The following is a 121,896-nucleotide window of genomic DNA, read 5'->3' as shown; positions in this document are numbered from 1 at the left end:
TATGTAATTAGTTTTCAATGTGAATAATGTGAAAACAGGAGTTAGCCAATTTTTCTGGAAGATACCCATCAACCTTCTTGAGCATCTTCCATCCATTTCCAATCAAACTTTTCGAACATATTTCAGCATACTGCGTGTATCAGTGTTGCTATAGAAACGCTTGTTTAGCCCTTACGACCACGTGGGGACCGGCCTTCGCGGCGGAAATGTTGCCGGAAACCCATGGTGGTGGGGCCCGGCCGAGAGGGAGTCTCTCCCCGTGAAACAGACTCATGCCAGTGCCAGTCTCAGTTATGTTTCTGCCACTCCAGCAAACATGCACCAAGCTGTACACAGTGAGTCAAATCGTTTCTTGAACAATATTTTACTCAATATATGTAGACATTGCAAGTCAATCACCAAGAGGTCTGACACATGTTTTCTCGACTGTGATTAAATTATTTCCAAACATTTTGGACAAATTTGAAAAATAATTTACATACATTTTTTAAAAAAAATACTATAGCATATATTAACTTTACTTTATCGCCTTATAAAAAGCGTTATTTGGAAAATGGATTGTTTATTAAATTTCCTAGGATTTTAAATTTAAGTATATAAGATTGATTAAGATCCCTATCTAATATTTGATTTCCTCTTGATAAAATCTTTGTATGTATCAATTTATTACCGATACATATTTTTTTATATTTTCAAATCTGACAAATTTTTTCCATTACATATACTGGCCAGATTTTAACAATAATCCATGCAATTTATTTGCTTAAACTTACACAATTGAAACAAATAGCTCGAAAAATTATCCTTTTTAAAACTATTGTAGCTTATAATTGCTTATAAAAATTGTTGATAAATCGATCGTTCTCAGACGACCTATATTTAAAATTTCATTTTCAACCTACATGATTCAAGGCAGTTTCCAAACACCCTTCTCAAATATTTTATTTCCTATATGAAAAATTTTTATATAAATCATTCTACATACATTTTTTTTTAAATTTCAAATCGGGGGAACTATTTCTCATGTATATATAACCGTCGGGGCAGATTTTAATAATAATCCCTGCAATATACTAGCATAATACACAAAATCAAAACAAAAAGCTCAAAAGTCATCCTTCAAAAAAACTATTTTATCCAATAATTGCATATAAAAATTTTGAGAAATCGATCGTTCTCAGATTCCTTTAATATTTATTATTTAATTTTCGACATGCATGATTCAAGGCAGTTTTCAAACACCCTTCTCAAATATTTTATTTCCTATATGCAAAATTTTTATATAAATCATTCTACATACATTTTTTTTTAAATTTTCAAATTTGGTAAACTGTTTCTCAGATATGTATAACCTTTTGGACAGATTTAAATAATAATACCTTCAATGTACTATCATAATATACAAAATCAAAATAAAAAGTTTGAAAGTCATCATTTAAAAAACTATTTTAGCCTATAATTGCATATAAAATTTTTGAGAAATCCATCATTCTCAAACTTCCTATATTCAAAATTTAAAATTACCTATCGATCTACTTAATTTCTGGCTGTTTCCAAACATTTTTATCTAATGTTTTATTTCCTATTTACAATTTTGTTATTATATAAATATGTTTATTTCCTTTAAATACTTATTATTTCTTTTCAAAACAAATAAACCATTTCACACGTGTGCACAAATTTTTAGGCAAATTTCAACAATAATCCCAGCAATCTACTAGCTTAAACACACAAAATTAAAACACAAAGCTCGAAAATCATTCTTTTAAAAAGATATTTAGGCGTATAAAATTTTTGAGAAATCGATCGTTCTCAATCTTCCTATATTTAAAATTTAATCGTCAATCTATATGATTGAAGGCAGTTTTCAAACATCCTATTAATTGATTATTAGTATTTTTTTTATTTTCTCTCTAAAAACTATATAAATATGTTTATTACTTTTATTATTTTTTTTAATACTACTTTTTTAATTTTAATATCTAAAAACTATTTTTCTATATGTACACAACTTTTTGGAAAGTTTTTTAAAAAAATCCTTGCAACCTGCTAGCTTGAACTCACAAAATTAAAACAAATTGCTAGAAAATGCTCCTTTTTAAAAAAAAACAATATCTATAAGAATATAATTGCTTAAATAAATTTAAAAAAAATCGATCGTTCGCAGACTTTTTAGTTTTAAAAGTTTAATTATCAATCTACATATATCAAGGTAGTTTCCAAATATTCTTCATTAAAATTTAATTTTTTCTTTGTCTTTATTTATGTAATTAATTAACAGAAGTAAATGCGCCATGCGAAGAAAAATGGCTAATGTTTTCCCCCGTTTAAATCATTAATTGCCAAGAATTAATACCGAACCCAAATAAATTCTTCGTTTACTGAAACAAATAAAAGGAGTAGATATAAAAATTTGAATAATTTACCAAATTTCGAATTTAAAAATATAAATTTTTATAGTTTGCTTTATTTCATTTATAGCGAATAATTGCACAATACATACGGTAAATAATAATAATAATAGTTGGAAGTGGGATGTAATGAGAAAGGTTTATGGGTGTCATTGATTTCTTTTAATATAGTATTATGCAGAAAATGAGAGCGTCCTATTTTTCATGTCGGTCCACAACAATCTTTGTTTGATTACGTACATTTCCATAATTATATGATATAACGCTTAGAAGTCAATTTTAAAGAGCCAAGTTAAAAGGTGGGGAATTCGGAATTTTCATTAAAATGAGATTTACCACGGTTCAGTGTGCGATATCTCTCCCAAGACAAGGTGGAAGATAATTAATAACATCGGGTAAAAAAATGTGTCAATGTATATTTTTCATAATTTATCATTTTTTAAACGTTTATTCACCCATACATCTATCTATATGTAAGTATATTTCATTAGTCTACGTTGTATTAGGAATTTTATTTTATGTGTATTGTACAGTATTTATGTCAAATGTTTAATTTAAAGTCCGAATTACTACGTCGTAGTTAAGTTAATAAGTAGCACTTGAGATTTTAGTTGAGTTTTGCGGGGTGAGGAACTTGTAGTCTGATCCGCCTGTCTTCGCCGTGTTTCTGCCATATTCTTCGGTGGATCTTCGAGGGAAATATCTATTAAAACCTAAAAGCCGGTCAATTCCCTTATGGCATCGTTAATTAAAGAAAAAATAAAGTATAAAAAAAATTATATACAAAATTTTAGCCAAACATCAGAATATAAATTTATTATTTCATCCGTTGTTGGATATATTTCAGTTAAACTCTATTTATCACATTTAAAAAAAAAATTAACTATTACAATCGTAAGCAATTTGTTTTTAGTCTTGTTTTTGGTGGCCAAGTGTTAGGGTGTCCGACTCGTATTTGCCACGCTAGAGGTTCAGGGTTCGAATCTTCCAAGCCCAAGGAATTTTAATGGAGAAGAGTATGTAAAAACTATTTTAAATTTTAAATAGGCAGTTGGATGTTAAGCCCCCCTGTTAAATTATTTTACTATTTTTACTAGTAGGCAGGAGAACTAACCACGAGCACTTGTACATTTATATGTAATTATTGAATTATTATTAATTTATTAAATATTATAACTGTTAATATGCAGAAGAGAGATTTTAGAATGATCGAAAAAAATTATTTTGACCGAAAGTACTATAAAATTTGAATATTACAATTTAACAAAATCGTGGGATATTTCTTGCACAAGATCCAGATAAATGGAAATACACCCAGAGAAAATCCCACGTTTTGGAATATAAAAACTTCTTAAGCCTTTCCAACTTTTTATTTTTTATGTATTTTTCTTTTGGCTTGTCACTCCTGTAGTTATTTCTTGCTTTTCTTTTTGTTGGATATGGATGAGAATCTGGATTTTAGAAAAAAGCGTAAGCTTTTCCAACTTTTTATTTTTTACGTGTTTCCTGCTGAAAAAGCTCCAGACTCTCATCCGTATCCAACAAAAAAAAAAGCAAGAAATATCTACAGGAGCGACAAGCCAAAAGAAAAATACGTAAAAATAGGAAGTTGGACAACCTTACGAAGTTTTTTAATCCAAAATCGTGGGATTTTCTCTGGGTATACTTCCATTTATCTGGATTTTCTAAGGAAAGGTTTTTTTGTATGTGTGTTCATGTTTTCCTTTGACGTTTTTATATATACCATTAACTATGCCGGGTGATGTAATTTGGAATGCTTAGAAGATAGAAAAGGATGCACGCAAATCCTGATGGGTTCATTGCAAAAAAGATCGGCGTCAAAGATCCACCGATCGTCATGCTGGTCACGCGTTGGTCGAAATTTCCCCCCTTTGTTTTTCTTCCCATGGAATCGAACCGTACAGGTATTGTATTGTAGTGAGACATCTACTTCTAAGAAAGTAAGCCAAGGTCCGTGGATATATGCGAATCGCATCACTAAAACACAAGTGAATAAGGTTTGATTGTAAGTTTGTTTTCTTTTATGATTGGTTGCCGTATGTGCCTGGTCAATATATAATTATTTAAAGTGCAGTGTTGTAACCAAATGGATAATTCTATAAAGACAACTTTTGACAAAGCTATTCCTATGAAAGTTGGATACCTCTTGTAAATTTATTAGCAAAAGTTTTCTTTGTCTGTACATGAAAGTTATAAAATATTTTTATTTTAATGGATCAAAGTATACTGCACATAAATTTTAAGTATTTTAAAGAAAAATCATTTTACTCGAATTAATAGAACAGCTCATATCCGCACGGCTAAGGTTTCAAATTCATTGCCAAGGCCGTCAGAAATGGCCTAGGTTCAGTCCGTCCCCCCACAGATTGATCAATTCGGCAAAGCAATTTTTATAACTAATCTCTGGATTAGCCGTTCAAAAATGCGACAAGAAAAATCAAAAATCCCGTAGCTTTGTATTGATCTTTTGTTTTTACTTTTGACAATGTGAAAAAAAATCGCTCAATGTTACACTTAATGCCTTTATCCCGAACAAACCTGATCATGAGGTCGACAAAATAGCCGTTAGCCTTATCCGAGATCCCGATGACAAATTGTTTAATAAATAGACATAAATTTAATTTATTTTAAACGAGTGGGCACAGTGGAAAAACAATTTATTCTATTCTCTCGTGTGTCACTCCTGTTAAATTTGTTGTGTGGAAGGAAGTGGATAATCCTACGATAATGGATACGAATTACATCCGTTCAATTTGTAAAAGTTCCATGCGAAAGGTAAAAGTTCATAAAAAATAGATGTTTTAATTTGCTAAAAGTTCGATGAATAGGGTTTATATTTTGATCCTGTTACTTTCATTGTCAGTCCTGGTCCGCCTAGTCTCGCTTTATGCTTCGGACAAACACGTCCTCACTCACAGCAGAACTCTTCAAAGCTTTGTAACATAATTCTATCAAATAAATTGTTAATCATTGGCATTGTTTAATACAACAAAATAATTGACTATTAGGTATTTCACGTTAAATAACTTAAAATAAGTCTAAAACTGTGGTTTCAGTACAACCTATCAGTTTGACAGACTATCCTGGTCCACCTAGTCTCGCTGAACTGGTCAAAAGCGAAATCAATCAAACATTAAACGATTTTTAATTGATGTGTATCTATAAATTGTTTTTTTGATAGGGTCTGGCACCCAGGCTTCCTTTTTCAACTTAAACCTTACCCCTTATTACCTTATCCTGGGATATCCTGGAACTGGCAGCTTCTACAGAGTAGGAGCGGCAACGAGTACACAGATATCAGACCAGTACAAGCCGGCGTCCCGCAAGGAAGCATTTCTTTTCCTTACATGTCAACACTTTCGTTTCAGTGCAATTCTGTTTTTTAACCCGAATCCTATCCAAGCAACTTTACCAGCCAAGGTGTGGTGTGTCAAAGACTAGTGCAAAAGTGGAGGACAAAACTGAACGAGGAAAACTGCAACAAGTAATTTACATAGAAAAAAGAATCAAGCTTTCAACTGTACATTGATAACAAGGAGCTACCGACTTCCAATCAGACTATACCTAGAAGATGTAGGATGGAAGATCTTCCATGCATGGACTTGTTGCATTCCTTGGCTAGCGAGGTGGTGCAATGCTAACCAAGTTCAGAAGTGTCCTGGAAAGAGCACATCCATACATATGCCTCGAAAAAGGCAGTTTGGTCTGGCACAGCCTTTCAACCGTGCCTTTCACCATCCCCAGAGAGATATAGAAGGCACTCTACCTCCGGCTCAGGTTGGCCGGTACCCTCCAGCTAAGGTAAAATTTGTTTGCAAACCACTACCCCACGAATCTAACTTACTAGTAGAGTCGCTTGGATACTCGACTCCCGTGATTCAGTATTATTTTTAAGGTGGGACCGATCGCCCGCCCAGGGGTTCAGACGAGCCCCCTACCGATGCACCCGTTTCCTAAGGGGTGCTGGTTCAGTAACCCAAGACGCCTGTGCCAAATCAGAGGGGGGAAGGAAAAGAAAAGAGTAAGGAAGGATAGAGAAGGTAAAGGACAACTACGAACACCTTTGGACCGAAATGTCTTACAAACTTTGTACATGGCTATACAGAGTGGATCTGTGGGGTTCCGCCAAGCCATCCAATATCCAGAGTATCCAATCCTTCCAATCAAAAGTCCTCTTTCAAATTGTAAAGCTATTTATTACGTCACCAACCTTACTATCCAACATTCCTTTTGTCAACATGTCAACGAATTAATCTGATCCCGCGTGCCAAAGTTCCACACCAAGCTTTCGATCCATCCTAACCCTACAAGCATTATCTATATTTTTCCATCCTGAAAATTCACCTCGTCTCCTACGACCAGTCACGAGACCTCTTGTTAATTCGCCACCGTTGGCTGGTTTCTATTAACCTGTGTCCTCCGGTGCAGTGCTGGTGTCAGTGTTGTGACGCGAGAGAAAAAACATAAACCACATAACTTCATATTTGTAATATGTATTTTGATATGTATAGGCTAGAACATTACATTTTTTTTAAGTTTGGGGCGTCCGTGGCCGCAACGGTTAAGACACGGTGACTCATCTCTGTAACGCACAGGTCCCGGGTTCGAATCGCATCGACCCTGAATTCGAACCCATTATACTTACAAATGTTTTTTTTTCCAAAAACACCGGCACCTCAGGGCTTATATAATCTCCTAGTTGAAATACAATATCCCACCAGGAGATCGGACGCACGTCAAATTGGAATTTGAGGTGGAGTCCCCTGGTGCCGCATTTTTCCCCGGTGGGCGGGCTGGGGCTCTCTTCTTCCCGGGTGGAGGTGTGGTCTTTGCGCTAATGGTGAAAACCAAGGCAAAAAAAATACAATAATAAATTGTTTAAAAAAAAAGTTTATACCTTTGTGGTTTACTCTTATAGAAATACTAATTAGGCAATATTATGTTACTTTTGTTCTGAAATTGTTCCATTTTGAATTTAGAAATTATAAAGGGGGTTGTTATGAAATTGCTATATGACTCGCCAAAAAAAACGTTACAAAACAATTGTTCCTTGACCCATTGTTAAAGTATATTATATTTAGAAGTCTAGATCATAATGACTCTTTTTTATAGATAAAGTTTGTGGTTCAGTCTCACCTAAAACCGTCTGAAATCAGTGAAAATTAGTTTACTTATTAAAACCTAAATTGGTTTATTTACTCCCTTATAAAAATACATAATTTAAGTTTAATGATTTTTTTTACAATGACTTGTTTCTTTGATATTTGTGCATGATTTTTTTCCTTGTAGATTAGGGTCTTGAAATGAATTTTCATTGATTTGCCTTGGTTAGATGGTTGCGGATAAAAATATTTCAAACAGATAAAAAAATTTAGCTGATTAAATAGAAAAATTGTATTTTATCGTCTGCTGTTCCTACGGTTGTTTTTTCTTTATTACTTTAAGCATGAAATCTTACATGCAAATCTTCTTGCAATTGTTATTGTGAAACACTATTTTCTCTTTCTATTGTGAAAGTAATACTTTTGTAGAGTGATGTACTGTTATGACAAACGTGCAATCTATAGCCACTTTCTCTTGAAACATGCTTAAATAGAACATTGAACAGAGAGAAAAATCTTAATTTCATTCAGTCGTAGTCAATTTGGTCTTTTCATAAACAAATTGTTAAGATGCTCCTAGGCTCCTGTGTGTGTGTGTGTGTGTGTGTGTGTGTGTGTGTTTTCAAATCGTATGAATTCGTAATCGTAAGTACATACGCCGATGAAATGAAATAGAATTACATGCAATTTACATTGAAATCTTCTGTGGGAACTATACTCAAAAACGACTGAATTTGCATATTGTTCGAGATTTTCAAACGTGCAAGTAAAGAAATCGACAGCGCATAATGTTTTACCCTTCGAGTGTTTTCAATTAGAAAGATCGGATTATTTCCAGTTCTATGAGGTCATATCGTCCGATTTGACATGTGTTTTCATTCTTAATTCGTTGCGCGCCTCTTGATGTTCTCCTGCCCACGGTGTTCACCGACTAAAGAGCCCATTATGTATATCCTGTCAATTACTTAATCTTGTAATCGCCGTCGCGTCAACGACTACGCGAGCTAAATTTTAACTTGTCAATGCCTTTTAATTTCCTAATGATTATTACGGTTTCATCGGCAGACATGCATATAACAGGCTTATATATGAACCCCGGTATAATTTTTTTTTTTTAATAGACGCAATTTAATTTATACATTTATTCGTGAGAGAGCAACTATGTAGGAACAGCCAAAAAAACCATACACTGTCCAGAAGTATTCGGTAACCACGTGGGAACTGTTGTGCAGTCACTGGCAGACACCTAGCAATAGATATCAAGCTCAAAAAGATGCCAAACATCATGGCTTGGTCGAACCCATGAACCTACTCAGCTTTTGTTGATATCAAGGTGATTGACCATTGCCTCTTGTGACAATCTGTTGTACGTAGATGCCATCAGTGCGGCAACTCAGGAGGGCACACAGCTTCAATTTTGACATAGAATCTTCATTCGTTATTACAGTCCAAAATCCTTGGTATCATTTAGACATGTTAGCACTCGTGGGTTGTATGAAATTCGGTTAGCGTGCTGACTAGCTAATATCAGTTTTTTTTTTTACTTATTCTTCAGCTAATTTCCAACATTTCCAATTGGTAAATCCTTTTTAAAAAGATAGTTCCTACCACAGTAAGTTTTTTGCAACAATCCGGATTTCGAGCCTTTTAGCTCATCATCAGGTTGTAGAAGTCCTTCAACCTGATGATGAGCTAAACGGCTCGAAATCCGGATCGTTGCAAAAAAACTTACTGTGAGTAGGAACTATCTTTTTAAAAAGGATTGAACACCACACTCACTACATCATTTATCATTTCTATTAATTTGCTAGTCAAAGCAGTAATGGATTATAACACAATCAATTCCAATTGGTATGTACGCGATTCTCCAGTTCCAAGTAGAAAAAGATCCACCTATTGCATGTGTTTCGGTCCTGGGTGACTACGTAAGTACTTCAGCTGTGATCATTAGTTTGGCAGGTGCTTTCTCTTAACGATGTCATCATGTACTTCATCTTGGCTTGTACAATACTCAAATAGTAAACGTCTGTTGATGAAAAGATGTCAACATGGCCTTTGATTGGATATATATTTTTATAACATTACAGTCTTAAATCTATTGGCACTTGGTCGAATGCCGTACGGTTTCTTTGCCCAGAATAGCAGTTTTTACCCTTGTAACTGTAGATGTAGATGTATTGGTCGGGGTGTAATATACTGCGCCCATTAAGAGTTATTGTGTCCCCTGCCTAAAGCACACCGGTGAGTCCTATTTCATCAAGGAACTTGATTAGTAGGTCCGGTTTCAGTCACATTGTACATCCCAAATCACCTGAATCTAAGTTTTTATACTTATTGTGTAACTGATTTTAAACTTTATCTCCAAAGATGTATATGATTTTTCAGTTCTCAGACTAATAGGTTCCACATACTTCAAGTGCCTTTGCCCAGGGAGACTCTTCGTAGGTAGTTCAGTTTCCAATTCACAAAATTAATTCACAAAAGATTCTTTCTTAGCACTTTCCCCAATAATCAAATTCTGTCGATGATAAGGCGTCCGCGTGGTCTTTTATTGAACAAAGATAACAACTCCACTGCGCAGACTGTCTTATTCAAGAGGATTCGATTTTATTGACAGTTTTTTTAATATTTTTACGGTCTTAGTTTTATGTATTGTTTAGTCGTACGTTGAAATGTTCAAAAATGTTTTGGCTTTTTTCCATCAATATTAAGGAATTTTCAACTGAAACAATTTTTTTAGGTTATATCATTAATTAGCTCCATATTAATTGTGTTTATTTATAAAACTTTTTGCTTATTTGTCTATGTGTTTCTAAGCTAAGAAACATCGGAAGCAAGGGAAAATTGTTAAATAAATAAAACGTAGCTTTTGTGACTCTATTGTTTTAGTGATTATGCAGTAAATTTGCCAAGTTTAAAAGATATTTTTCTTGAATTCAGATTAATTGATAAAAAAATAATAAATATCGTGATCAGTTGCAAAAATGTTCAGACAAAGGTAAGGTGATAAATCAAAATTTAATAGATTGTTGATAAAATGAATTAGTAAGAGTACAATTTATTGATATATCATTATAGATTTTAAGCCACATACCCAATACATCTATGTTCATTAATGGAAGACCATAATTTGCCTTCTATGAATAAAATTTTCCTTTTCTGCGTGAAAAAAAGTGAATCATTGGTAAACAAAAACCTCTAAATCTATAATGGTATGCGCATTATTAGAGGTGGTACCGGTTTAAGGAAAATCTTTATCTGGTAGACGAAGGACGCATAGAAAGTCTGTCATCCCGAGATTAAAACTATAATTATCCTCTGTTATTTTTATAAATATGTTACCAGACTCTCAGCAAATTATTTGCAACAAATTTTAATAATTTATTTTGCCGAAATTAATTTAGTAGCGAATTTTCGCCTTAATAGTGTTCTTCAAATCGTCTTTGCCCCATTTTGTAAATGGCCAGCCGAAAACGGAATACGGAATTGTTGTTGCAATTTAGGCGTTTTTTATGGTTAGGTTTATCTATTTCTTAGAGATTTCCTGTTGAAAATAAAACAAATGTTTCGTCTAGGAAATTCAATTTATCGTCGGTTCACGTTTAACTTTTAGAAGGGCCATTATCTAAAAATATTCGTAAAATGCGGATATCCCGTTATTTTTTCGTCTTTCTAGCCACACGAATCACACTTACAAATCGTTTCCTTCTTCGATTACCTATTTTTAAAAAGAATAAATAATCATCTTTTGGAACATTGTCACTTGCGAGGTAAACAGACAGTTTAGTAAAGCGGTAAAGCATCTTAAGGTATAGACTTTCACTGATGATGACGTTGACCCGATGAACCGTGTCTACAACAAAGCATAAAAAGGCGGATCAGTTGACTGATCGTCAAAACATCGTGATTTGGTTCTCAGGCTTGAATTTTACAATGATCGCAATTTCTGTACCTAAAAATTTAATCATATTTTGATATGTGTGGGGATTAGTGACCGTTAATCGATAATTATTCAGCAATCGTGAGATGCGGTCTGGTGTGATGTAGGTTTCAGAAAAACATTTTCTTTATCGTGCCAACGTTTCGATCTTTATTGAGATCATCTTCAGAGCCTGGGATTTACAAACATTGTTTACATTTAACAAATACATTTAAACAATGATGAAACATCTAAGGATATGAGAGAGTAGTGTGAGGGGATGTGGATATTATTAATTTTGTTAATGAAATGAAATGAATCATTTACATTATATGTATTATCTGTGATGTTGTTGAGTATGTTGGTTAGGTATTTTGTCATGTTATAAGTGGGTGAGTTTACAAATGAAATTATGGGTCTTAGAGGGTGTTCGGGTTTATGTGTTTTTACATATCCATATAGTTTCGGAGGTGTTGGTGAGTTGTTTTGAAGTGATTTGTAGGTGTATATGTCAATTTCTTTTCGTTTAAGTGTTTCTTGGAGAATTTTGTTTGTCTGTTCGATGAGAGAAGGAGTAGTGTCTGATTTGATTATGCTGTATGTGTTTGTGTCTGTGATAATTCTGTCAATTTTTTCCTTGTACTCCTCTTTGCTGTTTGCTACTGTTTGTTTGGTCTTATCAGCAGAAAGAATGAGTATGTCAGGATTATTTTTGAGAAAATTTTTGGTTTTGGTATATGTGTGTTGAAATATGTTGTGTTGATTTGTAGTGAGGTGTTTGTTAGAGATTTGTTATTGTGTTAATACATTTTGATCGTGTTATGTCTTTTTCTTCCTCTGTTTTTGTGGATTTTTGGATTGCATAGTCTACATCCGAATTAATTTAGCTGTTGGAAAATCTGTTTTGTTGTAAGGAATGGAATGTTGGACACACTCTGGATTTCTGGAGGAATGTTAGTTTTGGTTAGGTTTAGGAACCATTTGTACGTGTTAGCAGGTGTTTGTTTGTTGATTAAGCCTTATACAAAAATTCTTTTCTATACCGACTTCCTTCCCCACCCCTTCAAAATCCAACGTATATAAACATAAAACAGCAAAATCTCACTGGCACTCTCAACACGACACGCAAGAATGGCACAATTACACAGGAAGACAAACACTTTGAGTGAGTAGAAATACTTTGATTGAATATTTAAAAAAAAATATATATATATATATATATGTTTTGTATTGTATAAATTCACTTTTCCACATCCTAAATGTATTTGTTAAATGTAAACAATGTTTGTAAATCCCAGGCCCTGAAGATGATCTCAATAAAGATCGAAACGTTGGCCGATAAAGAAAATGTTTTTCTGAAACCTACATCACACCAGACCGCATCTCACGATTTCTGAATAATCATATTTTGATATTTTATAAAATTGTACTATTTTTAATGAAAAGGTCATCGTCGTTTGGCAGTTGTTTATGCTTTCTTATAAATCGATTATATTTGTACAGGTTAGTTATTCTTTATACTACACAAATGACATATTAAAACGTCATCCTAGTTTGAAAGCCAGTTAGCTTATAAAAAATAACGTTAACAAAAAAACGGCAGAAATTGTGTGCTAAAATAAATTTGCCCTGTTCACGATATCTTAATGATCATGTTGATGATATTTTTACAGGTTAATTATTCTATATTCTACATTATTCTATCGACTTAACTAGGTAGTTTATAATAAAACAAGAGAATAAATTGTGTTTTTATAAAAACCACTATTGTAATTTTGTTCTGTACACGATATGTAAATGCTGAATAATGTGGGGCTAAAAACTAACCTTAGGGGACCTTCGACTTATTTATTACATTCGGTATATGACAGAAATGGCGTGTACAAAAATCATTTTAGATTTTAAGCCGTTAAAAAAAAATAGTACAAATTGTGTGATAAAACTACGAGCATATTTTGGGTCTGTTCATGATTTCCTAATGATCTCATTGATATTTGTAAAGGTTTATTATTCTGCATTCTTGCATAAATGAATTATTAAAAATTGTTTTAGTTTGCAAGCTAGTGTGTTAAAAATTATAGTACAAATTGTGCTTTAAAAAAAATACTAACGTAATCTCGCTCTCTTTATTATTTTTTAATGATCATATTAATATTTGTACAGGTTAATTATTCTTTATTCTACACAAATGAAATATTAATATGTTGTCCTAGTTTGAAAGCCAGTTAGCTTATAAAAAATAAGATTAAGAAAAAATGGCAGAAATTGTGTTTTGTTAATTACTACTAACTTAAATTTGCCCTGTTCATGATTTCCTAATGTTCATGTTGATCATATTTGTACAGGTTAATTATTCTATATTCTACACTATTCTATCGACTAGCTTGCAAACCAGGTAGTTTATAATAAAACAAAAGTTAGTTTAAAATAAATTGGGTTTTTATAAAAACCACTACTGTAATTTTGTTCTGTCCACGATATGTAACTGTTGAATAATGTGGGACTAAAAACTAAACCTTGGAGGACCTTCGACTTATTTTCATATTTACATTTGGTACATGACATTTGACACAAATGGTGTGTACAAAAATCATCTTAGATTTTAAGACATTAAAAAAAAATAGTACAAATTGTGTGATTTGTAGCATAATTTGGGTCTGTTCATGATTTCCTAATGATCTTATTGATATTTCCGTAAAGGTTAATTATTCTGTATTCTTGCACAAATTAGTTATAAAAAATCGTCTTAGTTTGCAAGCTTGTGTGTTAAAAAGCATAGCACAGATTGTGCTTGAATAAAATCTACTAACCTAATCTCGCTCTCTTTGTGATTTTTTAATGATCATATTAATATTTGTACATGTTAATTATTCTATATTCTTACACAAATGAATTATTAAATTCACTAATTTCGTGGTCCGCTTCACCAATTAAATCATTACAATTAATTAAGGTTTTTAGTTGAGATGAAAAAAAGTTAATGGCACGAGCGAGATTCGAACCCACGATCTTCGGCTAGATACGCCGCTGCTCTACCACATGAGCTATCGTGACCTCGATCCACTCGGACATCAACTTCCTATCTCAACCCCACCTTTTGAATATTCCCTCCTTTTTGCCATTTTTCATTTTTTCATCTCAACTGAAAACCTTAATTAATTGTAATGAATTATTAAAATTCATCTTAGTTTGCAAGCTTGTTAGTTTATAAAAAACAGATCAAATTGTGTTTTGACTACCAGTGTAATTTTGCTCTATTCATGATAAGTAAATGTTAAATAATGAGGGGCCAGAACTGAACCTTGACGCACCCCCCGCTTATCTATTACATGTGGTATATTTATTATTAGAAACATTAACGAAAAATGTGTATTATTTAAGTAACTAGGGATAAAATGAACCAAATAGCTAGGGAAACGTTATTGGATTATTTTGAACACCTTTGTGCCACACACAGTCAAAGATAAGCAAAACTAGCTTAGATGGTTTATATAAAATTTGTGAATTGTGCCCGCAGAAAATTTTACTTAAAAAAAGACGAAGATTAGATATATAGATATTTATAGTTTGGTTTATAGTTATCCTCTTTCTATTCTCTAGCGTAATTAAATAGGCTTTAAATTTTGAACGCTTGTCAAAAAGAGAACCATTTTAAAATAAACTTCGTCCTTAACAGCAATCCTGCAATTGTTGCCCATTGTTAGCGAGTCGATTAAATTTCCATGGGAAGAAAAAAATTCATCCTTGACATTGAAAGATTTCCACGCCTTTAATACCAGGCAATCTTTTAATGGAGATTTCAAGATAATAACGAGAAATCCAAATTTATATTTACAAATTCCCTTTTATCGCTCTATATAAGATGTCCTCAATGTAAGCAAAACGTTTATAATTGAGTGTTAATTTATGCGGCTAAGGGGATTTGGAAAGAGATATCGTGTAAGAAAGTCGGCCAAGAAAATTAGCAATAACCCAACCGTACAAATTCATTTAAATTTCAATATTTTCAGAAGACCGTGAAACAGGTTTAATTTCTTTAATTGACCCTAGTTGAGACAAAACTTGCAAAACTATTCATATCGAGACATTGCCCGAATTTCCTTCAAGTTGCCCCCAATAGAGCATAAACCGTGTTATACTTAAAAAAATCCGAGGGCCTGTGTAGAGCAGACGATTTCGACAGTTCTCTCGTAATGAATGTAAATGGAACAGTCGAATATTGATTAAAAACGAAACCATCAATCCCTTCTCCGGATCCTTTTACTTGAGCAGATATTGAAATAGTCCTAGTCCACCTGTCGATTATTTTGCTCCACATCCAACGACTTAGCAGACAATGAACAAAAAAATGTTAACTTCAATCAAAGTTAAGAAAGAAGCAAGTGAGATGGCTTTTTTTGTGCAAAAGTACTCCCGTGGGGCTTTGGGATTCCCTAATAATCCTGTTAATTCCTCCTGCGTCAAATTTATAACTAATTCAAAACTAGATCACCGTCCAGCTGATGAGGAATTCCGGACAAGTATTATTCCTCAGTTTTCCTCATTTTAGAAACTGAAAAAAAAATCTTTGCTTTACTCAACCGGGCGTAAAGGACCGGTTTGTTAAGGTTTGAAAATTTGACCTTCCAGATATTGTATAGGTCAGTTCAGGCACCTCGCAGTCTGGCAATTTAATTTACAAACGTACAAAAAAAGTGTTATCTGGTTTTTAAAAAAAATCCTTAACTTATTTTTTATTAAATAATTTGTTTTGTTAAAAACAAAATGTTTCTGAAAAATTCGTTATCCGTTTTAGCGACGACCTCCTCTGGTTTCGCACTCGCCCACATCTCACACGAAGTTTGTTCAAAAATGTTCCAATTTCCGGCCTTTCATGGGAAAACCATCAAATCGGATCGTGACCGATAGGGAAATTTTTTCAATATCTGATGTAATGAGGACTTTTCAATCGTGATGTCTTTAAACGTTGCGAAAGACCCTAGACAATTCTTTTTTTCGAGTACAGCTCCGACTTTTATAGAAGATTAGACGTTTGTGAATGAAACTCTAACGAGACCTCCTTTCGAACTAATAGAAATAATTGGCAGGGCACGCTAAAACGAAAAATTGCTGAACTAACTGCTAAATCTATTCTGGAAATGACGTGGAAAATGCATTAACCTTAATTTGACGTATAAGTATGTATAAGTACAATTTCGTTGTATGCCTTTCTACTATTGAAACTTTGTCTTTTGCTGATCTTTGACCATTCTGATCCGCCTAAGCTCGTTTTTTGTTTGGACGTTTATTTTCCTTTCCTACGTTTTTTACGTGTTTAACAGGCCAAACCAGCCTAGGATAAGCCGACCAGGATGATACACAATCTCCCAGTCCTCAACAAATTATCTCACTATTTATTTTTTTTAACGTGTGAATTTGAAATATGATTTTGTGAGTAACGTAATCAAACTAGGCCTAAATTACATTTGACATAATTAACAATTTTAAAATTCAAGATAGGTTCTTTCATACATGTTTCTGTTGACGTCTGAACAGAGAAAGAGAGAGAGAGTGGTCACTAGAATAATTGATATAAAGAAAAAATAATAATCTATGCATTTGTTGAAACCCCCTTTTTTCACTGCAATTTAATAGATCTATTGTAAAATTGTCCCTACTCTATTTCATTCCTCTGAAAGTGCCCTATCCTTAAGGTAGTATTTTTTAAACAGATTGGGACACTGTGAGTCTCAACAAAAATAAGAAAAACATCGATTTCCTACTAGTATAGCCAAGAAGAAAAATAGGAAGTTTTTATTATAAAAGTTTAAAAAACAAAACGGTGTTCTGTGAGGTATTAGAAACCACGAGTGGCCCCAGCAGAAAATAAAAACAACATATACTGTTTGTCTGAGAGAGAGAGAGAGAGAGAGAGAGAGAGAGAGAGAGAGAAAGAGAGAGAGAGAAATGAATAAAAAGAAAACGAGAAGAATGTTTGAAAAAGAATCAGATAAAGTGAAGAAGTATTAAAGAAGAATAAGATGGTACACAAGAATAGAAAGAAAGAAGAATAAGAGATAGAGAGTGAAAAAGTTTAGAGGAGTATAAAGCTACAAAGAATTGAAAGAAAGAGAGAAGAAAGCAGAGAGAGAGAGAGAGAGAGAGAGAGAGAGAGTCAGACAGAGTGAGTAAGTATGAAAGAAGATGAAAATACAAATAATAGAAAGAAAGGGAGTAGAAAGCAATAAAATGAGAGAGAGAGAATGAGAGGAGGAGGAAGAGGAGACAGTCAGATAGACAAACCCACTGTTTTTCTATATGTCTGTCTCTTATGAATTATGGAAATATTTACAAAAATGCAAATATATTGTTTTTCATACTCTCTTTTTTCTCTCACAAATCCTCACAAGTTAAACTTCTTAATAAACCGCAATTGGGTCGAGCGTGGAAAAAAGTATTGTATTATATAATCTGACCCTCTGAATTGAATTTGGTCTGTGTACTTATATTTATTTTCTTACAGCTATCCCTATAATATTTTTAACTTTCTAGTAGTTACAAATTCAAATGTACTCGCCTTCTGCCTTACCCTATCATTTCTCTCACGCTCTTTCTTAATAATACAATCCTTAAAAATTGCTATAATTGTTAGAGACTAACTTTAAAAGGTAATTTGGGGCAGACCAAAATGCAGTCTTCCATTTTCTGTCCATTCCGAACCTACCATCTAGTTAAATTAAAATAGTATTTTTTCATAAGCAATTAATTACTATCTGACTGAACTTTGACAGACCATTGTCTTGAATGGACTCAGATCTTATACCTGATTTTCTTTTCACTTCGAAAGTTCTTTCATGCACAGCGTGATGTAAAGAAGAAGCGGTAGGAGAAAGCAGAAAAGAGTATTTTTAAAAATCCTATAAAATATTTCAGATAAAACAAGGATTGTAAGACCTTCTGTTAAATCTTGAGCTCATTCAGTCCGCCTACCTTTTAACAAAGTGTCAACACAGCTGGTCGGGGTCTTTTACCTTTTCCACGGATCATCATTAAAATATATGAAGAAATTTGAGAAAATTGTTGGTTAGGGGTAAGGAAAAGAAGGAAACCGCGAATTAACTAGAAGTCATGCCACGGGAAAACTCACGGTTCTATGACCTCCTATTTGTATTATACGTTATTAAACCCTTGTCATTGAGACATACCCTAATTTAATGACACATCTCGCAAAATGAAAGATTGTCTACACAACCGCTCCTAACAGTTGTTATTATTGTTATTAAAATGCAGCGAGGGTCTTTCGACATTTGAAGGTCTTGTAAACGCCGTTTCCCCTTCAATCATGATTAACTATCAGGCCGTTGCACGGATACGGAGCAAAGGTTTCTGCCCAGGAAAAATTTCGATTTTTATCTAACCTTAAGACGAAAAAATCAATACGATAATTGCCCTGTATTCTCTTCTTCCTAGTTCCCGTTGGTCCCTCTTATTATATCCAATCAAGCGTTACGATTTAAAACATCCGATTGCGCAAACGACGGAAGGAAGTTGTCCCCACCGGATATGCGGACTTTCTACGATTAGAAGGCCCAACTGGGGTTTGCCAGCAACACCCTTGAAGGTCTTGAATGAATCATGGAACCCCTAGTGTCAAAATTCCGCTCTCACCACAAATTGAAATGGAACATTCCGGTCGAATATGGACCGCCTGTCCTCGCTGTCTTTCCTCAGAGTTGTGCATTTATCAATCATGTAAAATACAAAGATACAAAAATACAAAAGTTTTATTGTGTTGAGTAAACAATATATAAGTATTCTCATTATATTCGTCAAGAGCAATTCTCTTGAGCAATTAACAAATTAATTCATTTTTAAACCGCTATTTATACATGAAAAAAATTCCTCAAAGTCATAAAAGGCATTAACGAGGAATTTTGTTACTTTAAGTTTAAAATGATTATTTGGAGGTCGTGAGATGCGGTCTGGTGTGTTGTACGTTTTAGAAAAACATTTTCTTTATCGTGCCAACGTTCCGATCTTTATTGAGATCATCTTCAGGGCCGGGGATTTATACACATTGTTTAAATTTTACAAATACATGTAGGATGTGAAAAAGTTAAAATTAGTTAAAAATTAAATTTAATTTTTTTCAATTAACAATTCAATTAACAATTAACAAATTTCAGTTTGATATCATCTGGTAGATTATTAAAATATTTCATAGCCTAATATTTACAAGAATTTTCACATCTTTTAAGGTTCAGCCGTTCAGGGACTATTTTATTACAATTTCTCGTATAGTCTTTATGTAAAGAATTTTTTTATTCTCACTTTGTTTGTAACAATACATTATACATTGTAAGATAAGCTGGGCAAAGTCATAATCTAAGATTTAGTGAAAGTTTCTCTGCAGCATTACCTATACTTTCAATTCCCTAAAATTCTTATAGATTTATGTTGTTTTTTGAAGATTAGTTTGCTGTGACTAGAGTGACCCCAGACCAATAAAGCATACGCAGAACCAATTGGAATTGGATTGGAAACAAGAGAAATAAGCATTAATAAAACTTATTAATCTTTAAGTAAGGTATTGGTTGAGATAAAAAAGCCGGTGTCACGAGCGGGATTCGAACCCACGACCTTCGGCTAAACACGCCGCTGCTCCACCACTTGAGCTATCGTGACTTCGATCCACTCGGACAACTTCCCATCTCAACCTCACCTTTTGTATTTTCCCTCCTTTTTGCCATTTTTCACCACCAATCGGTCCACGAAACCTAATCGAATTAATTAAAACTCTTTGAGATATATTACATTTGAGTCTTCTCAGTAAAAATAATTGTTTGCTAAATTTAGATGCCACAAATTGACATTACGTTCCCGCATATTCGTCGTCATAAGACTAGAGGATCTTTAGCGCCCGCACCTAGCCTATTCGGCCTTATCGGACGTTTTGATTCTCAAGATGAGAGCTGACCGCATACGACAGAAGTGTGTTACTGCCGCAGCATTGGTGTAGAGGCAGCTCAGCCCCGTCAAGACAAACCAAAGCCAAATCAACATGGAGGTTCAGCTCAAAGGCACTGTCAACAATCTATAAGAGCGTATATATCCCCTACGTATGGAGCAGCATCCTGGGGGAAAAAACTGCAAGGTAAAACCAAACAGGTAATAGAACAAACCCAGCGAATTGCTTTACTGAGGACATCGAAGGGATACAGAACAGCTTCCACTCACGCTCTCCAAGTGTTAATGATAGCAACACCTATTGACTTGGTGATAAAAGTCCATAATGCAAAGAGAGAGCTGAAGAAGGGATTGCTACCAGGACTACCCGGCTTAGAGGAACATGAAGCGAATTGGTTAAGAAATGCACCCAACAGCCAGCGCCAAACTTTTCTGAACGAATGGGTAACCGACACCTGGCAAAGCAGATGGGAAAGTAGTATCAAGGGCAGGCTTACTTATGATTTCTTTCCCATCATTAAAGAAAGAAAAAAGCAGAGTTGGGTGCAACCAGATTTTTGGTCTACACAAATGCTTACAAATTCAAGAGAGCTAATACCCCAAACTGTCAGTTATGCAATGTTCGTGAAGACGTACGACACAAGTTATTCTTCTGCCCAAGCTTTGTACAACTGCGTCAGGACCTGCGAAACAGTTTTCAGAATATATGGCCTCCAGAATTGAAGGAACTTGTGAAAAGCGAGCAAACGTATCATGTGTTCAAACAGCTTACACAGAGCATCCTAGCGGGTAGTAAACCAAGTACCTGAAAAAAAAACTTTCTAAACAACCTGTGATTAAACTGTGATATATTTAAGTGTATAACTTTAGTACAGATAATTCCGGGCTGGTCACTTCTTTAAAAATAAGTTAACACTGTTACATAGTACCTAAAACTGTGATTGTTCTTTATTGCTTAAATTAGTATATTTATATTGTTTTGTAATTTTATATAGTTTTTATAATTTTAATTTTGTAATTTTATTTAATGATTGTATGATATTACTGTGCGAAAAGGAGTAACCAGCAAAGGGGAGACCTATTAGATTAGGTCAATTTAAGTAATACAGAGAGGAAAAATATATATACCCCTAACCTTCCTCGTGCCCCTCGTTTAGAGCGAGGCATAAGGAAGGCGTTATGCTTCCATTTTCCCCCATACAAGAAAATAAGTCAGTCTAGTGGCCGAGGTCCGCCGGTAAGGGGTCTCCCTCAGGTACGGCGGGGTGGTGGATGGGAAAAAAAACCTCGCTCTCCGCTTGTCCATTCCGAGCGTTTGGGCCCGCATTGTGCATCGGGTCATATGCCGCGCGCAAAGGGCTACCTAAGCCGAAATACATCAGCCTGGTCTCCCGCGCATTCCCTAGATAGAGAAGGCGACTGTATCTCCCAGAGTATAGGGGCTTCCCATAGCGTAGAAACTTCCGGATCCTCCCCGGCCGCGGTTTTGTTTAAAGTGAAATTGCTAACCACCCCCTAGACGAGCACCGCCTACGGTAAAAGCCTCCTACCGAGCTCAGCCTAAACCAGCCATGCGCATTCGAGGGACGCCATAGGCTCAGCCTAGGTAGTCCGATCCTTCGCTTCCCCAGGGTACCACGCCGGTCATACGCACAACAATGCAAAGCCTACTCGACTAGGAGAAACCGATTCACTACCCGTTCCCGTCCGCTACTACTCACGCATTCGAGGGACTATCCAGCTTAATTATCGCGTCCTCAATGCCTATACGCTTCCGTCCGATTCGCCGTATCCCATGAGGCCGGGTGTATAACGGTTTCACGAACGTCACAGGCAGAAGACAGCCTTCTTTCTAAGTTCCCGCCAGGGGTGTCACCATGAATCCATTCCCACTGTAACAGGCTGAATTTGGAACATTTCTGTTACCCCGTGGTACAGATGGCCATACACACTCCCCCGTCTATGCAGACAGAATCTGGTGCACTGGCCCTCGTGTGCCTCTGATAAGGCACCCGCTGGCCCATGCCGACCCTGGGCCGACACAGGAACTTGTGCTTTAGAGAGTGGCCACAAATTGACAGTGTGCATCCTAAAAGAGATGGGAACCTATAACTACACCCAAGTTTTTTATCAGTTGATTGTCTAGACTATTTCTTGAATTAGAATTGTCTTTGTTTAGAAATAGACCATTCTCAATGAACCACTTTTCCAAATTGGATTTCAGCTCATTATTTTCTTCGTTCTGCTCTATCTCACTTGGTACATCCAACTCGGAACTGCAATCATCAGCGTACGCTGTAAAGTGAATTGTAGGAAAGTAATTGTAAAGGTCATTCGTGAAAATTATGAACAATATGGGGCCTAGAATGGAACCCTGGGGCACTCCGATTGTTACTCCAGACTCCGATGAAAACCTTCCATTATACTTTACCACTTGTCTTGTATTTTCCAGATAAGACCTTATACTCATTGTATCATTACTAAAAAAATTTCTAAAAGTAATCTATGAGATACGAAGACTTACTTAAGTCTATGAGAGTTGCAATGGAACAATTACCCTTAGTGAATGCTTAGTACGGCCTGTGAAGTGTTCTTTCCAAGTCTGTACCCGAATCGAGAGCCTGAAAACAAACTGTTAGATTCAAAATGCTTAAATATTCTAGATTTCATTACATTTTTCAAGGCTTTAGAAAACACAGGCATTAGTGAGATTTGTCGTAAGTTTTCAATATTATTTAGGTCACACCCCTTTATGAATTGGGCTAATAATAGCAATTTTCAGGCAATCAGGAAATTTATTACATTTGATACTCTGGTTAATAAGTTGCATCAGGATTACAAAAATAGAGTCACATATATGTTTAAGAATAGTTACATCCAAGCCATTTAACAATGACAAGCCAAATCCTGGTTTTACAAAACTTCTCGTTATCTCTTATAACTTTACAGCTAGCAATTATGTATACTTTATTTTTAATTAAAGCTTTCGAATAATCAACGTCATGATTGAAACGAACAATCCGGTTGAAATATGGTCCGCCTGTCCTTGCTATCTTTCAACAGAGTGAGGCGTGTACCAATCATACCAAATGATCTCGATATATATTTTTTAACTTTACAGTAAATAAGGCTGTGTCTTTCTTATTATATCAGGTTTAGTCAACTTTGACAAAAAAATCAGTTTCGGTATAAATAAAAGTGTTTATGAAGACGACCGTTTCGATAGAATTCTGTGGCAAGTCTTTGCTGCTTTCACATGGTTCGGTGGCCCAAAACTCTAAATAATTTTGCATTGGCCGGGATGATATTTCGAAGATTGGATGTGCAGGGAACGTTCCAGCAAAGTACACTTTCTGCAGAAGCACACAGTCAAAAACCGCTGCGTTGCGTCATGGAGAAAAATCGCCCCGTTTTAAACCAACAACTGTTTTTTGTGGGTTGAATTTCTTGCAAAAAGTATCTATGGTGTCCATTTTCTAACCAATTTTTGGAAAATAGAGATAAACGTCGACGATAACAAATGGGACAAATAAAATCAAATACATAATCCACCGACAAGATTTGTTATTGAGATTTGGTAGCGCTCTCACCTCTATCATTTTCATTCTCCCTACTCACTCATTCTCTCTCTCTTTCTCCCTCTCTCCTCTCTCACACTCTCTCTTTCTCTCTCTCATTCTCTCTTTCTCTCCTCTCTATTTCTCTCTCTCTCTTTTTCTCTCCTCTCTTACTCTCTCTCCTTTCTCTCTCTCTCTCTCTTTCTCTCTCACACTCTCTCTTTCTCTTCTCTCTATTTCTCTCTCTCTTTTTCTCTCCTCTCTTACTCTCTCTCCTTTCTCTCTCTCTCTCTCTCTCTCTCTCTCTCTCTCTCTCTCTCTCTCTCTCGTTCACTCCCTCTCCCTCTCCCTCTTTCTCTTTTTATCTATCTAGCTATACATTTACTCAATATTACAATAATAAAAGTAAATAGTAACCACACGTTTCAATTCTGAATCTTTATTGCACACATTATTTTTCACAACTTTCACGACTCGCATGTATCGTTTAGGAAGAAAATTTTCAAGATCTAGGAAATAAGGCAAAAACGAACAAACGAACTCTAATTTTTTTTTTTTAATTCTGCAGCAGTATTACTTTTAGTATATATAGTGTATTTCCTCTGTTTCGCTCTCTCTCTCTCCCCCCTTTCTCTATCTCTCAAGTTTGACCAAAAATGCATTATTTGTTTTAAATTTGTTGGACAAGAAGTGAAAAATCAAAAATTATAAGTCATGTGTTTATGACTTTAAATAAACACATGTTATCAAAGACGAAAGAAAACAAATGAAAAATGGCTTAATTTAATATATAATAGTAAAAACATTTTAAAGCAAAAAGATTATATATTATATATTCAAATTAGATATAGTATGGGGGACCGCGGAGGCCGAGTGGTTAGTGAGTCCGACTCGTATTTACCCCGCTATCTGTTGTAGGTTCGAATCCCGGCATAGCACGTGGAATTTTTCATTGATAATAATGTGAAAAAAGTCTTGTAAAGTGGTTTTGGCTCTCGTTCGCGGTATTGTTTTTAGGTTGCTACATCTCTTATTGTCTTACTTTCATCCTTTCTTTTACTCTCTCTCTCTCTTTCTCTCTCACTCTCTTTCTTTCTCTCCCCATCTCTTGGCTTTATATAGAAACCCATTGGAAGGCGCTCTGGATTAATAAAATGATATTAATCATTTAAGAGGTCTCTTATCCATATTATTTTCAGACGTTTCCGTGGTAATTGTGGGGAATGGAGTCATCGAATTTGATTGTTAGTGTGATTTTGTAATTTACTATGAAAACATTTGAAATAAGTTTTGATGGATGAAAAACTGTTGGCAAGGAAAGAACTCTGTGAAGCGTATTATTTAAAAATAATAAATAAAAAGAGGCAGAAGCAATTATTCTTAAAATTTTGGATTGAAAACTTCGTATTGGAATATTTGGCCGATCCATAAACTTGGCAACCGTACGTCCAAATAGGTTTGAGTCGGTATGTGTATGTCGAAAGTTTTGATTTTAATGGTAATTTTCGGTTCAGTAGGTAATAAATCATTTTAAATCGTTTGTTGAGTGTTTTTTTTTGTTCGTGTGAGTGGATTCTAAGTTAGTCTTCTGTCAAAAAGAAATCCTAAATAGTTAACTTTGTCCGATTGAGGAACAGGTTCATTGTATATGTAAGTATCACGGCGGAGGTGACTTTGAGGGGTTAAACTTTATTTTCCAAAGATTGCTCCATTTTCCAATTGTTGATATGTGGTTTTGTAACATAAGTGAAGCTTGTGGAGAAGAGGGTACTAATATGTGGTAATAAGTGCATTACCACATATACCTTTTGGACCGTAGAAAATTTTGAAATTAGCCGATAAATTATGCAAGTTAATAATTAGCAGATAAACGCCGCAAAGTAGTTTTTCCATTTAACCAACTTCAATAAAATCCGAACTTTATTTGGTAGAAAACTAACTTTTGTAAACTCTGTTGACCAAAACCATAACAAAATTTTCGTTTATTGTTTGTAGGGTTTTCCAAAAGACATCAAGACCCACTTTTTTTTTTACAAATTATATTGTCTCTATTTAAAGAGCAAGAACAATGATTATTCAGAAAGTTGTTTATACTCCATGCAAAATGATTATTCTAATTATTTGGCGTGGCATTAAATTAACCCATTTGTGTTTTTTCTCTTGTCATCGTGATAACTTGTCTTTCATAACATGTGTTTGCTTCAAAACATGTGACTGATATTCATTATAGGTTTTTCAATTGTTGTCAAACATTGTGAGTAGAATTGTATAGAAGAAAACACAAAGAAGAAAGAAGAGGGTGACAAAAAGATAGAAAGGAAAGAGAGAGAGAGAGAGAGAGAGAGAGAGAGAGAGAGAGAGAGTGAGAGAGAGAATACAAAATCATGCTGAACCGGCATTAGGTCACTTGTTAGGTCCGTCTTTACTCGCGAGTTTGTTGAACTACTCAAACCCGTTTCGGCATTGCGCCATCTTCAGTGAGGAACCGTCTGTCACTTTTTCCAAGTAGATACACTATATGTACTAAAAACGCCTAGAATTAAGTCTTAACATCTTAAAAACAAAAAGTAAATTATATATAAAAAATATTAAGGATATCGTTCATTTTGAACATACATACATCTTATATATTATCAAAGAATATATTAATATAAAACGCAGGGTACATCGAACTTCATCAGAAAATTCAAAGTTAACCCTTACTTCCTTCGGTAAGACAATGAAAATCAAAAAAGGAATGCCAGGAATTTAACACATGTATACATCAAAAAATGAAGCTGGAGTAGGGGCGGCAAATCCTGATGTAGAAAAAAAAACATTCTTAGGAAATCCTCGACAAAAGCTCAAAAATTACCTTCCATATTATGACAGGGATAAATGAAAACGGATCCGCCGCGTTTATATGGACCAAAAGACTTTTAGCAATAAAAAGAAACGAAAACGCCGAGCCAAGGAAGCAGTCACGTCAGGTCTAAATGGAAACGTAAGAACGAACAGAAGACATACCATAGAAACCAAAATATTCAAAAAAGTCACAATTACTGGCATGTCTAAAACTATCTCTGACTATCTACATAATCTATACTAACATAATATTGAGAAAAAAACAGCAAAATGGAAAGAAAAATCAAAAGAAGGAAACTATGGAACTCTTTTATGGTTTTATGACGGCACAAAGTTTGGAAATGGTATGGGCAATGGCGTAAAAGGGCTTAAGTACGAGCGCCACATGGCCATCAAACTGCTAGCTACAAAAATATGTATACATGAAATAAATAACAAACAAGGATGCAAAAATTCTAAAAAACTGGGATCTATGAATAGCCTAACGCTAAGGTGGATCCTAGGCAATGAGGCAATAGATAGTTGGTAGAAAGGGAGCCTCCGGACAATTTATAGGCCCAAATCAATGTTGTTACATAAACTATAGACATATATATAAAAAAAAAAAAAACTGAGAACTTGGGATATATTCCAGGCTCATGCCTGGAGCAAGCAAAATGACTATTCGCAAAAACAACCCAATAAAAAAGAGGAAATAAACAAAAAAAAACTAAAATACCATCTTAAATCGGGAACAACAAAAGATGTCCAATGTCGTTTATGTCTGCAAGAGACAGAGACAACAGAACATATCCTATGCAACTGCCCTGCAATAGTTAAAAGAGCAACAAAAAAAAGACGTGGTTTGTAGGTTCAATATAGACCTAGGTACCCTTGAAAAGAATTCTGTATCTTTCAGAAAATTCATTAGCAGAGGTCGATCACAATAGATGAAAGTTTAAGTGCTAAACAGGGTAATTCCTTCGACTCCAAATGTGATGGAAAAAATAACCACCTCAAACATAGCTCTAATCCAAAAGGAAATATTACGGATGAGATTTCCAAAGCCTGACTGGAGGAAAAAAATAAATTATATTTATGAATACATAATACTGTGAATCTTAATAGCTTACCCAAAAAACATATATATATATATATATATATATATATATATATATATATATTGTTATGCTTAAGTTTCAGCGTATACAACTGTCCTAGGAAAAGGTTGTAATATCTAGGAAAAGCATTTCTGCGCAATATAGACTTAGGTACCACATCCTTGAGAAGCTCTAATCCAAAAGGAAATATTACACTCACGGGGTGAGATTTACAAAGTCTGACTGAAGGAAAATGATAAATTATGTATATGAATGCATAGTACTGTGAATCCCAATAGCCATGTTATAAAACAACCAAATAAAAAAAGAGGAAATCAATAACAAAAACTAAAATACCATCTTAAATTGGGAGGTCATAGCTTACTAAAAAAAAATTATATTGTTACTCCTAAGTTTCAGCGTATACAACTCTCCTTCCTTTCGTAAGAAAAGGCTGTGATATCTAAGAAAAGCATTCCTGCGCAATACAGATTTAATTACCATACCCTTGAGAAGTCTTCCAGGAAATCCATTAGGAGATCGATCACAATAGATGAAAGTTTAAGTGCTAAACGGGGAAACTCCTTCGACTCCAAATGTGATGAAAAAATAACGACCTCAAACATAGCTCTAACTCAAAAGGAAATATTACAGATGAGATTTACAAAGCCTGACTGGAGGAAAAAAATAAATTATATTTATGAATGCATAGTATTATGAATCCCAGTAGCCGCTTACTTAAAAAAAATTATATTGTTACGCATAAATTTCAGCGTACACAACTGTCCTTAAATAGCTAGGAAAAGGCAGTGATATCTAGGAAAAGCATTCCTGCGCAATATAAACTTAGGTACTCCTTGAGAAGCCGTCAAGGAAATCCGTTAGAAGAGATCGATCACAATAGTTGAAAGTTTAAGTGCTAAACGGGGAAATTCTTTCGACTCCAAATGTGGTAGAAAAAAGTAACACTTCAGACATAGCTCAATTAAAAAAAGACAGATTCACTACTAGAATGAGCTTTATGAGTGGTAGATCCACAATGCGGGAAAAACTAAATTTTATAAGATATACCAAGTATCCCAATAAGCCTGGAGTAGCTCACTAAAAGAAAATTGTATACAACATGGTTACACCTATGGTTGCACCTCAGCCGAATTGTCATCAAGAGTCAGCCTTCGGCCAGCTATGCCAAGGAGGAGTGGCTGAAAACTCAACACTGAAAATTACTAAATGGACGACAGGACATATGGAAAGCGAGTCAAGACTTACACTAAGATTTACAGATGCCTACTCTGATTCACAGTAATACACAACGTGAAAATCTAAACTTTGTTCAATTGCAAACAGTGTCCAGATCCCTTTCTATTATTATTTTTTTTTTATGTATGTTCTTTCTGCTGTAATATAAATTAACATCAATTTAACGAAATGGTTGTAAACATTGGCTAATTTTTTCCAGAAAAAAGTAGTATAGTCTGAAGGAGTCAAGAAATGTTTGGATAATTGGATTTATAATCTTCTTGATAAGAAGTATGAGTTAAGGCATGAAGTAACTTTGCAGACGTTGATTAAGCAGTTGATCAGAGGAAAATAGCGTTAAAAAATTATTTAGCACAGTATCTCTTTAAAATATGTTGTAATGACTTATCAACTAAATTTGTCAAGTTTCTAACTTTTCATCTATTAAATGAATACGAGTTGTGACAGAACATAAAATCAGCGCAGTTTTAATTTTGTTTTCCGTGTTTTCCCTAGCATTTTCTTTATTTTGTATTTTATTAAAACAAACAAAATTTCAATTCGTCTTAAAATTGTTCGCCGATAGAAAGCTGTTAGAAAAATGTCACACTAGTTATTAATTGGAGTGTAAGCCGAGAAGGAGAGGGTAATCGGGTTAAGCGAAGGCGAATGGGGGGAGAATGACATTGAACCTCGTTCAATTCATTCATGGCTTGTCCAGCAGACATTCACTGCAGTAGCTAATGACTCAAAGGCCACCTTGGCCAACACGCTCCGGGATTGTTGTCGTAGGGACATTTTGCCATTTGCTCACATCGTGATAACTACCATTAACTGTAATTCACACAGGGGGGGGGGTTATACATGCCTAATAGGACGAGGTGGTTTAGCTGTTCGATTTAAACGGTCGTTTATAAACAGATCTATTGAGTTTCTATAGTTATGTTTTATTTATTATTAAAATATATCGCTCTTCTATATAATTTTGTACATTTTAATTTTAATTATGTATTTTTTTAAGTTTTAAAGTATGGAAGTGGAAAGTATATTGCATAAATATCAAATAAACAGTTTTTGTTTTGTTTTGCTCTCTCTCCCTTCTCTCTCTCTCTCTTTCTCTTTCTCTCTCCCTCTCCCTCACCCTCTCTCTCTCCCTCTCCCTCTCTCGCTCTCTCTCTCTCGCTCTCTCTCTCTCTCCCTCTCTCGCTCTCTCTCTCTCGCTCTCTCTCTCTCTCTCTCCCTCTCTCTTCCCCAATCTTTCTTTATTTGTCCCTTATTCACTCCCCCTTTCCCTCTTTCTCCCAAATTTTCTTTATTTGTCCCTCATTCCCCATCTCTCTCTTCCCCAATCTTTCTTAATTTGTTTTCATCAGTTCCCTATCTGTCTGTATCTCAATTTTCGTTTATAGTGACGGATTTTACGCAAATAAAATAAATGTTAATTAAATTTACAATCACTGTGTCTCCCCTCTCTCTCTCTCTCTCTNTTTCTGCCTCTCACTCTCTCTCCCTCCCTCCCTCCCTCTCTTTCTCTCTCTCTCTTTCTCTCTCTCTCTCTTTCTCCCTCTCACTCTCTCTCCCTCCCTCTCTCTCTCTTTCTCTCTCTCTCTCTCTCTCTCTCTCTCTCTCTCTCATTATGTAAGAGTGGTCAAATATGACCAAATTACTGCAGCTATAAATGAAGCAATAATCAATTAATTTCCCTTACGACTTTTTTCACTTACAACATTGTAATTTGGTCGTTATCGGCCATTTTGGTCTTCCTGTCCTTTCTGGTTTGATGTTGTGCAATAGATGCTCGCAAAAGTATCAGAAAATGGAACTAAAATCGCCAAAACTGTGACAAATACAACCAAGATTGCTTAGTTGATTCTAATACGAAATTTGTTTTTTGTTTTTTTAATTCCTTGAATATTTGATGAGCTAAAAAATATAGGTTTTTAATCAACAACAAGCTTAGATGGTAAATTTGTAAAGGTGATACCGCAGCAAATATTTCTTTTATGTATTATTTTTATAATCATTCAACAAGTATTATTTTTATAATATTTCTTTGCCACGCAAGTCAGTTCCAAGATACTATGTTCTCCTCGATTTTTTTTTAATTTTAAATATTCACCGTTCTTTCTCTACCTTTTTTATTTTTTATTATTGAAGTGGAGCAGAAAATACAAAGAGAAAATAAAATATAGAAAAGAAATATATTTTATGTACCTATTTGTCAATTCTTTCATTATATACCATCTTTATGATTTGATAGGATTTTACTGGTTTGTTAGATGGCTGTAAAAATCAAACACCTTATTGATCACTTATGATAGATTTTTTGGAAAAAAAGAATGTATTACACGTTAAGCCCTTTTGTACGCTTGAAATTACTTAACTTTATTTATTACGATATTTTATAAACTATATTTATATGAGTACTGTATGCCATGTACTGTAGTTTCATATGTATAAATTATAAAAATAAGTCTGTTGGAACAATCATCGTATTTACCAAAAGGCTTAAAAATGGTGAATTTAATTTTTAAATTGTTTAAATAATTCCGAAAAGGCGAGAATAAAGTGCTAGATAGATAGTTTCATCTTTCACACAACTCCCGCCGGTTTTGCGGTGTTAGCATTCCCCAGCGCCTCTTTTCCGACTTCCTGGGTCATCTCCCCAGCCCGACTTTTTCCTTAATTGTTCAATTTGTCAGTAGGCGCCTTTCTCCGCCCTCAACAACAAAAAAAAAAAATCAATAGCCTTGTCACTATAAAACCTATTGAGGCCGTGTCATAAAACAATGGCAGTCGAAATTGTCATTGTGATAGAATGTTCGCCGTGGGTGGTTCCGGTGCATGTACCAATAAAGTGGCATGTCCTCCTTCAATGTCAGGAAACGGACTGGAACTGGAGCGAGGTCGAGGGTCGACACCCACCGAAGAAAGAGAAGCGTTCCGTAATTTTTTTTCCTAAATTGTTTTGACCAAGTTGAATCAACAAACCTTGAACTCACATTTGCACATTTGCAAAAAAAAACTAAATTTACGTATAAAATCAAGAAGTATGAAGTCTCTAGAAGTACTTTGTGTACGTATCTTGCCAGATAAAACCAACAATTTTAAACTAGGTTTTGCTTTATAACTAATAATCTAAAGAGCACAAGTTCATCCATAAGTTGTGACCTTTAAAAACAAAATTTTACCTTTATCGATTTTTCCTCAACAAGTAAATATAATTGCGAAACGATTTTTCAAATCTCAATGAATTTTAAGAAAAGAAAGGCCATAGAACAAAATGGCCCCAGGAATTGAAAACAGCACAATGTTAACAAAGCAAATGTTTTTCTAAGGTCAATTTCATTCACTGTTTTTCCTTGGCACAATTTTACATCAATATATGAAAATAAATCACATTATATGCATAATTAAAAGTCCCTGGAACTCGTTTGATGAAATTGAATTTTATCCTTCCTTTCTCAATCTAACTTTTTTGTTCCTCTTTGCCGCTTCTTTCGGCACTCCCATTTTAATGAACTAAGTAGTGGTAAACCAAAGCATAATTAATCTGCAAGGCTAAGTTTACGAAATAGAATACTCGCACACCGGTTAGCAGACCCCAGCGAACTGTATAAAAAAAAAGATCATAAACTTTTCACGACCGATTTAATCTCATCTTTTTTTGCTAAGAAAGACAAAATCTCGCAAGGAATCAGCTAATTAAGTAAGTTTAACTGGCAAGTTCAATTAAGCAAAAATTATTTTAGTTTCTAACGAGCTGCTTCAAAAAATATTTTTTAATATAAAAATCACTCTATTTAAGACTTAAACCGACCTGAAAATAGAACGTTTAACAAACCACAATCTTGTTGAAAATTTAGAACAAAATTAAAATCATGCATTTTTAATATAATAAACATTATTATATCTTGAGATGCGGTTTGGTGTGTCGTAGGTTTTAGAAAAACATTTTCTTTATCGTTCCAACGTTTCGATCTTTATTGAGATCATCTTCAGGGCCTGGGATTAATAAACATTGTTTAAATTTTACAAACACATGTAGGATGTGAAAAAAAGTAGCAATGAAGGATGTGTATTTGTAAAATTTAAACAATGTTTACAAATCCCAGGCCCTGAAGATGATCTCAATAAAGATCGAAACGTTGGCACGATAAAGAAAATGTTTTTCTAAAATGTACGTCATACCAGACCGTATCTCACGTTCTCCGAATAATCATTAACTGACGGTCACTAAACACCACAGGATAAACATTGAAATTAAAGGCTTAAAACAGATAGAAAGAGTCAAAAATGAAGAAAAAGAGGCAATTTTCTCTAAATTATATTCATTTCTGCTCAATACAACGTGGACGTAATAACAATAAATAACGATAATTAAAAGGTAAACGTTAAATAAGGTAATTTTGTAAATGTAATTTTAACAGTTCGGTGGTTTAATTTTTCCGATTACCCTCTTATATAACCAAGCGTGCTCTATCCAAAGAAAGATAATAGCTACGTGTTTTCGACCGAAAAATAAAACGTCTCCAAAGACAATTTGATATCCTTTACAAACTTATTTGTTGTAGTGGTGGTTTTTCAGTTGTCCTTTTCGAAGGATAACATGTAAATAAAAACCAGATAAAAATATGTCTGGAGGATAATCAGGTCTTTCGCGAACAGATTTTATAGCGTGTTAATTGCCACAAAACCCCAATTTACTCAACTTTTTATATGAACTTGTCAATGGAGGTTTGGCATGAGCGGCCGACAATTTTTATAAACAACAGCCCATTCTCCGGTACAAGAACGCTCATTTTTGCCTTAATTGATCATAAACATCAATAAACGGGTTGTTTTGCTATTAAATGCTAAGAGAATTTTGTATAGCTATTAAAATCTTTACGATACATTTCTGAACATAAATTAAATAATGATGCCAAATCAAAGAAAGAATGTTCAACCGTGGATTCAATATATTTGCAGTAAAAGCTAGGGTTTATAGTGATAATATAAAAAACAAACAAAAAGAACTTATGGTACGGCTAAAAGACACTCTCTCACTCTCTCTCTCTCTCTCTCTCTCCCTCTCTTTCTATCCTCCTCTTCTCTCCTTTTCATTTATCTCTCTTTCAATCTCTCACTCTCACATTCTATCTTCTGTCCTTCTTTCCATACTTTTCTCCCTCCTTTCTATCTTTCCTTGCCATTTTCTTCCTTCTCTCTTTCACACTCACTCTATCTCTCTGTTATTTCCACATCTCTCCCTTCATCTTTTCACTTTCCTTCCCTCTCTCCCCCCTCTCTCCCATTCGCTTTCCACTCTCACACTCTCTCTCCTTCCCATTTCGTTTTTCCTCCTTTCCATCTCTCTCCTCTCTCTCTCTCTCTCTCTCTCTCTCTCTCTCTCTCTGCTTTCCATTTTTATTTATTTCACACACTTATTTTCTCTTTCTATCTCTTTTCTTTTTTCCAACTCTTTCTCTCTCCTTTACATTTCTCTCTCTTCTTTTCATTGCTCTCATGGAGCTCCTCCATTTCTCCTTTTTCATTTCTCTTTCTCTCACCCTCTCTCTCTCTCTCTCTCTCTTCCTCTTCCTCTCTCTCCTTAAATAATAAAGCGATATCAATCAATCGATCAATCCTTCTTTTCATCTCTTTCTCCCTTCTTTCAATATCTCACTCTTTTTTCTATCTCTCTCTCTCCCTCTCTCTATCTATCTCTATCTATCAGTGCATTTATCTATCTATATATTTTGCTTCCACTCTCACTACTCATCTGTCAATCAGAGAAAGACTCTTTATCTATGTATCTTTTTTCTTTCATTTACTCTCTCTCTCTCTCTCTCTCGTTTTTTCACAAACTCATTCAATCACTCTCTGTCTCTTAACACTCCCTTCCTTCTTTAATCAATATCTTTACGTCTCACCCTAACTCACCTTATGTATCTCTCGCCTCACTTCTCCTTATGCATCTATCTATGTTTTTATATTTTTCTTTGTTGTGATTCTTGAAATAATTATTTTATTTGGGTTAGGCAATAATCTAAACTTGTCAAATACAAATTATTACTAACAGGAAACAGGATGATACTTTCATAAAAAGGATTTTAAGGCAAACCTAAACTAGCACTACTAAACCGTGATTTTTTTGCAATTTTAGCGTTTTATAATATTCCCTGTTAAAATTATAGATTGAAAAGTTAATTTTATATATTTTACATTGATGTTTTCATTTTATAATTTGTTTGTAACAAAATCGCTATATTTTAAACAGTACATTATCCATCCAAAACTGAACAATTTTAAGATATTTAATTAGCGTTCGTTCCTACTGCCTAAATTCCTTAAAAATTGAGTATTTCTTTAAATTAGACCAATTTAGTTAATTAATGCTCACTCAATAATGCCCACAGTTTTATATTTGGGAGGTATAGCTTTAGAAATGTTGGTATTTTACTCGTACAAATTTCTTAGATAAACCCATTGAATTATAAACTCGGGGAATATATTATGATATAGTTTAAATCATACATTCGGACATCCGTGATTTTTGGATTCTTATGGCAAACTAGTGAAACTGCATAAGAAATCAATTTTGTCGGTTGGTCCAGGAAAAGTGAAGATTTGTCGTCAACCTTGATAAAGGTGATTGGAATTGCGACAGATCGAAGAAGAGCATGGAAAAATCAAAGGTTGTGGTTCAAACGAGTCATCCGAGAAAATGGTGCAACTATGAATGAACTTGGACAGACCCACGACTCACTGGCTGCCCTCTTCGTCCCGTCCTTGGACATTACCAATTCTCAACTGAGTTTGGCAATATTTTGGAAAGTCAACCGGCGACTCGGCGGAGAGTAGAAGCGGGATAATAATTCGTCCATTTTGCACAACCTTCACAACACAAACAGGACTTGAAGGGGTTGTTAGACTTTGGTGACGGTTTCGACACTCTGTGCTGTTGTATCTTTTAAACCCCGTCAACTGTTGACTCCTGGCAATATTTATACAAAACACGTATAAATTTGTGGGGAAAAAATCGATTTGATGCCTGCTAGGCCATGAATCAACAGTTCAATTTGATCGTCTTTTAGCCAGCTTCAGTGGTTATCTGTTATTCAGGCCGAGTCCCTTTTATAAGCTTTTAAATAAAAGAACGAACCTGCTTAAAAGGGACTCAACCGACCAAATAACACACAGACAAAGAAGAGAGACTTACGACTAGACGCAAAGTTTAGTTTTTGTAAGTACCAACATGTAATGTCAATAGCTTATTCATATAAATTTTAGATAAAATTTTGTAGTTTCAACATTTTCTTATTATTTTTTATGTTTGCCCTTGTAAATTAATTATTGTATAGTTGTTCAAGTCAAAGTCAACACATAGGTCAACATAAATTTTCATGATTTCTGGGCCCTCCTGGTTATCATTAATAAAACATTACACATAAAAACGTAATTACGAGCTTAATAAAAGAAAAATTGCATTTACAGGCATATCTTAGTGATTTTTTCCTAAATCTAATGCTAAATTGTCCTTTTCCCCCTTCCATAGTATGCTTTTCAAAAAATGAAATCCCCATTTTATTATAAATAATCTATGACTTCTGAGGTTACTTAATAAACCCAGTCTAATTAATATAATTTTGACTTAAAATAAATTAATACTCTTGGAAAATAACAGAGCCTTAAATGACATATAAAACAGACCTTATCGATTTATTTGTTAATACTGATTTATTAGAACAAATAAATAGATACTATTTGTCGATACATGCCCATCCAGTTTTTAGACACTTACAGAAGAGCCAAAATGGTTAAAACTCTCAGACAAATCATTGACCACAGAATAAAAACAGCAAAAAATAGCCCCATTTCGGTGGTTGTTGGTAAAAACTTGTTATATTTACCGTTGTTAGTTACTCCTGATTCGTCTTGTCACGCTGTTTGTTTCCTTTCATCTGCGTTTCGGCTTCATAATTGGCTAGAACCTTGAAAAACAAAAAAGGTGACCAAAACCAAGTGTCTTTTGGACAAAAACATACGTGCTTCTCTAACGTGTAGGAAAAATATCGTAACAGAAATATTTTTAACATTCCTTGATTATTTAAAACAATTATTTTCCAAAATGATCGGGTACAATGGCGATGCCTTTGTCCTTTTTTCTTCTCTTTCTTGGAATTGAAGTGCATTTCCCTTTTAAGACGATTCAAGAAAGCTGCTAAACGATTTTGTTTGATTGAATAATCGGGATTCCCTTCTTTTCACTGCTTATGAAAGACGATTTCTATTTGCATAATGATCACATAACACTAATGACCTCTCAGCGTGTGGTCGTTAGTTCTAGCTAGTTTTTACTTTCGAATTTGTCATGATCGAGACAAGTAAACCAAAAATTGATTTGAGCCATTTTTCATATGGTTACTGTAACTTGAACTAAGTTTTTCGAACTTCGGTTGAACTCGAGTTGTAACTTTTTCTTACACTATTTTCCACTCTTATTCCATTATCACAGCTTGTTAGAAGAATTTGTATTAGAGATCTCACCTTTAAGCTACATTTACAAGAAATCAAAAATCGCTCTTTTAAAATGCTTGGCTTCATCATCCAAAATGTCCATCTATATAAATCACTTCATCCTGTTCTTGAATATGCCTCAATCATCAGGAATCCGCACTGCTACGCTGATATAAAACTTTTTCAAATTGTTCAAAATTAATTTCTTCATACATTATATTTCAAATTAAACTGTCACAATGATAAATCCTCTCATGCTCCCATTAAATCTTACTTCTTATTAGCAGAAGAAAGTATTTTGAGATTATTTTTATTTTCAAATTAATTAATAATTGCATAGATTCCCCAGAAATCCTTGGCAAACTCGAATTTTATGTACCTCCTTGCCACCTCAGATATCAGAAAATATTTTTTATTGGATATAAAGGAACAAATTTTTCCCTACACTCCCCATGATGCATCACACGATGATGGAATGTAACAACTTATGCAATACTTATTTGAAGATCATGAGATGCGGTCTGGTGTAACGTAGGGTTTAGAAAAACATTTTCTTTATCGTGCCAACGTTTCGCTCTTTATTGAGATCATCTTCAGGGCTCAAAGTGTTTGCTTTCTGTGTAGATGTGTCATTCTTGTGTGTCGTGTTGAGGGTGCGACACCCAATAGCTATGCAAGTAAATTAACAAATAATTTAAATAGCAGGCAATTCAGTAATTAGTGTGTGTGGTGATTAGTTAATTGATAATTAATCAGAAATCGTGAGATGCGGTTTGGTGTGAAGTAGGTTTCAGAAAAACATTTTCTTTATCTTGCCAACGCTTTGAGACCCTGAAGATGATCTCAATAAAGATCGAAACGTTGGCACGATAAAGAAAATGTTTTTCTGAAACCTACATCACACCAGACCGCATCTCACTATTTCTGAATAATTCTCAATAATTAGTCTTAAATTTAGTTAATTATCACTGGAATTCCAATATCACAGTTGAATTCCAATAAAACACAAGCGGTCCTATCAATAATTATTTTAAGGCGTCAATCTTCTTTCAGACAAATGGATTCCACAAATATCAGAAAATCTTACTGTAACTTGTGGATCAGTATTTTCACGCTTTTTGGCCATTTTTCTCCATAATGAACAATTTTTTGGATCTGAGATAAGAGTTGCACACTTGCTTTCAAACATTTCACATCTATAAATGAGGTGTTTCAATGTTTGCTGTTCAGGATTGTTAATTATTCTGAATCTTTTGAGATGTGCTTTAGTTCTCTGCGTTCAGTTAGAGCCATTGTTAGTCCGACTCTATGCCTAATTCTTACTTGCATTCTGGAGGAAATTGTTGGAAAAAACTTTTTGTTGCTGAGCCTTTTTTTATATTCGTACATTCAAGTTCCCATTGGGCCATTGTCCTCTTCCTTATCTCTTTTTTTACATAGAAAATTGGCACTTGGTCTAATGAAGCTACCAATTTTTCGTTAAGGGCTGCTTTTTGGTATATTTACTAGCTTGATCTCATGGATACCATTATGTGCTTTTACCCAACCCATCTTGATCTTTGTATTTAAGTTCTTTTCCAAATTCCGTAATATTTTTCTAAACATTTCTGCTTCCCTGTTGTGAATTTTGTGATTGGCTGTTACCTTAAGGCTAAAGTCACTGATCTTTCTGTTTGTTTCCGAGCCTCTCTTTTTTTACTTCTATTTCAATCCATTGTAATGCCGCCAGGATTGGAAATAATTCGGCCCAATTATTGCTACACCAGGGGGGGGAGTTTGTGCATGCTGTATATTTCCGAACCTCCGTTGTGCAACAAATGCACAACCCACTTTTTCTTCGCCAATTTTACCATCCGTAAACACTAGAATAAAATTATCTCCCTCTGAGTTGTAATCCACATTTAGTTTCTGATGGATGTGACCATTTTCCAACTGTTAGTGGCCTTTTCAATTTCATATGCTGGGAATGTGTCTTCATTGTTTGGCTTATGCTTACATTGTACAAGAAAACGTAAATTTTTTTAATGAAAATTTTGTGATATATTATTATGGAAAAGTTATGTAAATAATAAACATTGATAGATTTTTTATTAGGAAAAATAATTTAATAGTTATTTCTTATTTTTGTAGTTATTTGTGGCACTGGTGATTCACACAAACTCTATATCTATTGGTATGTCACAAGGCTTCTCAGCCGTTCTAATACCACAGTTGGAAAACAGCTCGATAAAAATAGATAGTGAAGACGCATCATGGATTGGTAAGATTGGAAAAAAAATTTTTTTCTTAAAAGATACCAACTTTTGGAAAACTTTTACAGCCAGTTTGGGAGTGATATCGACACCCGGAGGTGCCTTGATCTCAGGACTTCTTGCAGAAGCCGTCGGAAGGAAAACGACTCTTCAAATCACAGCATTCCCGTTTCTTTGCGGTTGGATCCTAATGGCACTTGCACAGAACAAAATATGGTTATGCATCGGAAGATTCATCACTGGATTTGCTATTGGTAAATAAATCATGAATGATTGAATTCAATGTAAATTATTTTTAAATGATTTTTGCTGCAAGGACAGTTATTGTTATAAAAAATTAGTAATAAGAATTTATGTGCACTTAATCTATTGGGTTGTCCGGAAAATAATGCAGGATTTTGGTATTAAACAAAAAAAAAGAAACTAGTTACTTTAAAGCAATGTTCTTTAATCAAAATAANGACATTCATACAAATGAGTAATCCTGTAAACGTAAACAGAATATTTTATATAGATTTTTTTTAATGAAAACTTAAAATCCTGCATTATTTTCCGGACAACCCGATAAACATAAAAACTGGATTTGTAATTGGAGAATTTTACAACTGATATCAAGCCAGTAAAAAATAAATAAATACAAGTAAAAAAATAATATCCTGCTTAAGGAGGGTTTAACATCCAACTATCCATTAGGTAGCGCAGACTAGGTTTCAAACCACTTTACAGTAAATTTTTATACTATGATCAATTAAAAAGCCACAGCTCTGCCGGGATTCGAACCTTGAACCACTAGCATGGCAAATAAGCAAATATGAGTCGGGCACTTAACCAGCTCGGTCACTGCGGTCCCCTTGAGGTCGAAAGTGTTCGATTGTACCAGTGAGAAACTAAAGCAAATAAAAACAAGCTAAAATTCAAAAACTAAAACGATAAAATACCACTTTTTGTACCACTAAAGTACATTATTCCTACTTGAATGAACTATAAGTTAATTTTATGATTGATATGATTTTACTATTCTACTTATTAACTAAAACTTTTAAAGTGTGTTCTTATTAAATAATTCATTAAATAGCAATCACAACTGATAAATCCTCATAAATTATTATTTTAATTACTAATTACTTCCGGATCTTACAATTTGTAAACAAAAATTATTGGAAAATGGATTTAATATGTTCTAAATTATAATAATATACAGCAGCACAAGCAGCAATGACAGTCAATGAACTGTTTTTTTCTAAAATAAAATAAAAATTAAATTGTCAATTGCACTGAATTAAGGAACTAGGAAAATTAACTGCTAATAAATAATAGTTTAGTTATAACAATTTAATATTTATTTTTTTTAGGGATGGCGGCAACTAGTTATGTGTACTTAGCTGAGATCAGCTTACCATCTGAAAGAGGAATGCTTGCTTCACTTGGGCCAGTTTTTGTCTCGTTTGGCGTTTTATTGGTCTACTGCTTTGGATATTTTATGGATTGGCACCTCGCTTGCATTGTGTGTGCTGCGACTGCTGCGTTCAGTTTTGTCGTCATTCACTTCTTGCCGGAGACACCACCATACCTTGTATCAAAAGGAAAATACGAGGAAGCGCAAAACACACTTTTTTCGCTAAGAGCATCTAGAGACGTGGCTGAAAAAGAAATGAACCAAGTGTTACTATCCATTCACAAAAAGAAGACGCTCTCACTTACGGAATATCTTTCTCAGCTTAAAGAGCCAGGCGTGTGGAAACCATTCCTCATCCTCGTTTTCTTTTTTATTTGCCAGGAAGGCTCAGGGATGTACATATTGGTCTACTACATGACCAACATTTTCCAAGATATTGGGTCTGTATTTGACAGCTCGGTTGAATCGATAATTGTAGGAGGTGTGCGGCTTTTTACGAGTGCTGTTGGATCAATCTGTATCCAAAATTTTGGCCGTAGACCGCTTGCAATGTTCTCTGGATTGGGAATGGGTATTTCAATGGGTTGTGCTGCCATTTATGAATATAAATTTGGCCATTTGTTCATCGAAGACAGGCCTTGCCCGTACATACCTTTGATATGTTTTATTCTGAACGTGGTTGCTAGCATGTTGGGAATGCTCCAACTGCCATGGCTTATGATCGGTGAACTTTTTCCTTTATCAGTACGAGGAGCGATGAGCGGAGTCGTATCATCATTAGCTTATTTATTTATATTTGCACTTATCAAAGTTTATCCAAATTTAATGTCGTTGGAATTGTTTGGCATGATGGGGTTGTTCAGCATAATATCACTTATGGCTGTTGTATTTGTATATTTTTTCTTACCTGAGACCCAAGGGAAACTTCTAATCGATATTGAAAATTCATTTAAAAAGGCAAAAACAGAGCAAATATCAGATCCAATTTACATCCTTAAAATACCATGAGCGTTCATCATTTAAAAAAAAAAATGCTACTAAAACAAGTTCCTTATTTAATTATTTATTTTTCTCATTTAGGGAAAATTAAGTTTGAGTGTTTAAAGTTTTATTTTTCAGGAAATTAACATTTATGTTATTTCAGGCTGTGATGTAGAATTAATTTTTTTTCTTTTGTATAAAGCAAGTGTTTTAAGAATAGTAGTTTATACTCTAATAAGAACCGTCCAAAGAAATGAATTTAAGATATGTAAATTTAGTTTTATAAATAACAATCTTTGGTTTTAATTTGTCATCTTATTTTTGTCCTAATTCATTTTATAACATATAGTACTTTGAAAACAATTTTTAAACAATAATGTTTGTTGGCAAACATTTGGTAATATTCAAATAAATTCTTTATAATTTTTTTATTTTTTATTTTCCAAACCTGAGGTAATACCATGCCAATCACATGCTGCATGTGAAACTAGATGAAAGTAAGTTGAAAAAGACATATTACAAAAATTTTAGTGAACCATGAATCCTATCTATATGCATACACTTGAAGGCTATAAAGACTTACAAGGTAAATGAAAAAATTTGTAAATAAAGTAAATTATATTTTACATACATTTTTACATGAACATTAAATAACAAATATATTTATCAATCATCGTTCTGCTATAGATTCTAAATGTCTAGTGGCCGCCTTCAAAGTAGCGACTAAACTTTTCAACTGGTTCACAGTGCATACAAAATTAATTTTTTCAGTCTCAACGTTAAAATTTTGAATCGAGTTATTTTTCCCGACTATCAGCTGGATGAAGTAAAGCAATTTCCCGTCAAAGTCGGAAAATGAAGTCTAAAAAAAACATTAATGTGGTTTTTTTTTTTGCTTTTTTTAAATAAATATAATCAACTACCTTCACACAAAAATGCATTTTCCAAGTTACATCAAATATGTGCGGAGGATTTGAGTTAAAACTCTTCAATGAAAGCCTGAGAGGAAGCTTCTGCTTAGTGTACACGTCTAGGATCTTTTCGACTCTGTCGTCTGGTACATTTTGATTACCAAGGATGCACTTGAGCGTCAGAGGATCTTCATTCCGTCGCATTCCTTCAATCAGGAATGTCAATAGCGATGCATATATCACTTTGAGGACATCTATCTCCGGTGTATCAGGAGGGATATCTGAAAATAATTCTTTTTAGTTCTGTTATACTGTTATAATGACCACATCAAGCATTGCAGACAATTCTTGAAAGGCAAAAATTTATAATTTGTGGTTAAAAAAAATTCTATTTGGATTTTTTTTACGTTAATTATTTTAACATTTCAGGAATTTACACCCATCAGAATCATACTTTTTTAATTATTTTTCGTTATATATAGTTTCTTTTAAAAGATATATGACCATTTTGTATTAATAAGCTGCATGGCCAAGATGGAAGAAGGCTACATATTAGAAAAAAAATACAAATTTCAAAGCTTAACAATACAAGATAATACATATAAAATGAATACAACAATGCTAAATAGACCATTATGAATAAATTCTTTATTCTAAAGAACATAATAGAGAAATGGTGGTTTTATCAATTTGTTTTAATCCCCGAACTGACCAATAAGAACATCAGAATGGAAAAGGGAAAAGTAATTTTTTGAAGACAAAGAGAACAACCCAAGAAGAGATTTTTAAATATAAACTTAGACTATAGATTTAACTTTTATGAATAACATGTAAAATAACGAATGAATCATGTAAGAAGCAAATTATAAAATTGACTTATATATTCACAAATGAAAAGCATGAGTAAAGAAAAAAGACAAAATGAAGATATTCTGGATTGATTGAGTTTCAAGCTTAAAAGAAGATAAGCCTTTTGAAAGTTACAAAAGAAAAAGAAAGAAAGAAGTAATAAATTTCCTGAAATAAAATGGATCCTTAATGAGTCCAAAACCTGGTGGAACAATACCACATGCATGAGGTACGTGAAGAGATTCACAGGACCATCCGCAAAACTTACAAATTACTGGAAGGCAACCGCAACCGAACCAGGATTCTGGTTGGACTCCTGAGAACACTGCCACTTAACAAAACACATGCGCCGGTACAGACAGAAGAAACACTGCGCAGATACTGCCAGGAAGTTGAGGAGAATGCAGAACACATTTTATGTTTTTGTGAATGTCTATGTAGGAGCAGATTCTTGCAACTGGGACAGGAAAGTCCATAAGCAAGATCCTACACTAAGAAGCCGCTGGTAAGGCTATGGAGGCTTATTAACAACCTGAAGCTGGCCTGTGAGTTATAAAAAACAGAGGAGCATTACAGATCTACTCAGGTAGAAGTGCAGAAGGCCTAGTAGCTGCCTCTTTTATCCCTATCCCTATCCTGAAATAAAGGTGGTTCAAATCATCCTAATCATCATCATAATCCAGGATGGCAAACCTCCATATAAGAGTTTTTGCCTGGGATGTGGGATATACCCAATAAAACAATATTTCAATTATTCTAAAAAATATAAGAGGAATATGATTAATTTTCTTGTAAAGTTGTGAAACAGGACCATTAAAGAATGTTATTTATGTTGGGAGATTTGTTTACAAAGAGAACATGACTATATTCTGTTGGTTGAGTACATTATGGACCAACCACTAAAGATGGCAAATATAGGGGTAATGTCAGAAGAAAGAGCTGGCCAATTCATTGTGGTAATCCCTACATCCTCCAAGTAATGAGTGACAATTCGAGCTACATGTCGTCAAGCACTATCGTTTATTAATATGAAGTTGTCCCCAATAAATGACATGAATGGGACACAGCTTCCAGAAGAACTTCTTAAATGTACCTTAGTGTAGTCAAAGAACCATTGATATATGATAATCGGTTCGGTACGGGCATGGTTGGGTCCACCCCATACCTTAACTGACTGTATTTAAAAATGCATATGAAGCAAAGCGTTCTCCACTACACTGTACCGGTTATGATTGCTACAAATCAAACCACCACTAATCTGTGAAGAGAACAGTCCCCAATTGTACAAGTTCCAAGATGCTGATTTACGAACGTCTTTCTACTCAATGGCTAGAGAAGAGAACCTGATGCGTCCAGAACATCACAACCTAATACCATAACTGGCTGTCTTTGAAAAGCCTGTGACTCACACAGGGCATATGAAGCAAAGCATCCTCCACACACAGTCCTGCTATGATTGCCACAAACCAAACCAGCATTCTGTGAATCAAAAAGCCCCCCTCCATTCTTCAAGTGTCCAAGAAGACTTGCGAAGTAGCCTTTCTACTCGATGCCTCTCCTGTAGTAAAGAACCTGATGCAGTACATAGCATCAGAGCTTCAAAAAAACCACAATTGTCTTTGAAAAAGCGTGTGATTCACATAGGGCATATGAAACAAAGCATTCTCCACACAGTCCTGCTGATATGATTGCCACAAATCAAACCAGCAACCTGTGAATTGAAAAGCTCTCCATTGTTCAAGTGTCCAAGCGAGATGCTGATTTGCGAATAGTCACCTTTCTACTCGATGCCTCCCCACCAGACAACTTGATGCGTGTCATCAAGACATGTTTTAAGACGTGTGTTTAATGTCTTAAGACGTGGGGCATGATGGCTAATTTCATGCAGCCTTCTAATGGCTATTTTGACTGAACTGTCTACCTATCAACAAAGCCATTAAATGACGGTTCTTAGTGCGATAAGAAGATTAAAACGACCATCTCTAGCCATCAAACATCACACTCGACCACTACATTCTCTTCGATCGAGTCTTCCAGTGAGCCTAAACTGTTGTGAACCAACATGGATGGTAAACGCAACACACCTGTGACACTACTTCTGTCGGACAAAGCAACTGCCTGAGCGAGATCTCAACTTAACACCCTGCTTTTAAGAGAAAAAAAATTTTTTACTCGCATTTATTGTCTTAAAACGACAAATATTCACATTTGAGAATTCTGATGATAGTCGACTTCCAATCCCACTTCCTTAAAATGAATATATTTTAAATTTATTTTAAAAAAAATAAAGAAAGTAATTGTTGTTTGTATGTTTCTGGTAGGTTCTGGGTGTTTTTGATTTCCCATACAAACTGATAAGATCTTTAAATCGCCGATAGCTCTTGTTTATGTCAAATTGATAACTTATCACCCGGAGTGTACGTTTAATTTTTAGGTTTTTCTTGTAATAAAATGAATGAATTATTAATAAAATGAGAAGAAAGTAATTTACCGACTGAGTGGTTCGGATTGAGAGGAAATTCCAGGTAAGTGGAAATTTCTTTTAGCAAATTTTCCAGGCGTTGTTCGTCCAACAAACTTGTCTCGCCGATCTGTTTGAGCCCGTCGAGTATTTCCTGGGAAATTCTCATGGCGAGACCGTTCGCCTGGAAATAACAATAATAATAATAATAATAAAAGGAGGGAAAAAAGGGGGTAAAAGTTCTTGCAAGTTGGAAATGTCAAAGAAACAGTAAATAACAGGGACGGTGTCGGAGTGACGGCGCTCGGCCGAGTTGGGCGAAATCGGAACTCTCGAATAAAAAGGTTATCGAGTCCGTAGAACCGAGGGAGAAGTGGAGGCGCTGTCTAATTGAAATACGCTTCAAAAACGCGTTTTTTACTTTTTTTGTTTTGTTTTGTTTAGTTTTTTGGTTTTTCCTTTTTTCGTTTCCTCGGCCGCGCCGTTTTCCGACCAGGCCTGGATCCTCCCGAAATCGGGATTTGACGAAATGTGAGAGTTTCGAACCGAGGCCCCTTTTTAAAACCAGTGGCTTTTATTTTGAAAAATCGGATGTGGGACAAACTCTGAGGTCAGTGTTTTGTTGGATTAACCTAATTTTTAGGACGGATTAAAACGTTTTTTTATCGGATTTTACGACTTAACTCTGCCCACCGTCGGAAGACGGCTTTTATTTATAAATAGATCTTTATTAAAATTTTCTACTCCCGAAATTTCCTCGATCCACGCTGAATGATACCACCCCTCGCTGGGACAACCTGTGAAGGAGAAAGTCCTATATTCAACTTTTATTTGTATTTATTTACGCTGGTTTCTACCTTAACAACTAATTTAAACTTTTTTTAAATAAAATAATCCCGATATTTTCTGTTTATTAGCCAATAACGCGTTATATGCGCATTTCATAACACCGAGGCAAAAACCTTCAAAGAGTTCCTAGAAATCAAATACCGATTTTCTGCAATTTTCCTCGATTTAACAACCCTTAAACAGCAAATAGAACGTTTAACATCAATTATTGAACAGTAAACAGTACATAGTCTTAACATTCCTACACCCATAATACTACCCAAACATTATAAAACCATAGTAAAAAAAAAGTCAACTGATAGTTCGTTTTATTATCCAGTATAAATTAAAGGAAACCTATAAGGAAAACGGGAAAGTTTCTATTTATATCATCATGCTATTTAGTAAATAATCAATTCTGCATTTGACAAATTTGAGCAAAGACTACATTGCTCAAAAATGCTTCATTCTTGTAACATTGTTGTAACATTCTATTATTTCATCATTTACTTAAGTATATTATGTGATATTTTATTATTATCAAATATATTTTTATTGTATATATTGGGATATATGCAGAATTTCACATCTATGATATGCTGTAAAGCCGTATGGATAAACTTATCTATGTGTAGGTCATTCATTTTGCTATCTAAGAGTAATAAGTAATAAAAGTTAAATCTATATTAGTAAAATATAGGTATTTTTTATTTGTTTATCATGCTTGTAAGTCAAATCAGCAATTTGGAAAGTACGGTGATCGTATAGGTCAAAAAGCTTCATTCTTGTAACATTACATTCTTTTATTTCATTTACTTAAGTATATTATGTGATATTTTATTATTATCAAATATATTTTTAAGGTATATATTGTGATACATGAAAAATTTCACGCCTACAGTATACTGTAAAGCAGTATGGATAAACTTATCTAAGTATAGGTCATTCATTTTGTTACCTAAGAGTAATAAGTAATAAAAGTTAAATCTATGTTAGCAAAACGTAGGAATTTTTGATTTGTTTGTCATGTTAATAACTCAATTGAATCGGCAATTTGGAAAGTACGGTGATCGTATAGGTCAAAAAGTTACATTCTTGTAACATTGTTACACTCTGTTATTTCATCACTTACTTAAGTATATGATGTGATATTTTATTATTATCAAATATATTTTTAAGGTATATATTGTGATACATGAAAAATTTCACACTTACAATATACTGTAAAGCAGTATGGATAAACTTATCTAAGTGTAGGTCATTCAGTTTGTTACCTAAGAGTAATAAGTAATAAAAGTTAAATCTATATTAGCAAAATATGGGTGTTTTTTTATTTGTTTATCATGCTAGTTAGTCAATTAAATTAGTAATTTGGAAAGTACAATGATCGTACAGCTCAAAGAAGCATCATTCTTGAAATATTGTTGTTACATTCTATTATCTCCTTATTTATTATAATTGAGTGCATTATGTTGTTATTTTATTACTATCAAACATATTTTTATAAGCATAAATATGAAATATTTCACATCTTCAGTATACTGTAAAGCATATGATGACTTTATCTAAGTATAGATCATTCATTTTAGTATCTAAGAGTAATAATAAAAGTTCAATCAATAATAAAAAGGGGATAGTTTTGATGCAAATGTCATGCTATTTAGTAAATAATCGATTCAGCATTTCGGAAAGTACAATGATCATACAGCTCAAAAATGCTTCAATCTTGTAATGTTTTTGTTTCCTTCTATTATTTTATAATTTATTATTAAATAATCGATTCAGCATTTTGGAAATTACAATGATAGTATAACTCATTCTTGTAATGTATGTAGTTATTTCCTTCTATTATTTCATAATTTATTTCAATATATTACGTGTTATTTTATTATTATCAAATATATTCTTACAAATATATGTTGTGATATTTCAAAAATTTCACATCTACAATGTACTGTAAAGCCGTATGATAAAGTGATCTGTGTTCTATGAATGTTGCCATTCATTATTATGTAATAGTAATAAGTAATAAAATTTCAATCAATATTAGCAAAAAACGCTAGTTTATTATTTCTTTGTCATTGACTATTGCGTTTCTATAGCATAGATCTCACTTTAGAAAATTGATGGTAGGGAGGGTCTAGAGATTTCACTAGGTCAAAATTTGGGCCTTTGACTCCTGTCTGCAATCCATGTACCATTTTGGATCGTAATACGGCCACTCTAATTAGTTTTAGTTTAGTGCAAGTATGCATTGCCCGTTTAAGATATGCCATCTTTGTAATTTTTTTAAATTGATTTTATGTATTCTTTTCCAAGATTTTTGGCCACCATATGTTGCCTCATATGTGACCGGAGGTCTTCATTGTAAACAGCTAATAGGCTATTTTTAATTTTTACACCATGTTTTACTTCAAAATCTTTCACCCACGTTTATCTTTTACTGCAAAAATTAAATCCAAAGTTATCCACAGTTGGATGTACACGATGTCTATTTTTCAAATTATATGCAGAATGATCCAATTTATCTAAGATTAATCGATATAGGGTATAGTTTAAATTGCATATTTATACTTATAAATTATTTACAACTTATTTATTTATTAAAATATACAAAATTAAGACCAAAGTTAAAGGAAATATCAATATAGTGTTATGTTGAGTGTCAGGGAGCATGGTAAAAAGGTCTGTCCCCTTGACACTCAATACCCAATGATAAGTTGGACGTTTAGCCCTCTTGTATATCATTCATTGCTTTACTGTATATTTATTTATATTTAAATCAATGATCTACTAAATCTAGAAACTAATAACAATAAAAAAAATAAAACATTATAGCCATTTTACAAGAACAAGTAAATTTATACGGTCTTAATACACTCATAGAGTGATTTCATTATTAAAATGCATGTATTTTGTATTTTTTTAAATTATTTTTTTGTTTTATTCTAATTATTTTTTATATGTATTTTTTATAGGCTCTTCTGATGCAGCCATGAGAGGAAATTTTTTCTTTGATGAAGCAATGGTCTTCGCATATTCTCTTCGTCCGATCAGGAAAATTTCTCACAGAACTTGTTTTCGTTCGCCTTACCAAAATTCTAGTGTTGATGTGCCATCAACACGGTCGACTTTCTAGGCCTGAAGTTGATTGTTTAAATGAGAAAAAATATGCACAGTCCAAAAAGAATAAAGATCACAGACGTAAATCCACATTTGCTTTGTGTTCTGTGCGGAGGATACTATATTGATGCGACTACAATCATCGAGTGCCTCCATTCATGTATGCAATTAGATAACTTTACTTCATTAAACCGAAATTAATTTCAATTTTTGTTTTGCAGTTTGTAAAAGCTGTATAGTCAAGTATTTGGAAAAGAACAAATACTGTCCTATCTGTGATGTTCAAATTCATAAAACGTTCCCCCTTTTAAATATCAGAAGTGATAAAACTTTACAGAATATTGTCTATAAGCTAGTCCCATCCCTTTTCAAAGGTGCGTGTAATGTGTTAATAAATTTTGATTTATTTTGTGCAGCTTGTATTGACAGTTTTTTAATTTTTGTAGATGAAATGCAAAGAAGGGTATCCTTTTATGAGAAAAATCCAAACTTATTACCGTCAGTACCTGAAGATAGGGGAGAAATAACAGATACGACTCCGATCCTCTTTCCGGATGAACTTCTTATAATCAGTTTAGATTATCAAAATGATAAAAATCCAGAACAGGTAAAGTCCTCTAAAAATGAATTCTTATTTTATTGTGTTAATTTGTTTATTAACAATTTTCTTTTATTTCTTTTTTTCTAGGTACCAAAAAGATACTTTCACTGTCCGGCATCTATCACTGTTGCACATCTTTCAAAACTTATACGAGGCAAATTCAGTCTTTTGCCAACTCATCAAGTAAACATATTTTTTAAAGATGACTTCCTTCAAGAAAATCTTACTTTAATGGACATTGTCTATACTTATCAGTGTAGGAGGGTGAGTGAAAAGTTGTTTATGATGCTCAAAATCTAAATTATTAAATTGGTATTCCCTTTTCATAATATGGTGTTTTCATAAAATTTCTACTTTACAGAAAGTTCCTATTCAATTAACATATCGGATATTGGAACTGAAAAAGAAGACGATCAAGTTGATGCCTCCTGTTGAAAAAAAGGAAGAGAAAGTTGAAAATGAATCTCCAAAACAAGAAGCTGATGTTAAGATGGAAACAGACAAGGACGAAACTAAGGTAAAACCAAATGACAGCGTTGAAAAAAATGTCGGGAAATTAGAGGCCAAACCGCTGAACTCTGAAAGCTGGAAAGAGGTCCAGCTGCAAATAAGTGAAAATGGTGTGATGAGTGTAAGGAATATGGAGAACAGTGAGTGTTCCCCGAAACCAGCAGTTGAAGCGCCTGTGTGTAAAGTTCAGTCGACTGCTCCTCCGACACATCCGACAGCTAGCATGTCTGCAATAACAGCCTCTTTGTTGACTACGACTGCTACTACTACAATTACGACAAGTAGTACTAGAACAGAAGTTCAGCCTACACTCCAGTCTAACGGTCCGGCAGTTTCCATTCCGGGAACAAAACTCACTATGACCCCATCAGGATTCAGTTCAGTTCCGCGGTCGTCGACACAACCTATACTAAGTGTTAGTAAAGTAACTAAGGACCAAGTAAAAAAAAACTTAAACAGTGTCGAAGTAAACAAATTGAGCATAAGTCGAGTTCTCCCTGGAAAGTTCAAAGAGAAAAGCGAGACACTTAATAAAATAGTGAGTAAATTGAGTCCAAATGAAAGAGTTATCGGAAATACATCAGTTACAATTCGACCTGTTGTGTCCCCTACACCAAAACCCAATAACCCTGCAAGTCCAAATCTCCCTCCGCATCCTGCAAACACCCCACAGGCGAAGACTTTAAAGCCAGAACGAAAACCTCAGCAGACTATTAAATACAAAACCCTGACTTCACCTACAAAACAGTGGAATCCGAGTATAGATAGGACTACCATGTTAACACTGAAACAAAATTGTGATATGTCTAAACCACCTAGATTCTTCAAAATGCGCAACATGCCGAGATATTTGGGAAATCCGGCTTCAGGGGTTAAACCCATGTATGCAGGTAGTGAAGAACCGACACACAAGGAACTGCAGAAACCTAGGTCTCCAACAAAACTACCACCTCCTTATACACCAGGTGCGCCAAAAAATCTGAAACCTTTTTCAGATAAGACTTCATGGGGCCCTGCTATGCCTAGTCCTGCACATACCAGCCCATTTCTCCCTCCTACTAATCCTTATCATTTATTTTATTCTGGATTTCACAATCCTTATTCGAACCCAGATTCCTCATCCTTGCTCGTAGGGAGTAACACGGACCTCTTGAGGTCGATGGCGTTTCACGCTTCCCTCCGACCTTCTATAAATATGATGTTCAATCCTTTGCATAACATTACCCGCCCTTCCTTGGATTCACCTCCAACAATTCAAAGAATACCAAGGTCAAAGTCGCCCTTAAAAATTGAAGACAGGCCCGATAAAACTAACCATACACCAGCATCGACCTCAGCCAATTCTAAACCGATTGAACCACCAAAATTACCCCAACCAGCAGTCAGTGAAGCACCACCAGTAAGCGAAGCCGCTCTTCCCCCTTTGCCTCCTCCTCCCCAACCACCCCCGTCAAAAACTGAGCCTCCGCTTGAAAAAATGGATTGTAGTGAACCTCCAATTAATAATAATATCCCTTCAGCTCAGCCTCCCCCTAAACCGACAGAAGAAATAGTTCCAGCACAATAGTGCTGATATCTTTACATTGACTTCTTATTTGCTATAACTTGTTTTATTTTTAATTTTAAAAATGTAAAATCACATTTCACATCATTGAAATTAGAAATTTCAATTGAAACTTGGTTACATGAAATGTGCGAAACATTGTTTTAGCGACGTAGTCATTAAGCTTACAAAATTGGAAATATATATTATGGAAAGTCAGAAATTTTCCAGGACAATATTTGAATATATTTTTGCAAAAAGATTTATTAATTCAGTCAAAAATGTTGCCCTTTTTATATTTAAGTGGAAAGAAATATTCAATGTTCAATCTTCGATTAGCTGAAATATTTAAGATCTGTTACAACATTTAACAATTCTTGTAAATTGTTATTTATTTAAACGAATACTGCATGAGACAGGCATTTATATAAGATTTAAAATATGGGCTTCAAAATTTTGCTCAATTTGTTTTTGTTTTAATATCAAAATTGTATAAAATGGTTGTTTCTAGCATCAAATTTTAAAATTGTACACAGATATTTAAAGAAAGATAGTGTAAATATTGATTTTTATCAGTTTTCTGTATTTATTTTGTAAGGTTTTTCTGTTTATATTTTTCTTGTTTTTCTAGTGTTACTTTTATTTTTTATTTTATTTTATTTTTATTTTTTTAAATTGTGGTTGTATTCTAAAAAATTGTGTTTTGGACAATATACAGTAACGTTGTATATAAATGCAATATAACATCACATTTGTACATATTTTCACCGTTATAAGTCATTTCATTTTATTTGTTTACGGGAAGCTTGTATTTTTACTGGGGAATTATGTATTTTTGAATGATCCTACTTCAAATGAGTAAAAAACAAACACTTAGCCTAGATATGGACAAAAATTCTATTAACACATTAAATACTTACTTAGTATCATTTGTTGTTGCAATTTTTTAATTATAGAATTTGTAATTCATTATATGAAATATATAATCTGAGTACAGGCACATTAATCGTACAAAATGTGATAATTTTGCAATACACAATTTGTGCCTTTATTGTTTATTCATGTGACAATAAAACCAAACCAAAGCTTGTGCTCGTTAAAATACAAAAATATATATATTTATCATGAAATCATTATTTTTATAAAATTAAAAAATGTTATAAGCAGATATGAAATTTTTTAAAAATCAAATTATTACAAAAAAAATATGGTTTGCAGTATTAATTCAAGCGCTAGTAACGTAATTTGTTTACGCCCATGTAGCTGTATTTTCATTCCAATCCTTTAATTTGTGATGGAACAGACCTGTATCTTCCATTTCCCCATGTTGTCTTAGCACCAGTGCCTTTCTATTCTCTGTTAGCCTCTAGCATGAAATAAATTATTTATTTTTATAATAAGTTATGCACACAGATTTTATGTAAAATAATATATACATTATTATATAAAGAAATGTTTTCTTTCTTTTTACCCGACATTGTTTTTTACATTTAAGTCTTCTATCGTTTCATTGTGAAACATGTTAAACAAGACTTGTGAGATTTCTTCTTGAGGTCTACGGGTTGAAACTGTAACTGTCATTTCTGATCATTCTATCTGCCTACTTATGCTGGTTTTGTATGTCAGACCCAAAACTCCCATTGAATATGGCAAAAAGCCCTGTGCCACATGTATCTGAAAGAAAAGTCCTAAACAGGAATGATAGCATACAAAAATGACCAGAAACTACAAATCTAACAGTACCTTAATATTTTTGACTTCGTAGCTTACTCGTTTTATGATATTTTGATCTGCTATAACCAGCTTAATAGAACAAACAGTTGATCACACAAAATGAAGCAAGGGCTACCAAAATGTGCCTGGCAGACCAAAACGGCAAGAATAACAAACCAAAATGCAAATATCAAGCTGAAATAAATTGTGAGATTTCTCCATGTCTGCGGGGTGATGAGCCTGGAAATTTGGTCTCCTTTACTCGGATTGGTCTGTCAGATGTGCTTCGGCCATGATGATTCAAAATAATTGGTAATGACCAAGTTTCAAGCTGTACGCCTTATTCTCGTATTTACAGTATATTAATTTTAAACGAAAATACTTACATGAACTTGCAAAAATTCTTGGTGAGCTTTGGCAGTCGATGGGACTGGTGGTGTAATATTTGGTGATATTTGATCAACCTGGTATGCCATCCACACTTTTGGTCTGTTGTGCATATTTCAAGAGCCACTGTGCACAACCAGCTCCAATGCAAGTTGTTTTCTCAATTGTCACTTTTAGACGGTTTTACAAGCATAAAAGGGGCTGACAAAACATTTGTGGTAGTACTGGTGCCTTGTAATTTGATCACCAGCAATTATGTTCTTTCATCCATATTTCAACACTGTGCCATCTTTGTGATTGATAAACCCAGCATTGACGCTCCAATACGCATATTGCAGAAAAACCCCTTCTGACGGATCAACATAGTGACGATTTGCAGAGCAAAATGATCATAATGACCAAATTACAGCTTTCATATTGTTTGATGTCTCCTTGAGGTCAGGAGTGGATTTAACTTGAAACAGAGTAACTACAGTAGAACAGAAAAAAATAAAATTAAGGAAAATAACAGACCAACTACAGAAGATGAATAACATACATCTCAAGGGACCAACCACATACCAAAGATAGCCAGGCTAAAGGCTCTACAAGCCAACTCAAAACTTGTATAGAACTGCCAAAACACACATTCAAAGAAAACTGGGATCTTGAGTAACTAAAGGACACAAATAGAGGGAATGTAAGCCAGGCATGAGGCAAGCAAAAAGACCACTCATAAAATCAACCCAATGGGTGAAAGGGTAAATTGTACTCAATAGAAAGGACCTAAAATGTATATTTATGTTCCAGTAAAATACCACTAAAAAAAAGAGACTACTGATTGATGACCAATGTTGACTATGTCTAGAAGAGACAGAAACAATAAAATATATCCTATGCAATAGCTTGGAAAAGGCTATGGTGTATAGGAAAGCCATTCCTGCGGAATATTGACCTGGATAACATATACCCATGAGAAAAAGTCACAATAGTACAATAGAAAAAATTTAAGTGCTGAAGAGGAAACCCCCTACGGCTCCAAAGAGAGGGAACCCACAGAAGATGAAAATCCAAAATTTGTCAGACCAAAACAGCATGGATGGCGGATCAAAATAATTTCAACGGCAAGAATTAGCCTAATTCTCATATCTATAAAATGTATTAATTTCAAAGGAAAATTACGAATATAATGAATAACAAAAATTCTTGAGATCTTCAGGCCGATGAATCTGTAGGTTTGTCATATCCGATGTGATGAATATTCTCGCTGGTTTTGTCTAATGAGATGAAAAGCCAAAATCCTCAGGGCTTGTTTCAAAATGACATTTGTCTACCAGATGCATTTCATAATCTTCAGTTTTCTGATAAACCCAGCATTGAAAATGCCAAAACACATATTGCAAAAGAACACAGTGAGGTTAGACAGACCAAAATAACTGATAAAGACCAAATTACAGTTTTAATATTGTTTAATTTCTCCTTGAGGTATTTTGAGTGATGGATGTAACTTGTAGCTTGGTAGAATTACAGTACAAAATAATAAAAAAATACCACTCAGACTAACTAGCCAAAATGTGGTTGACAAACCAAAATGATCAGAAATGACCAAGCTTCATTTTTTTGGTGTAATAGTTGCAGTTACACAAGTTGCATGGTGTACATAAGTTGATTAAATAACTTGAAATCATACTGGACAATAAAGTTAACAAACTTCTCAATTTCACAAAATCTAGTTTTTTTTGTTTTTTTTAAATATTGTAGCGACATTTCACCATCTTCAGTTTTCTGATAAACCCAGCATTCAAAATACCAAAACACATATTGCAAAAGAACAAAGCGAGGATAGACAGACCAAAATAACTGTTTTAATATTGTTTAATTTCTTCTTGAAGGAAAAAAAACTCTCAGACTAACTAGCCAAAATGTGGTTGACGAACCAAAATGATCAGAAATGACCAAGCTTGTTTTAGTTGCAGTTATACAAGTTGCATGGTGTACATAAGTTGATTAAATAATTTGAAATCAAACTGGACAGAAAAGTTAACAAACTTCTAATTTTACAAAATCTAGTTTTTTTTTTATATTGTAGTTAAATTTTGGCGCAGAAATTCTTGTTGCATGATATTTCCGTGAAGAGCAGAAGATGTATTACAACAGAATTACCTCCTTGAACCATTGATAAACTAAAAATCATTCTTTTCTTGATTTCTGTTTCTTTTAGTCGTATAAGAAGTATTTATTTTAAATTATGTAATAAATTCTGGCATCAAAAATGGGTGTTTGGCGTATGTTGAATCAGAATACGCCCATAATTCTAAGTATAATATTAGGTTTGTCTTTGAGTTTCTTGGTGACAAGGTATTTGAATGAGAACTGTCAGGTCGGTTCGTTGTTGGACGTACAGGACAACGCTCTGAGGTCCGATGAGTTTGAACCCAAGATCAACTTTGCCGGCAAGCCGCAAAGGGCGAAGAAAGTGCCGAAGAACCTGGTCCGACCGAGGTACTACTCGACAGAGCTTGGTATCAGGCAACGGTTATTCATGGGTGTGATGACTACAGAGAAGACTGTCGGCTCCCTGGCTTTGGCGGTGAACAGGACCTCCTTGCCGTACTTGAACAAAATTATGTTCTTCCTGGATGCTGTCGGAGCGGAGAACGCCAGAGCATCCGATCTGAAACTACCCGGCATCATTGGGTTCAAAGATACCAAAGAGAATCTAAAGCCGTTTCATGTCATTAAATACCTGACGGACAACTTCTTGGAAGAATTTGACTTTTTCTTTATTTCAAAAGATACCACCTATGTCAATGCAAGACAGCTTGAAACTATCATAAAGAAAATAAGCGTGAGCGAACACATTCATGCAGGAGGCAAGCCGGCTGGTGAAGGTTCTCCATTTTGCTCTCTAGGTACTTATGATACAAGCATTATTTTTTACATTAATGCAAAATATTTAGAGATTTTATTTGGGTTTTGCGATGAGTTGAATAGTTTGGTAATTAATAACATGGTCTGCTTATTCTTGCGAGTTTAGTCTATCATCCGCATCATTCCATCATCTTCACTGAATCTTTGCAGTTTGGTAATTTTCAATATTCCTGGTCTAATTATCCATCACTGAAGGTGGTGAAATGTCAAAACTAGTCTGAATGAACAAATTAAGCATAGGCAGACAAAGATGGTTGAAAACAATCAAACTACAGTTTCAGCACCTTGCAGACCTCAACAAGATCTCTCACAATTATATATCTTTTTTTATATATTCTCCCTTTATATAAGCTGAATTTAACCAATTGTTTATTTTCCCCATACAATTTTATATCATTTATCTATTATTTGCTTTTTAATGTATACAATTTTTTTTCAAGATGGAGGAATTTTACTTAGTAATTCAGTTCTTAAAAAAATACGTCCATCACTCGACTGGTGTGTCAAGAATTCTTTTTCCGATTCTCACGATGCTAACGTCGGCCGTTGCATCCTCCATGCTTCGCAGCTGCCTTGTGTACAAATGGTTCAAGTATGTTCCGGATTAAAATTTATGTCAGTATATTGCGTTTTGATTTGCTCTTATGAGTGTTTTCCTTTAGGGAAATGTTTTTGAGAGTGTTTTCTTGAAACCGGAAGACGAAAGCCGACTCGAAAGCCTGGACTTGGGCTCAAGTTTGAGTTATTATCCCATATCTGATCCAAACGTTTTTTACAAACTCCACATGATGTTTTGCAAGGTAAAATTTTTTTAAAAATCTATACAAGAAATTTTTTAACGAAAATTGTTGTTCTTTTAATCAGAAACATCTTTTACAAGTCCGAGATGAACTAGCAAGGCTTGAGGAAAAGTTCGATAAGAAAGATTCGGCCTGGCCACCAGGCAGTTATCCACCAATGACACCCCCGACTAGATTTGACCTTCTCGCCTGGCAACATTTTGACCTGGACAATATCTATCTACCGTCTGATTTTCAAAACTATAAACCCTTGATTGGGCCAGACCGTCAGGATATTTTGGTTAGCATTGTTTTTATATATTGAGATTTATTTATTTATTTTAACTTCACAATTTTGTTTCAATGCAGCAATTTTAGGATTTCCGTGAGTCCTAATAAAGTTATTTCTCCTTTTATTTATTATTATTATATTTTTAATTAATACTTTTTTTTAAAGAATGCCCTGAACAAATCAGTGGACTGGGTAATGTCCCGCTATCCCAGTGAACTTCACTTCAGAAGACTGGTCAACGGCTACAGGAGGTTCGATGCGTCTAGAGGCTTAGACTACATACTAGATCTCGGATTCAAAGACAATACTGGGAAGGAAGTAGTAAAAAGGTATTTTTGTTCTAATACAGCCCTAAATATTTGTTTTTATTAATTAATTTGAAATGTAGAATAGAGGTGAGCAAGCCTTTGGGAAAAGTAGAACTGCTCCCAATGCCCTATGTCACTGAGAGCACCAGGATATTCATGCTCCTTCCTGTTCAGTCGAATGACAATCAACCGGCTTCAGAATTTATGAAGAAATATTCTAATACCTGCTCACAGACAGATCTTACATTTTTACTCCTTGTAAGTAAATTTATTATTTATAATTCAATTAATTAAGGTTTTTAGTCGAGATAAAAAAGTCAGCGTCACGAGCGGGATTCAAACCCACGACCTTCGGCTTGATACGTTGTTACTCTACCACTTGAGCTTTTATCTCAACTAAAAACCTTAATTAATTGAATGATATTAATTGGTCAAGCGGACCACAAAAAATAGTGAATTTAATGAATTAAAATGAAGTGTACTTCACTAAACCTCTCCGTGGCCATTTCATTTGTCGCCGAGAATCAAATAGATTACACGACATTTGAAAAATGGCAAAAAGGAGGGAAAATTCAAAAGGTGAGGTTGAGATGGGAAGTTGCCCAAGTGGAAGAGTAGCGGTGTATCAAGCCGAAGGTCATGGGTTCGAATCCCGCTTGTGACGCTGACTTTTTTATCTCAACTAAAAACCTTAATTAATTGAATTATATTAATTGGTCAAGCGGACCACGAAAAATAGTGAATTTAGGGAATTATTTATAATATTGTACTATATCTTAACACACTCATTACGGCCGTCTTTCTGGATCGACGCTCCTCTTCTAGAAAATCCTCACGTTCGAAGATTGTAGTAGGCCGTTGGAGGTATTTTTGTAATCGCTACTGTAAAGACTGTTTTTCAATTTGACCATTTACAATTTTTTGGAAAAAAAATTTAATTAATAATTTTTCTGTATCTCGAGAGTCTTTACAAATCAGTGCTGTAACAAATGTGTTAAGAAGCTTTTCATATCAGTTAAAGACAAAGCCTTCAATTAAGTATATTAATAGTTACACATTTAATTAGATTTTGCTTTATGAGCCAAGAGCACCAGGCAAAGGACACGAAGCAGATGTGTTTAAAGAAATCAAAGCCCTGGCGACAGATTTAAGCTCTAAAAAGCACAGGGATTGTAAAATCGCTTGGATTTCAATAAGGGTAAAACTTTCACATTAATAATTTTTTTTGTAAGTTATACAAATGAATCGACTTGTAGTTGCCCGAAGTTGACCACAAAGCTCCTTTGGAGGACCACTTGACGTATTTTGCCATGACGGATCTCGTAAGCAAAAAGCTGTCGCAAGAATCGCTCATACTGTTCACAGAGCCAAATATGGAACTGCGTAGCGACTATTTAAATCGAGTAATTTTTCCCACTTTCATATTAAAGAGTTGGAAATTTTTTAAAAATATGTATATTTTTTGTAAGGTACGAATGGGAACAATAACTGGGAAACAAGTGTACAGCCCGATACCTTTCACCGAGTACAACCCTGAAATAGTGTTCAGGAATGTCTCGCAGCGGAACACTGTTTTGGAAATCCATAAAAATTCTGGCCGTTTTGATATTGACAACACTCGTCATTTATCGTTTTACTTGAACGATTATACAGCAGGTAATTTATATTAATTTCATTTAATTTTTTTTTTAATATTAATATTTTAAAATTTGTCCAGCGCGTTCGAACATCACCTACCTCCCTGTGGTAAAGAGCGACAAAGATATCGCCAAATTGTTCTACTTCTACAAAGAATCAAAAGAGACCGGCAAAGTGAAATCTTTGTTAGATCTGTTCTCAAGGCAGGACATGAACGTCCTGCGTACCACCGAACCGTCTCTCAAGCTTCACAGGGCAGATTGTCATGAGATTAAGACTGATATCATCGGCCCGACTGAATATAGTCGGTGTAGTAGTCCAATGGCGACAAGAAGTCAACTTGGCCAAATCGTTCTAGATTACAAAGACAAATTAAGAACTATGTAGTTTTATTTATTTAAAAAAGGCTGTATGAATTAGGTAAATTATTTTAGGCTAGTATTTTTTTATAATCAATAATTAAAAAAAGAAAGTAGTAAAATTTAAAAAATATTGTTCAATTTTTGTTATTTCCTTCTGAACCCTTTGTTCCATCTTTCTTATGTTTAACCATGTCAATGATAATTCAAAAATAACTATCCATTATTGAAAAATTTGACGAATCTATGATAAAATCTTGATGTTAGGTGAATGATACACGTATGTGTATGAATGTTCCACCGGTCGTCACATCACAATGCTATGAAAACACACTGATAACACTTTAATTATCAAAAATCAAACTGCTCGCACTTAGACACAAAATCTATCATCTTTGCGTTAAATCTCTAGAATGATGCACTTACATACCATAGCGGTAAGTGCAGGGCGGCTGGATTCGAACCCGGGACCTTTACCTTACAGTGATGAGCGCCGTGTTAATGCCTTAACCATTGCCCTAAGTTTTATTATATTGATTTATAACAATTTAAGAGCATCCAGAAGATGTGAGATTTTAAAAGACAGTTTACTCTTAACTGGAAACCTTTTCTTTATCAATCAGTAAGAAACTCAGCGATGATGACTTGGAGTGTTGACTTTTTTATCCTTATAAATTGGTTGGTTTACAAGTTCGACTCGTAGCGTTGGAAGCTAAGACAATTAATTCAATTTTAAAATTTTTGCCTGCATTGACTGTAATTAGCACAGGGGAGTATTGTTTTGTGAGATGACGGTGTGATGATCAGTGTGGAAACGGCCAAGGATACCACTTCTCTGGTACGAAGACGAGCTGCAACCAAGAGACAGAGAGGGCTTCTTTTTTTCCTTCATGAATATAAGTAAGATCCAGATGTTACATACTAAAAATAATTTTCAATTAAGGTTTTTAGTTTAGATAAAAAAGTCAGTGTCACGAACGGGATTCGAACCCACAATCTTCTGCTAGATACGCTGCTGCTCTACCACTTGAGCTCTCGTGACCTCATCCACTCGGACACTTAATTTCCCATCTCAACCCCATCTTTTTGAATTTTCCCTCCTTTTTGCCATTTTTCAAATGTGTAATCTATTTCATTCTCTCTGATTTTTATCACAACTAAAAACCTTAATTAATTGAGATATTAATTGGTCAAGCGGACCAGGAGAACTAGGGAACTAAAAATAATAAGGTTAGGACTAACAATAATGACTTTTTTTTAATATTTTTTATTTTCTTCGACTGAATAGCATACACAACAAACCTTACACATACGATTCACTTTCCAATAACAGGGGTTAAAATATTCTATACAAAGGGCACTTGAAAATGGACTCCGATTTCATTTTACAATACAAAATATTTTACTTTTTCTTTATCAATCGGCAAGAAACTCAGCGACGGCGACTTGTGATGGTACGTGTTGGCTTTTTTTATCCTTATAAATTGGTCGGTTTACAAGTTCGACTCATCGCGTTGGAAGCTAAGACAGTTAATTCGATTTTAAAATAGGGAAGGAATTGGTTTGTTTTCGTTTAAACTTAATCATAATGCACCACCTACTACCAATAAAAAATAAGTCGTGATTTTTTTTTTTTTCATTGAGCATTTCCATGCGGTAGCAGACATTGAACAATTAATATTTAACAAAATACAAATTAATTTATAACAACACAGAGGAGATTAAATTAAAAAATAACAAAATTGTTTCCTAGTTTAGAATTGCAACATTCTAGGCGTTTCCTGGAATAAAGGCCCTGCCAATTTCTTCACTTTTTGTTATGTACACGAAAGAGTATTTATAATTATTTATAATATTTATAGATAGATTAAAGAGAGTTGGAGAAAAAAGATAAGAGAGGATTTCAGTCCGAATCTGACCCCGACTCTGAGAGCTGGAGGTCTTCATTCAGTAAGTGTTCGGGCATAGATGCCAACGATGGTGAACTTTTACCATTCACATGGCCTGAAAAAAAAAAAGAACAAAATTAATAACACTGAAAATAAATGGTTTAAAACAAAAAAAATACTTAAAAATAATAACATTATAAGTTGTTTACGCCAAAGCGTAATTTATTTTGTTTTCTTATTAAAATTAATTAACTAAATTTTTTAATTAAAGTTCTGTTTATTTTAAGCCTCCGACCACTGATTGGCCCGCTGAATGGTGTTATATTTCCCCAGTAACAACCCATAGGTGGATGCAAAGGAATGGCCACACCCAGTAGAAGAAATGTTCTCGGAGAGGAAATGGAAAATTCTGATATTGAAGCCGTCACTGAACTACGCCGTAATAATTTATAAAGGTGAAAAAGAAATTAAAATAACTCAAAAGATGCGCATTCTGGTGCTCCAATAATCAGGCAGAAATTCTGGCAATCCACAAGCCATTACAATGGCTTTTAAAGGGCGGTGAATTCATCAACAGTAAGAATAAATAGCACAGTTTCCTTAAGCATAATTAAAGACCATAGAAATCACAATCTGCAAACTTTTAAAACTGAGGCCATATTTTTTTACTACTAATCACCCTATCTTTAAGGACAAAGTTTATGTTAATGGCTTACCAATTGAGACGAAAGAATTAGATGTTATTTTGGATAGCAAGTTTAACTTCTCTAGTCACATAAGTATATATAAAAAAATAATAATAAAAATAAATGGCTATGAGGATCCACTTTTTGCTTTGTCTCGCAACTCTGTGCTGAACTACAGAAATAAACTCCTCATCTACAAAATAGTGATAGATAGCCTGCCCTCCTGTACGCTTGCTATGTCCAAGTCAAACTGAAAGAAATTACAGTTCACACAAAATAAAATTTTGAGACTAGAAACCTCTTCGAACCCCTGCACAAAAATTAACCTCCCACCTCCAAGAGAGTACAAAAATGGGATATACATGAAGTTAAACGACTGTTAACTTCTTTAATAAAATGATGGAACACAGAAATCCCACTTGCCAACAAATTGGAAGGTACTCTACAAATACTAGTTGAAAACACGAGAGTAAAGCATATATTACACTAAATCTTTAATTTCCATAATCAGGCCTATTTATATTAACATTGATTTATACATAGTTGCCTTATTTAAATTATTTATTTATTTATTTATCCGTTTAAATTGTTTAAATTTATTTACTTAGGCTATTTATTTGATATATTTTTGGTTATACATTGATTTTAAAACTTTAACTTATTAACTAAATCTGGCTTGGTTATTTAAATTGTTAATTGCTATTATATTGGTATTTATGTTTTTTACAATTCTTGTGATATCGCCAAATCTATTGTACTTGACTTAAATTATCTTCATTCATTTTATTAGGTTTACTTAATTTTTCCACGAGTTTAAATTAAAAGTCAAGTTAAGTTTTGGGTTCAAATAGAAATACATATAAAACGGGATGTAATAGTTCCTATCGTGTTAAAAAAAATAGAGAGGAATATGAGTATTACAGAATCCAAAAAGATATGGACGGATGAAAAAGAGAAGTATAACAAGAACTTACATCCCCCTGCATTAGAGAAAGAATAAAATTGAGCACACTCATCACATTTTCATGTAACTGACAGCCCAGATTCCATGTGGAAAAGATGAACAAACATGGAAACATATAATATATGACTGTGACTTATATGATTGGATAACAGAAAAATTATAAAGATGTTAAATTGAAGGAAATGGCCAATAGAAGAAATAATGTTATTTTCAAAATAACCACAGAAATTTTTCAGTTTCATGAATTTTCCAAATATTACGGACTTATAAATGAAGTGTTGTTATTTATAAATTGTTAATTGTTTTGATTATGGCATTGTTAGTCTTGAAAACAAACAAACACAACTGTAAAATAAAAAATGTTAACTTTTTTTTTAGTAAACAATGTCCATAGATTTTGCATAGGAGTAATTAATTCAGTCTTGCTTGTATTTTGTGATTAAAATGTTTAAATCTGAAACTGGTAATAAATTAAAAACACATTGTATATGGACTATACGCAAAGACTTTCTCCTTTGTAGGAAAACCAGGATGATAGATAATAACTGAACCAGAGTTTCAAAATTTTGTAGACCTCACTACAATTTATGATTGTTTATTTGTAATTTCAATGTATATATATATAAAAGGACATAATGTCGGTAATAAAGCTTAATAATCAGGTTAACCAGTAGCCTTTTTTTTTGGGGGGGGGGAGGAATCAGGAGGACTACTTACTTAAGCGATATTTCATCTCCCAAACTATTGCCATACTAACTTTTATTCTATATTTATCACATAATTATCTAAATTTTCTTTAATTATACCAAAACTGCTTCAAAAATATGAATTCTTTATAGCAGGGTTTCTAAACTTATTAGCTAGCGGACCCTATTCACAGAACAACATCTAAGGCAGACCCTTCACATTCAAGTATTTAAAATTAGCTACTTACAGTATACGTAGTAAATTAAAAGTTTTATAAATTAGCCAGTACATTCTTAATTAGATGATGGAGAGAGATATCACTATGATTGACATACTTAATATTATTTACAAAATCTGGAACACAAAAATCGAAATGAACCGAACGGAATCAATAGGTATGTAATACTCAAGCCAAATTCATAAATATGGCATTTTTTCAAAGATAAAGTAAGTGTACGGAGAAAACAATGACAGCTTCTGCAAAATAAGAAACTTTCCTTTTCCAGCCTTACAAATTAAAGGAAATGACATTCGACGGAATCCTCCTGACACCTCTGTGAAAAGTACCTAAGTGTTCATCTGAACAGAAGGGTATCCTGGAAGAACCACAATAAATAAAAAGGCGACGGAAGGATATGCTTGTCTGGGTATGCTATATCCAATAATAAACCGCAAATCCAAGATAAGGCCCAAACTCGCTATGCTAATTTATAAATCTATCATAAGAGTGCAAAATATCAGGAGTGGCGTCTTCTTCCAAAATAAAGCAGATGCAAATATTACAAAATAAAATGGCGCGAATGGCGATAAATGCCGAGCGGTACATAGGTGAGAGGAATAACCGGATACACAAAGAACTACAACTCCCAACTATACGAGAGACAATTTACAAGTGATTCAACAAGTTCCATTCCCGACTTAGTAGACACGTGTCCATTTCAAATTAAGAGGAAAAAAAGGAATAAGTCTGAAGCTAAATTAATGGAATAGTTAATTTATAAAGTTCAAAATTCCATGGTTAAAGAGAAACTTTTGTTTAGTTTTCATTATTCAATGACAAAAGATTAAAAATTAAATTAAAAAAAATAATAATTTAAATTTAAAACAAGTCTTTTTTTCTTTTTATACAGCGAGTTTTTTTGCAAACTGTGCCAGATTTACTATATAATTAAAGAATAAACTAAAATAAAGAATAAATAAAATGAAATAAGTCTCCAGACTGTTTTGTTTTTACAAAATTGCAAGGATGTCATATCTGGCAAACTTGATAAGGGGTCCATGACAAAGTTTAAAGTTGTCTTGAACTTTCACTTTTCTCACAATCTATTAGCGAGGAGGATGGGTTAAATAAAATTACGTTTGTTTTGTGAGGCAAGAATTCACAGAAAATATTGACAGTTTTGTGATCATATTACAGACCATACTTTCATTTATAACTGCCTGGCATTTAATCTTGTATTTTAATCAATTATATTTAATTAATTTTAATTAAAAACAATCAAACTCAATACATGACAATGAGGTTATCTTTCATAAAAATGATTAATGACAAAATCCATTTTTTCCCCCTTGACAATATTATGAATTATCTTTTTAACTAGTTGGACTGGGCCCTTTTAATTCTCGATTAGGTAAAAGTGTTTTTCTTTTTAAAAGAGAATTAAAAGGAACATGCGATTTTTAAATTAATGTAACCTTTGTAACGACCTTTACAGATTATTTTAATAAACGGACGAGATAAAATGCACTTCAAGGCAATGTTGTCGAAACAATCAAGGTACAAATAACGATAAACAAGAACGACCTCGGGCAACAAGAGATAAGCAGATCAGAGAGGTAGGGGGCATTCAGAATGGTATAAAATAGGAGGGCCCCTTCACTAATGCCACTCACTTTTCAGTGAGACTCTGGAAAACATTTCTTTTCTCTTAGGATAGCTTGTTTTATCATTATTTGCACGGAATATAATTTAAAAATATTGAAATGTAAAATAATTTAGTGAAAATAATTGTCATTTGTTAAACTAAAATTAAGATAATAAAGTTGTTATTGGCAGTAATAAATGCATGGCATGCTAAATATGTATTCAGCTGTTGTTCTTAGTACTAATTTTTTTTCTGTTTATGCAAATAAACCCTCACCTTGAACCTCAGTTAAGACTAATTTCATTGATTGCTATCCTTTTAATTTTATTTTAAGATTGTTTTAGTAATACATTACATAACCTTGGTGGTTAAAATAAATTACAGATTTGATTTTAAATTAAAATAATAGTTCAAGAGTTTATCAAAAAGTTAAAAGTTAACACTTACCATTTATCACTTTTGGAGCTGGCTCAGGTTCACTATCACTATCTGATGAATTGCTATCACTGCTCGAACTCGATGATGAGTCTGAAAGTATCCCTACTTCAGGGGTGCCGTCCTATAAAACAAAATTCAATTAGCACTATCCCTCAAGATAGTTAAATAGAGAGCTTACATCATCGTTTAAGTTGATCCCTGAGAAGTCGGGCGAGGTTTTGATCTCAGGGAGATTCAGCGCAGCGGATATATCGAAGCTATTAGATGAATTGTCGTTCAATTCATCTAGGATCGGAAGACTCCCAGCCGGAGTGGGACTGTAAGAGAGTCGGATTAGATTTTTTCGTTTTATTAGATGGACAAATAGTCTTCTTTACCTGGAAGCGGTGATGTGGACCTGAGGCGGAGACTTGTGAAAACTGGCCGGATGCGGTGCTGGGCTTCTCATAGGGTAAGACGGAGACACATGTAAGGGAGAATGCCGGGCGACGCCCCCGACATTCTTCCCGCTCCCTGCCTTCTGTCTGGAGCCCGGGGGAGAAGGCTTCTTTTCGACCGGAGTCGGAGGTCGACCATAACCAGACGGTTTATGCGACTCTTGCCTTTATTCAAAAAATTTTATTAATTTTTCAAACTCAGAAAGCAAAAAAAAAATATAATAATAATATACATATAAATATTATTATAAAAAAAAATCAATAAATGCAAGTTTACAATGGTATTTGAAATAAATTTTAAAAGACATTTTTAAAAAAATGTGTAAAAATATGAAAAATCATTTTGTTGTCATTGAAGGGTATCTTTAAGATAACAAGAAGTTTATTCTTTAAAATAAATACTGCACTTTCTCATTGTGGTATTATCTAACTACACACAACACCAACACACCCAAAGCACAATCAACCCAATCATCCCCTAATTTTTCTTCACTAACTCGACTCTTTCTATCAAATATTTTTTAATATAACCTTTAATCATTTTTATTTTCATTAATACAAAAGGCTTCACATTTAACTAATCCAATTGAATGAAAGATCAAAGATTCTAAAATGAAAAAATCTAAAAAAAAGTTAAGCTCTCAAGTAACAAAGTAAATAAAGAATGCCACCTTCGGAGCTGTTATCATATTTCCAAAGTTTTATGCCTACTAAACTGTTTTGTATCTACAATTAGCTTTTACCTGCAACTTTGTCCACATGGGATTCTTTTTTGTTTTAATGTACCTCTCTAATGTGATGCAGAGTGCTAGTACAGCTTTGTAATATGTCTCGTTTCATAAAATCTACTCTCCTTCAGTGTACTTCTGTTTATACATGATAAAAATTGTCCATATGATCCCCTTAGGGATGGAATTTCAAAAAATCCTTTCTTAGCGGCTAACCATGTCATTATAAAAAAGCACTGTCAAAATTTCAGCCCTTTAGATCCAGCGGTTTGGTCTGTGTGTTGTCTGACAGTCACGGAATTGTTTTATATATAGATATTCCATAACTATGCATTATGAATTTTTTCTTCTTCATTGTATAATTGGCTAAACTTTCACAAAACCTTACATATTTTATTATAAGATCTTTTTAGATTCACAACTTTTATTGTAAAAGTGTATAGTGTTTAATTACCATTAGCCAATGATTATTTGGAGATCGTGAGATGCAGTCTGGTGTGACTAGGCTTTAGAAAACATTTTCTTTATTGTGCCAACGTTTCAATCATTATTCAGATCATCTTCAGGGCTCAAAATGTTTGTTTTCTGGGTAGATGTATCATTCTTGTGTGTCGTGCTGAGTGTTAATAAAGAATATATATGACAATTTATGATTAAATTACTGAAGATATGGGTACTTTATTGGATTAAATTATAGAGAACTAATGCCATTTGTGAAGATCTTAAGAGACTTATTTTTTATCACCATATGGTCGTTTTATTAACTTTAACCGCGAGATCCCTAAGCAAAAAGGCTGATTTCACCAGTTATATGTGGCATTTGACTAGTAATTTTTAATGTTACCGAAATGATTTGAGACCAATTGAATCAAACTGTCAAGTCTATCCTGCTTCTAGAATACTGAATAAGGCAAATGGAATAAATTTAAAGCAGTTTTAGATCAAGTAATTTTTTTTTGGCTTTGGCGTAGCCATCTGCCACATGTTAACTTACATATTGTTGTCAAGTTCACAGCCGATCCCAGAGGCTACCCGGACTTATACAGTTTTCTGGGGTTCCTTCATCCTTGTAAAGATCTTAAGGGACTTTTTTGCCATATGCTTTTTTTTATTTATTTTTTTTACTTTAGCCATAATCCCTAAGCAGAAAGGCTGTTATAATCAATTTTATTATTTAATTAAGGAACAAAATAGGTGAAATTTGACTGGTAATTTTTGATGTTTTCAAAACGAGTTGAGACCAATTGATTCAAACTGTCAAGTCTATCCTGCTTCTAGAAGATTGTATAAAGCAAATGGATTAAATTTTAAGTAGTTTTAGACTTTTTTTTTGTTGCTTCAGTGGACCCATCTCCCATGTGTTAACTTATATCTTGCAAAAGATGCCATCTCGCTGGCAAGTGCCCAGCCGACCCCAGAGGCTACCCGGACTTATACAGTTTATTACATCTTGCATTAGGTGACCGTACGATGGCCCTTTTTAATGTTGCGGATAAAAACCATTTACAATAAATTCACTTATGGAAAATTCCACATACTCTGGGGGACTGGGTCTTCATCCTCTGAAGATTGTCTCCTTTGTGAAGATCTTAATTTCCCCCCTCACCATATGGTAATGTTCTTAAACTTTAACCATGATCCCTAAGCAGAAAGACTGATTTCATTGTGTGGTGATTAGTGGCCATTAATCGATATTTATTTAGAAATCGTGAGATGCGGTCTGATGTGATGTAGGTTTCAGAAAAAGTTATTTTATTATTTAATTAAGGAACAACAGGCAAAATGTGAGTGGTCATTTTAGATATTTTCAAAACGAGTTGAGACCATGATTCAAAAATGTTACGTTCGTCCTGCTTCAGTTTTAATAAATGAAAGAGCAAATTATTCTTTTAAAAAAACATGTTTTAAGATCAGATGATATTATTTTTGACGGTTTTTTTTCTCTCAACGTGGAACACAGACATTTGCTGAATCTGCAGTGTTTGCAGGCAGGGAATCTTGCCATTGCTTAAATCTTCAAATATTTAAAGAACGGATGGTTTCATGACTTGCGGTGGCACGATAAGGAAAAAACTTAAAATACAAATAATCATTGAGTTCATAACATGACAGCCCAGAAAACGTTTGCAAGAGTACAAAGAAAAATCAGATTGACTATGGTGTAATTGATGACAAAAGAAGGCTGAGACTGACCGAGTCTTCTTCAGTTGTATGTTCGTCGCAAGTTTTTCCAGTGTGATTTCCCCCGTGGACCTGTCGATAATGAGGACGCATTCTTTGTGGTACGGTTTCTGCGAGCCTTTGAAGACGGTCTGCGGAGCGCCTGCAGACTCCAAGTGTGTGACTGTGATCTGGTGGTTGGCACCCACTTCGATCGAGGCATGCTTGCTGGCAGATACGACGCTGGCGGGTTTGAAGTCATCTGCAAAGTCCAAGTGTCGATTAAGCTCGAAATAAACGTAAAAGCGCGTGACCACGCTTCTGGTAACACTTTGCCACACTTCCTAAGTCCCCGGGCGGGATTTCGACCCAACAAGACCACAAGGGACCGAGTAAAATAGGCTACATATGGAAAGTTACTTACATCTCAGTGTGTGGAATGCAATTTTATTACTGGAGAAACTGTCGCCGATTTTCAATTCCCTCGGTTCTGGCCCTAACCCTAGTTTGTCCGCCATTAAATAAAAAATTTATTGGCAGGATAAAAAGCAATTACATTATTGAAAATATAAACTAAAGGCTGGAAGTGGCCAAACTGGAGATTTCACTTCCTACAGATTTACGACAAGGTTCGACATAAACATTCTCCTCGGCCAGATTTAAGCGATTTGGCATAATTTCACGAAAAACCGATCGATTCACATTAATAAACAGGTCCATTCATATTTTACTTGACCTATAAAATAACTCCGTCTTGAGACCATCAGGTACATTAGTACATTTGTTTTCTTATTACTGACGTCTATATATCGTCCACATAAAGGAAATATGAAATGATAAATAATCTTTCGCTTTTCTTGAAAAAATGAACAAACAGCCTTGATTAAATTTTATTTCTTTTAATAAAAAACTAATTTGATTATTTTAATTTACTTATTTATTAAATAAATGAGATGTGTACATTTAATATTCATCGTTTTCATCCACTGCCACGTGGTCATAGCGGTAACTAACTCCGTTCGGAAATTTTAAATTTAAAATACTGACACTATGAAACATGATAGTGTATGTTTCATCAAACCAAAAATATGAAAATAAAACCAAATCAAAAAATAGCTAATGTATAAATAAACAGACAGTTTATGTTAAATATTAATATAGAAAGTAATAAAAATTAACTCCGTTCTGAAATTTTAAATTCAAACACTGACACCATGAAACATGATAGTGTATGTTTCATCGAACCATAAATATGAAAATAAAACCAAACCAAAACACAACAAATATATAAATAAACAGACAGTTTGTTAAATATTAATATTGAAAGAAATAATTTCATTTTGAATTTTTCACTATAAACATGATAGTGTATATTTAATCAAATCATGAATATGAAAATAAAACCAAACCAAAAAAACAACTAATATATAAAGAAACAGTCAGTTCATGTTAAAACATCTGATGTTCTTAATGTAAAATATCTTTACAAAATAGACATCCACATAAAAATGATTTACTTTTATATTTCATTCAATTTTACCCAATTGTTTTGAATGTTTAATATTTACGTATGTCTATTCTTTGTCATCTTGAGTGTACAATCGCCAAAAAAATTTGGTCCAAATTCGTGGTCCACCAACCTGGTTGTCCCCTAGTTAGTGTAAAATATCTATACAAAATGGACTCCATGTGAAGTGGATTTCTTTCAAACTAGACCAATAGTTTTGAAAGTGGAATATTGAATTTTATCTTTCATTGATAATCTAAGTTTTTATACTCTGAATTTGTACAAAAAAAATGGTTAAAATGATATATTCATATAGTTGATTTGTCCCAAATCTGTGGCAAAAAACAAACAAACAAACATAAATAAACAGTCAGTTTATGTTACAACATTTGATGTTCTTAATGTAAAACATCTTTACAAAATGGACTTCCATACAAAATGATTTACTTTTATATTTCATTCAATTTCACCCAATTATTTTGAATGTTAAATATTTACTTATGTCTATTCTTTGTGTGTGAGTATGTGAAGAGAGGAAATAATTGCAAAATTAAAAAAAGCTCACCATTCTAGTAGATTATGGTTGGTGTATTGGATTTTTTTCTTTTGGAACTATGTCGGCCATGTGACATTCGGAGGTAGCCATACTTTTGGAGACCAAAAGCCTTCAAGGAAGTTGCCCAGGATTATAATAAATATCTTTACAAAATGGACACCATGTGGATTTGATTTCTTTCGAACTAACCCCATAGTTTTTATTGTTGAATATTGAATTTTGTTAATTAAGGTTTTTAGTTGAGATAAAAAAGTCAATGGCACGAGCGGGATTCGAACCCACGATCTTCGGCTAGATACGCCCCTGCTCTACCACTTGAGCTATCGTGACCTCAATCCACTCGGACACTAACTGCCCATCTCAACCTCACCTTTTGAATTTTCCCTCCTTTTTGCCATTTTTCAATCTCTCTCTTTTTTTAATCTCAACTAAAAACCTTAATTAATTGTAATATATTAATTAGTCAAGGGACCACGAAATTAGTGAATTGAATTTTGTTTTTCATTGATAATCCAAGTTTACACATTTTGAATTTGTAAAATGATATATTCACATTATTGATTTGAACATGTAGAACATCAAAATAAAAATATTAAAAAAACAAAAAAATTCAATTTTCAACTTTTTATTTTTAATTTTTATTTAATTTTTTTAATTTTTTTTAAGCCTATTATTTTTTAAGGCCTATTCACAAGAAGTGGAGGATACGTGTCCAATATTTGACCCATCAACCTGGTCTCTCCTAGTCTGTCTTTACAAAATGGACTCCATGTGGAATTGATTTCTTTCAAACTAACCCGATAGTTTTGAAAGTTTAATACTGACTTTTGTCTTTCATTGATAATCCAAGTTTTTGCACTTTGAAATTATATTTTAAAAAAAGTATAAAACGTAATTTCCCTATTTTTCGAGTTGTGCTGTGGACCGGTTCGTGGGAGGGCGCGGGCGTCGAGGGCGGGGAAAACGGCCATCGGATCCGTTTATGTTGGCAAGAGACATTGTCAATGGATCCTCGTAACTCGTAACTGTTGGGAGGGAGGAAGTCGCCGACTGGGGAGTGCCGGATCCAAAGCAAAACCCCAATTGCCGAACCGATTCTGCTCGTGTAGGAGGAAAAAGTTCTCGCAACCAACTGGGTCGTCGTCCGCCTTTCCGTCTCCTCCGTTTCAGCCCGGCTCCGGTGGCGAAATGGGCTTCCTGGGCGACTTCATTGAGGCCTTTTGGTCTCCAAAAGTCTGGCTACCTCCGAATGTCACATGGGCCGACTTAGTTCCAAATGAAAAAATCCAATACACCGACCATACTCATCTCTACTACCCTTTGCCCATGGCACTCGGCCTGCTGTTACTACGGTATTTACTAGAATGGTGAGTTTTTTAAATAATTTTTTTAAACAATCCAAGGTATATTCCTTTCACTTATCTCTTATCTTCACACACACACACACACACACACCCAAACAAATTACCGATTTAAAAAAAAACAACTTAAACCGTCTTGTTCCAAGAAAACACAGTTCGATTAGATATAACTAATTTCTTACATAACTTCGACGTGCATTTGAAACATTAACAATACATCGTCTTTCTCTTAGATAAAACTATAATTAAAGGTGATGCTGGGTGTTGGTCTGCGAGTCTGTGAACTCGTGCTGAACCGACAGTCTGTCTTCACTCGCAGATTTGTCAAACTACTCATACACGTTTTGACATTGTACTGCGGTTCCACTGCGCGAAATTCACTCGTGCGATTTCTGTGAAATTCGTCTTGTGTAGTGGAGACAGTCGGGACTGAAAGTTTTGGTGCGAGGATGTTTTGTGTTGAGCTGACCATTTTAGTGCCTATCAAAGCGTTCGGCTGTGTGTAAAACACTGGTCTCGAGTACCAGAATAAACCAGGAGGACTGCCTTCGTCTTATACGAATGTACCAGAGCTACTGATTTTTGTGTGATGCTAAAGATAAAACTCATCAGAACAAGAATAAGAGAGAGGATGCATGGAAGGAAATGATCATCAAAATGGGAAAAGGCAAAATATACAACAGAAAGTATTGGCATGATAGCAAACTCTAATGCAGCAGTTGATGTTATAAATGACCGTGCTACTGATGGCTCATGTTGTTTCACCTCTTGGTTTTTTGCCTTGTGTAAATAGTTAACCCAAGATGTTTCGGAAGTAATTCTCATGTTTTGTCGGAAAAATGATTTTTTTGCACAGTGGAAACCCAGCTTGCTATTTTCAGTGAGGAACAGTCTGTCACTTTGTCCGAGTACTGAGTAGGGCTTATATGTCAACATACGTGAGAAGGTGATTACCGGACAATTAACTCATTGCTTATTTAGCACGAACTGTGATTAAATGAAAATCAGGCAAAAACATATGCACAGCGTAACCCACATGTCTTTGAGGATGATGGCAAATTGAGCCAGTCTCATCTCTACCCGAGGTGGAAATGCTCACGAATCTAATTCCTGATGTAAAAAGAGCCGGTAGGGGGGGACATCGTTTTAACTTTTATAAATTTATTATTAAGCAACCTAGTATTTTAATCTCTAAGAAAAACTAGGGTTCGAACGGTTCGCTGGAACAAAAACAAACCTGTCTACTGCGCCTGCACAAGTATGACTGGCGGAGAAGAGTGCATTACCAAAAACTTGCATACTCGCAAAAACCAAGCTTTCATCAGGTCACAGTTATCAGCATACAAAAATTATGAAATCAGCAGCATTCTGCTTGTTGACAGGCTCAGCGATGTTTACAGTAAAGTTCACCCTTAATGACTAATTAAATATTTGTTTAAAATTGACTGATGCGTTTTTGACGACATTGCACCAATATCATAATATGCTCATTTTATACGTGGTACAGGCAGTAAAAACATAACTGACTCATTTTACATACCTACTTCGGTTAATACGATGAGGTCGGCTTAATTTGACACTACCTGTCTTCGAATAAGATAAAATGTTTTTACAGCCCTGTTGACTTTTAGTTGTAGAGATAACAATGATAGTGTAGGCCAATATATTAAAAGTGTGGGTTGAACAAGGTTGTCTCTTGTCTCTCCTTGTATTCTTCATGTTTTCGAACAGTTTAGCTGGATTCTTCATAGTTGGGTGCACCTTGCAGTTTTGAAATTATAAATTTCTTCTGTTGTACACATGACTTTTCCTAAATTGGGCTGCCCTATTATGACAGATACACGTAAATTATTCTACTTAAAACTGAGTTATAATTTTTATGTAAAATGTGGTTGAGTTGAAAAATTAGTGACACACGCTGGGCTTGAACCCATGACCTCCGGTTTAAAACCTTGGTTGTTTCTTGTTTTCCATTTTATTCTCCATGTTCTTTAAAGGGCTTACCCTCAATAACTTCAATGATAGGTTGCACTTTTTCATTTTTGGAACTATAAATTTCTTCTCTTTTATGTATTTTCTTTGTTTACTGTATGACAGGTACATGAAAATTAGTCTAATTGCATAATTAAAGACAATGTTGTCACTTGTCTTTGTTTTTATTTTCCATGAACTTAGTTTAATACTACATACCTTTCTGTATGGCAATTATAAATTTCTTCTCTTGTACACACATTCAAAGACAAAAAACCGGACACATTCCATAATAGACTTTTTTAAGGTATAAAGTATTAATAATCCATAAATCCAACTTTAATAACTTGTTTACTTTTATACTGTTACTAATCGTTTTACACTGTTTAGATTAAACATAAAATCTAATAGATTTCCAAGTAATTTCTTTCAATTAATTAATCTTTACGTAAGGTATTGAAAATCTTTAGTTTAGTTGTTAGTTTTTTAAATTGTTTTCTTTGATGGAACAATAAATTTGAGAGAAAAAAAAAGATTAGCCCAGGAGGAGCAGTGCTTTACCGTGCATGTGGTCTTAGGGCTACCGGAAGCCTCGATTGAAGTGAAGGTAGTGATTGACTGCGATGTACGATGGTTAAAGATGACGAGTTTATTGCTCTTAATGCACTACAGAACTGTCATTTAACAGCTTTCTTGAGAGGTAGTCAGCGGTCTGTAATGTAATGGTGAGCTATAAAATAATTAGCCGAAGGCTTCGTGAGAATAGCCTAGTCTCCAAGATAAAGAAGATGAAAGGCTATTCTCAAATCAGCATCTTGCTGGATATTTGAACAATGGGGGGGGGGCCTGTTTTCTTTACAGATGAGGGGATGGAATCAATCAGTCCATGCCCATACCAAACTGATTATCGTAAATAATGGATCTTTGTCTGTACTAAGGTACACTGAGAAAGTTCTTCTGGAACTGTCCCATTCACTCCATTTGTTGGGAAATCATTGTATTAATGCATGATAATGCTCGATCACATGTAGCTCAAGTGTCACCCATTACTTGGAGGTGCGTTCTCTTGACATGAATTCCATAGAACACATATGGGACACGATAAAGAGTCAGGTTAAACATTGTTCCAGTCTCCAATAAATTTTGATCAGCTTTAAACCGCTCTTATTGAACAATGAGATTCTGTTTCACAAGATGAAATCCGGTTGCTTATTTATTCAACTCACACCTAGGCGTCTTAAGGCCCTCTGCGAGGCTAGAGGATCAGAGGAGGTAATACATGTTATTAAGAGCAAAACTAGGAAATAAATTGTTAAATTTTAATGTATCACTAAACGATTTTCTGATGTTTTAGTGAATTTTCTATCAGACCAAAAGTAATTTGTATTAAAACTCATGAATTTCTGACCTCAATTAATTTGGTTTATTAGTATCCAAGACCTTTATCTTAGGGATGGTTAGGGTTATTTTACAGTGATGAGTTACTGTATCGCCTTAACCGTTGTGGCCATCGATGATGCAAAGGTTGTCTCTTGGCTTTGTTTTTTTCTTCATGTTTTTGAACAATTTGGGTGCACCTTTGGCATTTGGCAATTATAAATTTCTTCCCTTATATATGCAACATTTTCCTAATTTAGTTTAAGACAGATATATGTGGAAATTAATCTACTTAATGCTAATAATACTATCTACTTGTCTCAGCTTGTATTCTCCATGTTTTCAAACGGTTTAGCTGAATATTTCATTGGTTGGGTGCACATATGTAGTTTGGAAATTTGGAATTTATAAAATTCTTCTGTCATACATGTGACATTTGCCTTATTTAGTTTAGGGCAGATACATGTAAATTAACATCCCTGAAAACTTGGTTTTCTTATGTTAATTTTACATTTTCTTGATCAGTTTGTTTCAATTTTCATTGTTTGGGTGCACTTTTGCAGTTGGGAATTATAAATTTATTTTCTTATATGCATGACATTTTCCTAATTTTATAGCTGATAATTTAATCTACATAACACTTGGGCTGTCTATTATCTCCTCTTTTGTTTATAGCGGAAATTCTTGTTTGTTACACGTTTTATAGTCAGGTGATCTCTCCCTATTATTATTATTATTATTATTATTATTATTATTATTATTATTATTATTATTATTATTAAATCTATTATGTTTAATGGTCTGATTGACCAAATAACTTCTTTCAATTAATTATTCTTTTTAATTTTATAAATTGTTGGTTCATTTCAACCAAGTCCTTACATAAAAATTATTATTATTATTTTTTTTTTAACTTGAATGGTTTATTGAATACTTCGTTATAAATGTCTTCTTTTCTACAGATGACATTCTTTCTTCTTTGGGGGCTCTGGTGACCAAAGTCTCGCTTTTTTCCATTACGACCAAAAAGAACTATTGCGGAATTGATCCTTTTCTTTATTTCCAAACCTCGACAAATGCATTACCCTTGAAGTAGTTTGGCACTTTTTGGGAATCCTCTTTGCTTATCTCTTAAGGTGTTAATATTGCCTTTCCGAAAATGTTATACTGTTTCTGGTCTAATGCTTTACTCTCACAAAGGGCATGTTGTAATGATATTGTCAACATGTTTCTTTCTGTTTTCCCCCTTTTAATTTAAAAAAAAAAAAAATTTAATTAGTTTTATTTTTGAGGTGTGAATTAAATAGGCAATGGCCTGTGTAAAAGGCCTAATATTTTCTTCAATTTTTGCCTACTGAGAGAAAGCTAGATATTTGTTTTCTTTATTGTGATAAAGACAAGAAACAATCCAGTTTTCAAGTAGATTAATTTACATGTGTTTGGCATAAAATAAATACCATACTTTTATAATTTCCACTTTCATAGATGCACCGTTAAAGTATTCAGATAAACTATTCACAAACATGGAGAATAACAGAAGACAAGAGATGACCCTTGGGCCATTGGTGGCCAACTGGTTAAGGCGTGTAAGATAAAGACTGACACATCACTATAAGATAAAGTTCCTGTTACTAATAAAAATAAAGACAATCTTCATTAAAAACAACAACAAAAAACAGTAGATTAGTATACTAGAATGTGATAAAAGTAGAAACTGTCTGTTAGATGTGTTCCCACCATCTTCAATTCTTTTAAAATTTCACCTAACGTTGAACTAAATTAAACAGACTTCTACTGTCAGATTTGTCCCCGATTCCACATTGATTGAACAACTTTAAAATACAATAATTGGGATACGTGAACTGAATATGTTTTGTTCTTTTTATTCTACTGTTCTACTCTTTTTCAAATTGGGATCTTATAAAGACATCATAGGAGTCCATATGTAAAAAGCATGACTTTTGCCGTTTGATTTTTATATTTTTTTATGTTTGAAATAATACTAATTAAATATTGTATCTTCGGACATTGTGAATAAATTCAGTCAAAACTAACGATCTTTAAACAGTCAGACAATATAAATATTTAAGAGCGTGTCTTACTCATTTGTTATGTCTCAGCCTTTCAGATCCTACAGCTAAATTTATTCCATTTGGGGGATATTGTCTGAATAAGGTCACCACTTCAAGGTTTAATAAATGAATAAAAACAATTTATTGCCGCAAAATACAAAGTACATCGTCAATTAAAATACATAATTTATAAATTGCCTGCATGTAATAGTAATAAAAATTTAGGAACTTCTCCACACTGTAAAAAGCATTCTAAAATAGAAAATCTTTCAAACGACGCTTAAATGAAGGCAAGTTATCATAATTGTTAACATCAGGTGGGAGTCATGTATTATCATACATTTATAAAATACATTTCTACTATTAATTTGCATAATTTTCATTATATAGAAGATATTGTTTGCCCTTTTAATTTCAACCCATGAATATGTGAGTTTTTGACTAGCATTTGTTTGTGCTTAACAGTAAAAATTGTGAAGGATAGAATGTATAAGCAGTATCAGGATTTTTAATTTTTTTAAAAGCTCTCTACATAAGTCGCGATAGCCAGCCCAGGATATAACGCGAATGATTCTTTTTTGAATTAGAAAAACCTTTTTAAGTGTGAGCTATGGCCCCAAAAAATCAGTCAGTAATGATAATAATTTTAAAGATATTTAGTATACATAGTACATTTTAGTACAAGATAATTTTAAACAGGTGTGAACTTCTTAATTTCAATTTTAAACATTGGATGTCTAGATGTGTAAATATAGCTCAAGATGTAATCTCCGAGTGAAAAATTAATATCAGACCCCCATTCTAAAGGTACACAAACTTTGATGAATACAGCTATATCTAAATAAACAAAATAAATTGATCAATTGAAAATATTTGTTGCAAGTTTTTATTGTACTTCCAATATGCTATGGTACAAGTTGGTATAATTTGTACAGGTATGTTTTAAAAGCCATTAGAAGGAGTTATTAAAAGCAGGGTTTATTAATTTTTATAATCGTGGAACAATTTTGTATTGTTAATTTGTCATATCTGTGAAAATTAATTATTAAAAATGTTTAAATTTTTTAAAATATACGAGTGTAATGGCGGATTCATTTTGTTCTTTCCTAATTAAGTTTGTTGTGTTAAGTTCTTTTTTCTTTTCTCTTTATTTTCTAACTAAAAAGCCTACAAAGTACTAAAGTGAATGATTGCTTCCTGTTAGAGTTTAAATCTGGATAATTCATAAATTTGGAAAAGCTTGTTTCACCTAGTATAACAATTTGTCATGTTTATTATGTATTTTGTTTAAAGGTTTCAAGCTCGAAGGAATGGAAATAAATAACTTAATAACACTAATTAATTTTATTAATAAAAGCTTCATAATTTTTTTTCTCTCCCAGGTATGTGTTTGCTCCGTTTGGCACGTCGTTGGGCATCAGGGGTTCCAAGCCGAAGAAAGCCCCTGTAAACGATTATTTGGAAAAAGCCTACAAACAGAACAGCAAGATGAGTCACAAAGAAGTGACGCACATCTCGAAGCAGACGGACCTCAGCCAGAGGCAGATCGAAAGGTGGCTGAGATTAAGGAGGGCGCAGGAAAAGCCGTCCACCCTCACAAAATTTTGTGAAAACAGGTCTATAATATTTCTCTGTCGGCTTTTTAAAAATTCAAGACTGACGGTATGTAATTTTCAGCTGGAGGTGCCTTTACTACACCTATTCCTTCCTTTTTGGCCTCTATTGCCTTTGGGACAAACCTTGGCTTTGGAATATCGATGAGTGTTGGACCAACTATCCTCATCAGGTATTGTATTGTATTTATCTGTCGACTGCATCGCTGATGTCATTCCTCATTTCCTACATGATCACAATGAATACACAATATCCATATTCATTGAAACGAGTTTTTTTTATCTGATCACTAATAGCACTTCCTGGTACAGAAAAAAATGTATACTTTATTTTTTCATCCCCATAAAAAAATTAGTTTTTCATTTTTAGTTTTTTATGTTAATTAAAACTGAAAATACAAATTTATTTTAATAATCAGGCTTCACCTTGCAATGCCCAATATTTAAAAAATTTAAATTTCAAACCAAAATCTCTTTTAAATAGTTCAAAATAAAATGTTCACACAAAAAATGACCAATTTCTTTCCCTAAAATCAAGAGAGTGGAAAAAAGAACCAAACTTGTTCAAAGAATTTCTCTAATTTGACTTGAATTGTATATCAATCGTGGTTAATAGTCGTATATTAACCCAAATGCCATCGTAGCCTAGAATTATGAATTACTTAGCGTTTTTCATTACTTACAAATAAATTGTCTTGGACATTAACTATGAAACAGTACAGGAGTATTTATTGATTCAAAATATTTATTAATGTTTATTACACATTAACCCTTACAATAATCACTACGTGGTTAGTTTTCATTGTGTACATTCGATGAATCATACGTTTTGTTATCATTACACAAATTTTAAACACGTATTGCTAGCAGGAATTTGAACAATTTAATTTAAACAAATATATCTCGTTGAACTATATTTTGAGAATTTCTTAGTTATTGGCATGTTTGAAGTTGAATTTTTTCCTTTTGTAAATGTGAGTAAAATGTGTAAACTCGTGAAAAGAGATAGTGCCCCACATTGCCCATAGATAAAAGGTCATTTTATCTCTCAATGTGTAATTTTTCCTCCACTCCTTTCATCAACAACGTGGGGTCTACCTTATTTACCAATTGTGCTTTCTGGTCATGTAATAGCTTTAGAAATCTTTTTTAAGCCGGTAAAGAAATGGGATGCTAACAAAATACAAGATCCACACTGAAAAACTGAAATAATCACTCTTTATCCGTCCTCAAAAGCCAAATAGATGGACAGCGTCATGCTTATTACAATAATAAAGCAATATTAATTAAATTTAGTAGATTGGGTTTGTTTTTAATATTTAAATAATTGATTTTTGCCTAAGCATTAAATTGTTTAATATGAAGTGTTGTAAAAAAAGGCTAACATAAGACTAAAAAGGCTAATTAAGTCAATTTCATAAAAAAATTAATGATTTATATAAATAAACAATCCAAATAAAATAAGATTACAAAATTTGTAATAATAATTATTTTTTATATATTTTTAATTTCCCGTTTAGAGTTGAATGTTGGTCAAAATTATATTCTATTCTTTACAGTCTTTTTGGTGAATAAATAGAGTGAAAGCTTGCCACAATGTTGCCAGACGGGGATTGATTATCTCAAGATAATAATCAACACCATTCGCTCGGAAAATCAATAACTGTCAGTCCTTCATCGTTCATTAATTCACCTGGCCTAAAATATGAAATTAATGAAAATTTATGATTTCTTGTCGAGTAGAAAATATCTTTTTGTCACGAAATTATAGCTATAGCTGATTAATATTTGTGTCTTAAGGCAGTGAAAACGCACTGAAGGTGATACATAAATAAATTAATATTGATAATTTTGTTTTTGCTTTGCCTTTAGGGCATACCACAATAGAACCATCAAGCAAATAAGTAACTAAATAAATAAAAGAAAATTAAATATAAATAAATAATCTACCAAATAAATAACCAACTAACTCAGACACATGAATAAATAATCAAATAAATAACCAAGAACAATAAACATGCTTACAATCAAAGAATAAGTGAATCAAAAAGTAGATAGGCTTGCCAGATGGGGACGAGCCTACCATTATCACTGTTCGGGGAAACTCTTGCCCATGTTAATATTCATAATCGATTAAAAAATAAAAGTTTAGTATCAAGAGCACTGTTTATAGGAGGATTTGATTCTAGAAGGACCTCATCCGATTAAGGATAGGTTGGCACACAGACACTTACTTTTTGGTCAAAACCCCTGCATAGAGAAAGGTTGCACTATTTGACTCAGCTAGTTGAAGATGCAATTTTTTGGCTCCATATAGAGAGCGTGTAGAAATGCCACTCCATATAACGTGCTTGAGCATGGCAGTGAGTATCCTGGGGGTCCCCATTCTGATTTTTGGAGGATACAGGTTGTATTTAATACTGAATAGTTTTGTGCCATTGGTGTGGGTTGAGAGTGAATGTATTTATTAGCATAAATGTAGTGTGAGAAGGCTAATGACAGAATGTTGAGTACCCCATCGATCCTCAATAATTTTAGTTATATAATAGGTGTAAAGAGTGACGGAGGACTATCGCAACTTCACCACCTTAACTGAGTGGTATGTAAATAAGAAAGAACGTATTTAAGAGTGAGTGAGAGAGTGAATGGGGTTTTTAGGAATTTATTGAGTTGGGGTGTGAAATGACCTAGCTGTTGGCTGTCCCTGGAGCCCTACCTTGGCAGCCGGACAGATAAGACCGAGGTCTGACCTCTGACTGCCAACACCTGGGGTGGGTGATTCTCCATGCCTGGCAGTAATTTATTATAATTTACAAAAGCTGGACTGCGAGAAGCAATAGGCTCAACTCTGTACATGTGTGTGCAGATTTGAGTTATATATATAAATCAGTAATAATAGTAATAAATCAGTAGTAATAATAGTAAAGTTATTAGATTTCTCTGCCTGGTTGTGGGGTGATGAACCTGAATTTTGATGAAAATGATCAGTAATGACCGAATTTCAGAAATATAGTTTATACAATTTTATGAGATTAATTTCAAGATTCGAGGCGTCAAAGTTATATCTTATAGTTTTTCTTTTCTTTTTATTTATATATTTATGCTTTACCATAGTCATTAGATAAATTAAGTAGATAAAAATAAGGCTCAGCCGTTATTGGAAAATGTGGGAAAAGTCTTAAGTTTAATTGAATACTTAACAATTCATTTACTTTCTCTTTTAATAATTACACACATTTTCCACCATTGACTTTTTTTATCTCAACTAAAAACCTTAATTAATTGTAATATATTAATTGGTCAAACGGACCACGGAATTAGTGAATTTAATGATTTGAAATGAAGTATACTTCACTAAAGCTCTCCGTGGCCATTTCATTTGTTGTCGAGAATCCAATCCGATTACACGAAATTTGAAAAATGGCAAAAAGGAGGGAAAATTCAAAAGGTGCGATTGAGATGGGAAGTTGGTGTCTGAGTGAATCGAGGTCACAATAGCTCAAGTGGTAGAGCAGCGGCGTATCAAGCCGAAGATCGTGGGTTCAAATCCCGCTCGTTCCATTGACTTTTTTAGCTCAACTAAAAACCTTAATTAATTGTAATATTAATTGGTCAAGCGGACCACGACATTAGTGAATTTATTTATTTATTTTTATTTGGGGGGGGGGTCAACTATGAGGTCATATCAACTCTCATGCTTCCGGTGTTTTTGGAAAAAAAAGATCATTTGTATTTTGGGTTTGTATTCAGGCTACTGATATTTGAACCGGGGACTCTTCCAATGATGAACCTTGTATCATTGTATCAGGTCATTGGTGTGACACAAATAATTTTCAAATAAAAGTTAAAGGGCTATGACTGGATTCCATTTCAGAACCGCTAGGACTGCAAATTTGAGTCAGACACCTTAACCACTCAGCCGCTCGGTCTCCCTGGTAAAGTATTTATATTCCTCGTTGTTTTCTTATCCATAATCATATACAGTCGACTCTTGATAAGTCGAAACCCAAGTGACTACAAAAATAATTCAAATTGTTAATTGAAATAGAGTCAATTGGAGAGTGAATTAACAAGATGTTCAATGTGTGATGATTAGTGACGGTTAATCGATAATTATTCAGAAATCGTGAGATGTGGACTGGTGTGATGTAGGTTTCAGAAAAACATTTTCTTTATCGTGCCAACGTTTCGATCTTTATTGAGATCATCTTCAGGGCCTGGAATTTACAAACATTGTTTACATTTAACAAATACATTTAGGATGTGGAAAAGTGAATTTATACAATGCAAAATATATTTTATATATTCAATCAAAGATGTTCAATTATCAACAGGAAAGGGAAAAATTCAAATTATTAAAAGTTACTATTTATTTTTAAAAATTCTTACTTAAATTGTACTTACACTTATAAAGCAACTTAAAAATAATGAAAAATTAGAAATAGATCATGAACATTATATATTTGATTTTTAAAATCCGATCAGAGATGACAACACATTAATAGCTGCAGTTTTCAAAGTTCTTTTTTCTTACCATGTATTAAACTTGTTTTTGTATGGGTCATATGTATCCAAAAACTTGTCCTCATACTTCTGAAGTTGTTTGCTCAACACTGTAAATTCTCCATTTTTATCTCACGATTAATATGTGCACCCAGCATGAAGGGACTTTCCACAATCATTCATATTTCAAAGAAATATTTTCTGTCAAAATCATTTGCCGAGACAATTTTGAGAGGAACGTTTCACCACTGTGCACGATCATCATAACTATGGCAACATGCTTTGGTGTGGCCACCAAACACGCAGGCATTAGGTAGCAGGTGACTAGGCACCAAGCAGAATGCTTCCAGTGTGACCTTAGCCTAAATGATTTTCCAAAGAGACCTTTGCTGAGAGCACATTGACCAAACACTGACCGCTAAACATAACAATCTAGAGAAAAATTGAAGAAACTGGGCTGCAAAGGAAACATGGAAAGTTAGAGGAACACAAGGAAAAAGTTTGAAATTATAAAGAGGGGAAGTGGATCCATTTCAATTTATAGAATGCTTCCCCCTTGATATGAACATATTTTGTATTACTGAGTGTATTAAAATAAACAGAATTCTGTCGACTTAACACCTTAATCAGTTTTTAATATATATATTAATTTTTATGCAAAGATGATGCCATGATGTTTGAATATTGGCTGAAAAAGAGGGAAAATATAAATAGTTGTCAGTTGAGATGAGGAGTTAAGATAACTCGGGTGGTAAAGCACCCGGATGTCGTGGGTTCGAGTTCTACTCATGACTTAAATTTTCATCTTAACCTTCTTTGCATAAAAATTAATTTATATTCTTTCTTACTACTCTTATGTATTATTATTTTTTATAATTTGTATTCATTCGTTGTTGTTTCAGAGTGTTACAAATGATACATGGTGGTATTACATGATATCACTGTCTTTCTACTGGTCTCTCACCGTCTCGCAGTTCAGGGATGTGAAGCGAAAGGATTTCTGGCAAATGTTCGTCCACCACATTGCCACCATTCTTCTCATGGCGTTCTCTTGGGTCTGCAATCTTGAGAGGGTCGGAACGCTTGTTTTGCTTGTTCATGACTGTGCTGACATTTTCCTCGAGGTGATTGTCACAAAAAAATACACACGGGGGAAAAAAGGTTGAAACTTTTTTTTGTTTTGGTTGCAGGCTGCCAAAATGGCTAAGTATGCCAAGTACCAGAAAATTTGTGATACACTCTTTGCCATTTTCACTGTATTATGGCTTGTTACTAGAATAGGAATTTACCCATGTTGGATCCTATACAGGTATCTTTGTACAGAAACTTTTAAGTTTGTTTTTGTACTTACCCTTGTTTTTTTTTGTTACAGCACAACAGTTCGTGCTCCTAGGATTGTTAACACTATGTTTCCAGCTTATTACATATTTAACGGACTCTTATGTTTACTCCTTGCACTCCATATATTTTGGACTCACCTCATTCTTAAAATAGCTTATAATGCAATTTCGGCTGGACAGGTAACGAAGTTTTAAAAACGTATGTGTTCATAGTTTAATTTTATATTTTATGTTCACAGATGGAGGGAGATATACGTAGTTCATCAAGTGAAGATCTTTCCGATGCTTCGACCAACTCTCAAGCTAACAACGTTGTTAAAAAGATGCAGTGAACGTGTGCGGTTTGCCTTGTTGCCTTGTCCATTCCACATAATGTTCTCGTGTATATAATGTTATATACATCTGTTTTATATGTATATTGGAAGTTAAAGGAAAGAAAATTTTAGATCGGATTTTTTGTTGTTGAACATGTATATATATACCAAAGATCTTTGAATAAGGAAAAAAAAATAAATTGGAAATCCTCACTTGTTTTCATTCAAATTAATAAAGTGTACGTGATATAGATACTTCTTTTTCTTTTTTAATTTTATAAGTGGGGTTTGAAAAACCTAAAAACGGTATTAGACTTTCTTTTTTTTTTAAATGTGACTAACGTATGTGTTATTGAGTGTTCGTAAAATATAAATTTGGGAACAACTTACACTAAAAAATAAGAATGGAGAAGAAATGATTTTTTTTCTGTCAGCTTACAAATTAAATTTACAACTTATATTCATAATTTTTTGGAATGTATTTTTCTCCTCTGCACTGTGTTGGTTTGGAATTCAACTTTGGCGCCGAGAGTGTACATAAGTGTACTGCTTAAATGTTTTACCACATATCTTTTTTGTTTTTGTTTTTGTGAGTAGAAGTTTTTGCAAAATCAATGAATGATTCAGACAAAGTGGATTATTCTTTATATATTTTTTTTTAAATTGTACAATTGAAGACTGAGGATAGGAACTTTGAATCGATAGGTGCAATAAAATACAAATATGCAGGATATATATGCTAGCGATGAACTTTATATTGTCATAAATATCCTGCATTATTTGTTTCCGTATATTTTCAAATTTTGTTAATAACATAGGTATCAAAAGCTAGTTAATTACAGTTTGTTTTCTTCCTAAAATTTCTTATTTTTAAGTACTATAAAATGTAATAAATAATCTATTAACAAATGCACTCTAGCAGAACTTTTTTCTCTCTAACATCTAAAAAAAAAATTAGTGCATCAGTTTTGTTTTTGCAATGGAAGCTTTGGAGCTGGTTCATCTTTTAACCAAGCCTTATATGCGAGCGTTGCATTATGCGTGGGCACATCCCGGGTGGTGTGAGGACTTTTTTTGCGAACCCGTATTTTGAAATCTTCTTGTCGAACGTTTCTGGTGTCATTATATTCCTGTAAAGAAAAATTGTAAATTGTAACTTCTGTCGATTGAACAGCAGACAAATTGTTTTCGTCTTCTAGAATTTTTGAAAAGGTGTTACTACTTTGACTTTAAAAATGCCTTCTAAAAGCTTCCTTATATCTTTTTGAGGATATTTATTTAATTTCTGTTTAACAATTTTCTGTTGGTTTTTATTATATAAAAAATATAGCTTATACAAATTTGTACTTTTTTTTATTTTAGCCTTTCCTTCCTGTATTTAAATGTATATAAATATTTATATTTTGCAATTAGCAAGTAAGCACAGATAGGTACATAAAAAAAAGAAAAAAAATTAATAAGTATCATGCTAAAGATCAATTTTTTAAGTTTTGTATTTTCAAACAAAAGTTTTTAAAATATTTTTTTTTTGGAGATTTGCTATTATGCGGTCATATTAACCCCCTGGGGTTTGATTTTTTTTCTAAAACAATAAAAACATGCTTTCTCAGTTGGAAGTACTATGGCTTCAAATTCAGGTTGTACTTTCCATTTCTTAAATTTATTTTTTTTAGATAATTAAATCGATAATTACTAAAAATTGTTATTCATTAAAAAATATTGTTCTAAATATATATTTGCCTCTGTCCTGGGCTACTTCTCATTTAACAGAGGACTTATTTTTAATCCATTGTCTAATGGATCAGCATTTTTGGTATGCTACAAAAGTGTTCAGAGCCAATAGGTGTCCTCATTGAGCTTTCTTTGGAATTTGTCGGCTTATTCATTGCCCCTCTGTGTGCCCTGGCACCCAGATAAGGGTAATTTTGTTATTTTCCCCAATGTCTGACAGGGCTCTGATGCAGTCCCAAACGACTGGACTTTACTGCCAATCAATTGTCCAGGAGGACTTAACGCTGGGTCAGAACCTCTACAATACTATTCAATTAATTGCAATTAAAATTTCAAAGGTTATATTGGGATACGAACCCAGAAACGCTAGTGTGGCAAATATGAGTCAAATGACCTAACCATTTGGCCACCGCGGCCCCTTAAAATTGACCTCCAAAAAGATTGGGATAATTAACTTTAAAGTATATAAACTTGTATATATGTACTTAAAAACAATCCTGAATTGTCGCCAAAATTCCAGAAAATACAAAAATAGTGTTGGCATTATTAATAAAATAGTTTTCTAATATGCTTATTTTAAAAAAGAAAATGATTGATCTTTTATATATTTTAAGATAATACAAATATTTGATAAATTTATTTACCTAATTTGTTCTTTTATTTCGGAAACTGTATGTGCTCGGCTTTTTGATTCACAAATGACCCTTTCTTTTTCTTGGTGGAGAACTTGTATTTTTTTATTTTTGTTTTCTATCTCTCTTCGCAATAATTCAGCTTTTAGATCTTCTTCCTGTTTAACCCTGTAAAAAAATGAGACAGAAATAAATTTTAAAAAATAATTGAAAATAGCAAGCCGTACTTGTTGATGTTCATTGTATGCAGGATTTCTTTGTTTCTCTGTTTTTGCTGCAGCCTTTCAACTTTGACCTCAATCCCTTTGGCGACTTGCTCCTGTGCTCTTTCCGAGTCCAACCATTGCAGAAGAAGAATTCTGTCTTGCCAACGCTCCATACCTTCTTCTATCTGCCTCTGAACCCTTTTGACATCTTGTTCCTTTATTTCTCGGTCTATGCTAAAGCACACACAAAAAAAATCTCAGAGGTAATATTGATTTTTTTTTAACTAGTCCTATTTACCTATTTTCAATCACTTGTTTGTACTTGTACAGACAATATTCAGGATCGGAATATTGCAATTTGATGTTGTCCAGGTGTTTTCTGTGTTCTGACGTTCTCGCCCTTTTCTTCTCTTTGGATTTTTTCCTAGAAGACCCTGGCCTGGAAGAAGGCTTGTCGGTAAGTTTGACATCATGGTTGTTGTTAATGTCCTCGAATACTATTTCATTCTTTTTTGTTATGTTTGGCAAATAATCTGCTGAATAATTCATCTATAAAAAAAAAAATAAAAAAAAATGGATTAATATATTTTACAATTTATGAAATAAAAAATTTGCTATAATAAATTATTAAATTAAATCTGTAGCCTGATGGTTTTTGATCGTGCTGATCTGCCTCAGTTCTGGCTGGTTTGTCTGTCGGAATATTTCGCCATCAGCAATGTGACAATAAACCTGTGACAATAGCCCGATCAGGATGATCAGAGATCATCATTTCACAAAAACCAATCCTAATTTTACTATTTAATTTTACAATATAAAAAATACAAGATGTATAATGCAGTTATCATATTTATAACTAATACCAGCTATAAAATTTTGATTTTATGTTTTTTATTAATTAATTATATAATAATATAACAGACCTGTTCCTTCGAGCTTAAGTTACTATTCAAGTTTAGTTTTTCCAGTGAACTTTTCACTAAATTTTCATAGCTTTTCTCACTCTGTTTTTCTTCATTTTCACCATTACAGGAAATGAGTTCTGAATCATGAAAATCCTGAGCCGTATGTGATCTGGTTTGGGACTTTTGCTTTTTGAATTTTGGCAAATATTCATTTTGTTTTTTTGAAACCTTGAATCACGATATAAATGGCATATTTAAATTTTAAAATTTGATGGTTTGTCGGAAAATTTTACCTTTTCTGCTGTCGGGCGTGTGACCTCGATAATAGAATCTTTTTCATTATTAAATTTTTCTATATTGTTCACTTTGTGCTTATTGATTTCCACACAGAGAGCCTAAAACATAAAATTCACCGAATTTATAACAGTTTAGACGCTGTTTATAATTATAATATTATTATACCTTTTGCGCATTTTTAAAATTTTCCTGACACTCTGGTGACTTCTTCAGACAGTCTGTACCTAATAAAATTACATCAATTAAAAAAAAAATAAATAAAAGAATAATTTATTGATTTAAACCCACATGGAAGTTGTGGAAGTTCTTTTTGAAGTTTTGGAGAATTTTTTCCACTTGTGCATCCATCTTTTGTACTCGGCCTTTTTGAATTGTACCCCTTTATTAAAAGTTCATTCCTTATTCTGCGACAAATACCAAGCTTCCCTGAAGTGATTTATTTACACATTGAAATAAATATTAGATAAGTTGCTAAGTACTGCATAAAGTTTAAAAAATAAGTGGATTAAATAAATTGAAATGTATTACTTTGTCTTTCTTTTTCGTGTAAATTGTATTTTTCCTGTACTTCTTCCTTGTTTTCAAGCTCTTTCTCAACATCTTTTAAACTTTTATAAAGCAGATCTACCGGCTGAAAAAATTGCCTAGTGTAATAATGAAACCCAAGGCTGTAATAGTGATTCACCTTAATTCCTGCCTTTCTGCAAGCTTTTAGTGACCTCGGGCTGGTCAGCACATATTTACAATGCTTAGACGGAGGCAACTCAAAATTCAAAAGGTTCAAATTGGGCAAGCTCATTTGAGTTGGTTTTCACATTTTCTTGTACGGCTTTTTTGACCCACTCCTGTTTACGTCAGTTGCCAAGGTTAATCTGGTCAATCAATAGAGCGAAAGACCATATCTGGGCCTATTGACTGAGATACAGAAACCCATATTCTCGTCATGTTCTCTCAATTTATCATTAGCTTAACACTTCCAAAAATCATTAGACTTAATTAATCTACCATCGTTTACTATCGTCGAACCAATTTTCAATTTTTTGGTGGACCAGGGATTGATTACCACATTTGTACATTTTATATTTGTGTTCATTCACTTATGTATATACTCATTATTGTTAAAGGTGGTAGTTCAGAAATAAATTAACAAAGTTTAATCAGATCCAAGTGAATATAACTACAGATTTACCAAATTTGAGAACCACATATGAAATATTTAATATATTAGTTAACTTTAATTAGGCTATGTAAATTATAACAAAATTCTATCATTTTTGTTGTTGTTCTTGTTAAAAAAAAACCTATAATTAGATTCACTCTTTTAAACAAAATATGTAAACACATGCAGTTTACTTTTATTTAGATGGCTAGCTGCTAGAAGGACTGTTTACAAAAAATTTAAAAATGAGATTAGATCATATTTAAGTAGGGACACGAATACAAAACAGTATTCATTACAGCCCATGTTCGTACAAGTTAGTCTGATCAATGAATCGTCTAGAACTTAGAAAAATGTAAAAAAATTTTTACTTCAACAAGACAAAGCAAGGACCACTTAAAAACTAGAGTTTGAACTACACTCTTACCAAGCATACAGTTCTGATCTGGATTTTTCACTCAACAACTTACTTAGTCCAAACCTCTCTTAACAGGGTAGTTAAAAAAGGTAAAATTAAAAAAAGTTAAGTTTTTGTCCTTAAGAGCCATCATGGTAGTTGAGAGTACAAAACGGCAGCCAATATTCCAAGGAATAATTGCAGGCATTGTTATTATTATTAATTTTTAAAGGTGTTTTAACGTGCAGGCATTGTTATTTCAGAAATTGTTGAAATAAATATTTATTATTTATATTAATATTTAGTATTTTTTATTGGTAATTTCGAATTATTTTACACCCTTTTAAACTTTAAAAAATTAAAATGTTAACTATTAAAGTGTCTGATTTCTCCCTGTAGTCATCAGGTTGATGAACTGTAATTTGGTCATATTCAACCAATTTTGGTCTGCCTGTCAGATGAGTTTGACGACTTAAGATCCAGACCACTGAAGATGGAGAAAAGCAGACTAACGAGCAAGGATTGATAGACCAAAAAAGGATTGGTAATGACCAAATTACAGCTATTAAATTATATTACTGATATAAAATAAAATAAATTATATTATTGTGCATCCAATGAATGATTTTAAAAATACCTATTAGATTTTATAAAATTTATAATGATGAATGTTTGCATTGCTTTTTATTTATTTATTTTATTTGTTTGCTCCCGGCTGGCTAACTGCTGTATCCTCACACTATGTCTATCTGACAATTTTTAATTTTTATTACCCCTAACTTGGATGTTTAACACATTCATACTAATAAAAAAAGATTACTTAATTAATTTTGGTGCAAGAGTTCTCGATATGTTGGTGGAACCCCACTCTACAACTACGATAAAATTATGTACAACCTAAGCCCTTCTGTTGGAGGCTGGCAAGGATTTTTCCCTTGATGCCCTGCCTCCATTCACACTAATAAATACATTCACACAAAGTAAAAAATCACACATTTATATATTAAGTTAACCTAATCGATTAGACAGGTACTCAATATTACACACAGACTGTGCCATACATATTAACCACTCATGTAAATAATACATTCACACAATGGGATAATCTGCAGGGTTTATATTATACCCGTGACTACCTACCTCCCGTTCACACTACAAATATATATTCAACTAAATAACCTAGACTACTTGGTGTGCCTGTGGGTAATCACAATTCCATCACATCACATCCAATATTCACACTAATAAATACATTTGCTCAATTTAAAGATATCATTTAATCCAAAGTGTGAAATGGCTCCCTATATGTAACCAAACCAGGTGTAAAATATTATGCTTTCACACACTAGCATTTAAACAAGTAGCAATCCGTGTTATATAAAAAATTCAAATATTAAATCTTTATTATGTATTTGCAACTTTAAAAGTTTTAAAATATTAATGGAAATAGTAGTAGAGAAATTTATGACAACCCTCCTTTAAGAAGGACTTATCTACGCACTGTCACGTAGAAGGTCACTAGAACACTTTCACTTCATGTGTCGAGGATGATTGTCAGATAGAGTGTAAGAGGATAACTGTTGGCCTAGAAGATTAGGATAGGGGTAGGATGATTGATGGCATATTTTTTTTTCTTCTGCAGGATTTTCATAGGTCAAGGGCAAACGTGACAGATTATGTATTGTATGATTTGGACTCAGTTCGAGTGTTATTTTAGGCTATAGGACTTATAATAAAAAAATGTCAAAAAATGAAATGTTTGGTCATAAAATATATATAATCAAAATTTAAAGTTATGAAACAAACAACTTATATTGCAAATAAATACAAACTTTGAATGTATTCCTACATAATTATTTAAAAAGAATTAATGAAAAATAAATTTAAGTGTCCCAGAAAATGGGTAAATGTAAAATTTAGATAATGCTATAATTTTCTTTACTTCTTTTTTTATATTTGTTTTCGTTGATTGTATTTTCTTATCCAGTATGTGATAGGAGTATGCTTGTTGAACTTTCAACCCTTTTTTTTTTATCAAAACAATTTAATTGAAATTTTCAAGACCACACAAGTCTCATCCTCAGCAAATTTTCATGTGGAGTGCTATTAGAAATTCCAATTGAAAATTTTAATTTATATTTAAGTGTATTCCTGCTGATTATTTTGAATTATATTTTTTTACTTGAAGTATAACTGCCTATACCTATTAAAGAATCTCCAGTGCTTTGTGCTTTTCACCAACTATTCTTTAAAACAGTATTTGGCAAAGTGGCCATCTTCATTTTCCATAATTTTTTATTTTCCTCGCACCCAGCGGAAATTCATCCAAATTTCTGCTTTGCAATTTACAATCAACTTTGCTTGTCTTTCCATTTGAATTTTAGTGTGGTACTTCTGTATTCTAAGAAATATGAAATGGCTGAAATTTAGGATTAATTTTTATTGTTTTATATATTAAAACCTGTATTTTCAAATTTTACTAATTAAACAATTACACCATGATTACATATTATGATATTTCATATGGTCTGCATGATGTAAAACTTACAGTTTGATCTTTTCTTGGTAGTAGTCTGCATATTATGAACTATGTGTCTTCATCCTATTAAAACCTGTATTTTCAAATTTTATTTTAAACTTGCAATTGAGCAGTTACTGAATTATAATTATCATGAGATTTCTTGTTAATTCAAACCAAAGAATTATTCTTTGACTCCACACTATCATAAATGGGGGGGGGGAAACATTTATTGTTGTGGTCTACAGAGTAGTTGTAGTTTGGTCTTTTCCTGATCCTGATCTGCATATTTTTGCCACCACTGATGATGCCAAATACAATTTAATATTGCATAATTAAACATAGGTTGAGCCAGGGTTCTGGGCTGTTTTCCTCGTCTTAGTAAGAAAATTTTAGATAATATAAATATGTAGAAAAGAAAATCAAGAAAATGTAAATGTGCAAGGGGAAACCAGCAAGGGAAGACCTTTTGTTTTAGGTTTCAAAATGAAAATATTGTTCCTTTGAAAACTGACCAGCGGTCTCGCCTGAAGGAAAGATCGTTGGGAGGTAATTTTATCCCATTTATTTGCAGACTCTTAGATATAGGAATTCGATTAACTTAAAGCGTTTGTCCGCCGGTATGGGGTCTTCCTCAGGTACGGTGGGGTGGTGGAAAGGGGGAAAAAAGCCAAATACCATCTCTTGGAGTGTTAACTATCTCTCTATTCTCTTTTTAGGGTGATTCTAGCTTTCTGTTTGAGTTTCATACAAAAACTTTGAATTTCTAAATTCCCAAATGTATTAAATGGCTGAAAATTTACGCTTAATTTTTTGTTTTCTGCCTTAAAACCTGTATTTTTAAAATTTACTTTAGACTTTTGAGTAATTGAGTAGTTACATCATGATTACAATTAGATTTCTTGTTGAGGCCTGCTGGATAAAGAATTTGTAGTTTAGTGTTTTTCTGATCCTGGTCCGCATATTCTTGCACTTTGAACCCACCACTGATGATGGCAAAATGCCAAATACCATGCGACAAACCAAAACTGTGATAATACTCGGAATATGTAATGTTCAATTTTAAACATAGACATGAATTAAAATGTAAAAGATTTTTACCTTTTTATTAGATTGTTTTTTTGTACCCAAAAATCTTTAGCGTTTCAGACAGAGTATGATGTACCAGCACAACGCTTTGCATTTGTTCGATCAAAAACTATTAAATTAGTGATAATAAAGTGCGAATTAGTTTATTTTGAAATATATTTTGTACTAAATTGTTATGTAATGTTCAGCATAGGGTGTGACCATTTGAAAAATCGAATATACCGCCTTTTTTTTTTTACAATGGTGCAGTCATGTAGCGCATGGGAGGTTTGCCCTGTTGGGAGGTTGTTCTGATGTTTTGGTACTTTGGTATTATCAGTTTTGTTGTTTTTGTTGTTGGGTTTCTCCCAAAATCTCTACATCTAGAATCTAAATGCTAGTTCAGCACGGGCAAATAATTTTCCCCTGAGAGACCTCCAACATGAACAAATATCTCAATGAGATTCTGCAAAAGTAAGTTTTGATTTTTGACTGCATTTTCCAAGTTGAATTTAAAAAAATAAAGGATTTGTCAGCGATGATGTGATAATCCCGCCTGTTGGGGTGATTCATCGGTGATGAGAGAACAATACTTCATCGTTATTTATAAGAAAATGATCAGAGCTGTCTGATTTTTATTAGTCGTTATAATTAAATATTTGATATCACTTTTCTAGATTGCAGTGGGAAAATAAGTTAAAATATGACTGGTTAAATTTTAAATTTTTAAATAGGTGTTTTCTTGTTTATTTTTAAACCACAAAATAAAAATGAATCATCAGCGATGGTGTTTTACTTGCTGCATTACTCAGCGCAGATAATTTTAGTCAACATGTGCAGTAAATATGCTAGCGATAACTGGGTGAGGGATTTCTATGGTGCATTTATTAGCACCTATAACCAATAATAAGTTTATTGTCTCTTATTATTAACCAAAAATGTGCATATGTTACTCTAAGTCTACCTACATATTTACAAATGGAAATTAGCATTATTATTGTATGTCATCATTATAAACAGTTTTACTCTTTATACAATTAATTAAGGTTTTTGGTTGAGATAAAAAAGTCAGTGGCACTAGCGGGATTTGAACCCACAATCTTGATACGCCGCTGCTCTACCACTTGAGCTATCGTGACGACCCACTCGGACACCAACTTCCCATCTCAACCGCACCTTTTGAATTTTCCCTCCTTTTTGCCATGTTTCAATGCGGCGTATCAAGCCGAAGATCATGGGTTCGAATCCCACTCGTGCCATTGACTTTTTTTTATCTCAACTAAAAACCTTAATTAATTGTAATATATTAATTGGTCAAGCGGACCACGAAATTAGTGAATTTAATCTTTATACAATGTTTATTTTTGCAGGGTTGTAGGATTGGAAGGCATAGTCATAGCTGACAGGGATGGCGTACCGATTGTTAAAGGTTGGTATCATATTGCATTGCTCTTTTTTACTTTTAGAAATTTTATATTTATGTTTTATGATTTTTAGCGTCAATGGAGACAATACCAGACACAGCTTTGATGTCCAGTTTTCTTTCGACTTTTGGCCTGACTTCTCATCAAGGCGGAAAATTGGGGATGGGCGAAAATAACACTATTATTTGTATTTATTCAACTTACCAGGTCTGATTTAATCATTTTATTTTTTGAGTTATAAGGGCGAGTTTAAAAAATTAATGACAAAATGTATACAAAAATTCAATGTGGCGTTACAAGCCTTCAAAGGCTCAGGATGTCTGACTCTAGTCGTGGTGTTTAGTGACCATTAATTAATGATTATTTGGAGATTGTTAGATGCAGTCTGGTGGGACGTAGGTTTAGAAAATCATTTTCTTTTTCGTGCCACCTTTATTGAAATTGAAACGTTGGCATGATAAAGAAAATGTTTTTCTAAACCTATGTCACACCAGACTGCATCTCACGATCTCACAATAATCTAGTCAATATGATGCTCTCAGGTTTTTTTTTTTTTTTAAATTTTGAATTGAGTTGAATTATGAGTCAGTTGGTGTACGGAAAGAGTTTTATTTCAAAAGGACTAAAGGAATTGATGCTACTGCACCCACCTCTTAGTTTTGATTTTTCTCATTCAGACCTCTTCTGAGCAATGCATAAAAAATGAAAAACATTAGAATGGCATAAAAAATAGATTGTGAGATTTGATGTGGCCTGCAGGGTAATGAACTTGTAATTTGGTTATTACCGATCACCATTACCGTCTGAGATGTTAAAGATGGCAATATGCCAAACGTATTTGACATACCGACCCAGTAAGGCATCCATAAGTAGAGCAAAATGATCGATCACGACTAAAATAAAAACTGGAGTTGAAACTTTTTTTTTTCATTAAAAATTCAACAATTAACTATATGATTGAATTCATGTTCTTAATGCATCAAACAAAAAATAATGGAATTTTAACACCTTTTTTTGGACTCACCTTAATTAATAATGAAAAAAATAATAAAATTTCATTAACAAAATTTAGTAAATTAGTAATTTGTGAAATTCATGTGTTAATATAATTTTATTTTATATTGCAGGTAGTTCAGATGGACTTGCTCGGCATGATAGTCACATTTATAGGAAACAAGAACTGCAACACTGGTCATATTCTTTCAATACAAAAAGAACTGAACCCTATAATAAATGACTTAACAAAAGTTCTCACAACAGATTTTTAATTAATGTTACGTTTAATGTATTTAAGAAAGTGTACAGAATATATTTTTTACGATGGAGATAGTTTATCTTTAGTATTCGTAAAGATGTTTATATCATTGCCAAATATATGTCTATAATTAAATCGAATTAATGGATAAGCATATATTTTTATTTTGTTGTTTGCAGCTTGCGTTTATTTCTTATTTCTTCTTTTCTGATTAATATGTTAACCATTTATTTATTTGTCGATAATCATTTAAAAATAAAATGCAAAATGCATTGTATTTATATTATTTAATTAATACTAGTCTTCTGGAACAGTGAAAAAGCTCTTTAATCTAGTTGATAATAATAGTGTACATTTGTTTTTATTATTATTAATTTTTCTCACTGTCTCTCATATTTTTTCTTCTGTTTTCTTTACTTGCCGACCTGTTACCTCATGCCAAATTATTAACAAAAGAACAAGAAGATAAAGATTAATACCAACAAAGATTTCAAGCCTCCCCAAAAGCATCGCTAGCAATGGGAGGCCTGTTTGAAACCTAGACAGTGTTTCGAGGCTCCACAATGAGACAATTATATCGTCAGGTATAATAAACAATCAAATAAAATCAGTTATAATAAAATTTATTATATTCTTTAAATTTTTTGAATGAATAAGATCAATAGAGAGAGAAAAAATACGATATTATTAAAAAAACTATATGCTAATTTGTCATGTTATAGTGATATAAAACAACACAACCTCTTTTATTTTCACTTTTTATTGCCAATACTTATTTCGGGTCCAATACTATTATGTTCGAGCTCCAAACAAGCCTTGAAAACGGGTACTTGCATTGGACCCGAAATATGCATTGACACAGAAATCAAAAGGAAAGGAGGTTGTGAAATTTAATAAATATCCCCAGACTTGATGAATTAGTATACAGCTACCAAAATAAAATGAGTTTCATTTTAGTTACATGATTTGGGTATATGTGTGTTGAGATATATCTACCACCCTTACAGAGTCAGGTGTATGCAGAGAAAAATGTATCAGCGAATGAAAAATGATTTGCTTACAATCTGCATGTGCTATGGAATGAAATGACAGTCAGAAATGCCCTATGGCTTAACTCTGGTAGGCTGGATAAACAAGAACACATAGGCAAATATTGATTCTTTAAAAATTCTTGTCCTGGCGATTTAACATCATCTGCCACAAACTTGATAAATGTGTAACAGAAAAGACCCGACACTGTGTTCGGACCAAGAAATGTGCATTTCACTTTAGAAAAAATTGAGTACCTTATTCGATGCCACTTATAATGGCAGAGCATCAATAATTGTTCTATATCACTGATTAATTGACACATCGAACACACTGGGTATTGATAGAACTCACACTCTCCCCTTTTACTCCTGAGATAAAAAAAATCTAAAAAAAATTGAGAACTGGACTATCAACTTGAATACACCATTTCTTAAGTTCCTGTGGATCGACTTTCAAATCGTTTATTTTTTAATACCTATAAGTGTTTTATTTTTTATTAATTCAATATATTTTAAGATTAAAAACCAATAAAAAAAAAAGATTTTTTATAGGTTAACAATTGAAAAATAACACTGTAAAGGACTTGTACCATGAGGTTGAAAACGTTTTGTTAAAAAATAAAATTCCATGCTGCAGTATATCTTCAATACAAATAAAGTTTTTATTTTTTGTCATTTTATTGATGAACGTGTCTTTTTTTTGTTAAAAATGTGCTGAAGCATGGCAGAGCCTCCATTCCTTTTTTGTCTTAATTTTAAATTAAATTCTCTTAATAATTACACTTAGTATTCTATATTTTTATTCCTTTGCCACTATTCTTCACGTTGGGATGCTCCACCAATAATTAACTTTTATTTTCCCTGTAATTTGTCAAAAACAGGATATAGTATGCTACACACGGTTATGATTTTTTTGGGTGTAAAAGAGGGATTGAAAAGTGGTTTGACCCCTCGTGTCAGACATAAGCCTTCATGTTTGCCTGAAATTACTTTACTTTATTCCAGTCCATAGCTCACTTTTAGCAGAACCAAATGTTAATTGGTTGTTTTGAGTTTTTCACCTCCAAAGACAAATCTTGATATTAAATATGTATATTTCCAGAAATAGCTTCTGGTTTTGTCATTTTAACAATAACATAAATTATTGTAGTTGATTCCACATCTGTAAATTATTGTGTGTATTTTTTAACCTATTTTCTCTTTCTAAAAAGAGTTTCTTTAAATTAGGGGTTGTCCAAGAGACTGGTCTTTTTAAAGGTTAGCTTATTTCACATTTTTTCTTCTGTTTCCGGCTATTGTTTATTTTTCTGCCCATCAGCAGGAAACCCTAGCAGTCTTGCCTACCATCCCATTGTTTTTTTTTGTGTAAGGAAGCTTCCAATTGTCTCTCCTCAAAAAGGCATTACAAGAAGAAAGTGAAAATACAATTGCCTCTGTCCTGGCCAACCGGCAAAGAAGAGTGAAGTGACTAAAAAATAGCCCGAAACAGAAGAAAAATTGTGAAATAAACTAACCTTTACAAAAACCACGTGTCTCTTGGACTACCCTTAATTCAAACAAACTTTTTTTAAGAAGAGAATTTAAAAAAAATGGATGAGATAGTAGGAGAGGGCTTGAACAAAATGGTTAGGGTGAGTCAAAAAGGTTAGAATGAAACTAAAGTCAAGTAATCAAGTCTTTAATGAAGTGAATGTTGAGATCATTGTGGATGGTGAGGTTAGAGGCGTAGTAAAGAGCTTGAAGAATTTTTCTGGGGACTTTTGATTGGATAGCTTTATGGAACCCCACAAGTCACTCAATATGTCCAAATAAGTCAAACTGTTTTGTACAATTCATATATGTTTAGAACCTTACTTCAATTAATTATTTTTTTATGTAAGGTCTTGGTTGAGATGAAAAAGTTAGTGTCATGAGCAGGATTCGAACCCATGACCTTCGGCTCAATACGCTGCTGCTCTAACCACTTGAGCTATCGTGACTTCGATCCACTCGGACACCAACTTCCCATCTCAACCTGTAACCTTTCGAATTTTCCCTCTTTTTGCCATTTTTTAATTTTTTGTTTTGTACAATGTTAGTTTGTTACAGTGTCTGATGTTAGTAGTTTTTCTAGTTGTCCAGTTTAGTTATTTCATAAATGAAGACGGTCTGCTGTCTAGGTATAATCCTAAGTAATTCACTTGTGATGATGTCAGTAATTTTTTGTTTTTTGTCCTCATTCAATTAAATCATACTTTTTTTGCACTAATCTACAATGAACTGAGATGTTTCTGGATATTGGCGTTGGCTAGTATGTGATATATACATAATATCGTCTGTACAGGTGGTGTTGGGAGAGGATTGGAAGATCAGCAGTATAAATAGTGTACTGTTTGGGACCAAGAATGCATCTTTGCTTGTGTTTTAAAAATTTTATGGTGTGTACTATAAGAAAGTTGTCTATATTAATTAAATGTGTTGCAAGTATTTTATTTTTATTTAAAAAATTTCTAAATTGTGGACTAAATTAAAAAAATAAAGGAAAATCGTAATTATTTCCATGAAAATTTTGCATAAAAATTTAATTCTCATTGCATTGAACAGCAGAAACGTGTACAATGATTTCGTTCAGATTTATTTTATTTTTCGAATAATAATGATTCATTAAAATTATCTTTCAAGGTTCAGGGCTTTTTCCACTGGTTGGAATACTAAGACCAGCAACGCTTATCTATCATGCGGGTCCGCCGTTCTCTTTTCAACAAGAACCAAAAAAATAATCGAGCTTTTTCCCTGTTTAAACCAAAACAGAAGGTTTTAAAGTAATGGTGTAAGAAATTAAGATTGTGACGAACCACTAGCTGAAAGGACATATTTAATGATGACAGTAAATAATACATAAGAGGCTGATTTAGTTCTTGCAGAATCAGTCTTCCGTTAAAGGATATACCTTCCAAAATCAAACTCAAGATTCCGTATAATAATTACACCCTAAGTAGCTTGCTTTTGGTTGTAATTATCGTGTTATGGTGATGTCACCACGGTGCCGGTGGCTCGAATATTTTCACACGGCATTCTATCTCCTTAAAAGGCGATGGACCGGGTTTAACTAACAGAGGGAATTACCGGAACGTAAATAAAAGCGCAGCTGGAAAAACACACGGTACAAGTGGGTAAACATATCTGTACAGTTCCCAGATGGTTGAATCCGTTTCGAATTATAGTTGAACAGTTTAGATTAAGCGCCGAGGGCCGGAAACGGAGAGGTACAAAATTTCACCTTGGGATTTTAATTTCGGACCAATAAGTCCTTAAAGGAAGTAAGGACTTAAAAATTAATGCTTTAAATGTGCTATATTAGGGAATAAACTTCAAGACCATGCTGTACTACGTACCCATAATAAAATTTTATTCTCATAAATTTGGAACAATTTTCCTTTATTGTTTATCAAGAATCTTCTAAGGTGGTTGTCTTCATTTGGATTTAATTCAACTTTACGGCTAATTTGGTAAAAAACAAGCAAAACTGTTGAAGATTCCGTTTAGCTCGTTTTTGCAAGCTGCCTAATTTTCGGATAACTTGTTGAGGTTTAGTCTAGCAAATTAATAAACTCAACCTTATGATTCTTCCTTCTTGAAGGTGGGATAATAGGTCATCTCAAAAAACCACAACCAGTTTTTATCCACAACGTTTCGGATTTATTTTAATCCTTCCTCAGGTGAGTTAACGCAATGGTTTAAAAAAGTGGTCGTCAGTCATTAATATTTTAAAATAAATTGTTATAAAATATTAATGACTGACGACCACTTTTTTTAACCATTGCGTTAACTCACCTGAGGAAGGATTAAAATAAATCCGAAACGTGTGAATAAAAACTGGTTGTGGTTTTTTGAGATGACCTATTATCCCACCTTCAAGAAGGAAGAATCATAAGATTAACTGTTGAGGTCAAAATATAAAATAAACTCAACGATATCATCAGGAAGGGACTAGAGTAAGCAAAATAACACACTAAAAATAGTGAAATGCCGAAAGGCACCTAACAGATGATTGCAATTGTCAAGAAGATTTACCACCAAAAGGAGAAACCTCATTCTATATTTTAAAAGCAGAAAAAAATGCACGATTCAGTGTCGGTTACAAGAGGGATAAACCGAGTATGATTCGACTACTCTTTCTCCATGTACAATTACGGCTCGAGGGATTCCAGGTTTTTTGTTAAAAGGCGCGCCGTGTCCAGGGACGGTACTTGAGGATTAACACCCAGAAGTTATTTGCATCTGGATAAGGTAAAAGGCCGGGCACGTGCCTTTAGACAATATTATAATTAGAAGCCGCGGGGAAACAGATGGACCGGAAAAACAGATAAGTGCACATGGCTGGCAACTCCGGAAGGCACCTGTGCTCCGGCACCATCAAACTCACCGTTTATATGTCCACCGGATAAGAAGCAAATAAATGCGTAATTAATGCTATGTAACAGCCACTCTTACTACTCCTGCCTGGCCGATTTCGTACGACACCTGCCTTTTTATCTATTCTTCCTATCAGAGTAACATCTGACATTTTGTTATGAGATAATAATAACAACTTTTTTAAATTACGCGAATAGAAGTCTCGTTTTCACACTGCTCGACAGGAGCATTTCTTGAAATCTACAGAAAGACTAAACCTGTGTGTAACCTCAGACGATAGAACGGCTTTTGAATCTAAGCATTACAGAAGAACCATAAAATAAGGCACAACTGTCACAAGTGGATGCTAAAAGAAAATAATTTTGCTTATTCAAGCTAGCAAAGCCTGATTAAGATATTACCATCTGACTTAAAAATTACTCAACCCTTTTGGCGTTGGTATGGTATGGTAAAAAAAGGGTACTAGGAAGCGGGTTTTGAGCTCCCCAGGCACCGCAGCTTTTTGGCTTATTGTACCTTCCTAGTTCCTTAGTTCAGTGCAACTCACTCCTTCTCCTTATCAGTATCAGGTTATTGACTATCGCTGCTACAATTTGATTCCCTAAGCTTTTTCCATACGTTAGGTTAAATCTCCATTGAGCTGTTGCTTCGCATTCAACGATGATAAGGGTGGCTGTTTCCTCCTCCTCATTACATAATCTGCAAATGGGATCATCGTTGTATATACCCGTGTTGTCTAGATGTTTTCTCAGATGCCAGTGACAGGTTAGTAGTCCTACCACTCCTCTGAGTTTGGCTTTTGGAAGTCATTTTCATCATAAGTTTACTACGTCTAGCACCGCTAGAGTTTATCCATTTCTCCTTTTGTTTTGTTTGGATCCATTCTGCGATGGAGGATTCTAAGTTTGTTTTTGTTATCCCAATTATAGGTTCGGGTATGGTATTGCAGATCCTCCTCTGGCCAGATGTCTGCTTTCTCGTTACCCAAAATTCAAGATATCAGGTTGTTGCGTTTCCCCAGGTTTTGGAGATTTGGAGATTTTGGATACATTCACTGACTAATAGTTATTCAGATATCGTGAGATGCGGTCGGGTGTGATGTAGGTTTCAGAAAAACATTTTCTTTATCGTGCCAACGTTTCGATCTTTTATTGAGATCATCTTCAGGGCTCAAAGTATTTGTCTTCTGTGTAATTGTGCCATCCTTGCGTGTCGGGTTGAGAGTGCATCTCACGATATCTGAATAACTATCGATTAACGGTCACTAATCTCACTGACTAATTTTGATGTAATTCTTTTACATGCTAATGCTTTAATGGCTGCTTGGCTATCACTTATCAGAATTTTTTGTCAGTATAACCTCTTTTAAGATTTTCCAGGGCACAAGCATTGATGGCATGTATTTCTGCTTGAAAGACCGAAGTGTACTTCCCTAAGGAGTTTGATTGTTCATGTTTTGGGCTTGTACAGAAAATGCCCGATCCGCTTCCTTTGTTTGTTTTATACCTCTCCTGCGTTCTTCCTCTCCTTTATAGACCGTTGAGACTTTATAGGAAGTTGTAAAGTATGTTTTCGGGATCAGGAGTCAGTCCCTATTTCTAAGAACTAATTACTTACTACTTCCTATATAATATATTATCAATAAATAATAATATATTAATAAATAATAACCTTATGGTGTTACTTTTGCAATACTTAAATTGTGCCAAATTCAGCTCGTGAAAACAACGTTGATGGCTATTTCTCTTTCCAGTTCTTTATCTTTATTCCTTATTTATTTATTTGAAAGAAGGCTTGGCCTAGTGTGGGTTGATTAAAAGCACTGGTAGAGCATCCGTTTATGCTTATCCGGCCACCAGATTGTTGTGAGGGCCACTCCTAGGTCATACCAGGTAAGACCCAGAAGGGCAAAATTGATTTTTTTTTTTCAGTTTACGTTATGAATAAATAATCGGTTTATTAAACTTGAGGTGGCAAATGATTACAAAAATAAAATAGTAAGGCAATATATTGATGGTCTGTACTCTTCTTGAGGGCGAGATAGGCTTCATTAAAGATAGGCAAGAGAATACAATTTAACGTCATACTTCATAATTGTTCCGTTTTTATTGTTGTGCTAGTTCTGAAGATGGAAATTTTTTTGTGCATTATCGGATTCTGATGAACAGGTTTGGGAGAGTGTAGTTCTGTTTTTATGGCTTCTGATGGTTGGCGTTCCATTGACATTTTGTATGATGAAGTTTATGTTTCGCAACTTTTTTTAAAGAAGTACTCCTGGATGAACTTTTGTATTCAATTCTTACATTTGACCAGTTTGGTTTTTTATCCGCTGAATATGGCGATGATTTTGACTCATGTTAATGCAGGATCAACTGCGAGTCAAAGACTTTGCAATGTAGAATTCCTTCGTAATTTTAAGCGTTAGATTCAATATTTTATTTATTTATTTACGTTTTAGTGGTCAATTGACCAAGTTACATCTTTCAATTAATTATTCTTTCCATGTAAGGTCTTAGTTGAGATAAAAAAGTCAGTGTCACGAGCGGGATTCGAACCCACGACCTCCGAAGTCACGATAGCTCAAGTGGTAGAGTAGCGGCGTATTTAGCCGAAGGTCGTAGGTTCAAATCCCGCTCATGACACTGACTTTTTTATCTCAACCAAGACCTTACATGGAAAGAATAATTAATTTAAAGATTTTATTTATTTTTATAGTAGTTTTTATAAGACAAGAAATAATATAAATTTCCGAGTGTTGAATTGTGAGTATACCAGGTCCCTTGGTGTCTTAATTCTCTGCCTCAATCTTTCTAAGTTTAAATCCACTTTTAATCCAATTTAATACTCCCCGAAATTAATTAATTTTCCTCGAGCCCTCTGAACTCAAGATCGATTTCTTTATAAGATAATTTTTTTTTGTCTGTGCATGAGAAAAATCGTGAAAGATACAGCCGGCCTGGGCGAGCCTGACCTAATCTGGAATCGTTCCAAGGATCTATAAACCTGAACAACATGCACGCAGAATAGTCGTTGAACCGAATTTATTATTTCCAATGCTAGATCTATTCTTGACACGAGTTTGCTTATCTAATTAAATTGAAAATGTCAAGGAGTCAATTAGTAGGTGACTGTTTAAATTTACAGCTCCTAACGAGATAATTGTGATTTATAACAACTATAAATTGAAATAGTTAAGTTTGATTAATCTTCGGTGTGAACGCGTTAGGATTTTATGAAAAGCCGACGAAAAAAGAAGAAAAAAAGTGGAAATTCTAATTTAATTGAAAAATAGACAGATCAGATGAAAATACTGTACACTTTTCTTGTCAGTTTTTTTAATATACACTACCAAATTAATATTAATATAATTGTTTATTTAAAAAAAAGAAGGAAATAAGTTATTTCATCTCACCAGGGTGTTTCGATAAAAGAGGACCACTTTTACGACAGGGTTTTCATTTAAGAGCGAGCCTTTGCCAATATCTTGAAGGGTCAAATTAACCTCCGTGTCATGGCAGGTGGCGTTTGCAATGCACTAAACCTAAATGCACCTGATCTTATTGACAGGCGGCATCCCGTGCAGCAAAACCGAGGCCCATATAACCGTCAGATCCCTACAAATACACTGACAGGTAAAAAATTCCATCCAAATGATTTTTTTCATCTTCTCGATAAAAGAAAATTCTTCCCTTAATTTTGTCTCATTGTTTTTATCTGTTATTTTATCAGTTTATCTGTTTTATTGTTTTTATTTTTTTATCTTTTTTATTCCAAAACCAAATAAACCACCGAATCAGCCCACCTCTTACCGGCCAATTTCCTTGATTTCCTGTGTTCGAAAAACTTATGAACGCATGATAAAATGTAGACTACAATGGTGGTTAGAAAGAAATCATAAACTCCCAAATAGCCAGTATGGTTTTCGGAGGAACCTATCTGTTTTGGATGCTCAGGCAAAATTAATTGTTGATATAAATTTGGCGTTTACTCAGGGTAAAACGGTATTGGGATTATTCTTAGACATAAGCGGTGCTACGATAACGTCAGCATTCATATTTTAGGCCATAAATTAATAAAACTGGGCCTTCCAAACAAATTCGTTCAAAACATTATGGCATTAATGATGGGAAGAAATATGTTTTTTTGCCTTAACGGGTCTTATTATGGTCCCAAGAGGACCTTTAAGGGCCTTCCACAAGGGGGTATTCTGAGCCCGGTATTGTACTCGATATATGCAGCAGACCTGGATACAGTAGTCACAGACGGGGTAAAAATCATCCANACTAACCATGGCCTGTGGGGGAGTTATAGGCATAGAATTGGAATAACCACTTCCCCTAACTGTCCAACATGCGACAGTCCATCAAATCCCAGTCATCTAATATTAGAATGGCCAGAGTACGATAACCAGAGGAAACAATTATTGGATGATCTGTATAGGGACCCCAGTATAACAGGCCCAATAAATCTTGAAACGCTGTTGGCAAGTAACAACATGAAGGTCTTGGATTTAATTTATAAATTTCTTAAATCAATCAACATTTCCTTTTAACGTCCGGGAGAAGGATAAAAAAAATTGAAATAAATGAATAAATCTTATATGGCAATATTTCCAAAGGAAAAAGCAAAAAAAAAATTGTTTTTATCAATAAATATTTGTTTATGCTATGTTTTAAATTGGGAATATTAATTAGAGGTAAACACTCTTAATCCTTAATCCAAAGCAAGGATAAAGGATTTTTCAATGTTTAATTATTACGGGAATTTAAAATGTTTATTCAGTCTCATTTGAATTCTGAAGAAATAAACTGTTTAGTTTCCATCTTTGTTTTCTTAATTTCAATTTTTAAACTTAAAAAATACCACTTAGTGCTGAGGATGTTGCGCGATGTGTGGCAATAATTGACGTTGGATGTTCCATACGAAACTCTGGGACGACGTTAGATTTTTTGAAAAACTGGGTTCTACCATCGAAGGCCCGGTTCTGGACGCCCTAGGGGAACAGAACGACAGGATGACCGTTTTTTGATGTTGAGAATTTTGCGAAACCGGCACCTTACTGTTGTTCAAGCGATTCATCAGCTCCAGGAAGTTCGAGGTGTTCAAATTTCTGAACGCACTGCTCGACGAAGATTAAGTCAGTATGGACTGATGGCTTATCGCCCAGTAAGAGGACCAGAATTGATCAGAAATCACAGAGTGCCACGGCCCACATTTGCTCGAGAACACATTGGTCTGTAGACGGTTGGTCTGCTGTAATATTTGCAGATGAGTTTAGATTTTCTCTCCAGATGGGCGTGAAAGAGTGTGGAGAAGGCGAAATAAAAGGTACGAAGCCTGTAATTTTTCCCAGAGCCGACCTTTTCAACTTAGCTCAGTGATGATACGTGTGGGAATTGGAATGGAGAGTCGCCCAGAGTTGGTTGTTGTTCGTGGAGGGTCTTTGACGGCCACTCGCTATGTGGTTGAAATTTTGGAAAATCATGCGTTGCCTATCCTCGATGAAATCAGCGACAATCCTGTTCTAATGCACGGTTATGCCCGTCCACATGTCCCTCGCATAGTACAAACAGGACAATACAAACCTTCAACATCATAAAATCAGGTTCTTAGCCTAGCCAGCCCGTTCTCCAGACTTGAGCCTCATCGAAAATTTATGGAATAACCTCAAAAGATGATTAAGAGGAGGACCATCACGTCCTGATACAATCCACGGTCCTGAAACGATTCTTCGTGACGAATGGGCTAATCTCCAGCAAAGAGACATTTCCAGACTGGTAGAAAGTATGCCGAAGCGTCTTCGTGATGCAATTAAGGCAAGAGGAAGAAATACGCGATAGTGAAATATTAATTAAAATTGGCACTCTCAACACGACACGCAAGGATGGCACATCTACACAGAAGACAAACACTTTGAGCCCTGAAGATGATCTCAATAAAAGATCGAAACGTTGGCACGATAAAGAAAATGTTTTTCTGAAACCTACATCACACCCGACCGCATCTCAAGATATATGAATTACAATCGATTAACGGTCACTAATCTCTACACACATTAATTAAAAACATTCAATTAATTAAGGTTTTAAGTTGAAAAAAAGTCAGTGTCACAGCGGGATTCGAACCCACGACCTTCGGCTTGATACGCCGCTACTCTACCACTTGAGCTATCGTGACTTCGATCACCTCGGGCACTAACTTCCCATCTCAACCCTCACCTTTTGAATTTTCCCTCCTTTTTGCCATTTCTCAAATGTGGTTAATTGGTCAAGCGGACCACAAAAAATAGTGAATTTAATGAACTGAAATGAAGTACACTTCACTAAAGCTCTCCGTGGCCATTTCATTTGTCGCCGAGAATCCAATCCGATTACACGACATTAATTGGTCATTAATTGATTAATTGGTCAAGCGGACCACGAAAAATAGGGAATTAATTAAAAATCTAAAACAAAATTAAAACAAATTTTATATGTCCGTCTTTTTTTAATATTCCTTAGTAATTTACATTTTTTTTACTTTCTTAGACAAAGGCTCAATTATTAGACGTTAAAAAACCTGAAACTTTGATTAATATATAAAAATATATACAAATCAAGTTATATTACAAGTGGGTGGAATTTTTTGTCTGTCTGTGTGTATTGGAACGCGCTTTCCCAGCTCAAGTTGGAAAACTTGCAAGTAGGTCGTTACAAACCTCCTTAGAAATTAAGTTTTTTTATATTAGTCCATGTCCTTGGGTTATCAATGATACTAAATTGCACGAAATTTAACCTCGGATTAGCATGGATTTTGTGGATTATCGGCCACAATGGGCATAATTTTGATGATTATCATGACAGTGTATTTTATACCGTAAACAGAGCCTAACGTTTCTGTGGGAATCAATGAATGAATTTGTTCATCTATGAAGGTGGTTTTTGGCATTTTGATCTTATCCCAATGAATTAATTAAATACTCGATGGAGTGTTTACAAGTGTTCAAAGCGTTCGACACAGATAAAAGTCGTAGTGTTGCCTCGCCCTGTTTATAACCCTGACGTTACGCTGACTTCCCTATGGGAAATTAGTATAATAATAGGCTTTTACTTTCCAAACCCCAATAAAATACTTCACTTAATTAAAAAATACCGTGTATCTCACACTACACACCTCTGATGAAAAGTTCACACTTAAGAACATGCTCGGTTTGGAATCAATATTCAAATTTTAATTTATAATCATTAATGATTCCTCATTAGAAAAGAGACTATGGTTTTACGATGTGTTATGATAAAATATGATATGAATGTTCTTGATTCTAATTTCTCAAGGTATCTACCAAAGCATCAAAGGTGCTTCCTGATTTGGTAGTTTAGAAGTTGGTATCATTGTTTATTGATAAATTAAATTTCATATCAAAAAAAGCAATTGAAGGTTGTTCTTCCTCAGAAGCAAAATTATTGTTGAAATTTCTACTGAAAATAATTCACAATTGCGATAACTCTTTATCAATTCAGTCATTAATAAACGTATTATTGGAGTAGAATAATAATGTTTGATATATAAATTTAATAATTATTTGGAGATCGTGAGGTGCGATCTGGCGTGACGTAGGATTTTAGAAAAACATTTTCTTTATCGTGCCAACGTTTCGATCTTTATTGAGATCATCTTCAGGGCTCAAAGTGGCAATCTCAACACGACACACAAGAATGAATCTACACGGCAAACGAACACTTTGAGGTCTGAAGATGATCCCAATAAAGATCGAAACGTTGGTACGATAAAGAAAATGTTTTTCTAAAACCTACGTCACATCAGAACGCACCTCACGATCTCCAAATAATCATTGGCTAACGGTCGCTAAACACCACACATTCATATAAATTTAATTATATGTTGGAAATAATTTGGTTAGGAGAAATATACATCTATTAAAATTGGCAACTATTAAAATTTACCATCCAAAATGCACTGAGAGGTCAAAAATCTCCGACTGACCATGCTGCTATTTTCAGGGACTACATTAACTTAGCAAAAAATAATTTTTATGTTTGAAGTGCAAAAGAAGCTCTTGTTGGAATTTTTATTATTTTATATTATTTTTATATTTATACTCCAGCTACCACCAAAGTACGTTCGATTTGAACGATGCAGCCAAAATTAATAATAAGCCAAAATTAATAAATTAATAATAATAATTATAATATTAATAAAATTAATATTATAATAATAATCATCAACTCATGTTTCCGAAAGTATTAAGAAATATGATTTTAGATAAATCCTGTGCTCTTAGACTTTGAAAATTAACTGAAAAAAGTGCAAAAACCTTTTTTAATTAAATCCATTATATTCAGTGGTCTATTGACCAAATTACTTCTTTCAATTAATATTTAAGTAAGGGTTTGGTTGAAATGAAAAAGTTAGTGCCACGAGCGGGATTCGAACCCACGACCTTCGGCTAAATACGCCGCTACTCTACCACTTGAGCTTTATAATTGTCACGATAGCTCAAGTGGTAGTGGAGCGGCGTATTGAGCCGAAGGTCGTGGGTTCGAACCCCGCTCGTGGCACTAACTTTTTCACTTTTTTATTGTTGAAATTCTTCAATAACGACCCAATGTGCGATAGTTGATTGAGAACAAACCTACATAATTCCTCTTGTAAATTAACCATCGATTGTTCTTTTCTTCGACTATGGTAGAATTTTTTGACATCATTTGTTGTAACTGTATGCATAAGGCATTTGTTTTTTTACATGTGATAAAGCAACGGATAACATTTGTTGGAAGTGAGTATTAATAAATAATTAATTTTATAATAAAACTTCTGAACAACCATCAGTTGAATATTTACTGTTTTTATTTCCTTTAAGTAGTGGTTAAATGTGCTGAAATTAAAAGGTTCTCCTTTTCTCAGAAATGTTGATCCACATATTGATGGTAAATCTTATGACTAATCGAGCTTAAATGACAATGATCTTTTGCAAAAAAAATCCCTGAGTCGTAAGCTTAACATCACGTATTATCTCTAGCAATCCCCCTAGGAGGTTAACACAGCAGTGAGACGAATTGACAAAAACAATTTTACTTGCAGTTGATTGGAGTAGTTGTAAAAAAAATGTTTATGTATATTAATACTACGTTAAAACATATGGATTAATACATTTTATTAGACACATTGTTTTTGTTTTGTATCTATAATTTTAAATATCTGACGGATTTTTATTACATCTTACGATCATGACCTATATCGATGAACGTGTTATCGTAATCAGTGAAATCGCGATTTCTTTCGCCTTGGAGGTAACGAGGCTTATTACAAGGATGGATCTTGGGTACGAGCTGGTGATGAACTGTGGTTATTCACCGAACATAGATGTCTTAAGTTTTTACCTATTGATCACTGCTGGATGCACTCTTTTAGTAGGATGGCTATCGGATAGCGCGGCCGGAAAGTATTACGTAATTTTAATCGGATTGGTATTCATAGTGGTGGCGTGTACTGCAGTCGCAACCTATTTCGTGTCAGATATGTTGAACGTATTCGAGTTGAGCCGTTATTTGATACTGGCGTATACAGCGACGTCCGGGGTGAGAAACGCCTTCCTCTTGGAACAGTGGGAAATAGCGATGACAATAGAAAATCTGAGCAAGTTTATATTCTACCTCGTTCTGGTACGAGTGTGGGTGAAGAGCGGTATATCAGCACTACACTTGGTCGGGATAGATATAAAAATGTTGTTCGTATTTCTGAGTTTCGCCGCCGCGGTCGTCAGCTTTAGCTATTTTATCTTCATGATGGGTATCGGCAGCCGTGTGTACATCGAATCCACGTACTTTCTCGTTTGTGAAAAATGTATAAAGTGTGTACTTCTAGCTGCGATAAATTCATGTAAACGTTCAAAAAAATTGAGAAGGGCATCGCAACTCCTTCTTCGGCCTGTACTGCGAGCGAATAACGAGCCTAATTCTAAAGCAAAGAGAAAGAATGTCAGCTTTCTTCCAAAAGCCCATATGCGTATTCAAGACTTCGACACTCCCCACTTCGAGGACTACACAGAACTCGATAAGATTAAGGTGTCCTGCTACGGTTACCTATTAATGACCACCAAAATAAAAAAAGTCGCCGGGATCGAGGAAAAATTGGTCGATTTGAAGGGTTCTAGTATGGCCGAGGACGAAAAGCAGGAAAAACGTGGGTTAAGGTTACTAAGAAAAAGCTTTGTTTCTGCCGTTCAAGACCCAGAGCCCGAGGAGAAAATTCAAGTGCGAAGAATACCAGCTGTTACGACCCAAAGGAGTTGTCTCGATAACTCAAAACCGTCGTGTACCGATCTTACGGTCCGCCAAACGTCGTTGTTTTTGTCAGCTTTTATCGTAACGTTTCAACCATTTTTCTTCACGATCTTCATGCTGACAATTTTGGACGTTACGGATTTCCAGGCACGCCTCGTCGAACGTCCCGTAGAGGAAAACCTACAAATCGCGTACTACTGCTTTTACTTCGACGCGTTTTTGTTTCCTCTTCACGAATTCGTCATTCATCCTATTTTACGAGAGGCCAACTTTCGAAATTCTCATTTTATTTGTTTAGGCTATCTGTGCATGTTCGTGGCCTTGGTGATGACACTGAGCATCAATATAATATTAGAAACTCACCTTCCGTATCTTCCACGAAGCAATTATTCTCAAATAAGAATTTATAACGGCTTACACACTGAAGTCACTGTACATAGTTCATGGAGTAAGAGCAGATTTGTGATTTTCCCTCTTGAGTTTATCCTATGGAAGGATATACCGTCTGTCACATCGTCGGACGCCGGATATCATCTGACGATCAATGAATCGATGGAAAGTTACAAAATAGTCGTAATGGAACAGCGTACAGTAACTTACATTGTAACGGAGAACGGTTTGGAACGAAACAGCGAAGCCGATCCCTCCCTTTTCACAGGAGAAGTACATTCCAAGCAAGCCAAATTGTTCATAGTCACTTCAACAAACAGAACATTTGATGTATTGTTTTTTAATCAAAAAACCAAATTCACTTTCAAATTATCGAGTGTAGAACGAGGGGTTTGTAAATACGTGAAACCGGGCGTTTACAAGGTGAGTATGGACGGTGTATTGCCTAACACGGTCGACATCCTACCGAACACTTTGTACTCCTATTTCGTTCCGTCGGGTAATGGCAGTCAAGGGATTTTATACCCTGTCGAAGGCCCATTGGTCATTAATTACTACTACTTGTTTATTCCGCTTTGCTTAACGAGCCTTGCGAACGTTTTCACCAGCGTCTCCTACTACGCGATCGTCATAGACAAATCACCGGAAAAGCTCAGGGCGATAATCTTTTCGATTATCGTCGCGTTGAATTTGACAGCTACGTCCATATATGTACACTTCATAAAGGAACCTAGATTTCTTCCCGTCTCGATAATTCTGACTATTCAAGTTTTCGTCTGCGCCGTGCTGGGGTTTTTGCAGTTATTTTTTCCGGGTCATTTTGAAATTTATTAATTTCGAATAGAAATATAACAATTTGAAAAGTAAGTTGTTTCATTAACGAGCATATGGATTATAAAACTGATTCAACTTCTCTACTAATCAAATGTTTCAGATGTTTTAGAAAATCGACAATAAACGTTTTTCAATAAACAAACAAAAATGCCTTAAACTGAAAAATACAACGATTTTAGGTCGGAGTGAAACGGTGTATATTTGGCAGGATAAATTTACAATCGTTTCACAAATTTTTAACTTTATGCGCTTATTCAGTGCAGCAACATGATTAAAATAAAAATAACATCTCCTTGCTATAAATTATACATTTTAGAACAAATAAAACAATAATTCAAAACATAGCATTGTTTAGTAATTGAGTAGGTATTTTCCGATTAAATTATCGTTTATTTACGATATGTTATATTACTAGAAGAAAATGCAATTATTGCCAACATTCTCTAGGAAAACGAACTATTACTACTTTAAAGACGTTTTCTTTGTATTGACTATGTATTGACTCTATTGCATTGAACTAGGGAACTAGGAAGGTACAACAAGTCAGAAGCAGTGCTTGGGAAGCACCAACCTAGTATCCTAGTATCCTCATCACCAAACCATACCCTGTGCCTGGCACGTAGAGAAAGCTTGATGTGTCTCACTTAATTGAAGGGTGTCATTCCTTAGGTCCATATAGAGAGTGTGTAAGAATGTCACCCGATTCGCTAATTGTACTTGAGCACTGCAAGAAATATTTGGGTGGAGAAAAAAAGGTCGTTTATGCAATTAAGGTTTTTAGTTGAGATGAAAAAAAGTTAATGGCATGAGCGGGATTAGAACCCACGATCTTCGGCTAGATACGCCGCTGCTCTACCACTTGAGCTATCGTGACCTCGATCCAGTCGGACATCACCTTCCTATCTCAACCCCACCTTATGAGTTTTCCCTCCTTTTTGCCATTTGTCGTCGAGAATCCAATCCGATTACACGACATTTGAAAAATGGCAAAAAGGAGGGAAAACTCATAAGGTGGCGTTGAGATAGGAAGTTGATGTCCGAATGGATCGAGATCACGATAGCACAGGTGGGAGAGCAGCGGCGTATCTAGCCGAAGATCGTGGGTTCGAATCCCGCTCAGGCCATTAACTTTTTTTCATCTCAACTAAAAACCTTAATTAATTGTAATGTATTAATTGGTCAAGCGTCCACGAAATTAGTGAATTTAGGTCGTTTAAATAGTTAGACGTTTATCGTATATAGTCTTGATAGATATCTCGTTTTTTGTTCCACTTTGTGTATATGAGACTGAATGTATTTATTAGCGTGAATGTGTTGTGTCTGAGGGCCGATGTCGGATTACCGATTAAACCATCTTAATTCAAGGATTTAAAATTTGATTTTTTTTAGGGACGTGTGATTAGCAGTGGCAGGCTAGAGTCACAGTCGAAAACAGTTCAGACAGCCCTTTCCGAGGAAAAGGGGAAAAGGGCAAGACCAAGGGTCGAGGAAACACGCTCTAATTGTCCCTTTTCCACTCTGTTAATCACCAGGTTTCGGCCTGCGAGAAATGCCGACAGTTAAAAACCGACAAGTGCGTACAACCAGCAGGGAGGGAACTTTTGTTCTTCGGATAAATTAATTTCGAATTTGTACAGTTGCTATTTTGCAATATTGTACATCACCGGATGGGCTTTTTTTATTACTCGCCAACTGATAAAACGTTGAATTGCTGGAATGACTGACTTTTTTTTTATTATAAAAGAACTGTTGATGGAAGAAGTGTTTTTGAAGTTATGACCTAAGTGTGCTATGCGAAAAGTTGATATGTATAACAATCGGTCGAACTGCGAATTAACAAAAGTTTATTGATTTAAAATTAAGTTTAAGATAAAAAGCCATAAAGTACGGTGCCTTAGGCTTATCCAAAGTTCCGACCTACTTCACCAAATGATGATGATGAAATGATTGCCAGTATGGCCAGTACGTATAATATAATAGTGTGGATCACCCCTATATTGCATGAACTCTTTACTGAATGGGTTGTCCACACGACATCGAAACCCGTTGGACTAGATTTTTTAAACGTCTCCGAGTAATTTTTTAGCCGACACATTGCCCACAAGGCCCTCCGTGTATTTCCAAATAGGCAAAGGCCCATTCAGAAACTAGCAACACGTGTTAAATGACTTCGGGGCCTCCTTGTCACATCTGGCAGGGCGGGCACATGTGTCTTAACAGATTTGTCGACAATCGAAACTTTCCTCCATAAAAAAACCCAGCCGCACCCATTTAAACAGTCTTTTTTTCTTAGTTTGTGTTTTACTGGAATATTTTGATATATAATATAATTTAATAATTATATAATCAAGCGGAAGAAGTAAGAGTTTTAAAGGAACGCGAAGTGCATCGGTTGTTATCAGAGTGATTGGACAAAAATTTTAATCAACTCTGATCAAATCAGTTAGTAATTTTCATGTCATTTTCTCAATAAAAATGACAAAATAAAATGGCAACGCTCGTACTCAACCTGAAAATGCTGAAAATCGTCTGACCTATGAGTAAAGCTAGAATAGGATGATCAAAATAGGAAAAATTGGACATGTGAATTTCTAAAAAAAAGGTAAATGACTAAAAATATAGTGTATAATAAAAATAATTTCCGAGACATTCCTACACCTAGAACAAGGCGAGTTTGCCATGAAAAATCGATGGCCTATTAAAGTTGGAATTTTTATTGACCTGACAGTAATCACATCAGAATCTTTTGAGTTTCATAAGGTTTTTTTTAAGATAAAGTAGACTTTTTTGGATGCTCCAAGCTTTCGGCTCAACCATAAAAATGCAGAAAATCGTCTGACCTATGAATAAAGCTCGGATCAAAGTAGGAAAAATTGAACACGTGAATTTCTAAAAAAAATGTAAATGTCTAAAAATATAGTTTATAATAAAAATAATTTCCGAGACATTCCTATACCTAGAACAGAGCGATCTTGCCATGAAAAAAAGATGGCCTATTAATGTTTGAGTTTTTATTGACCTGACAGTAATCACATTAGAATCTTTTGAGTTTCATAAGGTTTTTTTAAAGATAAAGTAGACTTTTTTTGGATGCTCCAAGCTTTCGGCTAAACCATGAAAATGCAGAAAATCGTCTGACCTGTGAGTAAAGCTAGGATCAAAGTAGGAAAAATTGGACATGTGAATTTCTAAAAAAAAGTAAATGACTAAAAATATAGAGTATAATAAAAATAATTTCCGAGACATTCCTATACCTAGAACAACGCGAGCTTGCCATGAAAAATCGATGGCCTATTAAAGTTGGAATTTTTATTGACCCGACTGAAATCACATTAGAATTGTTTGAGTTTCTTAAGGTCTTTGTGATGAAGTAGACTTTTTTTTGGTTTCACCAAGCTTTCGGCCATTTACATCGCCATCCTCGGGGCTTATTTATTGAAAAATACAACGTAAATAAGTGTGACGGTTGTTATGAGAGTGATTGGACATCAGTAAATCGTCTGACCTATGAATAATGCTAGAATAGGATGATCAAAATAGGAAAAATTGAACACATGAATTTCTAAAAAAAAAGGTAATGTCTAAAAATATAGTTTATAATAAAAATAATTTCCGAGACATTCCTATCACTAGAACAGAGCGATCTTGCCATGAAATAAAGATGGCCTATTAAAGTTGGAATTTTTATTGACCTGACAGTAATGACATTAGAATTTTTTGAGGTATCTTCATAAGGGCTTTATGATGAAGTAGACTTTTTTGATACAAATCGCCGAAAGCTTGGTGTACCCAAAAAAGTCTACTTCATCACTAAGACCTTATGAAGATACCTCAAAAAATTGTAAATATGGCCTATGTTCTATTTGATATTTGTTGAGCCTCTAAAACAACGATGATCTGAGATCATCATATAATGGGGGGATTCTGCAATTCTCTCTATCTTTATCGAAAGTGGTTTGAAATTTGAGCCATGTGCAGTTATGCAGCTAGAATAGGTCTATCAAACCGAAAACAAATTGTGACACGTTGAATTTGATGTGATTATCTGTGATTATTATTTAAAAAAAAACCTTCTGGAATTCAACAATTCAGTTTCTAATTTGCTACATTTTCACTGGACGTCTTGTATTATCTTCCGAAATCGTTAGCATTGACCGTTCTTAAACTAGGACAAACTAAGATGTCAACGCACAGACTCAACCGTTGAACATACGGATAAATGTCCGAGACAATATATAACAAGACAATCTAACAGCGAAAAAAAGATAGCTTATTTTTTATTTTATTAACTGTACTCATTACTTAAACAACTCTGGGATCCAGCAATTAACTAGGTTATAGTTAGAATAGTTTCTAATTTGCTACAATTGTACTAGATGACTGTATTTTTCGTTGTATTTTCTGCCAAAATCATCAATTATTGAATGACGCGCCTTGCGAGAATGAAAATTTTAGATGAGCGCATCAATTTAATAAAAATGCATACAATGCTAAAAATGCTGCAGTTACTCGGGGAAGTGTGTGGGGTCCACTGTTGCATATATATATANTATATATACTACCCACATACACCCATACTTAATTGGCACATGCTGCAACACTTGAGGGGCGAACCCTACATAACAGGAGTCTGCAGTCATTCGGTGATAAAGTGAAAATGTATACATTCTAATGGACACATTTTGCAGATGATACTGCAGTGATGTTCTAGGAACGAAACAGACGTAGCAGGAGGCTGCAGTCGTTCACTGATGAAGTCAGAAACTAGCGTCCAACCAAAACTAGTACGTCTCCAAGAGGAAACGTTGCAACAACTCAACATACTCAAGTGCCTTGATGTGTATCATGACGCAAAATGGTTGTGAGAAGCGTATTGACTAAATTGTACTTATAGTATCGAATTGGACACTATCTTTTGAATTCAATGTCTAAACCACCTTTGGACTAAAACGCCAAAGTTACCTGGATATTATAAAACCAATATGACTGCATCAATTTGATACTTGGACTTCAGCAATTAAATCTCACGTCAAGAGTAGTGAGTATAAAATAGCGTGGTGAGACTGAATATGGAGCTCTTGCCACGGGGGGAGACTCCTCCTATGCCAAACTATATACCGTCGGTACAAGCCGAACCAATGCTGGGTCACTACTGGTGTCCGTCTACACCCGCGGGTTTTTGAAATTACTCAAATGCGTTTTAGCTTTACACCATCTTAGACAGTTCCTCACTGAAGATTACTCAAAGCCGACAACCGCTGAAAAGTGTGGTTGGAGCTAGTAAGTGACCCAGTGCCGGTTCAACGTGTGGTCACCGACTCACAGACCAACGCCCACCATCGACTATATCCAACAACCAACAGTGGTTGATCTCGCCGGTCTGGGAAGCCACCATGACCGCTCGCTTCTCGTCCTCCGCCGCCAAGAAACATCAGACGTCCA

General features: G+C 34.0%; 8 protein-coding genes across 9 annotated transcripts; 5 read left to right on the top strand and 3 right to left on the bottom strand.

Moving 5' to 3' along the window:
• Positions 1 to 284: 284 nt before the first annotated feature.
• On the top strand, positions 285 to 53,628 carry LOC106662286. The gene is made up of 10 exons (XM_024227552.1): positions 285 to 335; positions 39,751 to 39,880; positions 39,941 to 40,126; positions 41,225 to 42,274; positions 50,277 to 50,381; positions 50,456 to 50,581; positions 50,643 to 50,795; positions 50,868 to 51,028; positions 51,110 to 51,286; positions 51,384 to 53,628. Exons 1-10 carry the CDS (start codon positions 294 to 296, stop codon positions 53,097 to 53,099), a joined length of 3,846 nt encoding a protein of 1,281 aa, XP_024083320.1. The 5' UTR covers positions 285 to 293; the 3' UTR covers positions 53,100 to 53,628.
• On the bottom strand, positions 42,874 to 47,078 carry LOC106662287 (COMM domain-containing protein 3-like). The gene is made up of 3 exons (XM_014386275.2): positions 46,501 to 47,078; positions 43,173 to 43,441; positions 42,874 to 43,111 (listed from the first exon to the last, which is right to left on the bottom strand). The coding sequence occupies exons 1-3, from the start codon at positions 46,637 to 46,639 to the stop codon at positions 42,920 to 42,922; spliced, it is 600 nt and encodes a 199-aa protein (XP_014241761.1). The 5' UTR covers positions 46,640 to 47,078; the 3' UTR covers positions 42,874 to 42,919.
• A 3,690-nt stretch (positions 53,629 to 57,318) lies between the features above and the next one.
• Positions 57,319 to 61,586, top strand: LOC106662351 (chondroitin sulfate synthase 2). Its single transcript, XM_014386400.2, has 10 exons — positions 57,319 to 58,066; positions 58,526 to 58,677; positions 58,748 to 58,885; positions 58,950 to 59,165; positions 59,322 to 59,485; positions 59,545 to 59,722; positions 60,531 to 60,662; positions 60,721 to 60,867; positions 60,934 to 61,120; positions 61,182 to 61,586. Exons 1-10 carry the CDS (start codon positions 57,427 to 57,429, stop codon positions 61,487 to 61,489), a joined length of 2,262 nt encoding a protein of 753 aa, XP_014241886.1. The 5' UTR covers positions 57,319 to 57,426; the 3' UTR covers positions 61,490 to 61,586.
• A 1,136-nt stretch (positions 61,587 to 62,722) lies between these two features.
• LOC106662329 (ELL-associated factor 1) lies at positions 62,723 to 72,130 on the bottom strand. Its single transcript, XM_014386355.2, has 6 exons — positions 71,740 to 72,130; positions 71,349 to 71,577; positions 68,368 to 68,592; positions 68,169 to 68,307; positions 68,000 to 68,111; positions 62,723 to 63,465 (listed from the first exon to the last, which is right to left on the bottom strand). The coding sequence occupies exons 1-6, from the start codon at positions 71,831 to 71,833 to the stop codon at positions 63,365 to 63,367; spliced, it is 900 nt and encodes a 299-aa protein (XP_014241841.1). The 5' UTR covers positions 71,834 to 72,130; the 3' UTR covers positions 62,723 to 63,364.
• Positions 72,131 to 74,372: 2,242 nt separating this feature from the next.
• On the top strand, positions 74,373 to 89,265 carry LOC106662291 (ceramide synthase 6). The gene is made up of 7 exons (XM_014386284.2): positions 74,373 to 74,745; positions 81,542 to 81,775; positions 81,837 to 81,945; positions 87,178 to 87,399; positions 87,466 to 87,584; positions 87,648 to 87,795; positions 87,855 to 89,265. The coding sequence occupies exons 1-7, from the start codon at positions 74,567 to 74,569 to the stop codon at positions 87,945 to 87,947; spliced, it is 1,104 nt and encodes a 367-aa protein (XP_014241770.1). The 5' UTR covers positions 74,373 to 74,566; the 3' UTR covers positions 87,948 to 89,265.
• On the bottom strand, positions 88,407 to 92,595 carry LOC106662290 (synaptonemal complex protein 1-like). Its single transcript, XM_014386283.2, has 10 exons — positions 92,386 to 92,595; positions 92,229 to 92,331; positions 91,989 to 92,126; positions 91,866 to 91,924; positions 91,697 to 91,798; positions 91,422 to 91,631; positions 90,797 to 91,047; positions 90,520 to 90,732; positions 90,305 to 90,460; positions 88,407 to 89,059 (listed from the first exon to the last, which is right to left on the bottom strand). The coding sequence occupies exons 1-10, from the start codon at positions 92,497 to 92,499 to the stop codon at positions 88,936 to 88,938; spliced, it is 1,470 nt and encodes a 489-aa protein (XP_014241769.1). The 5' UTR covers positions 92,500 to 92,595; the 3' UTR covers positions 88,407 to 88,935.
• Positions 92,596 to 97,126: 4,531 nt separating this feature from the next.
• Positions 97,127 to 99,672, top strand: LOC106662399 (ragulator complex protein LAMTOR3-A). Of its 2 annotated transcripts, none has more exons than XM_014386467.2 (4): positions 97,127 to 97,316; positions 98,213 to 98,271; positions 98,340 to 98,473; positions 99,394 to 99,672. In XM_014386467.2, exons 1-4 carry the CDS (start codon positions 97,285 to 97,287, stop codon positions 99,532 to 99,534), a joined length of 366 nt encoding a protein of 121 aa, XP_014241953.1. In that variant the 5' UTR covers positions 97,127 to 97,284; the 3' UTR covers positions 99,535 to 99,672. The 2 variants fall into 2 exon arrangements, with proteins under 2 accessions (XP_014241953.1, XP_014241954.1); XM_014386468.2 differs by lacking the exon at positions 97,127 to 97,316 and adding an exon at positions 97,634 to 97,704.
• Positions 99,673 to 113,816: 14,144 nt separating this feature from the next.
• Positions 113,817 to 116,722, top strand: LOC106662356. The gene is made up of 2 exons (XM_014386409.2): positions 113,817 to 113,874; positions 113,967 to 116,722. The coding sequence occupies exon 2, from the start codon at positions 114,175 to 114,177 to the stop codon at positions 116,452 to 116,454; it is 2,280 nt and encodes a 759-aa protein (XP_014241895.1). The 5' UTR covers positions 113,817 to 113,874; positions 113,967 to 114,174; the 3' UTR covers positions 116,455 to 116,722.
• Positions 116,723 to 121,896: the final 5,174 nt, after the last annotated feature.

Source organism: Cimex lectularius, unplaced genomic scaffold (assembly GCF_000648675.2).
Source record: "Cimex lectularius strain Harlan isolate CLEC.00 unplaced genomic scaffold, Clec_2.1 scaffold106, whole genome shotgun sequence".
Lineage (NCBI taxonomy): Eukaryota > Metazoa > Arthropoda > Insecta > Hemiptera > Cimicidae > Cimex > Cimex lectularius.
The sequence above is the reverse complement of the archived record's forward strand: the minus strand, read 5'-3'. Positions and strand labels throughout refer to the sequence as shown.

Bases quoted from the DNA above. Each gene is read 5' to 3' on its own strand.
- LOC106662286 (XM_024227552.1), top strand. From the start codon at position 294: ATGTTTCTGCCACTCCAGCAAACATGCACCAAGCTGTACACA. The intron at 39,881-39,940 runs GTAAGATTGGAA...AAACTTTTACAG, and splicing joins TGAAGACGCATCATGGATTG to CCAGTTTGGGAGTGATATCG. The intron at 42,275-50,276 runs GAGCGTTCATCA...TATTTTTTATAG, and splicing joins TTACATCCTTAAAATACCAT to GCTCTTCTGATGCAGCCATG.
- LOC106662287 (XM_014386275.2), bottom strand. From the start codon at position 46,639: ATGAGAATTTCCCAGGAAATACTCGACGGGCTCAAACAGATCGGCGAG. The intron at 43,442-46,500 runs GTAAATTACTTT...AATTATTTTCAG, and splicing joins CAATCCGAACCACTCAGTCG to ATATCCCTCCTGATACACCG. The intron at 43,112-43,172 runs GTAGTTGATTAT...TGTTTTTTTTAG, and splicing joins AAATGCATTTTTGTGTGAAG to ACTTCATTTTCCGACTTTGA.
- LOC106662351 (XM_014386400.2), top strand. From the start codon at position 57,427: ATGGGTGTTTGGCGTATGTTGAATCAGAATACGCCCATAATTCTAAGT. The intron at 58,678-58,747 runs GTATGTTCCGGA...GTTTTCCTTTAG, and splicing joins CTTGTGTACAAATGGTTCAA to GGAAATGTTTTTGAGAGTGT. The intron at 59,486-59,544 runs GTATTTTTGTTC...TTTGAAATGTAG, and splicing joins GGGAAGGAAGTAGTAAAAAG to AATAGAGGTGAGCAAGCCTT.
- LOC106662329 (XM_014386355.2), bottom strand. From the start codon at position 71,833: ATGGCGGACAAACTAGGGTTAGGGCCAGAACCGAGGGAATTGAAAATC. The intron at 68,308-68,367 runs GTAAAGAAGACT...ACTCTCTTACAG, and splicing joins GTCCACATCACCGCTTCCAG to TCCCACTCCGGCTGGGAGTC. The intron at 68,112-68,168 runs GTAAGCTCTCTA...TTTGTTTTATAG, and splicing joins GGATCAACTTAAACGATGAT to GACGGCACCCCTGAAGTAGG.
- LOC106662291 (XM_014386284.2), top strand. From the start codon at position 74,567: ATGGGCTTCCTGGGCGACTTCATTGAGGCCTTTTGGTCTCCAAAAGTC. The intron at 87,585-87,647 runs GTATCTTTGTAC...TTTTTGTTACAG, and splicing joins CCATGTTGGATCCTATACAG to CACAACAGTTCGTGCTCCTA. The intron at 87,796-87,854 runs GTAACGAAGTTT...TTATGTTCACAG, and splicing joins ATGCAATTTCGGCTGGACAG to ATGGAGGGAGATATACGTAG.
- LOC106662290 (XM_014386283.2), bottom strand. From the start codon at position 92,499: ATGAGCTTGCCCAATTTGAACCTTTTGAATTTTGAGTTGCCTCCGTCT. The intron at 91,632-91,696 runs GTAAAATTTTCC...TCGTGATTCAAG, and splicing joins CACGCCCGACAGCAGAAAAG to GTTTCAAAAAAACAAAATGA. The intron at 91,048-91,421 runs GTCTGTTATATT...TTTTTTTTATAG, and splicing joins ACTTAAGCTCGAAGGAACAG to ATGAATTATTCAGCAGATTA.
- LOC106662399 (XM_014386467.2), top strand. From the start codon at position 97,285: ATGAACAAATATCTCAATGAGATTCTGCAAAA. The intron at 97,317-98,212 runs GTAAGTTTTGAT...TTATTTTTGCAG, and splicing joins CTCAATGAGATTCTGCAAAA to GGTTGTAGGATTGGAAGGCA. The intron at 98,272-98,339 runs GTTGGTATCATA...TATGATTTTTAG, and splicing joins TGGCGTACCGATTGTTAAAG to CGTCAATGGAGACAATACCA.
- LOC106662356 (XM_014386409.2), top strand. From the start codon at position 114,175: ATGACCTATATCGATGAACGTGTTATCGTAATCAGTGAAATCGCGATT.